At 39.1% G+C, this 122,950-nt stretch overlaps 4 long non-coding RNA genes across 6 annotated transcripts; 2 read left to right on the plus strand and 2 right to left on the minus strand.

Annotated features, from left to right (window-relative positions):
- The first annotated feature begins 7,998 nt into the window (after nt 1-7,998).
- Nucleotides 7,999-25,827, plus strand: LOC134484695 (uncharacterized). Its single transcript, XR_010062353.1, has 3 exons — nt 7,999-8,816; nt 9,535-9,731; nt 25,543-25,827. It is a non-coding gene; the product is annotated as an uncharacterized LOC134484695 (long non-coding RNA).
- Nucleotides 25,828-29,154: 3,327 nt separating this feature from the next.
- LOC134484696 (uncharacterized) lies at nt 29,155-53,720 on the plus strand. 2 transcript variants are annotated; one of them, XR_010062355.1, is made up of 4 exons: nt 29,155-41,413; nt 46,053-46,402; nt 52,823-52,876; nt 53,405-53,720. It is a non-coding gene; the product is annotated as an uncharacterized LOC134484696 (long non-coding RNA). The 2 variants fall into 2 exon arrangements; XR_010062354.1 differs by having other exon boundaries at nt 29,155-35,219; nt 35,553-46,402; nt 53,405-53,719.
- A 14,838-nt stretch (nt 53,721-68,558) lies between these two features.
- On the minus strand, nt 68,559-105,195 carry LOC134484697 (uncharacterized). 2 transcript variants are annotated; one of them, XR_010062368.1, is made up of 3 exons: nt 103,744-105,195; nt 79,066-81,443; nt 68,559-78,605 (listed from the first exon to the last, which is right to left on the minus strand). It is a non-coding gene; the product is annotated as an uncharacterized LOC134484697 (long non-coding RNA). The 2 variants fall into 2 exon arrangements; XR_010062367.1 differs by having other exon boundaries at nt 68,564-81,443; nt 103,744-104,349; nt 104,942-105,176.
- On the minus strand, nt 85,356-103,245 carry LOC134484699 (uncharacterized). The gene is made up of 2 exons (XR_010062369.1): nt 92,151-103,245; nt 85,356-90,257 (listed from the first exon to the last, which is right to left on the minus strand). It is a non-coding gene; the product is annotated as an uncharacterized LOC134484699 (long non-coding RNA).
- Nucleotides 105,196-122,950: the final 17,755 nt, after the last annotated feature.

Here is a 122,950-nt window from a genome sequence, read left to right on the forward strand (position 1 = left end):
AACTTCACATTAGTCAAAAATAATAAAAAATACTCCTGTGCCACTCAAACCAAGCAAGTAAAAGGTCTGTATGACAAGAAATTCAAGTCTGTGAAGAAAAAAAAATTGAAGAAAATCTCCGATGGAAAGATTTGACATGCTCAAGGGTTGGTAGCGTTAATATTGCAAAAATGGCCAACTTGCCAAAAGCAATCAACATATTCAAGGCAATCGCCATTAAAATTCCAACTCAATTCTTCATAGAGGTAGAAAGAGAAATTTGAAAACTCATTTGGAAAAACAAAAACCCCATGATAGGGAAAACTATCCTCAACAATAAAAGAACGCTTTGGGAATCACTATCCCTTACTTCAAAATGTATGACAGAAATATAGTGGGGTCGGGGATTTAGCTCAGTGTTAGAGCGCTTGCCTTGCAATTGCAAGGACTTGGGTTCGGTCCCCAGCTCCAAAAAAAAAAAAAAAAAAAAGAAAAAGAAAAAGAAAAAAGAAAAATAATGATAACAATTTAATGGTTATGGTACAGAGGCAGATACCCAGATCAATGGAATAGATTTGAAGACCCAGAAATGAAGGCACACAGCAGGTACTTGATATTTGACAAAGGAGCCAAAACCATCCAATGGAAAAAAGATAGCATTTTAAACAAACAGTGCTGTTTAGACTGGAGATTAGCATGTAGAAGAAGGGAAATCAATCCACACTTTTCACCCTGTAAAAAGCTCAAGTCAAAGTGTATCAAGGATCTCCACATAAAACCAAATAACCTAACACTAATAAAAGAAAAATGCGAAAGAGTATCGAACACTTGGGCACTGGGGAAATTTCCTGAACACAAAACCAATGGCTTATGCTCTAAGATCAAGATTTGACAAATGGAATTTCATAAAATTGAAAAGATTTTGTAAGGCAAAGGGCACTGTCATTAGGAAAAAGGAGCAACGAACACAATAAGAAAAGATCTTTAACAATCCTACATATGATACAGCGCTAAATTCAATATATAAAAAGACTCAAAGAATTATGTTAGAGGAAATCAAATAGTCCTTTCAAAATGGTGTATAGAGCTAAACAATGAATTCTTAACTGAGTAATATCAACATCCCTAGCCATCACGTAAATGGAAATCAAGAAAAGTCCTGAGATTCCACAGCATAAAAATCAGAATGGCTAAGATAAAAAATAGAAAATTCAGTTGACAAAACGATGTCTAAAACGATGTGGAGAAAGAGGAACATTCCTCCAATGATGGAGGGATTGCAGGCTGGTATAACCACTCTGGAAATCAGTCTGGAATTTTCTCACAAAATTAGGACTACATGGGGTTCCTGCAATACCACTTCTTGGGTATATACCCAAAAGATGCTCCAACATATAACAAGGACACATGATGCTATATGTTGATAACAACTATATATAAACACACACATATATATACATATAATATATACATATATATGAACACATATATACATATATATACATATATATACATATATATACATATAATATATACATATAATATATATACACATAATATATTCACACATATATATTTATATATATGTGTGAATATATATATATTTCAGAAGCTGAAAAGAACCCAGATGTCCCTCAACAGAATAATAGATAAAGGAAATGCGGTACATTTACACACCTGTACTTCTAAGCTATCAAAATCAATGTTTTCAGAAAATTCTTAAGATGGAACTTGAAATTATTATTTTGTGTGATGTAAAAACCCATATAGTATAAATTAATTGGAAGTGTGTATCAACCCAAAAGTGTGGAATGCATAAGAAAGAAGTCACAGGTCATATGAAGCCCAAGCAGAAAGAAGTCCAAAATGTGGATGCTACATTGTTTCTAAGAAGGGAGAACAAAATATTCATGGGAGGAAATACAATGATAAAGAGTTAAGCATGGATTGAAGAAAGGGTCAGCCAGAGACTGCCCCACGTGGGGATCCATCCAATATGCAGCCACCCAATCCAGACTTTATTGCTGATCCCCACAAACCCTTGCTGATAGAAGTCAGATGTGAATGTCTCCTGAGAGGCTCTGACAGATCCCTACTGATATAAAAGGGGATGGTTGCAGCTAAACATTGGATTAAACAAGGGGGTTTCAATGGAGGTTTTAGAGAATATACTTAATCAGCTGAAGGGATTTGCAAAACCCCAGGAAGAACAAAAATATCAACCAACAAGATCCCACCAGAAATTCGGGGGATTAAACAACCCACTAGTGAGTACAGATTGAGGAACCCATGATACCAGCCACATGTGTGAAATGCACTGTCCAGCATGATTGGAAGGAAAAGCCCTTAATCCTGTGAAGACTTGTTTCCCCAGTTTAGTTTAATGCTAGGGCAATGAGGTTGAAGTGGGTGGGTAGGAATGGGAACATCCTCAAAGAAACTGGAGGGGGATTTATGGGAGAGGGAGAAAAGGAGATAACATTTGAACTGAAAATACAAAAAATACTCACGAAAAATTATTAAATAAAAATGACATTTTGTCTCATTAAATTAATAGTAAAATATCATTTCCCATTTCTGATATTGGCACAAATATTAGAGTTTGGCATTAATTTCCTTTGGTCTCTTTTGCTGTCTAGGGCCAATATGTCCCTTTTTATTATGACCTATTTAAACAAAACTATATTTTACTATTTGAAGGAATATGAATTGAAAAAATACTGACTTCATTTTTGATTCAATTTTACTATATTTCCCTTTACTAAAATTAAAAAAACTCCTTGAAGAAACTGATGGATAATATCAAAATATGTTTATAGGAATGGTACATCAAATGATTTTTGTTAATCGTGTCAATCAGGAAATGGTTCTATTATTTATGCATTATGGTAGTTGTTTATGGAAGAAACTGAATGTTCTTAGATTTTGTAATAATGTATATAAATCATTAATTCTTAATGTTTGTTGACAGAAGTTATCAATGAATACATATATATATATATACATATATATTTATGCATATATATATATATATATAAAATGTGGCACACGTTTTTAATATAAATAGACCAAATTAAATATATAATTTATGAATTAAAGCTGAGCAAAAGAATGATATATCATTGAGTCTACCTACAGTTGGTGTTAAGATATGATTCATGCATCCATGAATTTCTTTCTAGACATCTAATGAGATAATATTAGTGTGGAAAAAGCTAAAACTGCAATTAGCAGGTTTGATCTAGTATACATATATAAAAATTGCTTTTAAAAAATACACAGAAAATATTTTCAAGGTTATTTATACAGCATATACAAAAATTCACTGCATCCATAAATTATCAATACCACTCAAGCATCTTTCTCTGGTCTTATTAGATTTGAATTATCAAATATACATATATATATATATATGTATGTATACACACACAGGCACACTCACACACACACACACACACACAAACAAACACACAATATTTCTAAAAATTTAATACAAATTAATAAATAATAGTCATTCAGAGAAAACTAATGAAAATGAATGACCTAATTTCAAGTATAATGTTCTCCCAAATGTATACTATCTAGCATATAAAACTTTGCCTTATAATTTTTACAACAATACATATGGGGTCAATATATATAATCAGATCCCATTTGGACTTATCACTCATAATTTAAGTAGAAAATAAAAAGGCATGGGAAAAATATTAAATAACAAGATTTAGCTATACTTTTTCAAGTATACAAAAAAAATCTGAGAAACAGTGAAATGACACAACATGTAAAATTGCTTTCCATTAAGCATTGATATCTAAGTTCAGTCTTCATAGTCTATATAATAGAGAGAATTAAATCTCACAAGTTGTTTCCTGGCTTAAATACAATTTTCTTGGCTTATGAATATACACAGAACCAATCAATAAAATGAAAATGGATAGATGTTGTGTTACAAAAAGTAAAAGACATTTTGTTTATTTATTTGGTATAAATTTATTTTTGTAGCATTTATTCCCATGTATCTTTTGGATATTTTATAAATCCTGACTTTGGTGTGGTTGTTGCTTAAATTTAACTGAACATGGCTGAATATGTCAATATAGTAGAAATGGATTCTTGGGGCAGAGAATACCTTTGTGTTAAACCTGGTTAAAATGAAATGGTGGTCACAGTGTGCACAAACAAATAGAAGGTAAGAAACTTTGGCTTCAGGTAGAGGAGTCATTATAAGATTTCACTTTGTAGTATTGGAAGAATTGTTCTGTGATATCATGAGATTGTGCAGTCAGAAGGCCTTTTCTTTATTCCTCTAATGAAAGCAAAATTTTGTTGTTTTCAGTTCCCTCAGAGAGCTTGCTAAGTGACTAGATCAATCAGGAACTCGGGAAGAGGGACTTATATTTGTAAAATACATTTTTGTTATTGGATTTCTTCTAGGTTCTTTAGGGAACTAACTTCATAAGATTTGGAATAAAATCAGACAAGAGCTTGTTAAAGATGTAGAAAAGCACGGGGTGTGGTGGCACAGGCCTTTAAACTTAGCACTGGAGAGCAGAAGCAGGCAGAACTCTAAGTTCGAGGCAAGCTTTGTCTACAGAGAGAGAGAGAGAGAGAGAGAGAGAGAGAGAGAGAGAGAGAGAGAGAGAGAGAGAGAGAGAGAGTTTCTGGTACTGCCAGGTATATAAAAGAAACACTGTCTCAAAAATGTTCAATGATACGTTCTGTACTATACAAAGAAAAAATTCTCATTTTAACTTAGTAAGATGTTAATAATTTGATCTTGATTCTATTGCAGTGTGTTAGCTATAAAATAATGTGAACGTACCGAAAATGTATGAAAAGATGTTTTCCATCACTATTCCCCTTAAACTATAAGCTGAATTTGTATTAAATAAACCTACGTAAATACACTTTGAAGGCTTTTCTGTGATTAGCTAGAGGGCTATTACATTGTGATTTAAAAATGGTGGATTTCAGGCCAATCTTGAATGGTCATCACTAAGGTGTAGAAGCATATTAAGCATACAAAATCAAATATAAATTTTGCACAATAAAGAACGAGAACCTTTAATTGTTTTTCTCTAATGTAAACAGCTTCTTTTTGTTGGAGTGAAGATCAGATGATTTGAACTAATTTTTTGAGAAATACCACTTGCTCTCAGAACATAAGAAACAGAGAAACATACGCAATAACATATGCTAAGGAATAAAGAACTGGGAGAGAGTATTCTATGCAATATATAGAACGATAAATTTGACCCGTCTGTTACTGGTTAGCTGGGGACTTCGTTACGCATATCTATGTACTTAAAAATGTCTTCTTTTCCTTCTTAAGTTTGTATGGTTGTTCTGAAAACCCTGGGTTTTGTGTTAAGATCTTTGCATATTTAATCATAGTTTTGAAATATTAGTGTTATATTCAAAAGCCGTGCTTTGTACATACTTTTTAAGCAACAAAATAGAGAAGTGTCTGCTTGGCTTTTATGAAGAAAGTTACTATGTTAAATATGAATTCATTTTTCAGACATATAACTTCTCTTCCTGTACCATGCTAGTTGATGAAACTTAGGACATAGGAATGCATAGTAATCATCTTAGTAGAGTTTCAGGATTTTATTGTATTTTGATTGACATGTGCATTTCTGTTAAAATTCTATCTCTTTTATAAGTCTCTTTATTTAACTGGAGATGTTTTCAATAACTCCTAGACTGTTGTTTATTCATATAACCAGTCATTGGTGTTGTTATTGAAATTTATGACAGTAACTTCTTAATGTTCTTTATTTTGAAGGTAAAAAATATATATATGTAACTAAAATATTTTATAAAAAGATTAAATTTTTAGTGGAAATATCACTTAGTGATGTCCAATTTTATAAGCATTCTCTAAAGTATTGAATATTCTACATTTTTAATTAGTATAAAAATAGTATGAATACCACATCCTTTTTAACTTTAACATACACTGCTCTAGTTCATAGAACCAAAAATATGTTAGTTATTTTTCTCTTTGAAAATTTGTCCGTAATTAATTTTGGCTTTTTTATCTGAGCTTTTTTTTTTTTTTTTTGAACTGGGGATAGAACCCAGGGCCTACTGCTGAGCTAAATCCCCAAGCCCTATCTGAGCTTTCACATCATTATTCACAAAGAAATCTATTGCTTTTTTATTGAGAAGAGTAAGGAATGTTTATTGATACGTAGATACATAAGAATGTGAAAATATACACAATGGTATTTCATTCAGCCCTAGGAAAACTAAACTATGATGATTTCAGGAAAATAGATGTAAATAGAAAATATACCGAGTAAGATAAGAAAGACTCAGAATGGCAAAATCATGTGTTCTTTCTCATATATATCAAAGAATCTCTTTTTAATATACTTGTATTTATGTGAAGCTGTGGGTGGATTGAGTTCATTTAACTGGTATAGGTTGCAGAGATTAGAAAGTAGGGTTTTAAACAGTATGGTATGGAAGATATTCAACATGTGGAATACGAGTGTAGAATCAAGAATAATGAAGAGAGACTAGTATAAGTGGTGAGGGACATAGGGCAGGCGGAAAAAAGAACTGAGGAAGCGAGGATGAGGTTGAATGTCTACAAACATAACATAAGGCATCCTATTACTTTATAGGTTAGGTTAAAATAAATATTAAAATTTAAAACTAATACCATTATGTTTAATGCTATATACATGATGTTTGAGGAAAAATGCCAGCAAGTGATATCAAAATGAAAACAATATATTTATCTTATTTGATCTTAGTCCTATTATCCATAATTATTTGGTAAAAACATCATTTGTCTGCCAAATTTATGGTATCACTTAAAAAATTGCCTGTGATATAATAATTCCTTACTATAGTAGAGAATTTTTATTATTAGATCAATTTTTATAATCTGTGATTTGATATATGTTTTAAGTTTCTTTTGACTTAAATTTGCTCCTCCTGACATTCACTCATAATAAATTATAATGTTCAATGTTAACATACTACTATAAAAATATGATTCAGCAGGGTTGTTGAAATTGATCAATTAAAAGTTCATATTATCCATAAACTACAGAACATCTTCCACAAAGGTCATAGATACAAAGATGATAAACAAGAAGAATGACCCAAGTGCATATGATTGACTCTCATTTAGAATGGGGAATAAAATAGTCTAGGAGGCAGATTGAGGGAAGGAACTAGATGGGAGATGGAAGGAAGAGGAGAATGGATGCTGTGTGGGAAGGGACAAAAGATATGACACGATAGTCATGAGAATGAAAGGAAATCTGGAACTTTTAGAGATGAGGAGGTAGGGGAAATCTCCAGGATGAGTAAGAGACCTGGGATAAGGGAGGTACCCACGAATCAATGGGGGTAACCTAAGCTTTGACTTACATTGGTGTTATGGAACATTAAGAGGCCAACTCCTGTAGCCCTGATGGAGCACCAGTGGAGGGATAAAGACACACATACACCCACAAAACTTTCTAGGCAAAATTTTTCAACCCTAAAGGAAATTCAGAACTGAATTTTCGGGTCCATGTTGCCCTTTGCTTTATTGATGGCTGGTAATTTTTTGTATAAAATAAGGTTTTGGGAGATTATAATTTGAAGTAGATATACAATATTTATATTGTTATATTAATGCTTTAGTTGGGGCCACTTTGTTCCCAATATCATTGCAAAAAATAAAATTGGAAAACAGAATTTTTGAGTACACATTCAGGAATATATATAAATTCCCCTTTCAAAAAATGTACGATAAGTAAATGTAATACAATATTCATTCAACTGAACGTCTGGGGGGAAAATATTGGACTTTGGGAAAGAGAGAATACCTAGGAACTTGAACTGTATGTCACAGGAATGGACCTGGGAATGGAATTATTATCCAGAAGATTCTCCTCCACCTAATGTTCCTAGATCTTTTTACCGATTCCAAGCCCCTGAACAACATTCTCTATTCCGAACATGTAAGTACTAATGAAGCAAAGAGAAGTCTCTAGCTTTAGAGATATATAGTAAGTAAAGGTTTCCAGTATGTCACAGGAGACACTCTTGGAAAGGGCACCCTCAAATCTGTTCATTGTAAGGAAAGCTGTTCAACAGTTAGACGATGGCAATTCTCAGTGAAATCTTCATTAGGCCCTCCCTGAAAATTCTCTTGTATCCTGGAGAGCCCTACCTTTTCTGTGATGTCACAAGTGTCATGGTGACAGCAACTGCCTCTTGGATATTCTTTGAGGACCTCTAGGTTTAACTCATTGACCCCTTATTCTGGCTAAACAGTCATTTGGGAGGGAGATAAAAGAGAAGGAAGCTGGCCTTCTGCCTTTGTATAAAAAAAAGGAAGAAATAAATGGTCCATGGGAAAGTTCAGTGAGACTTGGGTAGGGTTTGAGTTGGATTGCTGAAGAGATAGCCTTGATCTGAGCCTTCCACACATGGGAATCAGGAGTAGAAATCGTCTCAGAATCATCTGGACTTCACTGCTTGCTGTGGTTCCTGGAAGTCACAGAGTTTATATAATCAATTTCTTCATTCCAAAAGCCAGTTGTTGGGAAAGTTGTTCTACTGAGAGCTCATGGCTTTTACTCTTTTTGTCCTGAAGAAAATGGTCTGAAGAAACAAAGGAAAGACAAGTACTGTCTCTTCAGCTAAGTGTAAACGCCTCCATGCTTTGGATACCTGTAATGGAGTTTGTGTCTGACATTGATAATTGGGAAAGAAGAGCTTCTAGTTGAGACTTCATCATCTCAGACTTTCCACTAGTATTACTCTGAATACCATTCCCTGAGAGTGACTCTTCAGATTTCTCTGTCAATGGGTTTGATTAGCTGGTAGGTTTCTTTTCTTTCTTTCATTTTTTTTAATTTTTTATAAAAATTTATTGCTTTTTTAATTGGATATTTCTACATTTCCATTTCAAATATTAATTCCTTTCCCAGTTTCTTTTTCATAATTCTCCTATTCGATTTCGCTTTCCGTCTTCTATAACCCACCTTACTGCCCCCTGACATTGCCTTGAACCTGGAGTCAAACCCAGGGAGTACCAAGGACTTCTCCTTCCATTGGTGACCAACAAGGCCGTCCTTTGCCACATATGCAGTTGGAGCCATAGTTCTGTCCATGTACAGTCTTTGAATATTAGTTTAGTACCAGAAATCTCTGGTTCATTTGCATTGTTGTTCCTACGTGGTTCAAAGCACCTTCAGCTCTTCTAATCCTTTCTCAAAAATCTACCAAAAAGATGTCCGTTTTCAGTTCACTGGCAGCATAGACTCCTTAGCTTCATCACTCTTATCTACATTTGGTTGCTGAGTGTGTGTGTGTGTGTGTGTGTGTGTGAGTGTGTGTGTGTGTGTGTGTGTGTTTGTAGAGCTAAACAATAAATTCTCAACTGAGGAATATCAACATCCTTAGCCATCAGGTAAATGGAAATAAAAAAAAAAAATCCTGAGATTCCACAGCACACCAATCAGAATGACTAAGATATATTTTGAGCCTCATTCAGTTATGGTGTTTGGTGAATTTTTAACATGGACTTTGTGCAACTAGGTCAAGAATTTAGAATCCACAAATGACGAAGCCAAATAAACTACATCCTATCCTTATGAACCTATTGAAGTGGAAGATTCACTGTACCGCAAGCCACTTTGCTCCCGTCCCATGTCATGAACCTTATGTTTGGACTGAAGAAAGAATCATGGTAAAACATCCAAAACCCTCAAGTCTGGCCCTGGAAACACAGGAAGGTAGATATTAGAGAACTGCTATCTAATGCAACTGCAGAAGTGCATTATATAGTCAATGTTGTTCTTTGCTTTCTTAATTTCTGGTAATTTTTGGATAAAATAAGGATTTGGGAGTTTATCATTTAAGTAAATACAAAATATTTACACTGTTCTATTCACATTAGAGCTGGGCCCCCTTTGTTTCAAAATCGTACCAAAAAAAAAAAAGTAATCGGATAATAGAACATTTGATTACACATTCAGCAATATATATATATATATATATATATATATATATATATATATATTCCACTATCAAGTAATGTACAATAAGAAAATGTAATAAAATATTCACTCAATTAAAGGTCTTTAGGGAAAATACTGGCCTGTAGAAAAGAGAGATATCTGAGGAAATTGAACTATAGGCCAGAGGAATGTAACTAGGAATAAAATTAGTATCCAGTAGAATCTCCTGCACTCCATATTCCTAGATCTTTTCCACCCATGCCAAGCCACTGACTAACTTTCTCCATTCAGAGCATGTAACCACTAGTGATGCAGAGAGAATTCTGTAGATTTAGAGAGATGGAGTACGTAATGGTATCCACTGTGTCACAGCAGATGGACCTGGAAAGGAACCCTCGAATCTGGTCATTGTAAGGAAAGCTGTTCAGCAGGTAGGCCATGGCAGTTCTCAGTGACATCATAAATAGGACCTCCATGAAAAAATCTGTTGTAACTTGGACAGCCCTACCTTCTTCTGTGATGTAACAAGTGTTGTCCTGACAGGAACTGCCTCTCAGATATTGCTTCAGTACCTCTCCCCTTTACTAATTGGCCACTAATTCAGAGTAAATAGCCATTTGGGAAAGAGAACAAACAAGATGAAGAGATCACAGGTGGGGAGAAGGAAGCTTGACTTTTGTCTTAGTATAAAAAAATGAAGAAATAAGTGGTACTGGGGAAAGCTCAGAGAGCCCTTGGTAGGGGGTGAATGGTATTGCTGAAGAGATAGACTTGATCTGAGCCTTGCACATATGGTAATCAAGAGTTGGAAGCTTCACAGAAGCATCTGGACTTCCCAGTTCTTATAGTTCTGAGATGTCAGAGGGTTTTTATCATTCATTTCTTTATTCCAAATCCAAGAGTTGGAGAGTGCACAGTTGTTTTACTGATAGCTATGGCCTTTATTCTATTTGTCCAAAGTAAAGGTCCTAAAGAAGAAGGGATGGTCAAGTATTGTGTCCTCAGCTCAGAGTAAACTCCTCCAAGCTTTGGGTACCTATAGTGCAGTTTGTGTCTGACACTGATATCTGGGAGAGAGAAGTGCTTCTAGTTGAGACTTCAACATCTTTGTCTTTCCACTAGTATTGCTCTGAATACCACTTTATATTTTCGAGTAAATAACTGTGATTAGTTGATAGTTTTCCTTAATTTTATATCTTTATTGTTTTATTTGTTTTATCAAATTTTAGTGTTTTTAAACTGGATGAGTCTATATTTACATTTAAAATATTATTTCCTTTCTCAGTTTCCTGCCCATAAGATCACTACCTGTTCATAATCCTTTCTTCTCTAACCATACTTCTGCCCCTTGACATTCCCTTGAGCTGGGAGACAAACCAAGGTAGGACCAAGGGCTTCTCCTTCCATTGGTGCCAACAAGGCCATCCTCTGCCACATATGCATTTGGAGCCATACATCTGTCGGTCCATGTCATTCTTTGAATATTGGTTTAGTACCAGAAAGCTCTGGTTCATTGACATTTGGTGTTAACAGCACCTTCAACTATTGTAATCCTTTCTCAAAATCTACCAACAAGATGTCCATTTTCAGTTCACTGGTTTGCCACTAACATTCACTTCTGCATTTGACATGCTCTAACTGTGTCTCTCAGGAAATATCTATATATCCAGTTCCTGGTAGAATTCACTTCTTAGCTTCATAAATCTTATCTAGTTTGGGTGGCTGATATATATATATATATATATATATATATATATATATATATATATATATATATACTTTTGGTGGCTCCAACAGTTATGAAGTTAGGGGGAATTTTAATATGGATTCAGTGCAACTAGGACAAGAATGTAGAATCCACAAATTACAATGGCAAATAGATTCCCTCCTGTTCTTATGAAACTATTGAAGTTTAGGTTTCCCTGGTCCTGAAGTCATTCTTATCACTTCCCATCCTTCTCTATCTAATATTTGGCCTCAGGTAAGAATCATGGTAAAACATCCAAAAACCTCAAATCTAACCCTGAGACAATGGAACAGAGGTATTGAAGAACCGAGATCAAAAGGGACCTGAGAACCAAATTCTATACTCTGTGTGGTCATATGCTTTACTGTTATCTGGGAATTTTTGGATGAAATAGGAATTTGGAGTTTACCATTTGAAGTAGGTACACCCTATTTACACTGTTATAATCACTCTAGAGCTGGGCACTTTTGTTGAGAAAATCATGGCAGAAAATAGTAGTGGAAGAGAGAATTTTTGAGTACACATTCAGGAATAAGTATAAAGTCACCTATCAAGAAATATACAATAAAAATTGAAATACACATGCATTCAATTAAAGGTCTGTAGGGAAAATACTGGCCTTTGGGAAACAGAGAAAACGAAGAAAATTGAACTGTGTTTCAAGGGAATGAACCTGAGAAAATATTATCTAGAAGAATCTTCTAAACTCCTGTTCCTAAATCTTAGACCATGACTAACTTTTCCATTCAGAGCATGTACTAATGAAGCAAAGATAAGTCACTAGCTTTAGAGAGATGGAGTACGTAAACATTTCCTGTCATGCACCCAACCTCTCGCCAGCAAGAACGACGCGCGGACACCAGTATCCTTCTGCAGCAAAGCATTTATTGCATCTTGAAGAGGAAGAGACGGAGCCACAATATGGTGCTGCTTATATACACCCTAATGTGGTGTGTCCACCCCTTATTGGTCGCTTACCCATGATCTCATTGGCACGCCCTGGGGTGGGCAAAGTCTTGGCGTGAACACACTCTTGCACATTCGCACACAGCTAGTTTCCTGAAAGGAAGTCTGGATGGCGCAGCGAAGCCAGCACCATCTTGTAATGGCGAATGCTTTTGCCGCTTTCCACGTGGGGCACAGCGGAAGCCAGAGCCATCTTGTGATGGCGAATGCTATCGAGGCTTTCCACATCTTCCACTTTTTGTTTTACTAGAACGAGGCTTGTCTAGGCCTCTGCAGTTACATTCATCTGTTGTGGCTCCTGTCTTAGGTCATTCCTCTAGTGTCACAGCCATATCCGTCGTAGGTTAACCCTTTGGCCACCGGGCTCCATGTCTTAGATTGGTCTGTGCATAAGGAAAGTTGCCTGTCTCTGGATACCGCAGTGCTGTGTGACAGTAACTGCTAAACGACCTAGGGCGAACTCTACTATAGAGGTCAGCCAGAAAATGAGTTATTGGGGAAATCATGATCACCTTATCGTGTGCAATGAGGAAACCTCAGCAATGTAGAAGGGCTGATTAAAGAATCATTGAATCTCTCTTATCCTAGTGCAATGGGTCCACAAATCCATGGATTGCAAGAGCAGAGAACTCAGACGCTGACTAATTCCTGAGCATAGATAACCAAATTCCAGTGGAGGCCCCTTGCTCAATGGCCACAAGTGCTTGAGTGACAATGACCTTGTCATGTTTCTGTTGAGATCTGAGTTTGTAAACCAAACATAGCATGAACACTAATCCACAGCATATGGCTGTACCAAACAGAGCAACCCCCACCCATTCTTTGAAGTACTAGGAACCCAAATCCAAAGAGGCAGTGTGAGGGCTAGAGGTAGTTTCCGAGGGATCCATCCGCGAGTCATTTCTAGGCGTCAGAATTATTTGTGTCAGTCGTTCCAGTATCCAGAATGGGTTGTCTTCTTCATGCGGGAAAACACAAACAGCTCCCCTGGATCTTATTAAAATAGGTTCTAGGCCTTTCCATAGACCAGTCAAAACATCTTTCCATTTTACCATCTCTTTTGGTCTATCAGGCTCTGAACAGTGATGTTCAGCCGCAGTATGGCCTTGGGCATCAGTATTTAAAAAATTAAGGGTGAAGAGTGCCATGGAAACTGTTACTCTTGGTACTGGGGGTAGAGCCTCCTTGACTCCCCCTTTTTGTTTAATTAAATAGGATTTGAGAGTGCGATCGGCACTTTCTACAATTCCCTGTCCTTGAGGATTATACGGGAAACCAGTCAGATGAGTCACATCCATCTGGTGGCAGAATTGTTGAAATTTTTGAGAAGTATAAGCTGGTCCATTGTCTGTCTTAAGGAGTTTGGGTTTACCCCAATCACTCCACGCCTCGAGGCAATGTTGAATTACATGCGAGGCCTTTTTCCCCTGTTAGAGGTGTAGCAAACATGATGCCAGAGCATGTATCAATAGAAACATGCAGATACTGAAGTCTTCCAAAAGAAGGGATATGAGTAACATCCATTTGCCAGACCTGTAGCAGTCGGATTCCTTGTGGATTAACTCCCACATGGGGTACAGGCAGGAATTGACAAAACTTTGACGTTGGGTAACTATCTCCCTAGCTTCTTTTCTAGTCAAAGCAAATCGGCAGCGTAAACTTTCAACTGTCACATGTAATTGTCTGTGAAATTCTCTTGCTACGTCTAACTGGGGGGACAAGGCTACTGCAATCACTATAGTAGCTTGGTCTTCTAGGTCATTTCTGCGGGACATTTGAAGAGGAAGGCCCGAGTGAGCTCTAATAGGTGTATATAAATACAGGGGATCTCCTGCCAAAAAGGGTAGATTGGATTTGTTGAAATATCTGAGCAAGTTTACTGGAAGGCCTGAGTAGTCCAGCCACCTCAAGAACCTTAACTGCATTAACCACATAGGAGGAATCTGAAACAATGTTAAGCGGGCCTGGGAAGGCTTCAAGGACCTCAGGCACCACTAAACATTCTACAACTTGGGGTGAGGTTTCATTATATTGCTTATATTCTACCTTATTATTGACCACATAAGCACCTACACCAGTTTTTGACCCATCTGTATACACTACAAGCCCATCAACAAGTGGTTCCTGAAACATTATGTGTGGGAACACAATGGCTTGGCTTAAGGCAAATTATAGGATCAGGTGTTTTGGATAATGATTATCAATATGTCCAGTAAAGGAAGTAACTAACACTGCCCAAGCATTTGAAGTAGAAGCTAATGTTTGAACCTAAATTGCTGTGTATGATATTATCAAAATTTTGGGTTCTTTCCCAAAATGTGTAACAGCTGGTTTCAACCCACGGAGTGCAAGCTGAGCAACCTGGATACCAGTCAATAATCTTAGCAGGAGATGCATTGAGATGGATCCACAATAAAGGCCCATTCTGCCACAAGACAGCAGTTGGTAATTGTATAGTTTTGAAAACACATAAATCAAAAGGCTTGGTTTCATCAATGCGCTGTAATTGAGCATCCTGTAAGCCACTTTCTACAACTTGTAAGGCCTGGTTTGCGACTGGCGTCAATGTTCTCGGAGAGGAGATGTCAGGATTCCCTTCCAATATATCAAATAAAGGTTTCAACTCATCAGAGGGAATCTTTAAAAATGGTCTCAGCCAATTTATATCTCCCAATATTTTTTGGAAATCATTTAAGGTATGTAAATGGTCTCTGCGAGTCTCTAATTTCTGAGGAACTATTTTTCAGGATAAATGACCGATCACAGAAATAAGCCAATTTCTGGAATTTGAACCTTTTCTGTAGCGACTTGTAGTCCCCATGAGCCAATGTTTTCATTAAGATGGGATATGAGGTCTGTAAGGCTGTTAAATCTCTATGGCACTTAAGAATATCATCCATGTAATGGATCAAAAGCAAAGATGGAAATTGCTTCCTTATAAGTTCAAGAGCTAGTTGCACATATAGTTGCACATAGCAGGGCTATTGGACATGCCTTGAGGCAGGACCTACCACTGAAATCTCTTATCAGGTTCAAGATGATTAACAGCTGGTATAGTAATTGCAAACCTCTGTCTGTTTTGTGGGCACAAGGGAATGGAAAAGAAACAGTCTTTAATATCTTTAAATATTATCTTCCATTGTTTAGGTAAGGCAGAGAGCAAGGGTAGGCCTCGTTGGATTGAGCCAAATAAACGCATCAGTGCATTAATAGCTCTCAAATCATGGAGAAGTCTCCACTTTTCTGATTTTTTTTCTTTATCACAAAAATAGGAATATTCCATGGTGAAATAGAGGGTTCTAAATGACCAAGCTGCAATTGTTCATTAACTAACTTAGTGGCAGCTTCCAATTTTTCAGAGGATAGAGGCCATTGAGGAATCCATGTGACTTCCTCTGTAAGCCAGGGTATGGGCATAGAACCCTTAATGGCCCCTAGGAAAAACCCAGGCCATGCCTTCCTACATTACCTTCTTGTGGGACTGGTTCTAATCTTCCTTGTTCTTTTTTTCCTAATCCCTTCCCTTCCTTGTAACCCATTCTCTTCATAATCTCAACAGCTTGTTGAGAATACTCATTGGTCAATGTCGGTCCTAGATCCTGTAAGATGTCCCTCCCCCACAGGTTAACAGGAAGAGGGAGGACGTAAGGTATTAACCTTCCTGATTGGCCTTCTGGAGCATGCCAGATCAAGGAACGTGAACAGATAGTGGGGCTGGCCTCATACCCTAATACTTGTAAGGAATAGGATGATTGAATGACAGGCCATGCCTTAGGCCACCAGCTGGAGGAGATAATACTCTTATCAGCCCCTGTATGTAGAATCCCCATAAAAGTTTCCCCTTCTATATTCAACTCTAAAGAGGGTCTGGAATTAAGGTCCATCATTAAATAAGCATAATCCGTCCCAGAAGAGCCAAACTTCGCGGTGTCTCTAGGGACGCCAGAAGAAGGAAAATGATCATGTAAACTTGAAAGGATAATCAATTGAGCAATCCTGTCACCTGAGGAGATGGAAAAAATGCCTTGAGGGCAAGAGCAGAGAACTTGAAGTTCGCCCGTTTAATTTTGATCTATTATTCCAGAGTGAACAATAAGTCCCTTTAAGGTTAAAGACGATCGACCCAAAATAAGGTCGACACTTCCCACGGATAAGGGGCCTTTGTAGTCAGTGGGGACACGTTGTACACCCATCTGTGGATTTAGCTTGAATTGGGTGGTGGAACGGAGGTCCTCTCCTGTTGAGCCTATTGTAGCTCTGTGGACCAAGGTGTCCACTTGCTGTGAGGTGGAATCCCATATGTTTTGGGGCCCTGAGATTTGGGGGCCAGATACTCGTTTTTTCACCCCATTCTGCCTGGGAAGGACCAGGCTGAATTAGCCTGCCTCTGATATCTTTAAGTGAGCAACACTCACTGGCCCAGTGATAGCCTTTCACACACTTAGTACACAGTCCTGGTGCTCTCCTCTTTGTGAGGGCCTGACACTCTTCTTTCAGATGTCCTGGTTTTCCACAGTTATAGCAGACCCTCCGATCACATGTATCTGAGCGCTTTTGGCCCTGTAGGATAGCAACCGCGAGGCCAGCATTAGTAAGCAGGCCTCCAAGTTCTTGGCAAACTCTCAGCCAGTCCTGTAACCCTTTGAAATTACTAGGTGTAATAGTTTCTCTGCATTCCTGTGTGGCTTGTTCATATACCAACTGCTCCACTAAAGGTTATTGCCTGTTCAGGGTCTCCAAAGATCCTGCCTGCTGCCTCTGTCATCCTAGCCACGAAGTCTGAGAATGGGCTCCTGGGGGCCTTGTATAACTTTGTTAAGTGTCCCCCAGACTCTCCCTTCCTGGAAAGTGCCTTCCATGCCTTAATGGCAGCAGCGAAGATTTGAGTGTATGCTCCCCAGTTATAATTTGATTATTGGCATACTGCCCTTGTCCTGTTAACAGGTCAAGTCTCCAATCTCTCTGATCGCCTTCAGCAATGGCATTGACTTTGGCCTGTCCCTGAGAGGCGTCATACCACAAGGCTTTCCATTCCATATATTGTCCCATATTAGGGAGCTCAGACTTCACTGTTGTCTGCCAGTCTCCTGGAGTCACGGCCAGAGTAGCAAGCCTCTCGACTTGAGAAATGGTGAAATAGGCACTAACTCCATTGTTATGGATCGACTTGGCAAGTTCCTTAGTTTGAATATATTCTACTGGTGCGTGAACACGGCCTCCATCAGCATCCTCAAACACCAGAAATGCCTGCTGTATCTTTTCTGTTCATCTTTAGTGAGAAAGGAATCTGAGTGAAATCTTTCCATATAAAGTGGAGGGGCGCTGGGGCTTATAGGCCAGAAAACTGTATGGTTTCCACCTCCCACTTTCTTCTGTCTTTTACCCAACCTGTTAGCTCATCGTTCATCTGGGTGGTATCTTTCTTCTTCATAGACATCTGGCTCATCTTCTAAATCCTCTTCCTCAGAGGGCCTAAGCTCGTCTGTTTCTGAACTATCAAGCCCCAAAGCCTCTAACTCCTTTACCAGATAAAGGCTTTTCTTTTTCGGGGCTTTCTCCTCCTTTCCATGTTTCTCTCCCGGGGCGTCCTTTCCCCTATTTCTCGATTCCTTGGATCTAACGTCCTAGAAAGGGCCTTTTTTCTTAGATGTACATTTTCTCTTTGAGCTCTTTAATCTTTCATTCCGCTCTATTTGTGACATGCTGTCCTGTAACCCCCCTAATGCCCCCTGTCCTGCTATTACTGTTGAGTGGCATTTCTCAATTTCTAGGTACGACTTCTGACTGTTCCTAGTGGCAGCCGCAAAATTGAAAACCAAAAGAGAAAGAATGAGCGCTGCCAAAACGATAACAAAAGCTTCCACCGCATCTTCTAATGGGGGAGACAGATGAGAGAGATGAAGACCAAACATGCCTCTCAGATCTTACCTTCTCATCCTGCAGTTCTGGACCCTCTCCGCAAACGGAGGGTCTCCTCGGCCCCGGCAATGGTGAGGCATTATTTCCGGGTTTCGGCACCAAATATCGTATGCCCAACATCTCGCCAGCAAGAACTACGCGCGGCCACCAGGATCCTTCTGCAGCAAAGTGTTTATTGCATCTTGAAGAGGAAGAGAACGAGACCCAGAATGGCACTGCTTATATACACCCTAATGTGGCGAGTACATGCCTGATTGGTCGCTTACACATGATCTCATTGGCATGCCCCGGGGTGGGCAAAGACTTGGAGTGAACACATTCTTGCACATGCGCACACAGCTAGTTTCCTGAAAGGAAGTCGGGATCACACAGCGGAAGCCAGCACCATCTTGTAATGGCGAACGCTATCGCGGCTTTCCACATGGAGCAAAGCAGAAGCCAACGCCATCTTGTGACGGCAAATGCTATTTTGGCTTTCCACAATTTCCGCTGTGTCACAGAAAACATACCTGGAAAGGGCACCCTCAATCTGGTCAATGTAAGGAAAGCTCTTTAACAGATAGGCCATGGCAGGTCTTAGAGACATCATCATTAGTTCATTCCTGAAAAATCTCTAGTTTCCTGGAGAGACAAAGCTTCTTCTGTGATGTCACAAATATTGCTGTGACTGCAACTGATATTTAGATGTTCCTTCATTACCTCTAGGGTTTACTAATTGGCCTCTAAGTCATTTGGGAGTGAGAAAAATGAAGATGAAGAGATATGAGAAGTTAATTAAGCTGGCTTTCTGTCTTTGTAAAAAAAAAAAAGACAGACATATGTGGTCCTCGGAAAGTTCAGTGAGGCCAAGATAGGAGTTGTGTGGTATCGCTAAAGAGATATCCTTGATCTGAAACTTCCACATATGGGAATCATGAGCTGCGAGCCTCTCAGAAGCATCTGGACTTTGCTGTTCTTATGGTTCCTAAAATTCAGAGAGTTTATACCATTCATTTCTTTATTACAAAAGCCAAGTATTTTCAAGAGCACAATTGTTATCCTCAGCTCATGACCTTTACTGTTTTTGTCAAGAAGAAAGGTACTAACGAAGAATGGAAGTACAAATATTGTGTTGCTAAACAACATGCTTTGGACACCTATAGTGAAGTTTTTGTCTGACACTAATATTACCGAGACAGAAGTGCTTCTAGTTGAGACTTCATCATCTCAGTCTTTCCACTAGTATTACTCTACCACTTCAGATTTCCGAGTCAATATATGTGATTACTTGGCAGCTTTTACTTTGATTTATATCTTTCTTTTTTTTATTTTTTAGCAAATTTTATTGCTTTTTTTAACTGGATGTTTCTATATTTAAATTTCACATATTTTCCTTTCCCAGTTTTCTGCCATAAGATCCCTACACATTCCCATTTACTTCTTCTCTAACCAGCCTTTCTCCTGAATGACATTACCTTGAACTGAAAGATGTACAAGGGATTAGAAGGGCTTCTCTTTCCAATGTTGCCCAAAAAGTCCATCCATTGGCACATATGCATTTGGAGACATACCTCAGTCCATGTACTTTTTTGTATATACGTATAGTACGAGAAAGCCCTGGTTCATTGGCATTGTTGCTCTTATGGGGTTGAAAGTACCTTCAGCTCTTCTAATCATTTTTCAAAATTTACCAATAACAGGTCCGTTTTCAGTTCACTGGTTTGCTACTAGCATTCACTTCTGTATTTGACATGCTGTATCTGTGTCTCTCAGGAAATAACTTTTTCCAGTTCATGGCCGAATGCACTCCTTACCTTCATCAATCTTATCTAGTTAGTTTGGCTGATGTATATACATGATTTTGGTGGCTCCTACACCTATGTAGTTAAGTTGAAAGTTAACATAGGTTCTGCAAAACTATGTCAAGAATGTAGAATTCACAAATGACAGTTTCATATAATTCTCTTTCTGTGAACCTATTGAAGTAGATGTTTGACTGCTCCTCAAGGCATGTTTCTCCCTGCACATCATCCAGTATCTTAGGATTGGCCTGAAGAAAGAATCATGTTGAAACATCCTAAACCCTCAAGTCTAGCCATTGAAAACTGGAAGCTACGTAGTGTAGTACTGTTATCAAATGGGACTAGAGAACCGAATTCAATAGTGCAAAATGTCCTTTGTTTTCCTGATGTCTGGAAATTTTTCGTAAAATAAGGATTTGGGAGTTTATCATTTGAAGTAGGTTCACAGTATTTACACTTTTATAATCACTGTATGGCTGGACTCACTCGTGACAAAAATCAAGAAAATGGAATTGGACAACAAAATTTTTGAGTACACATTGAGGAATATTTACAAAGTCCCTCATCAAGGAATGTACAATAAGAAATTGAAATACAATATTCATTCTATTCAAGGTCTGTAGGGAAAGTGTTAACCTTTGAGAAACGGAGAAACCCTAGAAAATTGAACTGTATGTCACAAGAATGAACCTGTTACACATAGATTAAAAATATTATCTAGAAGAATCTCCTACACTCCATGTTCCTAGATCTTTTCTACCCATACCAAGCCCCTGACTAACTTTCTCCATTCAGAGAATGTAACCACTAATGAAGCAAAGTGAAGTATCTACTTTAGAGAGATGGAGTACATAAAGGTTTCCTCTGTGTCAAAGGAGACACACCTGAAAAGGGCACCCTAAAATCTGGTTAATGTAAGGAAATCTGTTCAGCAGGTAGGCCATGGCAGTTCTCCCTGACATCATCATTAGGCCCTCCCTGAAAACTCTCTTGTAACCTGGAGAGCACTGGCTTCTTCTGTGATGTCACAACTGTTGTCATGACTGCAACTGTCTCTCAGATATCCTTCAGTACCTCTAGGGTTTACTAATTTACCTCTAATTCAGAGAAAATTAGAGAGTGATAACAAAGTGGATGATGAGATTGGAAATGAGGGGAAGGAAGCTGGCCTTCTGTCTTGGTATAAAAAACAAGGAAGAAATATGTGGTCCTTTGGAAAGCTCAGTGAGTCCTTGGTAGGGATTGAGAGGTATCTCTGAAGAGATAGTCTCGAAACAGGGAAACAGGAGTTGGGAGACTCTCAAAAGCTTCTGGACTTCCCTGTTCTTATGGTTCCTGTATGTCAGAGGGTTTATATCATTCATTTCTTTATTCGAAAACCAAGTGTTATGAAGGGCACAGTTGAATTCCTGAGAGCTCATGACTGTACTTTTTTTGTATGTTGGGCTAGTACGAGAAAGCTCTGGTTCATTGGCATTGTTTTTCGTATGGGTTTGAAAACACCCTCAGCTCCTCTATCCTTTTTCAACATTTACCAACAAGAGGTCTGTATTCAGTTCACTGGTTTACTACTAGCATTCAATTATGTATTTGACATGCTATATCTGTGTCTCTCAAGAAATATTAATATCTGGATCCTGGAAGAATGCACTTCTTACCTTTGTAAATCTTATCTAGTTTTTTTGACTGATGTGTACATATATACTTTTGATGGCTCCAACACCTAAGTGTTTAAGTGGAATGTTAAAATGGATTCTGCCCAACTATGTCAAGAACATAGAACTCACAAATGACCATTTCAAAAATACTCCTTCCTGTTTTTATAAACTTATTTAAGTAAATGTTTTACTGGTCCTCAAGCCATTCTTCTCCCTGCCCATCATCTGGTATCTTATGTTTGTCTTTAAGATAGAATCATGTTAAAACCTCCTAAAACCTCAAATCTGGCCATAGGAATTCTGGAAGCTAAATAGTGTAGAACTGATATCAAATTGGACAAGAAACCAAATCCAATTACATGTTGTCCTTTGCTTTACTGATGTCTGGTAATTTTTTGAAAAAATAAGGATTTGGGAGTTTACCATTTGAAGTAGGTACACCATATTTACAATGTTATACTCACTGTATACGTGGGCCCCCTTTGTGACCAAAATCATTGCAGAGAATGGAATTGGAAAACAAAGTTTTTGTGTACACATTGAGGAATATTTACAAAGTCCCTTGTCATGCCCAACCTCGACTAACAAGACATGACCAACGAAGATCTTCTTCAAGCAGTTTTACTCAGGACCCTTGATACAATCTTCAGATCCCAGGGAATCCCCGGAGCACACTTAAATAGCTAGTGCTGGCCAATCCTAGCAAGCAATGTGGGTCAATCAGATAGGCTGTCACTATGCAGAAGCTAGTAGGCCAGGCAGGCATAGACAAATAAGGACTTGCTTACTACAAGGATAGTGCACCATTGGGAGGGTGGAAGGCGGAAACCAGTGCCATCTTTGAGGTCCACCACGTCACAGTGGCCTAGAATTCCCCCTTTTTGTTTAATTAATGAAGCGGGCAAAGGCACCACTGATCGTGGTGACCCCCACCCATCCCCCTGTCTTAGGATCATCTGTTCATTAAACCAGTCTTAGTACACCTCATCTCCCACAAGTTTCCATGCCATAGATAGAAGGTAGGTTGCCCATCACTGGGCAGGGTCACTCACACATACTCAGGCATGAGGTACAACAAGGTCTTCTGAGTGACCATAAGAGAGGCTTGAGGGGACTGTCCTGCTTCAATGGCTGCAAATACCTGTACCACCATAACTGTGCCGCCTCTGAACAAACCTCATTCTACATAGACACCACTGGCACACTAGGGAGACTAGCAGCAAGAGTCCAGCTAGGGTTCCCATACCCACCCACTCCCTCAGATGATTCATAGCAGCAGCAGTCCAAGATGACAATCCTGCAGCCAGTCTAGCATCTGGACGTGTGGAGTTCATCTTCAGGATGGCTACATGTAGCTGATCCATTAAGGAATCAAATTCTCCTGGCCAATTGCCTAGAAGATAACTTGACAACTGTTTAACCAAATTAGAAGAGTGGGCTTAAAGTCATGACGTATTGTCATGAGTCTCGGGAACACCGATAGTATCCCCCACCGGGGCTCTGTTTGGACCAGCATTTGGGTCACACCGAGAAGTGTCAGCAACAGCAGGATCATCATTCTTGTAGCACCTCCTTGTCAATCTTTCAGGGACCCACAACGGATCTTGCCGATCCTGAGGAAACACACAAGCAGACACTCTTGCCCATGCCAACACGGGATCTGGTCCATGCTATAAGCCAATGATCACATCTTTCCATTTCACATAACTTTCAACGTGCCCGCCCGACACTGATGTCGGTCAGCGGCAGAAAGGCTGTCATCAACCAAAATTAAAAAAAAAAAAAAAATAAGAGTAAAAGTGTCTAAGGATATCTGTTCCTTGGGGATTCTACCATGGCCTAATCCCCCTTTTTGTTTAATTACGCATTCCTTCAAGGTACAATGTACTTGCTCAACACCACCTTGACGTTGGGGATTATAAGGCAGGTCATGGCACATCCATCCATTTATAAAAGAATTTGAAAGATTTGGCAGTTTATGCTGGGCCATTATCAGTTTTTAAATGTTGAGGCTTTCCCCAAGCAGCCCAGGATTATAGGCAGAGTCCAACATTTCGTGCATTTTCTCCACTCATAAGGGTAGCATGAATGACACCTCAACAAATATCCACAGAATCATGAATGTATTTTAGAGTCCCAAATCCAGATATGTGAGTTACATCCATTTGCCAAAACTTTAGGGGCAAGAGGCCTCTAGGATTAATCCCTACACTAGGGGGATGGTGAAAAGTGATACACTGTTGACATCCTAAAACTATCTGTACAGCATCTTCTCAGGACAGATGAAACTTCTGCTCTAAGGTCTTCGTAGGAACATTAAATTGTTTATGAAACTGTTGGGCTTGATCCAATGATGAGCTAAAGAATATGAACTCCATGAGGGTACATCTATCCACAAGATCATTTCACTAACTGAGAGGAATAGGCAAAGCTTTATGAGCTCTAATATTTTGGACAAAAAACTTGTGACCTCTTTCTCAGATCAATTCCTGAAGTTCCCACAGCAGCTGGCATACCGTGCTCCTAATTTTAATAGGGCCATCCACTTCTAATATTTTAACTGCATTATGAAGTATCATGAATCAGAGAGCAAATTAAAGGCAAAAGAACACTTTTTATACACTTCCTGCACAATCTTGAGTTCAATTATTTGTGGAGAGCTGGGTTGATATTGACACAAAATTGGCTCTTGATGGTTAATCACATAAGCTCCACAGCCATTTTTGGATCCATCTGTAAAAATGTTTGGCGCCACCTGTATAGGAACACTGAAAGATCACGGGATGTTCTATAAGAAGGATAGCCAAGAGTGTTATGGATAATGATTATCTATCACTCTATGGAATCCACAGCATAGTATAGCCCAATCATCCACAGTACCACACAAGATCTTCATCTGCTGACCTCTATAGGGCACAATGATTGAGGTTGGCAAAAACCAAATTATTGTATGCACTGTAGGATCCATTCACGGTTAATCATGCAACTGCTGTAGGATAATATTCTACTGTTCTAGCTGGAGAAGCATTGGGATAAACCCAAAGCAGAGGGCCATCTTGCCACAACAATCCTATGGGCTGCATGTAGGTGGCTAGAATTCATAGGACAATGTCTGCCCCCTCCTTCCATCGATGTTAAATTGTGCCTTGTAATCCTTTTTCAACCTTCTTTAAAGCTTCCCTTGCTTCATTAGTCAATTGTCTAGGAAAATCCAAGGCTGAATCCCCAATTAAAGTATTATAGAATGGTTTTAATTCATAATTTGGTAATTTTAAATGACATCTGACCCAATTAATATCTCCTAGTAATTTTGCAAATTCATTAAGAGTCTTAAGATTTTCTTTCCTCAATTCAACCTTTTAAGGGATAATGGTATAAGGACATAGTTTTAATCTTAATTAATTTACAAAATTGCCCTTTTGTATCTTTTCTGTGGCAATAATCAAATCCCCTACCTTCTAGCAATTTAACTAAATTTCCATATACTAAATCTAAAATCTCTTCATTCTTTTCAGTTAAAAGGATATCATCTGTAAAATGGAGCGCAGGAAACATCTGTCTTATTGGGACAATGGCATTAACCACAAAAACGTGACACATAGAAGGACTATTGGCCATACCCTGTGGTAAAACTACCCATTCTAGTCGTTGATCAGGTTCTTCATGATTGCATGATGGAACAGTAAAAGCAAATCTTTCACTATCCCTTGGACAAAGCGGTATAGAGAAAAAGCAATCTTTTTTTTTTTTTTTTTAAGATGCAGAAAGGAAATTCCTCATTTTTTCTTTACTCATTAAAACTGGAGCTGAATATGTAGATTGTATATAATTATGTTTTTTTATTAACTTGAGTATTTCTTATATACATTTCGAGTGTTATTCCCTTTCCCGGTTTCCGGGCAAACATCACCCTCCCCCCTCTCCTTCCTTATGGGTGCCCCCCTCCCAACCCTCCCCCCATTGCCGCCCTCCCCCCATAGACTAGTTCACTGGGGGTTCAGTCTTAGCAGGACCCAGGGCTTCCCCTTCCACTGGTGCTCTTACTAGGATATTCATCGCTACCTATGGGGTCAGAGTCCAGGGTCAGTCCATGTATAGTCTTTAGGTAGTGGCTTAGTCCCTGGAAGCTCTGGTTGCTTGACATTGTTGTACATATGGGGTCTCGAGCCCCTTCAAGCTCTTCCAGTTCTTTCTCTGATTCCTTCAATAGGGGACCTATTCTCAGTTCAGTGGTTTGCTGCTGGCATTCGCCTCTGTATTTGCTGTATTCTGGCTGTGTCTCTCAGGAGCGATCTACATCCGGCTTCTGTCGGTCTGCACTTCTTTGCTTCGTCCATCTGGTCTAATTGGGTGGCTGTATATGTATGGGCCACATGTGGGGCAGGCTCTGAATGGGTGTTCCTTCAGTCTCTGTTTTAATGAGAAAAAGCAATCTTTTATATCAATCACTACAGCAGACCAACAGTCTGGCAGAGAGGATAAAAGAGGAAGCCCGAGTTGCACTGGGCCCATGATTTGCATCTGTTGATTAATAACTCGTAAATCATGCAACAGTCTCCATTTCCCTGACTTCTTTTTAATCACATATATTGGGATGGTTTTATATGCTTGGTAGACAGCTTTAGCTGTGGCAAGCTTCTCAGAAAAAGCAACCACTGAGGAACCCACACAGGCTGCTCTGTTTTCCAGGTAATGGGAACGCTTCCTCAGCGGCCCCATGGAAAAACCCCGTTCCTGATACTTTTCTCTCTGTTGGGCAGTTATAGGGCTAGTCCTACCCTGCATTTGTTTCCCTATTCCTTTACCGAGAAAGTAGCCCATATGTTTCATAATCTTTAGTGAAGTTTCAGAATGCTCAGTGGTCAATTTGAAACCCATATCTTTCAGCAAATCTCTCCCCAAAAGGGATATGGGTGAATCCAACACATAGGGTTGCATAACTCCTGAATGCCCTTCCTGATCTCTCCAACTCACTTGTCTTGCACTTATATCAGCAGCTCTTGCATAATCGAGACCTTGTAATGTTTGAGATGAGGCCTGTATTGGTTATCCAGAGATCCAATCTTTCTTAGCTATTATACTTCTATCAGCCCCTTTGTCCAACTGCACTAAGATCCTTTTACCATCTACCCTTAGCTCCATTACTGGGCATTGGTTTAAACCCAAGGCTAAAAATGTAATGTTGGAGACTGTGGAAATGAAACCATTCTCTCCTCTCCCAGTAGAGTGGTCTACAAATCTTTCATAAAGCTAGGTAAAAGTAATATTTGGGCTATTCTCTCCCCAGGGGAAATGGCAGTAATCCCTTTCAGGGATTCCACCATGATCTTGACTATCCCGGTATAATCTGGGTCAGTAACTCTTGGATGGACATGTAGTCCATTTAAATCTGTAGATGATCTCCCTATAAGTAACCCTACTGGCCCAGGTTCAAGGGGTCCTTTAAAATCAGTTTCTGTCAACTAGACCCCCATTCTAGGAGTTAGCACGAGTCTGTTGGTGCAGCAGAGGACCAGTCCTGTGGAGCACTAAGTGGCTCACCTTGTCCTCTCGGATGGCGAAAGGAAGGTCATATCTCGTGACTCTGTTCTTCATCCTGATTCTCGACTGGCCCATATATTTGTAGGTCCTGGTGTCTTAGACCCGGCTGTCCATTTTTTGGACCTGCTACACCAAAACCCGAGCTAAGAGGCTTCCCATTGATGTCTTTTACTGAGTGGCACTCATGAGTCCAATGGTTCCCTTTTTTGGAGTTGGGGCACAAACCTTGTTGCCTTGGGCGTTGGCCAATTCCTATACTGAATAGACTTCTCCTTTCTCATATTGCCTTTTTAGGTGCCCCTGTTGATCACACTTAACACACACTCCTGAACTTCCTCCTTTTCTCTGCGTCATCTGCATAACAGCATCCACAAGTCCAGTATTATACAAAGGTCCCCCTATTTCTCTACAGACCTTCATCCAAGCTTCAAGTCCCTTATACTTGTACGGAATGATAGCTGCTCGATATTCCTTTGTGAACTGTTCATATACCAACTGTTTAATCAAGGGCATAGCCGTATCGGGGTCACCAAAGACTCTCCCTGCTGCTTCCACTAATCGGGCTACAAAGTCAGAGAATGGCTCCATAGGTCCTTGAAGGATCTTGATGAGGTTTCCACTCACTTCTCCCTTATTAGGTAAGGATTTCCATGCCTTGGTTGCAACTTCATTAATCTGCTGGTAAACCTGTCCTGGATACCCTGTCTGAGCATTGGCAAAGCGTCTCTGACCCAGCAGCATATCTCCATCCCAGGCAGTCTGGCTGCCCCCCACCCCGCTGCCAAATTAGAGGCAGCTTGTTCATTGGGAAACTCAATAAGAAAAGCTCTCCAGTCCAAATACTGTCCCAGTCTGAGACAGGCCTGAGCAAGTTTAATCCAATCACTAGGAGTCATGCAAAATCTGTGTCAGACCTCAGTCTGAGGTATGGTAAATGAGGCCATAATGCCATATGTCCTACTGATTTTATCAAGAACTTGATCACCTTAAAGTCTAAAGGCTCATGATACCTTTGTTGATTAGCATCCACATAAACAGGATAGGCCAGATGCAGTTCTGTGCTGACTGGGTCCCACACTTCTGGGCAGAATGTACTTCCCATTTGTTGCACGCCCAATATCTCCCCAGCAGGAAGGACGTGCGGCAACAGGATTCTTCTGCGAACAAGCCATTACTGTACAGGTCTCTTTAACAGGGACAGTGGGACCTCAAGCAGCAAGAGTTCTCACCTCATATATACAGCAGCTGAGGCTATGCTAACTGTCCTTCAGGGATTGGTGGAGCATGAATGACCTCATTAGCATGGTGCTGCTCCCTCATTAGCATATTACCAACCAGCTGATGCCAGTTGCAAACCCTGCACATGCACAGTGCTGTTATTCACCACAGGAGGGCGCCCTGTACCCGCAACTCCATTTCCTCCCTCTACAACATTGCAGGGAGGAGGAGCTGAGGGGAACCTCCCAGGAAGTTCCTCCACCATTTTAGGCATTTTCCTTTTCTTCTTCTTAATCTGTTTCGTCTGTTTCTTCCACTGTATCTGTCTTTTCTGAGTCTTTTTTTTTTTTTTTTTTATTTCCCTGGTTTTCTGAACCTTCCTCTTGAAGCATTTCGTGGGCAGCTTGCCCCTTCTCTATATTTTCCTGACAACATTTTTGATCCTCAACACAACTATGGACTAAGCGCCACACTGGATGGACCTCAGGTCTTAGAGACACCTGTTCCCATGCAAAATCAAGGTCTTTCCCTAATTTTTCCCAACTTGCCACAGTAAGATTAGCAGAGACTGGGAACCAGGGGGCAATGACATCGCATTCACACAAAAATCTCTCTATGGTGCTCCTTTTTATTTTTAGTTTCTTATGTTCAAACAGCTCTTGAAGAGCCAGAAAAATTGGATGAGACTGTGAGGTCCCCATGACCAAAATGTTCTAGGCTGCTGTGGCTAAATTCACCAAGCGTCTTCATAATTTCAGTTTGTTTCTATGGAGAACTTTCTTGTTAAATACCCTGAGAATTTATAACGACTTATTTCCTGCGGCCCTTATGGTCCCACCTTACCTTGGGAACTTTCCAGTGATACCCAGACTGCAAGAAGTTCTGATATCAGGAGGTCCCTGTACGGGCCACCACTTGCTTCGTCCAACCTCAACCAGCAAGGAAGACACAAATAGTGAAGATCTTCTTCGAGCAGTTTTATTCAGGAACTTTGGTACAATCTTCTGACCCCAGGGAACCCCCGCACCACACTTAAATAGCTAGCGCTGGCCAATCCTAGCAAGCAAGTGGGTCATACAGATAGGCTGTCAAAATGCAGAATCTAGCAGGCCACCCAGGCATAGACAAATAAGGAATAGTTTTCTAAAAAGAGAGCTCACCACTGGGAGGGTGGAAGGCAGAAATCAGCACCAACTTTGTGGCCTGGCATGTTGCAGCTGCCTTCAGTTGCTTTTCAAGGAATTTACAATAAGAAATGGAAATACAATATTCATTCAATTAAAGGTCTGTAGGGAAAATACTAGACTTTGGGAAACAGAGAAAACCTAGAAAATTGAATTGTATGTCAGAGGGAAAAACGTGTCACATACAGAATAATAATATTCTCTAGAAGAATCTCCTACACTCCATGTTCCTACATCTTTACTACCCATGCCAATCCCCTGAACAGCTTTCTCCATTCAGAGCATGAAACCACTAGTGAAGCAGAGAGAAGTCTATAGATTTAGAGAGGTGGAGTACATAAAGGTTTCCACTGTGTCACAGGAGACATACCTGGAAAGTGTTTACTATTTGGCATCTAATTCAGAGAAATTGGGGAGCGATAATAAAGAGGATGAAGAGATTCGAAATGGGTAGAAGGATCCTGGGCCTCTATCTTGGTATAAAAAACAAGGAAGAAATATGTGGTCCTTTGGAAAGCTCAGAGAACCCTTGGTAGGGGTTGAGTGGGATCGCTGAAGAGAAATCCTTGATCTGAGCCTTCTATAAGGGAATAAGGAACTGTGAGGCTCTTAGAAGCATCTGGACTTCCCTGTTCTTATGGTTCCTGGAAGTAAAAGGGTTTATATCATTTATTTCTTTATTCCAAAAGCCAAGTGTTGTGAAGGGCACAGTTGTTTTCCTGAGAACTCATGACCTTTTCTCTTTTTCTCAAGAAGAAAAGGTCCTAACGAAGAAGGGAAAAACAAGTATTGTGTCACTAACTAAGGTAAACACGTACATGCTTGGACACCTATAATGCACTTTGTGTCTGACACTGATATTTGGGAGATAAAAGTGCTTCTATTTGGGACTTCAATAACTCAGTCGTTCCACTAGTATTACTCTACAACTTCTGATTTCTAATTCAATATTTGTGATGACTTTGCTGCTTTCTTTTCTTTATATCATTCATTTTTTTATATTTAAACAAAATTTATTGCTTTTCAAATAGATGTTTCTATATATACATTTAAAATATTATTTCCTTTCCCAGTTTCCTGCACATAAGATCCCTGCCTGTTCCATTTCCTTCTTCTCTAACCAAACTTTCTGCCGCATGACATTGCCTTGAACTGGGAGACAAACTAGGGAGGACAAGAGCTTCTCTTTCCAATGTTGCCCAAAAAGGCCATTTTCTGCAACATATGCATTTGCAGCCATAGGCCAGTCAATATACTTTCTCTGTATATTGGTCTAGTTATAAAAAGCTCTGGTTCATTGGTATCGTTGTTCTTATGGGGTTTAAAGAACCTTCAGCTCTTCTAATCCTTTTTCAAAATTTAACCATATGTCTGTTTTCAGTATACTGGTTTGCTACTAGCATTGACACACTGTATCTATGTCTCTCAGTAAATAACTATATCAAGTTTCTTGCAGAATGCACTTCTTACCTTCATCAATCTTATCTAGTTTTTTTTTTTGTCTGATGTATACATATATAATTTATTGGCTCTTACACCTATGAAGTTAATTGGAAAGTTAACATGGATTTTGACCAACTACGCCAAGAATATAGAATTCAATAATGACAATTTCACAGACTCCCCCTGTTTTTATGAACCTATTGAAGTAGACTTTATTTTTTCTCTTTTATTCAGAGCGGCGGACCGAACCCAGGGCCTTGTGCTTGCTAGGCAAGCTCTCTCCATTGAGGTAAATCCCCAAACCCGAAGTAGACGTTTAACTGGTCCTCAGGTCATTCTTTTCGCTGCACATCATCCAGTATCTTACGTTTGGCCTGAAGAAAGTATCATGGTAAATCATACTAAACCCTCAATTCTGGCCATGGGAACACTGGAAGCTAGAGAGTATAGTACTGATATCAAATGGGACAAGAAACAGAATTCAAAAGTCCATGTTGTCCTTTGCTGTCCTGATGTCTGGTAATTTTTTGATAAATAAGAATTTGGGAGATTACCATTTGAAGTAGGTACACAGAATTTACACTATTATACTTACTGTATATCTGGGCCCCATTTGTGACAATATCATTGCAGAAAATGGTATTTGAAAATAGAATTTTTGACTACATTGAGAAATATTTACCAAGTTTCCTAACAAGGAATTTACAATAAGAAATTGAAATACAATATCCATTCAATTATATGTGTATAGGAAAAATACTGGTTATTGGGAAACAGAGAAAACCTAGAAAATTGAACTGTGTGTCATAGGAATGAACCTGGGAATAAAAATATAACCTAGGAGAATCTCCTACTCTCCATGTTGCTAAATCGTTTTCACCCATGCCAAGCCCCACAGCATGTAACCACTAGTGAAGCACAGAGAAGTCTCTAGCTTTAGAGAGGAGTATATAAAGGTTTCCACTGTGTCACAGGAGACATAGCTTTAAAGTGCAAACTTGAATCTGGTCAATGTAAGGAAAGGTATTCATCAGGTAGGAGATGACAGTTTTCAGTGACATCATTATTAGGCATTCCCTGAAAACTCTCTTGTAACATGCAGAGCACTAGATTCTTCTGTGATGTCACAAGTGTTGTTGTGACTGCAACTACCTCTGAGATATTCTTTCAGTACCTCTAGGGTTTACAAATAGGCCTCTACTTCAAAGAAAATTTGGGAGTGATAACAAAGAGGCTGAAGAGAACAGAAATAGGGAGAATTAAGCTGATCTTCATTCTTGGTATAAAAAACAAAGAAGAAATATGTGGTCCTTTGGAAAGCTCAGTGAGTCCTTTGTAGGGGTTGAGTGGTATCACTGAAGGGATAGCATTGATCTGAGTCTTCCACATAAGGGAATCAGGAACTGGGAGACCCTCAGAAGCATCTGCACGTCTCTTTTCTTATCTGGACTTCTCTGTTCTGATGGTTCCTTGAAATAAGAGAGTTTATATCATTAATTTCTTTATACCATAAGCCAAGCGTTGTGAAGGGCACAGTTGTTTTCCTGAGAACTCATGACGTTTAGTCTTTTTGTCAAGAAGAAAAGGTCCTAAGGAAGAAGGGAAAAACAAGTATTGTATCCCTAGCTCTGAGTAAACTCCTCCATGCTTTGGATACCTATAGTGCAGTTTGTGTCTGACACTGATATCTGGGATAGAGAAGTACTTGTTGTTGAGACTTCATCATCTCAGTCTTTCCACTAGTATTACTCTGAACAACACTTCAGATTTCTGCATCAATATGTCTTTTTACTTGGCAGCTTTCTTTCTTTCATATCATTCTTTTTTCATTTTTTACCAAAATTTATTGATTTTATAAATGGATGTTTCTATATTTACTTTTAAAATATTATTTCCTTTCCCAGTTTCCTGCCAATAAGGTTCCTACCCGTTCCATTTCCTTCTTTTCAAACCAGCCTTTCTGCCGCAATGCATTCCCTTGAACTGGGAGACAAAGTAAGGAATACAAGGGCTTCCCTTTCCAATGTTGTCCAAAAAGGCCATTTTCTGCCACATATGCATTTGGAGCCATAGGTTAGTCGATGTATTTTCTTTGTAAATCTATTATGAGAGAGCGCTGGTCACTGGCATTGTTGTTCTTCTTGGGTTGAAAGCACCTTCAGCTCTTCGAATCCTTTTTCAAAATTTACCAACAAGAGGTCCGTTTTCAGTTCACTGGTTTGGTCCCAGCATTCACTTCTGTATTTGACATGCTGTATCTGTGTCTCTCAGTAAATATTTATATCTGTTTCCGGGCAGAATGCACTTCTTACCTTCATCTATCTTATTTAGTTTGGTTGGCTGATGAGTACAAATATACTTTTGGTGGCTCTTAAACATATTTCGTCAAGTGGAATGTTTACATGGATTTTACCCAACTAAAAGAATGTATAATTAAGAAATGACAATGCAAATAGACTCCGTCCTGTTTTTATGAACCTATTGAAGTAGACGTATAACTGGTCCTCAAGCCATTCTTCTTAATGCCCATTATCTGGTATCTTACTTTTGGTTTTAAGAAAGAATCATGGTAAAACATCCTAAACCCTCAGGTCTGGCCATGGGAACACTGGAAGCTAGATAGTGTAGTACTGATATCAAATGGGACTAGATAACCGAATTCAATAGTCCATGTTGTCCTTTGCTTTCCTGATATCTGGTAATGTTTTGTTAAAATAAGGATTTGTGAGTGTATCATTTGAAGTAGGTATACAGTATTTACGCTGTTATACTCACTCTATTGCTGGGCCCCCTTTGTGAACAAAATCATTGCAGAAAATGGAATTGGAAACAGAATTATTGAGTACACATTGAGGATTATTTACAAAATCCCCTATCAAGAAATTAACCATAAGGAATTGAAATACAATATTCATTCAATTAAAGGTCTGTAGGGAAAATACTGGCCTTTGTCAAACAGAGAAAACACAGAAAATTGAACTGTATATGAATGGAATGAAACTGGGAATAAAAATATTATCTAGAATTATCTCCTACATTCCATGTTCCTAAATCTTTTCTACCCATGCCAAGTCCCTGTCTAATTTTCCCCATTCAGAGCATGTAACCACTAGTGAAGCAGAGAGAAGTCTCTAGCTTTAGAGAGATGGGTTATGTATAGTTTTCTACTGTGTAACAGGAGACATACCTGGAAAGTCCAAATTCGAATCTGGTCAATGTAAGGAAAGGTGTTCAGCAGGTAGTCCACAGGAGTTCTCAGTGCCATCATCATTAGGCCCTCCCTGAAAACTCTCTTGTAACTTGGAGAGTTCTAGCTTCTTCTGTGATGTCATAACTATTGTCATGACTGCAACTGCCTCTCAGATATTCCTTCAGTACCAATAGGTTTTACTAAGATCCTCTAATTCAGAGCAAATTGGGGTGTGATAACAAAGAGGATGAAGAGATTGGAAATGGAAAGAAGGAATCTGGCCTTCTGTCTTGGTATAAAAAATAAGGAAGAGATATGTGGTCCTTTGGAAAGTTCAATGAGTCCTTTGTAGGGCTTGAGTGATATCGCTGAAGAGATAGCCTTAATCTGAGCCTTATACATAAGGGAATCATAAGCTTGGAGACTCTCAGAAGCAAAAGGACTTCCCTGTTCTTATGGTTCCTGAGGGATTATATCGTTCATTTCTTTATTACAAAAACCAAGTGTTGTGAAAGGCAGAGTTGTTTCCTGAGAGCTCATGACTTTTACTCTTTTTGTCAAGAAGAAAAGATCCTAAGGAAGAAGGGAAAAGCAAGTATTCTGTCCCTAACTCAAGGTAATCTCCTCTGTCCTTTGGACACCTATAGTCCAGTTTGTGTCTGACACTGATATTTGGGAGAGTATGTTCTTCTAGTTGAGACTTCATCATCTCAGTCTTTCCACTAGTATTACTATGACTACGACTTTAAATTTCCGAGTCAATAATTGTGATGACTTTGCACATTTATTTTCTTTTATATCATTCCTTTTTTTATATTTTAGCAAAATTAATTACTTTTAACTCTATATATATGTATGTATGTATGTATATATACATTTAAAATACTCTTTCCTTTTCCAGTTTCCTGACCATAAGTTCCCTACCCATTCCATTTCCTTCTTTAACCAGCCTTTCTGCCTCATGACATTACCGTGAACTGGAAGACAAACTAGGGAGGACAAGTGCCTCTCTTTCCAATGTTGCCCAAGAAGGCCATCCTCAGCCACTTATGCATTTGGACCCATAGGTCAGTCCATGTATTTTCTTTTTATATTGGTCTAGTACAAAAAAGCTCTGGTTCAATGGCATAGTTGTTCTTATGGTGTTGAAAGCAACCTCAGCTCTTCTAATTCTTTTTCAAAATTTACCAACAAGAGGTCCGTTTTCAGTGAACTGGTTTGCTACCAGCATTCACTTCTGTATTTGACATGCTGTCTCTCTCAGTAAATATCTATATCTCGTACCTGGCAGAAAGCACTTCTTACCATCATCAATCTTATCTAGTTTTGTTGGTTGATGTATACATATATAATTTTGGTGGCTCCTACACCTAAGTGTTTAAGTGGAAAGTTATCACGGATTCTGGCCAAATATGTCAATAGTGTAGAATTCACCAATGACAATTTCAAATAGACTCTCTCCTGTTTTTATGAACCTATTGAAGTAGATGTATAAATGGTCCTCAAGACATTTTTCTCCCTGCCCATCATTGGGTATTTTATGTTTGGCCTTAAGAAGAATCAAGGTAAATCATCCTATGCTAAAGTCTGGGCATGCAAACACTGGAAGGTGCTCAGAGTGTATTGATATCAAAAGAGACTAGAGAACCAAATTCCATAGTTCATGTTTTCCTTTGCTTTCCTGATGTCTGGTAATTTTTTGTTAAAATAAGGATTTGGGAGTTTATCATTTGAAGTAGGTATACAGTATTTACAGTGTTATACTCACTCTATATCTGGGCCTCCTTTGTGACCAAAATCATGGCAGAAAATGGAATTGGAAAACAGAATTATTGAATACACATTGAGCAATATTTACACACCCCTTAACAAGGAATTTACAATAAGAAATTGAAATACAATATTCATTCAGTTATAGGTCTGTTGGGAAAATACTCATTTTTGGGAAACATAGAAAACAAATAAAATTGAACTGTATGTCACAGGAATGACCTGTCAATAAAAATATTATCTAGAAGTATCCACTACACTCCATGCTCATAAATATTTTCCACCCATGCCAATACCCTGACTAACTTTCTCCATTCAGAGCATGTAACCAATAGTCAAGCTGAGAGAAGTCTCGAGCTTCAGGGAGATGGAGTACCTAAAGGTTCCCACTGTGTTACAGGAGATGGACCTGGAAAGGGCACCCTCGAATCTGGTCAGTGTAAGGAAAATTGTTTAGCAGGTAGGCCATGGCATTTCTCACTAACATCACCATTAGGCCTTCCCTGAAAACTCTCTTGTAACCTGGAGAGCCATAACTTCTTCTGTGATGTCACAACTGTTGTCCTGACTGCAACTGCCTCTCAGAAATACTTCAGTATTTCTAGTGTTTACTAATTGGCCTCTAATTTAGAGCAAATAGGGGAGTGAAAACAAAGAGGATGAAGAGATTGGAAATGGAGAGAAGGAAGCTGGTCTTCTGTCTTGGTATAAAAAACAAGGAAGAAATATGTGGTTTTTAGGAAAGCTCAGTGAGTCTTTGGTAGGTGTTGAGTGATATCACTGAAGAGATAGCCTTATCTGAGCCTTTCAGATATGGGAATCAGAAGCTGGGAGCCTGTCAGATACATCTGTGCTTCCCTGTTCTTATGGTTTCTGGAAATCAGTAGGATTATATCATTCATTTCTCTATTCCAAAAGGCAAGTGTTGTGAAGGGCATATTTGTTTTCCTGAGAGGTTATGACCTTTACTCTTTTTGTCAGAAGAAAAGGTCCTAAGGAAGTAGTGAAAAACAAGTATTGAGTACTGAGCTCCGAGTAAACTCCTCCATGTTTTGCATATCTATACTGCAGTTTGTGTCTGACACTGATATCTCGGAGAGAGAAGTACTTGTAGTTGAGACTTCATCATCTCAGTCTCTCCAATAATATTACTCTGAATACCACTTCAGATTTCTGAGTCAATATGTGCGATTACTTGGCAACTTTCTTCTCTTTTATATGTTTCTCATTTTAGCAAATTTTATTCCTTTTAATAACTGGATGTTTCTATATTTACATTTAAAATATAATTTTCTTTCCAAGTTTCTTGCCCTTCAGATCCCACTTGTTCTCTTTTCCTACTTCTCTAACCAGTCTTTCTGTTTGTTGACATTCCTTTGAACTGGGAGACAAACTAGGGAGGACCAAGGGCTTCATGTCCATTGTTGCCCAAAAAGGCCGTCCTCAGCAACGTATGCATTTGGAACCATAGGTCAGTCCATGTACTTTCTTTGTATATTGGTCTTGTAAGCAAAAGCTCTGGTTCACTGGCTTAGTTGTTCTTATGGGGTTGAAAGCACCCTCAGATCTTCTAATCCTTTTTCTAAATTTACCAAAAAGAGGTACGTTTTCAGTTCAATGGTTTGCTACCAGCATTCACTTCTGTATTCGACATGCTGTATCTGTGTCTCTCACTAAATATCTATATCCAATTACTGGCAGGATGTATTTCTTACCTTCATCAATTTTATCGAGTTTTGTTGGCTGATGTATACATATATACATTTGGTGGCTCCTACACCTAAATGGTTCAATGGAAAGTTAACATGGATTCTGCCCAACTGTGTCAAGAATGTAGGATTCACAAATGACAATGCAAATAGACTCCTTCCTGTTTTTATGAACCTATTGAAGAAGATGTTTCATTGGTCCTCAAGACATTCTTCTCCCCGCCCATCATCTGGTAGATTACATTTGTCCTTAAGAAAGAATTATGGTAAAAAGTCCTGAACAATCAAGTCTGGCCATGGGAACACTGGAAGGTACAAAGGGTTGTACTGATATCAAATGGGACTAGAGGACTGAATTCAAACTCCATATTGTCCTTTGCTTTCCTGATGACTGGTAATTTTTCGATAAAATAAGGATTTGGGAATTCATCATTTGAGGTAGGTACATAGTATTCACATTCTTATACTCACTCTATAGCTGGGCCCCCTCTCTGACCAAAATCATTTCAGAAAATGTAATTGGCAAATGGAATTTTTGATTCCACATTGAGGAACATTTACAAAATCCCCTATCAAGGAATTACAGTAAGAAATTGAAATACAATATTCATTCAATTAAAGGTTTTAGAGAAAGTATGGACTTTGGGAAAGAGAAATAACCCAGAAAATTGAACTGTATGTCACAGGAATTACCTGTCAATAAAACTATTATCTGCAAGAATCTCCTACACTCCATGTTCCTAAACCGTTTTTACCCATGCTATGCCCCTTAATAACTTTCTGCATTATGAGCATGTAACCACTGGTGAAGCATAGAGAAGTCTCTATTTTAGAGTGATGTAGTACATACAGGTGTCCTGTGCCACATGAGACATACCTGGTAAGGGCACTCTCGAATCTGGTCAATGTAAGGAAAAGTGTTCAGCAAGTAGACCAAGGTAGTTCTCAGTGACAGCATCATTAGGACCTCCATGAAAACTCTCTTATAACCTGGTGAGCCCTACCTCCTTCTGTTGTCATGACTGCAACTGCCTCTCAGATTTTCCTTCAATAACTCTAGGGTTTACTAATTGGCCTCTAATTCAGAGACAATTTGGGAGTTAGAACAAAGAGGATGAAGAGATATGATATGGGGAGAAGGAAGCTGGACTTATGTCTTGGTATAAAAAACAAGGAAGAAATATGAGGTGCTTGGGAAAGCTTAGTGTGTCCTTGTTAGGGGTTGAGTGGGATCACTGAAGAGATAGCATTTTTCTGTGCCTTCCACATAAGGGAAACAGGAACTGGGAGACTCTCAGATGCATCTGCACTTCCCTGATCTTTTGCTTCCTGGTAGTCAGAGACTTTATATCATTCATTTCTATATTCCAAAAGTAATGTGTTGTAAAGGACACAGTTGTATTCCTGACAGATCATGGACTTTATACATTTTGTCAAAAAGAGAAAGTTACTAAGGAAGATGGGATGGACAAGTATTGTGTCCTCAGCTCAGAGTAAACTCTACAGTGTTTTGGATACCTATTGTCCAGTTTCTCTCTGTCTGAGACTTCTATCTTGGAGAGAGAAGTGCTCTATTTCAGACTTCATCATCTTAGTCTTTCCACTAGTATTACTCTCTCTATCATTTTAGATTTCCAAGTCAATAGTTATGATTAGTTGGCAGGTTTTTTTTTCTTTTATATCTCTCATTTTTTAGCAAATTTTATTGTTTTTTTTAACTGGATGTTCCTTTATTTACATTTAAATTGTTATGTCCTTTCCCATTTTCTGGCCCATAACATCCCTATCTGGTCCCCCTGCCCGTATTCTATAAACCTTCTTACTACCCCTTAACATTCCCTGGAACTTGGAGTTAAACCTAGGGAGGACCAAGGACTTCTCCTTCCATTAGTACTCACCAAGTCCATCCTCTTCCACATATTCAGTTGGAGCCATAACTCTGTCCATGTACATTCTTGAACATAGGTCTAGTATCAGAAAGCTCTGGTTCATTAGCATTGTCGTTCTTATGGTGTTAAAGCCCCTTCAGCTCTTGTAATCTTTCCTGAAAATCTACAAACAAGAAGTCCATTTTCAGTTCACTGGTTTGCCACTAGCATTCACTTCTGTATTTGGCATAATCTTGTTGTGTCTCTCAGGAAATATCTATATCTGATTCCTGGAAGAATGCACTTACCTTCATCAATCTTGTCTAGTTTTGGTGGCTGATGTATATGTATGTACTTTTGGTGGCTCCTACAGCTCTGAGTTTAGCTGGAATTTTGACATGGGTTCTGCATATCTAGGTCAAGACTGTAGAATCCACAAATGGCAACACCAAATAGACTCCATCCTGTTTTTTGAAACTTCTGAAATTGAGGCGTCACTGGTCCTCAAGTCATTCCTCTAGATGCCCAGCCTCCTATATCTTATGTTTGGCCTTAATAACTAATCATGGTAAAATACTCAAAAGCCTCAAGTATGGGAATGAAACTCAGGAAGGTAGATATTGCAGAACTGATATCAAATGTGACTAGAGAACCAAATTCAATAGTCCATGTTGTGCTTTGCTTTTCTGATATCTGGTAATTTTTTGTTAAAATAAGGATTTGGGAATTTATAATTTGAATTAGGTATACAGTATTTACAGTGTTATGCTTACTCTATAGTTGGGCCTCCTTTGTTGCCAAAACCTTTGCAGAAAATGGAATTGGAAAACAGAATTTTTGAATACACATTGACAAATATTTTCAAAGTCCCCTATCAACGAATTTTCAATAAGAAATTGAAATACAATATTAATTCAATTAAACGTCTGTAGGGAAAATACTGGCCTTTGGGAAACAGAATACTTAGAATGTTGAACTGAGTCACAGGTATGAACCTGGGGATATAAGTATTATCTAGAAGATCTCCTATATTCCATGTTCCTAAATGTTTTCTACCCATGCCAAGACCCTGACTAACTTTCTCCATTCAGAGCTTTTAACTACTAGTGAAGCAGAGAGAAGTCTCTAGGTTTAGAGAGATGGAGTATGTAAAGGTTTCAACTGTGCAATAGGAGACTCTCCTGGAAAGGACACCCTCGAATCTGGTCAATGAAAGGAACGCTGCTCAGCAGCTAAGGACATGGCAGTTCTCAGTGACATCATCATTAGGCCTCCCTGAAAAATCTTTTGTATCCTGGAGATCCCTAGCTTCTTCTGTGATGTAACAAGTATTGTCCTGACAGGAACTGCCTCTCCGATATTTCTTCAGTACCTCTCTGGTTTACTAATTGGCCACTAATTCAGAGTAAACAGCCATGTGGGAGTGAGAACAAACAGGATGAAGAGATCAGAAATGGGCAGAAGTAAGCTGGCCTTCTGTCTTAGTATTAAAAAAAAGAAAAAAATAAGTGGTATTTGGAAAAGCTCAGAGAGCCCTTGGTAGGGGTTGAGTGGTATTGATGAAGAAATAGACTTGATCTGAGCCTTCCACATATGGGAATCAAGAGCTGGAGCATCTGGACTTCCCTGTTCTTCTGGTTCCTGGATGTCAGAGGGTTTATATCATTTATTTCTTTATTCCAATACCAAGTGTTATGAACGGCACAGTTGATTTCCTGAGAGCTCATGACCTTTACTCTTTTTGTCAAGAAGAAAAGGTCCTAAGGAAGAAGGGAAAAACAAGTATTGTGTCCCTAACTCATGTTAAACTCCTCAAGGCTTTGAATCCCTATAGTGCAGTTTGTGTCTGACACTGATATCTAGGAGAGAGAAGTGCTTCTAGTTGAGACTTCATCATCTCAGTCTTTATACTAATATTAACCTGACTACCACTTCAGATTTCTGAGTCAATATGTTAGATTACTTGGCAGCTTTCTTCTCTTTTATATCATATTTTTTTTTTATTTTTTAGCAATTTGTTTTCTTTTCAAACTACATGTTTCTATATATACATTGAAAATATGATTTCCTTTCCCAGTTTCCTGCCCATAAGATCCCTACCAGTTTCATTTCCTTCTTCTCTAACCAGCCTTTCTGCTGCATGACATTCCCTTGAACTGAGAGACAAACTGTGGAGGACAAGGCCTCTCTTTCCAATGTTGCCTAAAAAAGGCCATCCTCTGCCACATATGCATTTGGAGCCATAGGTCTGTCCATGTACTATTTTGTATGTTGGTATAGTATGAGAAAGTTCTGGTTCATTGGCATTGTTGTTTGTATGGGTTTGAAAACACCCTCAGCTCCTCTATCCTTTTTCAAAATTTACGAACAATAGGTCCGTTTTCAGTTCAATGGTTTACTACTAGCATTCACTTCTGTATTTGACATGCTGTATCTGAGTATCTCAGGTAATATTGATATCCGGTTCCTGGCAAAATGCATTTCTTACCTTCATCAATCTTATATAGTTTTGTTGGCTGATGTATACATATATACTTTTGGTGGCTCCTACACTTATGTGGTGAAGTGGAATGATAACATGGATTTTACCCAACTATGTCAAGAATGTAGAACTCACAAATGACCATTTCAAAAATACTCCTTCCTATTTTTATAAACCTAATGAAGTAGATGTTTAACTGGTCCTCAAGCCATTCTTCTCCTTTCCCATCATCCAGTATCTTATGTTTGGCCTTAAGATAGAATCACGTTAAAACATCCTAAAACCTCAAGTCTGGCCATTGGAATACTGGAAGCTCAATAGTGTAGTTCTGATATCAAATTGTACAAGAAACCGAAATCAATAGTCCATGTTGTCCTTTGCTTTCCTGATGTCTGGTAATTTTTCAATAAAATAAGAATTTGGGAATTTATCACTTGAAGTAGGTACACAGTTTTAAACTTTTTATACTCACTCTATACCTGGGCCCACTTTGTGACCAAAATCATTGCAGAGAATGGAATTGGAAAAAAAAATTTTTGAGTACACATTGAGGAATATTTACCAAGTCCCTTGTCATGCCCAACCTCGACCAGCAAAAAAGATATGACCAATGAAGATCTTCTTCAAGCAGTTTTACTCAGGAACCTTGAAACAATCTTCTGACCCCGGGGAACCCCCGGAGAACACTTAAATAGCTAGTGCTGGCTAATCCCAGCAAGCTATCTGGGTCATGCAGACAGGCTATCACTATGCGGAAGCTAGCAAGCCAGGCAGGTATAGCCAAATAAGGAGTCCTTACTACAAGGAGCGCACACTGTTCGGAGGGTGGAAAGTGGAACCAGCTCGATCTTTGACGCGCGTCACGTCACAGCCGCGTATAGTTCCACCTTTTTGTTTAATTAACCAAGCAGGCAAAGGCACCACTGAGTGTGGTGACCCCCACTGTCTTAGGATCATCCCTTCATTAAACCAGTCTTATGACACCTCTTTGCCCACCAAGTTCCTTAGCTAGAAGAGAGGTTGCCCATAACTGGGGAGGGTCACTCACACATACTCATGCCTGAGGTACAACAAGGTCTTCTGAATAACCTTAAGCCAGGCTTGAGGGGACTGTCCTGCTTCAATTGCTGCAAATACCTGTACCACCATAACAGCGTTCCGCCTCTGAACAAACCTCATTCTACAGAGACAACACAGACACACTAGGCAGACCAGCAGCAAGAATCCAACTAGGGTTCCCATACCCTCCCACTCCCTCAGATGATTCATAGCAGCCTCAATCCAAAATGACAATCCCGTAGCCAGTCTAGCATATGCACGTGTGGAGTTCACCGTCACGATGGCTGCACATAGCTGAACCATTAAGAAATCGAATTCTCCTGTCCAATTTCCTAGAAGATAACTTGACAACTTTTTAGAAAAATTAGATGAGTGGATTTAAAAGTCATGACGTATCGGCATGAGTCTCCGGAACACCAATAGTATCCCCCACAGGGGTTCCATTTGGACCACCATTTGGGTCACACCAAGAAGTGTCAGCAGCAGCAGGATCTTCATTCTTGTTGTACCTCCTGGTCAATCTTTCAGCGACCCACAACGGATCTTGCCGGTCCTGAGGAAACACACAAAGAGACCCTCTTGCCAAGACAACACGGGATCTGGCCAATGTCATAAGCCAGTGATCACGTCTTTCCATTTCACGTAACCTTTCAACATGCCCACCCGACACTGATGTCTGTCAGTGGCAGATAGGCCATCATAATCCAATATTAAAAAATTAAGAGTAAAAGGGGCTAAGGATATCTGTTCCCTGGTGGTTCTACCATGGCCTATTCCCCCTATTTGTTTAATCACGCATTCCTTCAAGGTACGATATGCTTGCTCAACAATACCTTGACATTGGAGATTATAAGGCAGGCCATGGGTCAACTGCATATCCATATGTTTACAAAAGGATTTGAAAGATATAGCAGTTTAAGCTGGGTCATTATCAGTTTTTAAGTGTTAAGGCTTTTTCCAAACAGCCCAGGCTTATAGGAAGTGTCCAATAACATTGCGTGGCTTTTCTCTACTCATAGGGGTAGCATGAATGACACCTGAACAAGTATCCACAGAAACATGAATGCATTTTAGAGTCCCAAATCCAGATATGTGAGTTACATCCATTTGCCAAATCTTTAGGGGCAAAAGGCCTCTAGGATTAACCCCTACACCTGGGGAATCGTGAAAAGTGATACACTGTTGACATCCTAAAACTATCTGTCGAGCATCTGCTCAAGACAGATGAAACTTCTGTTCTAAGGTCTTAGTAGGCACATGAAATTGTTGATGAAACTGTCCAGCTTGATCCAATGATGAGCTTAAGATGAACTCCATTTGGGTCCATCTATCCACAAGATCATTTCATTGTTAGACAAAAATCTTGACCTCTTTTCAGATCAATTCCTGAAGTTCCCTCAGCAGCTGGCATACCGTGCTGCTAATTTTAATAGGGCTAACCACTTCTAAAATCTTAACTGCATTAACAAATATGATGAATCAGAGAGCAAATTAAAGGCAAAGGGACAATTTTTATACACTTCCTGCACAATCTTGAGTTCAATTATTTGTGGAGAGCTGGGATGATATTGACACAAAATTGGCTCTTGATGGTTAATCACATAAGCTCCACAGCCATTTTTGGATCCATCTGTAAAAATGTTTGGCGCCCCCTGTATAGAAGTACTGGAAGTAACCTTAGAAAGAATATGGGATGTTCTTTAAAGAAGGATAGCAAAGAATGTTTTGGATAATGATTATCTATCTCTCCATGGAATCCACAGCATAATATAGCCCAATCACCCACAGTGCCACACAAGATCTTCATCTGCTGACCTGTATAGGGCACTATGATCAAGATTGGGGAAACACCAAAAAATTGTATGCACATTTGGATCCCATACAGGCCTAATTCTGTAACTGCTGTAGGATAATAATCTACTGATCTAGCTGGAGAAGCCTTGGGATAAAAACAAAGCAGAGGGCCATCTTCGCACAACAATTCTGTGGGCTGCATGTAGGTGGCTAGAATTCATAGCACAATGTCTGCACCCTCCTTCCATCGATGTAAAATTGCGCCTTGTAATCCTTTTTCAACCTTCTTTAAAGCTCTCCTTGCTTCATTTGTCAATTGTCTATGAGAATCCAAGGCCGAATCCCAAACTAAAGTATTATAAAATGGTTTTAATTCATAATTTGGTAAATTTAAATAACATCTGACCCAATTAATATCTCCTAATAATTTTTTAAAATCATTAAGTCTTAAGATTATCTTTCCTCCATTCATCCTCCTGGGGAATAATGATAAATGACTTAATTTTGCTCTTAAATAATTTACAAGATTGCCCTTTTGTACCTTTTCTGGGGCAATAATCCCCTACCTTCTAGCAATTTAACTAAATTTCCACATGATAAATCTAAAATCTCTTCATTCTTTGCAGTTAAAAGGATATCATCCATAATATGAGGTGCATGAAACTTTTGTCTTATTGGGGTGATGGTGTTGCCAACAAAAAGTTGACATATAGAAGGGCTATTTGGCATACCCTGTAGAATAACTACCCACTCATATTTTTGATCAGGTACTTCATGTTTGCATGATGGAACAGTAAAAGCAAATCTTTCACTATCCCTTGGACAAAGAGGTATGAAGAAAAAGCAATCTTTTATATCAATCAGTACAGCAGGTCAACAGGCTGGCAGAGAGGATAAAAGAGGAAGCCCACGTTGCACTGGGCTCATGATTTGCAACTGTTGATTATTAAATTGTAAATTATGCATCATCATTCCCTGACTTCTTATATCACATATATTGGGGTATTCCAATATGATACTGATGGTTTTATATGCTTCATAGTCAGCTTTAGCTGTGGCAAGCTTCTCAGAAGAAAGCAGTCACTGAAGAACCCTCAATGGCTCCTCTGTTTTCCAGGTAATGGGAACCCTTACTCAGCAGCCCCAAGGAAAAACCCAAGTCCTGATCCTTTTCTCTGTTTTGGGCAGTTATAGGGTTAGTCCCACCCTGCAGGTATTTCCCTATTCCCTTACTGGGAATATAACCCATATGTTTCATAATTTTTTGTGAAGTTTCAGAATACTCAGTGTTCAATTTGAAACCCATATATTTCAGCAAATCTCTCCCTCAAAGGGAAATGGGCAAATCAAACACATAGGGTTGCATAACTCCCGAATGCCCTTCCTGATCTCTCCAACTCAATTGTCTGGCGCTCATATCAGGAGCTCATGCTTAATGGAGACCTTGTAATGTTTGATATGAGGCCTGTACTGGACATCCAGAGGGCCAATCTTTTTTGCTATTATACTTTCATTGGGCACTGTATCCAACAGTCCTAGGATCCTTTTTCCTTCTACCCTTAGCTCCATTACTGGGTGTTGGTTTAAACCCAAGGCTAGAAATGTAAGGTTGGAGCTGAAACCATTCTCTCCTCTCCCTCTAGACTGGGCTGCAAATCTTCCATGAAGCCTAGGCAAAGTAATAGTTGGGCTATTCTGTCCCCAAGGGAAATGGCAGTAATCCCTTTCAGTGATTCTACCATGTTCTTGACTACCCCAGTATAATCTGGGTCAATAACTCCTGGATGGACATGTAGTCCTCTTAAAGCTGTAGATGATTTTCCTATAAGTAACCGTACTGTGCCAAGTTCAAGGGGACGTTTAAATCAGTTTCTATCAACTGTACACCCATCCAAGGAGTTAGTACGAGTCTGGCAGTGGACCAGATGTCTAGTCCTGCAGAGCCTTTAGTGGCTCTCCTTGGCCCCTCAGATGGCGAAGGGATGGCCATCTCTCGTGACTCTGTTCTACATCCTAATTCTCGACTGGCACATATATTTGTGGGCCTTAGGGTCGTGGACGTGGCTGTCCATTTTTTGGACCTGCTCCACCAAAACCAGAGCTAAGAGGCTGCCCATTGATGTCTTTTACCGAGTGGCACTCATGAGTGCAATGGTTCCCCTTTTTGCACTTGGGGCACAACCTTTTTGCCTTGGTCATTGGCCACTTCTTGTACTGAAAAGACTTCTCCTTTCTGGACATTGCCTTTTGAGGTGCCCCTGTTGATCACACTTAACACACATTCCTGAGCTTCCTCCTTTTCTCTGCATCATCTGCATAACAGCAGCTCCAAGTCCAGCATTAGTCAAAGATCCCCCTATATCTCTACAGACCTTGATCCAAGCTTCAAGTCCCTTATTCTTGTAAGGATTGATAGTGGCTCGACATTCCTTTGTGCAAAGCTCATAGGCCAAGTGTTTAATTAAGGGCATAATCATAATGGGGTTGCCAAAGTCTCTGCCTGCTGCTACCACTAATTGGGCTACAAAGTCAGAGAATGGCTCCATAGGTCCTTGAAGGATCTTGATGAGGTTTCTACTCACTTCTCCCTTTCTAGGTAAGGATTTCCATGCATTTGTTGAAACCTCATTAATCTGCTGGTAAACATGTCCTGGATAACCTGTCTGAGCATTGGCAGAGTGTCCCTGACCTAGCAGCATATCTCTATCCCAGGCAGCCCCCCCCCCTCGATACCAAGTTAGCGGCAGCCTGTTCATTGGCAAACTCAATAAGAAAAGCTCTCCAGTCCAAATACTGTACAAGACTAAGACAGGCCTGAGGAAGTTTACTCCAATCACTAGGAGTCATGCAAAATCTTTGTAAGGCCTCAACCTGAGTTATGGTAAATGAGGCCATAATGCGATATGTCCTGACTGATTTTACAGGGACTTGATCACCTTAAAGTCTAAAGGCTCATGATACCTTTGTTGATTATCATCCACATAAACAGGATAGACCAGATGCAGTTCTGTGTGGATTGGCTTCCACTCTTCTGGGCAGAATTTACTACCCATTTGTCACGCGCCCAATTTCTCACCAGCAAGAACGACGTGTGGCAACAGGATTCTTCTGCGAACAAGCCTTTACTGTACAGCTCCCTTGAACAGGGACAGGGAGACCTCAAGCAGCAAGAGGGCTCGCCTTATATAGACAGCAGCTGAGGCTATGCTAAGTGTCCTTCAGGGATTGGTGGAGCATGAATTACCTCATTAGCATGTTGCTGCTCCCTCATTAGCATATTATCAGCCAACTGATGCCAGGTGCAAAGCCTGCGCATGCTCAGTACCGTTGTTCACCACAGGAGGGTGCCCTGCACCCGAAACTCTACTCCCTTCCTCTACAACATTGCAGGGAGGAGGAGCTGAGAGGAACCGCCCAGGAAGTTCCTCCACCATTTTAGGCTTTTTCCTTTTCTTCTTCTGTCTATTCCTTAGAGACGGTTTCCTCATTTGATCTATCAACACTTGTAGCTCTTCTTCTGACTCTGTTTAGTCTGTTTCTTCCTCTGCATCTGTCTTTTCTGAGTCTGTCTCCTTTGTGCTTCCCTGCTTTTCTGACCTCTCCTCTTGAAGCATTTCTAGGGCAGCTTGCCCCTTCTCTATATTTGCCTGAAAACATTTTTGATCCTCAAGGTAACTACGCACTAAGCACCACACTGGATGGACCCCGGGTCTTAGAGTCCCCTGTTCCCAGGCAAAATCAAGGTCTTTCCCTAGTTTTTCCCAACTTGCCACAGTAAGATTATCCGAGACTGCGAACCAGGGGGCAATGACTTTGCATTCGTTCAATAAACTCTCTAAGGTGCTCCTTTTTATTTTTAGTTACTTATGCTCAAACAGCTCTTGAAGAGCCAGGAAAATTGGATGAGATTGTGAGGTCCCCATGACAAAACCTTTCTACGCTTTTACGGCTAAATTCACCAGGCCTCTTCCTAATTTCGGTTCGCTGCTACTGAGAACTTTCTTGTTAACTACCCTGAGAATTTATAGCCACTTATTTCCCACGGTCCTTATGGTCCTATATTACCTTGGGAATGTTCTAGAGATGCCCTGACTGCAAGAAGTTCTGATTTCAGGAGGTCCCTATATGGGCCATCACTTGCCAAGCCCAACCACGACCAGCAAGGAAGCCACAAATAGTGAAGATCTTCTTCAAGCAGTTTTTTTTTTTTTTTGGTTCTTTTTTTCGGAGCTGGGGACTGAACCCAGGGCCTTGCGCTTCCTAGGTAAGCGCTCTACCACTGAGCTGAATCCCCAGCCCCTTCTTCAAGCAGTTTTACTCAAGAACCTTGATACAATCTTCTGACCCCAGGGAACCCTCGCACCACACTTAAAAAGCTAGTGCTGGCCAATTCTATCAAGCCAGGTGGGTCATGCAGATACGATGTCACTATGTGGAAGCCAGCAGACCAGGCAGGCATAGCCAAATAAGGACTAGTTTACTACAAGGAGAGCTCACCGTTGGGAGGGTGGAAGGCAGAAACCAGCACCAACTTTGAGGCCTTGCACGTCGCAGCTTCCTAAAGTCACTTTTCAAGGAATTTACAATAAAAAATGGAAATACAATATTCATTAAATTAAAGGTCTGTAGGGAAAATACTAGACTTTGGGAAACAGAGAAAACCTAGAAAATTGAACTGTATGTCAGCAGAAAAAAACCTGTGACATACAGAATAAAAACATTCTCTAGAAGAATCTCCTAAACTCCATGTTCCTAAACCTTTTCTACCCATGCCAAGCCCCTGAATAACTTTCTCCACTCAGAACATGTAACCACTAGTGAAGCAGAGAGAAGTCTCCAGCTTTAGAGAGATGGAGTACATAAAGGTTTCCACTGTGTGACCGGAGACAAACCTGGAAAAGGCACTCTCGAATCTGGTCAATGTAAGGAAAGCTGTTCAGCAGGTAGGCCATGGCGGTTCTCAGTGACATCATCATTAGGCCCTCCATGAGAAATCTCTTGTAACCTGGAGAGCCCTAGCCTCATCTGTGAAGTCACAAGTGTTGTCGTGACTGGAACTGCCTCTCAGATATTCCTTCAGTACCTCTAGTGTTTACTAATTGGCCTCTAATTCAGAGTAAACAGCCATTTGGAAGTGAGAAGAAAGAGGGTAAAGAGTACAGTGATGGGGAGAAGGAAGCTGGCCTTCTGTCTTTGTATAAAAAAGGAAGAAATGCTTGGTCCATTGGAAAGCTCAGTGAGCCCTGTTTAGGGGTTGAGTGGGTTTGCTGAACAGACAACCTTTATCTGAGCCTTCAACATATGGGAATCAGGAAATGAGAGCCTCCCAGAAGCATCTGAACATCCCTGCTTGTTATGGTTCCTTGAAGTCGGAGAGTTTATATCATTAATTTCTTTATTCCAAAAGCCAGGTGTTGGAAAGGGCCCAGTTGATTCCTGAGAGTTCATGGCTTTGATAATTTTTCCCAAAAAGAAAGGTGCTAAGGAAGAAGGAAAAGACAAGTATTGTGTCCTCAGCTCAGTGTAAACTTCTCCTTGCTTTGGATTCCTATATTGCAGTTTGGGTCTGACACTGATATCTGGGAGAGAGAAGTGCTTCTAGTTGAGACTTCATCATCTCAGTCTTTCCACTAGTATTACTCTGACTACCATTCCCTGACAGTGAGCCTTTAGATTTCTGAGTCAATAGGTGTGATTAGCTGGCAGTTAACTTTTCTTTTTTTCTCTCATTTTTTTTTATTTTTTAGCAATTTTTATTGCTTTTTCTAATTGGATATTTTTATAGTTACATTTCAAATGTTATTTCCTTTCCCAGTTTCCTGTCCCTGAGATCCTTAAACAGTCCCACTAACCTTCTTCTATAGCCCCTGTTACTGCACCTTTACATTCCCTTGAACTGGGAGGCAAACCTAGGGAGGAGCAAGGGCTTCTCCTTCCATTGGGGCCCAACAAGGCCATCCTCTTCTACCTATGGAGTTGGAGCCATAGGCCTGTCCATACACAGTCTTTGAATATTGGTTTAGTACCAGAAAGCTCTGCTTAGATGAATTGCTGTTCTTATGGGGTTGAAAGTCCATTCAGCTCTTGTAATCTTTTCTAAACATCTACAAACATGAGGTCCATTTTCAGTTCCCTGGTTTGCCACTAGCATTCACTTCTGTATTTGACATGCTCTAGCTGTGTCTCTCAGGAAAGATCTATGTCCAGTTCCTGGCAGCATGCTCTTCTTAGCTTCAACAATCCTATCTAGTTTTGGTGACATATATATATATATATATATATATATATATATATATATATATATATATATATATATATATGCTTTTGTTGGCTCCTTCTACTAAGAACTTTGATGGAATATTTACTTGGATTCTGTGTAACTGGGTCAAGAATATAGGATCCACAAATGACAATGCCAAATAGACTCCCTCCTTTTCTTATAACCTATGGAAGTTGAGGTTTCACTGGACCTCAAGCCACTCTTCTTGCTGACCATCACCCAGAAACTTATGTTTGTCCTGAAGAAAGAATCATGGTAAAACATCCAAAAACCTCAAGTCTTTCCCTGGGATCACAGGAAGGTCGATATTAGAGAACTGATATCTAATAGAACTACAGAAACACATTCTATACTCCATGTTGTCCTTTGCTTAACTGATATCTGCTACTTTATGGATAAAATGATGATTTGGGAGGTTATCATTTGAAGGAGTTACACAATATTTACACTGTTATATTCACTCTATATCTGGGCCCCGTTTGTAGCCATATTCATTGCAAAAAATGGAATTGGAAAAATGAAATTTTTTAGTACGCATGCAGGAACATATAAAATGTCCCCTGTGAATGAATGTACAATCAGAAAATGTAGCACAATATTCACTCCATTAAAGGTCTGTAGAGAAAATACTGGCACCTGGGAAAATGAGAACACTAGGCAATTGAACTTTATGTCATAGGATTGGACCTGGGAATAACATAACATGAATCTTCAGAAGAATCTCCTTCTCTCCATGTTCCTAAATCTTTTCTACCCATGCCAAGCCCCTGACTAACTTTCTCCATTCAGAGCATGTGACCACTAATGAAGCAGAGAGAAGTCTCTAGCTTTAGAGAGATGTAGTACGTAAAGGTTTCCACTGTGTGACAGGAGACACTCCTGGAAAGGGAACCCTTGAATCTGGTCAATGTAAGGAAATCTGTTCAGCAGGTAGGACATGGCAGTTCTCAGTGACATCATCATTAGGCCCTCCATGAAAAATCTGTGTATCCTGGAGAGCCCGAGCTTTTTCTGTGATGTCACAAGTGTTGTTGTGACTGCATCTGCCTCTCAGATATTCCTTCCGTATAACTATGGTTTACTAATTGGCCATAATTCAGAGTAAAGAGACATTTGGGAGGGAGAACAAATAGGACGAAGAGGTCAGAGATGGGAAGAAGAAGCTGGACATCTGTCTTGGCATAAAAGAAAAGAAGAAATAATGTGGTTCTTGGGAAAACACCCTGGGCAGATGGCTTTAGTTCTTTTGTTCTCTAGGTTCACCGAGCTCTTGGAGAAGTAGCTGAACATCCTAAAGACTTTGGGCAAACGGTAAAGTTTCTAGATACCCCTTTTTAGATTTCGATTGTCCTGTGGATTGTATGGCTGATGGTAAATGTTTCCCAGGAAGAGTGCTAGAGCCAGATTGATTTGTAGATGCTTTAGAAGACATGGAATTTTTCTGATATACTTTGGCTAATGTCACAAGGTCTAAATGATAATTTCTATGTGGACTTTCCCTCAGACCTTTGGGAATATAAAAATAGGTTTTGTATTTTTGAAGTCTAATTTGCACAGTGACAAATCACTTTGAGCATGGAGAACTCTTTCCAGAGCCCTAGAGAGGGGTGAAGAAATTCCCTGAAACTCTGGGCAGACAGTATACATGCCTTTTTGGTAGAAGGAGGAGTTACTTGAGCATCTTGGGACAATATGGAATGTCCAGCATGCCCTTGTAAAGATTGGCAACTTTCCACAATTCCATCATCATTTTTGGAAAATTCTGTGGTCATTTGGACAGATGGAGAAGGTGTGGGACTCACCTGAGAGTAATTGTAACTTTTGGTGTCTCTTTTGCAGAAGAATATGGCACAAGATCCCTTTGGGCAGAAGGTGGAAGGTTGAAACTGTCCTCCTTAGAGGAGAAACTTCTCAAGACACCATCAGAAGGATCAAATCTTAACCCTGTGTTTCTAGAAACTGGATGCCTGTGGTCCACTTTGGTAGAGAGAGAATGTCGACTATTTCTCCCCAGAGTGGACATGTGAAATAAATCTACTTGGGTAGATGGGGATAGTTGTAAAGCATGCTGTTCAGATGTAGTAGATCCTAAGACATCCTTCTCAGATGAGGAAGGTCTTAATGTACCGTGTATATGTGTAGAAATCCTGACTGTGATGTCAGAAACGGGAGTAGGTATTAGAGCTACCTCTGAAGATGTGACCTCTCCTAGAGCATCATGGACTTATGTGAAAGGTCTGGGAGCCTCATGAGCAGATAAGGATGTTTCTAGACATCGTTGTGTAATTGTGGAAGTTCCAAGAAAAATTTCTTCTGCTGGAGAAATTGAAACAGACTTTCATATAGAAGTGTCAGGTTCCCTAGCCTGCTTGATAGGCAAAACGGCTTCCAAGGCCCCTTCAGGAGATAAGGTAAAATCCAGAGACTTTGAGGTATTTGGTAGATGTTCTGGGTCTGCTTGTTGGTATAAAGAAGGACTGGAAACCCTTTGTGCATATTTTGAAGGGTGTGTAGCATCTTCTGTATTTGGGGAAAATGGCTGATCTTGAGGAGATAAGGAAGTTCCTATACTCTCCTGTGAAGTTTGAGGAGGTTGTATGCTTTCTTTTGCACAAATGGAATCCATGGAATCCCTTTCCTCAGATGTTGAGGATGCTACAGACACTGGTGTTTGCATATCATGTTCCCCTACTCCACGTTCACATATGGTTGGATCCATAACTTTCTCTATAGATGGAATATGTCCTAGAACATCTTTTGTACACGTGTCACATACACAAGTCATTTCTAAAGATGTGGCTGTGGGTAGAACTTTTTTTGTAGATGTTTCTCATCCAACAGTCTCTTTATGAGATAGAGAACTACTCAGAAAAACCTGCTCATTTGTGGGAATTTCTAGCATCTCTGATGTATATGTGGAAAATTTTGGAGCCTCTCCTTACAGGACAGAATGACCTAGAGTCCCCTGAGGAGGTAGGGGATGTTGTATCTTCTCTGCACATTGTATAAATATGGAATCTGCATGGCTCATTGACTGTGTGTTGTGATAAACTTGGCTCTTTTGGGCCTGGTGACAAGTCAGGAGGGTCCTTTTTGGTGGTAGAGGATATTTGAATAATTCTCTGTTGTATAGGGACATTGGAAGTACTGGGGGAGATGGTGAGGGTGCTAAATCATATTTTTTTATATGCAGAAGGCACAAGAGTCCCTTGGGAAGACTCAGAATTTTTTTAACACATCTTGTGTGGGTGGGGAACTCTCAAGAGGCCCTTCTGAAACTTTCAATAGTCCTTGATCTAATGGTATACATGAAGAAAGGTTTGTCTCTGCTTGGGCTGGTATGTGTATTATGAGGTTCGCCTGGGGATTTGCGACTCTATTTTGTCCCTCTTGGACCATAAGTGATGATTTAAGCACAGATTTAATCGTGGAGGACGTTGAAGGTCCTCTTGGTTTAAAGGGAAGTTCTGAAATCCCCTTCGTCAGCAGAATCAGGTTTCAAACTCATTTTACATGAAGCAGATTGCATAAGGCACTTTGGTGGAGATGGAGGACATCTTTGCCTGTATTTGTGAATGGACATAGCTCTCTGTCCTGCTTTGGCAGCTGGCTTAGGTATTAAAGTCTCGTGTGGAGAGGGGGCAGGATTCAATCCATTTGTGGAACATGAGAAATGACTGACATTACCTTTAAGAGAAGAAGTTTTGCAGCCCTCTTTGTCTGATGGGGCCTGTTGTACCTCCCCTTGACCAGAGGGGTCTTGTCCAACACACTATGGAGGAGAATTGGAAAGACTGGATACCTGTAGGATAAGGAATGAACATTTGAAACTCCTTTGGAAACACTGTGGGACAGAGAGCTGATCACCCAGAAGAGTGGGTAATACTGAGACCTCAGGGAAGGAGAGACTGCCACTTCTACCCACCTGTGCCCACATCCCTAGCCCAAGAGGAAACTGCATAGTGCCTCTGGACACATGGATATAGGAGCACTCAAGCTTCAGGTGCCCTGCAGTCCAAACTGCACCTGCATCTGAACTGGTCCAAACAGTATTCTACACCCAAATCTCGTGTGGGGTGGTTAAGTCTTAGACCATCAGAGGGTCAGAATCCCCTGAAAACTCTGCTCACATTCCTGACTCTAGAAAACACACGTAGCTCCATCTGGGCCTCCTGTGCATAGGGACCTAGGAGCAGTAGGGGCAGGACATTTCTGGTTGCAGCCCTCATGGAAAGCTGAAAGTCTGCCCAACGAGCAAGTTCAGGCCTGAGACGAGAGGTGAATCCAACTTTTCTGCTCGAAGTGAGCTGACTGGTGGACTCAGGACACACAAAGGCAGAACTCCTCTGGGACCAGGCCCTTCCATTTTCTAGCTGACTCCTGAACCTCCCTGATCCCGGCCCAGAGCTCCCTGATCCTAGACGCTGTGGGAGAGAGAGCTGATCACCCAGGAGTGTGGGCAATACAGAGTGTACAAGGCACAGAGACTGACACTGCTGCCCAGCATTGCCAACATCTCTGGCCCAAGACAAAACTGCATAGTGCCACTGGACACAGGAATATAGGAGGAGTAAAGCTGCCAGACCACCATGTTCCAGACTTTGCCTGGATCTGAACTGAACTGGTCAAACAGCTCCGTGTACCCATATCCTGAGAGGTGGGGAAATAGACCTTCAGAGAAGCAGACACTCCTGGGAAACCAGAGGAGACTACTCTCTGCCCAGATTCCTGACACAAGAGGAAAACATTTTGTGCCATCTGTGCCCCCTCCCCCCCCAACAGAGAGACCTTGGAGAGGTATGGGAATTTCCTTCTGGTTCCTGCCCACAGGGACAGCTGAAAGCCCATGAACAGGATAAACTACATGCATGAAATTCTCTGTTCCCATAACTGGGTAAAAGAAAACAGGAAAACAGGTCTACAGTGGTCCTGACACACAGGCCTACAGGACAGTCAAGCCACTGTCAGAAAGAGCAAGACAAGCTAACTCCAGAGACAACCTGATGGCTGGAGGCAAGCACAGGAACACAAGCAACAAAAATCAAGACTACTTGGGCTAATCAGAACCCAATTCTCCCATCACAACAAACATTGGATATCTAAACAAATCAGAAAAGCGAGCTCTAGATTTAAATTCACATTTCATCATGACGATGGAGGATGTTAAGAAGGTCATAAATGACTTCCTTATGAAAATACAGGACAACAGAAAATACAGAAGTAAACAAGTAGAATCCCATAAAGAGGGAACAAAAAGGTAGCTTAAAGAACTACTGAAAAAACAACAAAACAGGAAAAGGAAATGAACAAAACCATCCAGGAGTTAAAAATGGAAATAGAAACAATAAAGAAAGAACAAAGGAAGACAACCCTGGAGATGGAAAACCTAGGAAACAGACCAGGAGTCATAGATGTGAGCGTCACCAACAGGGTAAAAGAGATAGAAGATATAACCTAAGGAGCAGAAGATTCCATAGAAAATATTGACACAACTGTGAAAGATAATGGAAAACAGAAGAAGCTCCTAGCCCAAAACAGGAAATCAAGGATACAATAAGAAGATCAAACCAAGGATAACAGATATAGAAGAGAGTGAAGACTGCCAACATCAAGGGACAGTAATATCTTCAACAAAATTAAGGAAGAAAACTTTCCTAATCTGAAGAAAGAGATGCCCACAAACATACACAAAGCCTACAGAACTCCAAATAGATTGGATCAGAAAAGAAAATCCTCCCATCACATAATAGTCAAAACACAAAATGCACAAAACAAATAAAAATATTAACAACAGTAAGGGAAAAGGTTAAATAACATATAATGGCAAACTAATCAGAATTACACCAGAATTCTCACCAGAGACTATAAAAGCCAGAAGATCCTGGACAGATGTCATACAGACACTAAGAGAACACAAATGCCAGCCCCAGCTACTGTATCCAGCAAAACTCTCAATTAACACAGATAGAGAAACTAAGATATTCCATGACAAAAGAAAATTTACACAATATCTTTCTACATATCCAGTAATACAAAGGACCTTGAAGATAAACACACAGCTAGTGTTTCGCAAATTAAATTGCTATTACTTGTCGAATAACCTTAGTTTTAAGTGGTTATACATGGTAGAACGCATACTTTTCTATATAGACAAAACATATTTTTAGCAGACTGAATCTCACATTCTTTGGCGAATTCTGTTCGTTCCAAGCAGGAAAAGCTTGTAGTAAGTTGACTTTGAAGATAAACACACAGCTAGTGTTTTGCAAAGTGAATTGCTGTTCCTTGGCCAATAGCTTGATTTTAAGTGGTTCTAGAGGGTAAAAAGCAGACTTTTCATTATAGACAAAACATGGTTTTCCCAGTCTGAATCTCTCATTCTTTGGCGAATTCTGCTCATCCAAGCAGGAAAAGCTTGTAGGAAGTTGACTTTGAAGATAAACACACAGCTAGTGTTTTGTAAAGTGAATTGCTGTTACTTGGCCAATGTGCGTAGTTTTAAGTGGTTCCAGATGGTAAAAATCATACTTTTCTATATGGACAAAAAATGGGTTTCCGTTCCCAGTCTGAATCGAACATTATTTGACAAATTCGGTTCGTTCCAAGCGGGAAAGGCTTGTAGGAAGTTGACTTTGAAGATAAACACACAGTTAGTGTTTTGCAAAGTGAATTGCTGTTACTAGGTGAATAAGCTTAGTTTTAAGTGGTCGAGAGAGTAAAAAGAAGAATTTCAATATAGTCAAAACATGGGTTTCCCAGTCTGAATCTCTAATTCTTTGGCGAATTCTGTTCTCTCCAAGTGGGAAAAGCCTGTAGGAAGTTGACTTTCAAGGTAAACACACAGCTAGTGTTTTGCAAAGTGAAGTGCTGTTACTTGGCCAATAAGCTTAATTTTAAGTGGTTCTAGACAGATAAAGCATATTTTTGTATATAGGCAAAACTTGCATTTCCCATTCTGAATCAGACATTCTAAGGTGAATTCTGTTCTTTCCAAGCGGGAAAAGCTTATAGGAAGTTATTTCCAAGGGGGTAAAGCCTGTAGGAAGTTGACTTTGAAGATAAACACAGAGCTAATGAACTGCAAAATGAATTGCTCTTACTTGGCCAATAAGCTTAGTTTTAAGTGGTCCTAGAAAGTAAAAAGCAGACTTTTCTATGTAGACAAAACTTGCATATCCCAGTCTGAATCAGACATTCTTAGGTGAATTCTGTTCTTTCCAAGCGGGAAAAGCTTATAGGAAGTTGACTTTGAAGATAAACACACAGCTAGTGTTTTGCAAAGTGAATGGCTGATACATGGCCAATAAGCTTAGTTTTACGTGGTTCTAGACAGTAAAAAGCCTACTTTTTTTTATGGACAAAACATGGGTTTCCTTTCCCAGTCTGAATTGATCATTATTTTGCGAATCGTGTACGTTCCAAGTGGGAAAGGCTTGTAGGAAGTTGACTTTGAAGATAAACACACAGCTAGTGTTTTGCAAAGTGAATTGCTGTTACTTGGCCAATAAGCTTAGTTTACGTGGTTCTAGATGGTAAAAAGCAGACTTTTCTATATGGACAAAACATGCGTTTAACAGTCTGAATCTCTCATTCTTTGGTGAATTCTGTTCGTTCCAAGGGGGAAAGCTTGTAGGAACTTGACTTTGAAGATAAACACACAGCTAGTGATTTGCAATGTGAATTGCTGTTAATTGGCGAATAAGCTTAGTTTTAAGTGGTTCTAGAAGGTATAAAGCAGACTTTTCTGTATGGACAAAACATGCATTTTCCATTCTGAATGGAACATTCTTGGCGAATTCTGTTCGTTCCAAGCCGGAAAAGTTTGTAGGAAGTTGACTTTGAAGATAAACACACAGCTAATGATTTGCACAGTGAATTGTTTTTACTTGGCCAATAAGCTTAGTTTTAATTGGTTGTAGAGTCTAAAAAGCTTACTTTTCTGTTGTGGTTTGCCTTGGATTTCTCTCTGAATTTGTAAAATAAAGGCAAGAGCTCGAGATTTGGGCAGATGGAGGAGTCGGGAGCGAGAGGGGAAGAGGTTCAGAGAATAGGGTGAGAGACGACAGTTGGTGACAGTTGAGCCAGTAGAACCTGAGGAGGAGGGAGAGGATTGGACAGTTGAGAGTGTTGGGAGAGGAGGAATGAGGATAGGTGGGAGAGTGAGAGTTTAGCGACATGATGGGGAACTGAGAAAAAGTTAGAGGAGTCAGGGGAGGAAAAGGAAAGGAGCGAGGAGAGGGTCGTCATGGGAGAAGGAAAAGCTGGAGACCTGCAAATAAAAGGTGCAAGGGATGAGGGATTTGGGAGCTAGGAATAGGACAGTGTAGGGTGGATCTGCCCAATCTAGATGCTGGATTGAGTTGTGTTTTCTTTGTAGGGGCCGATTCGTGTTGGAGAGGAAACTGCAACAACTGGCGCCCAACGTATCCATTAGAACTCAACTAACCTGAGATACAAGTTTACTTCCCTCTCACCCCCAGAATAGGGCTCTGATAGAGATCTAGGCAGGAGTGCTGGTGGATTAGTAGTTGAAGTCTGGGTCTGAGGGGTCTAGGAAGAATCGAGAGGACTGCACGTGTTCTGAAGCGGAGGGAGAAAAAGGTACAAACGGCTTCAGATCAGATACTACTTTGATGTAAGAGAGATATATAACTTTTTGATACTTAAAGATGAGAAACACAATGAATATCTTTTGAGCCTTATGAAATGATATTTTGAATGGTCTGACGGTTGTGAATTTTGAGGAAAAAGACACTTTATCACTGACCGGTATTGCAATATTCATTCTTCTGATTTACTATATCTTCTCAAAAGACAGGGCACTAAATAGCAAATTTCTAGCATTAGGAAAGAAATTACAAGTAATGTAGAACAGAAATTTCTTAGATATATAGATGACTCTGAACAACAGAGAGATAAGCTTAAGTTTTGGCAACAGGAGCTAGAAGAGACACTAGAAAAAAGAATTCGACAACTCAAAGATCAAATTGAACAGCAGGAAAATAGAGATAGAATCTGGAAACAAAGTCTAGAGGATAACTTACTAAAACTAGCAAATCAAAATAAGGCAGAGGCTGCAATATCAGAATTACAACATAAAGAGAAGCTAAAATTATGGAAGCAGGGCTTAGAAGAGAAGATACAGGTAATTATGGAACGACATGAAAAACAGAAAGAGAAAATTAAATCTTGGCAAAGTAGCCTAGAAGGAACACTAGAATTGAAGACACAGGAAATTATAGATCAGAATAAGAGACAGAAAGATGAAAATATGGGCTGGAGAGATGGCTCAGCGGTTAAGAGCACCCGACTGCTCTTCCAGAGGTCATGAGTTCAATTCCCAGCAACCACACGGTGGCTCACAACCATCTGTAAAGAGATCCGATGCCCTCTTCTGGTGTATCTGAAGACAGCTACAGTGTACTCATATATAATAAATAATAAATAAAAAAAAAGAAAGATGAAAATAAAAGTGGTAGACAGGAACTAGAAAGGATGTTAGAACAGAACATACAACAGCTCACAAGTCATACTGAACAGCAGAGAGAAAGCAATGAGGTTTGGAAGCAAGACTTGGAGAATAACTTTTTAAAATTAATCAATCAAAAGATAATGGATAACAAATTATGAGAAGTACAATATAAAGAAAAATTCAAAGTGTGGAAGCAAAGCCTTGAACAGAGAATTCAGGAACTCAAGGAATAGGGGGGAAGACAGAAGGAGAAACGTGAAGCATGGGTACAGACTTTAAGAGAGGAATTTAAAATTACAACTAAAGAAAAAACCAAGGTAGAGACAGAAGATAAAATTAGGGAAAATCAACCTAATGTTATTAGGAAACAAACTTTAGTCTATCCAGTTAGTGTACAACAAAAGCCTCCAAACGATGATCATCCACAGGGTTATGGAGAATTTGAATGGCAACCCATGGATGTGTTAGAATTAAGGAAATTTAAGGAAAGCGTAACTAATTTTGGAATGCATTCATCATTTTTAAAACAAATCTTGATTTCTTGGGCTATTAAAAATAGAGTAATCCCCCAAGACTGGCAAGATATGGTAAGAGCAATTCTAGAGCCTGCTGAAAATATACAATGGATTTCGTGGTGGAGAGAAGAAGTGAGGGAGATAGCACGACAAAATAGAGCTAGGGGCAGAGAGATTTCCACAGACCAACTGCTTGGTGAAGGCCGCTTTGCTGAAGTAGAGGTGCAGGCTGTATATGATGAAGAAACTCTGGAATGGTGTCGATTGGCAGCCTTAAAGGCCAGGGACAAAGTCGCAGATCAGGGAAAAGCCTTGAAACATTCACTCAAGTCATACAAGGTCCTAAAGAAACCTTCCCTGACTTTTTACAAAGTCTTACCTCAGCTGTGGAAAGGAGTGTATCAGATTCAGCAGCAAGAAAGGCGATAATTGAGTCTATAGCCTTTGAAAATGCAAATACCGAATGCAGGGAAGTAATCAGACCACTGAAGGCGAGGTCAGCACCAATAGATGAGTGGATTAGATATACAGCTATTGTTGGATCTTGTTCTCCTGATACGACTGTGATAGGAGAAGCTGCCACTGGGCAGCTAGAGATGACCCAAGATTTCAAATGTTTTAATTGTGGTGAGCAGGGTCATCTCTGATATTACTGCAAGAAAAACCAAAATAATACCAAAAGGGGGACTATGCCTCCTGGAATGTGTCAAAAATGTGGCAGAGGTGAACATTCGACTCAGGAATGTAGAGCAATAACAGACAGATGGGGCCGCATCCTGCCATAAAACTCCCAGGGGGGCCTCTTGCAGGCCCCAATGCCAGGCAGGAAGAGTTCTCTTCCTCAGAACAATTAAATGGCATGACTTCAAAAATAGATGTTCTGGGACCAGAGGAGGCTGAGGGAAGTCCTATGGACAATCCCAAAAGCCTCAAAGGGAGCGAAAAACGAATATTTTGGCAAACATCTATAGAGGACCAAAGGTCAAAATGAACAATACTGGGAAACAATATTGAAATTGAAGGAATGGTTGACACTGGAGCAGATGTTACCATCATCTCTCCAAAATCTTGGCCCACTAGTTGGCCACTTCAAGGAGTGGATATGCAGCTTCAAGGTGTTGGCACTTTATCCCAAATAAAACAAAGCACCAGGTGGCTTAAATGTATAGGACCAGAAGGTCAGGTAGGAAAATTAAGGCCATACGTGGCTGATATAGCCTTTAAATTATGGGGAAGAGACCTACTACAGCAGTGGAAAACTCAAATTAATATCCCCTCAGTTTCAGGGTCTGGCCCTGAAATTCATCAGGCTCCTAATAAAAACTTTGTATCAGTCAGGGAATGTTATCAAGGATAGTTAGAGACGGTCCAAGCTGTCCATAAGCAAGATACAGCAGAGGCTGACAATTTAGTGCTCCCACAAGGAGCCACTGCTGTTAGGACAACAACAGCCTTGCCACTAAGGTGGCTGACTGACCAACCCATCTGGATTGATCAATGGTCTATGAGAAAAGAAAAACTACAGGCATTAGAACAGCTAGTCCAGGAGCAGATGGAGGCTCAGCATATAGAGGAGTCCACCAGCCCTTGGAATTCTCCACTATTTGTCATTAAAAAAAGGTCTGGCAAATGGAGGGTGTTGACAGATCTCAGAGCAATTAATAAGATTATTCAGCTGATGGGTTCCCTGCAGCCTGGGATCCCGCTGCCTTCTTTGTTGCCTAAGGAGTGGCCTATTATAGTGATTGACTTAAAATATTGTTTTTTCACTATTCCTCTACATGAAGGCGATAAGGAAAGGTTTGCCTTTTCAGTGCCTTCCCTCAATAGAGGTCGGCCCATAAAAAGATATCAATGGAAAGTCCTGCCACAGGGAATGTTGAATAGCCCTACCTTGTGTCAATATTTTGTACAGCAGTCATTGGAGATGATTCGCAAACAATTTCCCCAATCTATTATTTATCATTACATGGATGACATTTTATTGTCTGATTCAGATATAAATATCCTGGAAAGAATGTGTGATGAAGTGAAAAAAACCTTACCTTGCCGGGGATTACGAATCGCCCCTGAGAAAATACAAAGAGGGGATTCTATTAATTATCTAGGGTATAAAATAAGTCTACAAAGAATTAGGCCACAAAAGGTACAAATCAAAATATATCAATTAAGGACACTTAATGTTTTTCAGAAACTACTGGGAGATATTAACTGGTTGAGGCCTGTGATTGGCTTGACCACTCAAGAGTTAAGCAATTTATTTCAAACGTTACAAGGTGATAAAGATTTAAATAGCCCAAGGAAACTATCAGCTGAGGCTGAGAAAGAGGTAGCTTTGGTAGAAAGGAAATTGCAGGACACACATCTAGATCGTAATGATCCAAAGATGGCCTGCATCTTAGTCATCTTACATTCAACTCATTCTCCTACAGGAATTCTCATGCAGAGGGAAGATTATATCTTAGAATGGATATTTTTAGCACATAAACAGAGAAAGAAACTGACAACCTACATTGAGAATGTCTCTGAATTGATACTTAAAGGAAAATTGAGACTTCGACAATTAGTTGGAATCGATCGGGCTGAAATTGTGGTACCTTTTACTAATGCAGAAATTGCCTCTTTGTGGGTACAAAATGAACGTTGGCAAAGAGCATGCATTAACTTCTTGGGAGAGATTAACCACAGATACCCTAAAAGCAAGCGACTTCAGTTCATAAAAGGAACTAACTGGATCCTCCCTCGTATAATAAAGGCAATTCCAATATCTGGAGCCCCTACATTTTACACTGATGCCAGTAAGTCAGGAAAGGCAGGATATAAATCAGAAAATGCAAGCAAGATGACTGAGAGTCCCTATAAGTCAGTTCAACATTCTGAATTGTATACAATACTCATGGTGTTGTTAGATATTCAAGAGCCTCTTAATATAGTAACTGACTCTCAATATACAGACAAGGTTGTTTTACACAGGCTGAAATTATTCAGGATTATTCTGAATTGACATCACTATTTATTCAGCTACAACAAAAGATCAGAAATAGGAGTTACCCACTATATATAACACACATAAGATCCCATACAGATCTGCCCGGCCCTCTGGCGCAAGGTAATAAGGAAATAGACCAGCTACTGATAGGAAGTGTACTAGAGGCTTCAGAATTCCATAAAAACCACCACGTTAACAGCAAAGGCTTTAAGAAAGAATTCTCTATCATTTGGCAACAAGCCAAGGAAATTGTGAGGCAATGACCTACTTGCTTGTTATATAATCAAACTCCATAGCCTACAGGAACTAAGCCTAAGGGCTTAATGAAATTTGGCAAATGGATGTTCTCCATTTTACAGAGTTTGGTAAGTTGAAATACATACACCATACTAAAGATACATATTCAGGATTTCAATGGGCAACTGCCTTAGCGTCAGAAGAGACCGATTCTGTAATTATACATTTGTTAGAAATTATGGCTACAATGGAAATACCCATACAAATTAAAATGGACAATGTTCCAGCATATATCTCTAACAGGATTAAGTGCTTCTTTGAATATTATAATACAAAACATGTTACAGGTATACCACACAATCCTACAGGAAAAGCGATTGTGGAGATATCTAATGGAAGTCTAAAGGAGATCCTTAAAAGGCAAAAAAAGGGGCAACAAAAACTCCCAGAGATAGGCGACATAGTGCTTTATTAATATTAAATTTTTTAAATGCTGATGAAGAAAACAACACAGCTGCTGAAAGACATTGGATTGTGGAAAAGACTACTGAACTAAACCAGCCCGCTTATATTAAGGATATTCTGACATCAGAATGGAAAATGGGAAATGTGTTATGCTGGGGAAGGGTTTATGCCTATGTTTCTACAGGAGAAGAAAAGCTGTGGGTTACTTCCAAGGTGATAAAGATAATACATGACAAGGGGAGACCTCCTGAAGTCCTTGGAAACACAGAAGAAAAGGGAGACTAAGACAATCAACAAATAGGTGATATATATATATATATATATATATATATATATATATATATGTTCTCCGTTTATGAACTGGCTGAGACTAAAATATCTATAAACAACCAGTAACATTTTGAGTACGAATTTCTCATAACTTGTTATTACATGCATCCTGTAAAATGGCATGTATTACAAAATTATGTTATGGATTGATTATATGATCCAACTAACCTGAAGAAAGGCAGTCACCTTTCTTTGTTGATCTTTATTAACTAAGATGTGCACCCTGCTTACTCCATGTGAATACACTTACAGAACTATATGATGCTTGTAAAGTTTTGTGTGCTGCAGGATGAAAGAAGAGAAAGACAGCCCTGAAATGATCCACACTCTGGGATGCTGAGATTCCGGGACCTTCCAGTCCAACTTTGTGTTTGATTCTCCCTCAATTACACTGAAGCAGCTTCATTTAAAGGCTTGCTTTCAGAACTTTTCCAGAATGGCCAGCTTACTTATCCAGCCTTTCAGACTGTCATAAGCAAGATGTCAGCTAAGCGTTGAACTTTCTCAGCACAGAATGACTGGCAGGGAAATCCCAGCTAGATCTACTTCGATAAAGCCAACTATTCCTAATTCCCCTTGGGCCCCAGAAGGGAATTCTTTACCCCAATTCAGCTGGAAGCAGACGAGGAAGATCATAATCCCAGTTCCTTATGTTGGGGTGGATGGTTCTGGTTATTCTAAGAACAGTGGATATGTTTTCTTTTAAGGGATACTATACAAATGTAGCTTTGGGCAGGGGGAATTAGAGAATTTAAACTCAGGGATTGCTACCTTTCCTTTCCTCTTTTCTATCCTTCTTAGATTAAAAAAAAGGGGGGGGTGATATAGTAACACATAGAAGCTAGAGAAATTGACAAACAGGGATATATTAGCAAACTTACTCTTAAACAACATTTTACAGCTATATTTTACATTGATATAAATGTTTGTAATTGATACAAAGTTGAAGCTACAATCTTTTCATTGGTATAGAATCCATTTTACCCAAATGCGAGGCTTTCATTGGTATATTTTCTTATTGATTTATAATTGAGATTAATATTGCTACTTTAACATAAGCATTGTGCCTCCACTATGCATCTAAGAATACAAGTCTTAGACCCAGTCCTATAACTGCTATTATACATTATTTTTAGTTGATTAACCAGTACCAGCTAAAGACCAGATTGCAAAGTCATGGTTCTGAGTCAGTTTAGATGGGTTTTGGAAATACTTCGATTTGAGAGGGAAAACGGTAGTCTATGCTTAACAGTTCAGAAACGCCTATGTAGATAGGAACTATTCAAGGGTGTCAGAAGTCCACAGAATAACCTGTTTATGGACATTTCTTCATCTAGATCATTTGATTAGAGACCTGTCTGCCCCTGACAGGACCCCTTAGACTCGAAGAAGAAATAGAACGTCAATTGAGTTGCTCAAATCGTGGTGATACAGCCACTGAGCAAATTGCTTCAATTCATCTACAGACAAAACACCGTCCAGAAAAGGACAAATTATGCAGAATAGTCGACTGATAATCTCTGCCGAGGCAGAGTGATCAGCCCTTCAATATCTGCATTACAAAGGTCTGTCTGATAATCCTGTGCCAGAAGGCAGAAGACTGGTGCTCCAACATATTAAGGAATAGGGGGACTTTCCAGGTGATCAGCAGTCTCTATAAATTGTCTAAGCTTGGAAGCCATGTTTTGTGCTTCCCATATTTTCAGGTAATATTAATCATTTTGGATTTCTGATGTAGTTGGAGACTGGATGTCTCATAGACAACCCAAGCGATTTAGTATTGAGAAAGATGATAAATCTGTTAGGGTGTTTTTCAGGTGGCATAGGATCTAGAACCAGGATATAGTCAGGTATAGTTTTTAGTATAGATTACATGGTTAATGAACAAAATTGATGGACTGGGTAATGAGTGTATTGTTGGTTTTATAAATTGCATAATGGTAATAATACTTAGTTCACATATGTATAGAGAGAAGGTTTTTTAACTGGACAAAAAGGGGGAAATGTTGTGGTTTGCCTTGGAGTTCTCTCTGAATTTGTAAAATAAAGGCAAGAGCTCGAGATTTGGGCAGAGGGAGGAGTCGGGAGCAAGAGGGGAGGAGTCAGGAGAGGGGAATGATACAGGAGGGGGAGGAGTCAGGAGGGAGTGGAGTCAGGGGAGGAGAAAGGAAAGAATCGAGTAGAGAGTTGTCATGGGAGATGGAGAAGCTGGAGACCTGGCAAGTAAAAGTTGCAAGGGATGAGGGATTTGGGAGCTAGGAATAGGACAGTGAAGGGTGGATCTGCGCAATCTAGACGCTAGATTGTTTTCATATTAATTGAGTTGCGTTTTCTTTGTACTGGCTAATTCGGGATGGAGAGGAAACTGTAATAAACTGCAACAATTAAGTACACTGCTGTTACAGTTTTTGCTTTTGTCTCTTTTATCATTTTCTGGGGACAATGATTTACAGTAGATGATCTTGTATTCTTTCCACTGCCTCCTCAATTAGATTCTGTGAGTAAAGATGTAGTAGCTGCAGTGCAGTTGTATTTGGATGTTGGTAGCTATAACTATCTGAGGTTAAATAAAAGGAGTGATTCTCAATCATCCTAATGCTGCAACCCTTGCACCATCCTTGACTGGACTATGTTATTTATACTCAGTGGGAGAGGAAGTGGCTAGCACTTCAGACGTTTGATGTATCAAGGTGATTGTATGTCCGTAGGGCATTCTACCCTTTCGCAAGATGGTGGAGAAAATGTAGAAAGCAGAAAATGCTCCTAACACTCAAGACACTGGAAACTCCAAGAAGTTTAGAGGTCTGGTGGGGTGGGTAGGGTTTATTCACTTTGGGATGTTGAACTGTCCAAGGAATAGAACAGAAGGGGAATAAAATCTGGAGTGTAAAAATAAATAAATAAGTAAGTAAATAAATAAATAAATAAATAAATAAATAAATAAGTATTTTTAAAAAAGAATATATGAAAGGAGAACTCCAAGAGGGGGAAGCAACTCTGATGTAAAGTGAATAAATCAATACATACATGCATACATACATACATACATACATACATACATACATGCATCTATTACTTATTTAGCTAGTTCGTTAAAAAATGAATGAAAAAAGAAAAACATCATCACGCTGGAAGGGAGTGGGATTCCCAGAGTGCAAACTATCCTGAGACCACAATGGAGACCACCATTCTGCTCACATTCCTAGCCCAAGAATTACCTTCCTGGAGCCCACTGGACAAAGGAACCTATGAGCAGTCCAGGACAGGATCTGTCTAGTTTCTGCCTGTGCCAATAGCTGACACTCTGACACAGGTCTCTATCACACACATATCCCACTGGGGGAAAAAAAAAAAACAGTCTCCCGAGTGCCCACAGGCAGACTTCAGGAGTCTCAAGCCACTGTCATAGACAGCAAGACAAGCTAACACCACAGATAAAACGATGGCGAGAGGCAAGGTTAAGAAAGTAACAAGCAGAATCCCAGGACACTTGATATAATCAGAACCAAGTTCCCTCACCAGAGCAAGTCCTGGATGGGGGTCAGCAAACTTTGAAAGCAAGACTTTTATTTAAAATCACAGTTCATGGTGATATTAGAGGACTTTAAGGACCGTAAAGAAATACAGACAACACAGGAAAACAAGTAGAAGCCCATTAAAAGGAAACACAATAATTCCTTAAAGAATTACAGGAAAACACAATGAAACAGGTGAAGGAAATGGACAAAATAATCCAGGCCCTAAAAATGGAAATAGAAACAATAAAAAGGAACAAAGGGAGACAACCCTAGAGATTGAAAACCTAGGGAAGAGATGAAGAGTCAGAAACACAAGCAATACCAAAGAATACTAAGGATTGAAGAGTAAATGTCAGGGTCAGAAGACACCGTAGAAAACATTGAAACAACCATCAAAGATAATGTGAAACACAAACGGCTCCTAACCCCAAACTTCCAGTCAATCTGAGGTAAAACGACAGGATCAAACCTAAGGATAGTAAGTATAGAAGAGACGGAAGATTATCACGTTAAAGGGCCAAAAAATATATTCAGCAAAATTATGGAAGAAAACTTCCAGAACCTAAAGTAAGAAATGGCCCGTAAATACTAAAAAAATATACAGAACTCCAAATAGATTGGAGAAGAAAAGAAAGTCCTCCTCTCACATAATAGTCAAAACACCAAATACAGAAAGCAAAGAACAAATATTAAAAGCAGTAAGAGAAAGGTTAAAGGACAATATAAAGGCAGAACTATCAGAATGGCACCGGACTTCGTGCCAGAGAAAATGAAAGCCAAAATCCTGTACATATGTGAAAAAAAAAACACTGAGAGAAAGCAAATGCCAAATCAATCTACTGTATTCAGCAAAACTCTCAAAAAGAATAGATGGAAAAACAAAGACATTGCATGAAGAAACAAAATTTACACAATACAGTACTACAATGGACAGTAGATGGAAAACTCGAAGACAAGGTGAGAAAATAAACCCAAAACCTCAGGAAAGTAATTTCGACTAACCCAAAAGAAGATTGCCACACAAACATAACTCCAGCTCTAACAACAAAAATAATGGGAAACAACAATCATTGCTCCCTAATATCTCTCAACCTTAATGGACTCAATTCCCCCAAAGAAAAGACATAGTCTAACAGCAGAAACGATATGTAAAGAGGACCCAACAATTTGCTGAATACAGGAAATATTTCTCAGTGGGAAAGACAGACACTACTTCAGAGTGAATGGATTGAAAACAACTTTCCAATGAAATGGTTCAAAGATAGAAGTTGCAGTAGTCATTCTAAGATCAAATAATATTAACTATCAACTAAAAGATATCAGTAAAAATTAGGAAGGACATTTCATATTCATCAAAGGAAAAATCCACCACTATGAATTCTCAGTCCCCCATACCTATGCTCCAAATGCAAGGCATCCTATATTCATAAAAGATACCTTACTAAAAATGAAAGAACACATTGCATCTCTCACGATAATAGTAAGAGATTTCCACCACACACTCTCATCAATGGACAAATCACGGAAACAGAAACAAAGACATATAGAGAAACTAACAAAAGTCTTGCACCAGGGGTTGTGGATTTAGCTCAGTGGTAGAGCGCTTGCCTAGCATGCGCCAGGCTCTGGGTTTGGTTCCCAGCTCCGAAAAAAAGAAAGTCATGAACCAAATGGATTTAACAAATATTTATAGAACATTTAATCCTAAAACAAACATACACACACACACACACACACACACACAAACACACACACACACACACACACACACACACACACACACACACATTCTTCTTAAGACCTCATGGTAGCTTCTCCAAATTTCACCCTATATTCAGTCACAAAAGAGGCCTCAACAGATACAAGAAGATTAAAAAATCCCATGCATCTTATCAGATCACCACAGACTAAGGTTGGTCTTAAATAAGAAAAATAATTACAGAAAGCCCACACATATATGGAAGTTGAACAAAATTTTGCTCAATGACAATTTGGTCACGGAAGAAATAATGAAATAAATTAAAGTTTTTTTAGCATTTAATAAAAATGAAGGCACAAAATTATGGTACACAATCAAAGCAGTGCTCAGATGAAATCTAAAAGCTCTGACTGGCTCCAAAAAAAAAATCTGGAGAGAGCATATATTAGCAATTGGACAGCACACCTAAAATCTCTAGAACAGAACAAAAGCAAATACAATATAAGGCAGGAAATAATCAAACTCAGGGCTGAAATCAAACAATTAGAAACAAAAAGGACCATACAAAGAATCATCAAAAGCAAGAACTGATTTCTTTCTCTGAAAAATTCAACAAGATAGATAAACCCTTGGCCAGACTCAGCAGAGGGCACTGAGTAACAAAATCCAAAGTAACAAAATCAGAAACAAAGAGGAGACATAACCACTGATAATGAGGAAATTCAAAAAATCATCAGATCCTACTTCAAAATCCTATATTCAACAAAACTGGAAAATCTGGAGGAAATGGACAACTTTCTACACAAATACAAGTTACCAAAGTTAAATCAGGATAATTTAACCTGTGAACAATCCCATAACTCCTAAAGAAATAGAAGCAGTTACTAAACGTCTTCCAATTAAAAAAATGCCCAGGACCAGATGGGTTTAGTGCAGAATAGAAAAAGACTTTCATAGAACCCTAACAGCAATACTGTCTAAACTATTCCACAAAACAGACACAGAAACAGAAAGGAACACTTCCCAAATCCTTCTATATAGCCACAATTATGACTATAAATAAACCATATAAAAATTGCAACAAAGAAAGACAGCTTCTGAAAAAAGATCCCTTATGAATATTGAGGAGAAAATATTCTACAAAGTTCTCACAAACTGAATCCAAGAACACATCAAAACAACCCTTATGACATGATCCAGTATCTTCATCTCAAGAGTGCAAGGATGGCTAAATACATGGAAACCTAACAAAGAAATCCATTATATGAAAAAAAAAAACCTCAAAGAATAAAACCCCATGATCATCTCATCAAATGCTGAGAGCATTTGACAATATTCTTCACGACATCATGTCAAAAGTCTAGGAAAGAACTGCAATTCAAGTTCTATAGCTAAACATAGTAAAAGCAATATACAGCAAACATGTAGCCAACATTAAACAAAATGGAAAGTGACTTGAAGCAATCCCACTAAAATCAAGTAATAGGCAAGGCTATACAGTCTCTCCATACTAATTCAATACACTCCTTGAAGTCCTAGCCAGAACAATCAGACCAAAAAAGGAGGTCAGAGGGATAGAAATTGGAAATGAAGAAGTGAAAATATCACTATTTTCAGATCACATGATAGCATAACTAAATGACTTGAAAAGTTCAACCAGACAACTACTAAGCCTGATCAACAAATTCAGCAAAATGATTTGAAATAAAATTAACTCAAACAAATCAGTAGCCTTCCTCTATTAAAGGATAAAGAGTCTGAGAAATAAGTTAGAAAAATGCCACCCTTCACAGTAGCCACAAATAATGTAAAAACCACAGTGTGACTCTGAACAAGCAAACAAAGAATCTGTGTTACAAGAATTTCAAATGTCTGAAAGAAGGAAATTTAAGAAGGTCTCAAAAAATGGAAAGATCTCCCATGCAAATGGACTTGGAGGATTAATATTGAAAAGTGGCTACTTGCCAAAAGCAATCTCCAGATTCAATGAAATCCACATCAAAATTTGACCTCAGCTCTTAATAGAGTCAGAAAGAGCAATTTGCAAATTCATTTGAAAAAACAAATGAGGAGAGCAAAAATTATCCACAACAATAAAAGAACTCCTGGGGGAATAGCCATTTCTGACCTCAAGTCGTAGTTCAGAGCAATGGTGATAAAAATTGTCCGATATCAGTACAAGGACAGGCAGTACGATCAATTGAAAAGTATTGAGAAACAGAAATAAACCCACACACCTATACTCACTTGGGCTTTAACAAAGAAGTTAAATCCATCCAATGACCAAAAAAAAAAATAGCATTTTCAAGAAATGGTTCAACTGGAAGTCAAGAATGCAAATTGAGCCATTCTTATCCCCCTGTACATAGCTCAGATTGAAGTGGATCAAGAAACTGTATTTAAAATCTTGATATACTTGAATTAATAGAAGAGAATATGGGGAAGAGGTTTGAACACGTGGGCACTGGAGAAATTTTTCTGAACAAAACTCCAATGGCTTATGCTTTATGATCAAGAATCGACAAATGGGATCTTATAAAACTGCAAATCTTCTGTAAGGCAAAGGACACTATTGTTTGGACAAAACAACAACCAAGAGATTTGGAAAAGATCTTTACCTATTCTACAACATATAGAGTGCTTATATCCAAAATATACAAGGAACTCAAGAAGTTAGACCACAGGGAGACAAATAACCATATTAAAAATAGGTTTCAGTGCTAAACAAAGAATTCATAGCTGAGGAATGCCTTATGGCTGAGAAAAACCTAAAGAAATGTTCAACATCTTTAGTCATGAGGGAAATGCAAATCAATACAACCCTTAGATTTCACCTCACACCAGTAAGAATGGCTAAGATCAAAACTCAGGTGACAGCAGATGCTGGAGAGGATGTGGAGAAAGAGGAAACCTCCTCCATTGTTGGTGGGATTGCAGACTGGTACAACCATTCTGGAAATCAGTCTTGAGGTTCCTCAGAAAGTTGGACATTATACTACTTGAGGACCAAGCTATACCTCTCTTGGGCATGTAACCAAAAGATGCCCCAACATATAACAAAGAAACATGCTCCGCTATGTTCATAGCAGCATTATTTATAATAGTCAAGATGTGGAAAGAACCCAGATGACCTTCAACAGAACCATGCATACAGAAAATGTGGTACATCTGCACAATGGAATATTATTCAGCTATCAAAAACAAGAACTTTATGACATCCATAGGCAAATGGATGGAACTCAAAAATATCCTGAGTGAGGTAACCCAATCACAGAAAAACACACATGGTATGCACTCATTGATAAGTGGATATTAGCCCAAATGCCTGAATTGGCCTAGACGCACAGAAGACATGAAACTCAATAAGGATGATCAAAATGTGAATACTTCACTCCTTCTTTAAAAGGGGAACAAGAATACCCTTGGCAGGGAATAGGGAGGCAAAATTTAGAACAAATGTAGAAGGAACGTATATTCGGAGCCTGTCCCACATGTGTCCCAAAGATACACAGCCACCCAATTAGACAAGATGGATGAAGCAAAGAAGTGCAGGCTGACAGGAACTGGATGTTGAGCTCTCCTGAGAGACACACCAAGAGTACAGCAAATACATAGGCGAATGCCAGCAGCAAACAACTGAACTGAGAACAGGAACGTTTAAGGAATCGGAGGAAGATCTGGAAGAGATTGAAGGAACTGGAGACCCCATATGAACAACAATGCCAACCAAGCAGAGCTTCCAGGGACTAAGCCACTTCCCAAAGACTATACATGATTGACCCTGGACTCTGACCTCATAGGTATCAATGAATAGTCTAGTAAGATCACCAGTGGAATGGGAAGCCCTTGGTCCTGCTAAGACTGAACCCCCAGTATACGTGATAGTTGGGGGGAGTGTGGAAATGTGGGAGGATGTGGAAGGGAACACCCATATAGAAGGGGAGGGTGAGGCGTTAGGGGGATGTTGGCTCAGAAACTGGGAAGGGGAATAATAATCGAAATGTAAATAAGAAAATATTCATGTTAATAAAGATTAAAAAAAAGATTTAATGCCAGTAATGAAATAGACTTGCTAGCAAGACACAGTAAGCAGGATAAGAGCAAAAACGTATTTCTTCGATGTCATTATATAGGCTTCCAATAGGAAGAATTGCCCACATTGTAGCTGGAATAAATACCTGGATTCAGGGAGTGTTTTTATATTTAAAAAATTCTTACTAGAACTAGATCTTCTCACTTTGAATGAAAGTGGAAGTCCCTCAAAGGTATGCCCATTATTTTGTGGTTTTAGATAATTCCAGTTGTAGTCAAGTACGCAACAAAAAAATAGCCATCACGACTCTACTTCTTGTCAACCTGAAGCAACATCATATTTCCTTATGCTGTGAATAATTTATACATGAAAATAATATCCAGATGATAATGGTGGTTTGATAAAATAGAATGATCCTACATACAAATGGAAATGCAATATACATTTAACCAAATCATAGATATACTGATGTGATATAATCATCAATTCTACAATCTCAAACACGTTACATATTTAGAATCATTGGAAATGTATTCTACGGCACATTTATTTAGTACCTCAAATTTGAAACGAATATGTAAACCATTCATATTGTCTTAATTGGTATTATATTGCATGATAAAGAAATTGATGAAAGAAAACAAAAAAAATCTACTGAAAAACTTTGTTAACAAAATACAAAAAATTAACAAAAATTGAAATTATTGATTTCAATTATTAATCATTTTTCTACAACTTGTTATTGTTATAAAGACAACCATGTGTAAATACCTTCTTCACTACCCTGTCTTATTTCTTCACCCATAAGAAGCACCTCATTAGATAACAATCTAAATTCCTGATGGATTTGCACCCTTTGTCATTCCGCATGGGTTTAGCTATTTTCTTTTTACATTGATTATGTGGGTAAAGATTTCTCCATCTTTTCCCACATGCATCTGTCTCCGGTTTCTACCTCTTGTCCTGAAAAGTTTTATGGGAGAGCACACAACACTTTTCTAGAAAATGAGAGTCAAAATGACCTAGCTGACTGCATGTTCTATACTCTTGTTAAACTGCGTTCTTGTTTCCCCCTGCATCAGTCAAACCAGGATGTTTTTTTTTTTTTTGTATGCTTTGTATTTAAAATGAAATCTGGTGATTTGCATTTAGAGTTAGTCTATTGAAAATGTTTCCCTCCAAGTCTTGGTCATATTGAATGGTCTTTCAATTTTTACCCTACAATATTATGAAGACACAGCATCATCTATTTGAAATCCTAACCAGTTTGAGCACCTTATACATTTCATCATGGACTTTGACCCTGATTTGTGGAGATTTCTTCCAAGAGTGCAACCTGAGGCATTCAACCGGGAACCAAGCAAAGATCTCAACTCAGCAGTTGAGGCCCCTGTGATACCCTGGTCTAAATTTCCTATAGAAATTGCCAACTATTTAGTCACTTCCAGAAGCAATACTGGGTATGGCACCTTCTGTTTGAACTCATAGTGAAGGTAAATTTTTGCTGCTGGTAAAATACATTAAAGTTTTAGTGAGATGTCACCAAATGGCCCTTTACCCAAGTGTATGAGTGTGTTGTAGCCACCATTAATTTGTCTCTTATATTCATTTATTTGTTCTAGTGTTGTCTATCTCTGTCCTCCTGATGATTCTGTTATTTGTCATTGTGAATTGAGAATTATGGATTAAATATAATAAGCAGCTCACTCCTTTGCCATATTATCTTTACTATTTCCTGAAGACCTATAAAGACAAGGAATTGTGTTTAGATTCTATATGTTAGAATGTTTTGTTTTGTTTCGTTTTGTTTTTGACGTCGAATGGTTGAGTGCAGGGACATAAAACCACTGGAAAAGAGGAGAAGTATTGCTGGGTGTCATAAGCACTCCTGGACATTCTCATTAGTTTCCTTACATAGATGTGTCCTTAGGTGGATAATGACAGGTTCCTCTCTGGCTTGCACCTGTTTCCTTAAAATTATATCTGTGATAACTTTATAAATAATCTTCACCCAGGATATAACAGGGACCAAACAACTATCCCAAGGTTACACAGAGATTGACCTATGATTCTTGCCATCTATGTAGAAGAGGATGTACTTGTCAGGCATCATTGGGAGGAGAGGTCCTTTGTCCTGTCAAGACTCAATATCTCAGAGTAGGGGTATGTCAGGGAATGGAGGTGGGAAGGAGTGGGTGGATAGGTGTATAAGGAGCACCCTCATAGAAACAGGGGAAGAGGGATACGATAGTTGGTTCCAGAAGGTGAAATGGGGAAAGGGAAGAACAATTAAAATTTAAATAAAGATACATAAATTATATCAGTTTTGCAGTAATCAAGCCTCAAGTGAAAAAACATTAAAAATTCTACACATCTATTAAGATGAGGAAGAACTAACCTATCCTCCTTCTCTTTAGGATTGGTGCCTTCATGCTGTGCCTCAGCCATGCCCAAGTACCCTTTCCTCTTCTTCTCCTGAAGTGTCTCTTGCATACCTACAGTTGATCCAACTATGCTCTTTGTGGCCTGAACACACGAATATGGCTTAAATCTGTGCAGTTCCTGCAATTATTTCCTCCAGTTTGCCTCTGATCTTTTTCACTTAGGAACAAAAGATCTGAGTAAGGAGGCCCTATCCTGAGTTATCATATGTATTTCCTTCAGGACAAGTGACCAATACTACTAGAGAAAACAGAAACGTTCTTTCTCTGAGAAAACTCAGACACTCATCTCTATCTTAGAAAATGTTTTTTATGTTCATCAGCACAATGACAATGATTGCCAACAATTACTGGCCGCCCTGTTCATATCAGAAGAGAGGGAGTGAAAATTGTTGGAAAATAAAAATGTGGTACTGCATCCATATATGGATCTCTGACTGATTACAAGAATTGTATTGAGAGTCATTTTCCATTCCTCACACCTCCCTTAGGATTCTGACCTTGACCAAGGTACTGTGGTGCTGGTCATCTATTTCCAGACTTTCTGGCTGGGCTCGATGCAGCAGCTCAGAAGACAGAAAACCTTTAAAAAATAAGTGAGTTCACACATGGTACATCAGAAAAACATTCTTTTCTAGTATACTTTTATGGATTTATCATTTAGCTACACCAATAGTTCCAGCGGCCCTGGGCATAGGCAGATGTTCAAAAGTGCTTTTGTCACTCAGTTGGCACCAGATATTTGATGTAAAAACATTAGAGAGATGTGCAGGTATTGGTGAGTCTCAGTGTTTAGTGGTAGCTTAAAATGAGTGGGAAAATAGAGATTTGACTGAGAGCCAGAGGACAAGAGACTTACCAAGGCCAATAGTGGCAATCCTAACAGTAAATCTGGAAGAAAAACATGTTTTATGAAACAAACAAGAAAAGGGCCAGAAGACTACCAAACAACCATTGGAGAAAGACAATCATGCCTCATGCAAATAAGGTGTACATTGAAAAAATATGTCCTGTAACTTGAAGTAAAAGGAAAATTGAGTACAACAGTTAGAAGAGTAATGGGGCCCAGGCTACTACACTCCAGGAGTCTGCAGTAAAACTTAAAATTGTGGAAAAACAATTGAGTTCTTACAGGTCACTGGATTGATATTCAGTCCTCAATAATCTCCTAAGACAATTACCTGATCAGAAGATAACATTCAAAGTAGCAAAAGGAAAACTCCCTATTGTCTCTGAAGCAGCAAACATTCCATTAACGTTTGCAAGGGGATAATAACTCACCTGTTATTGATCATGTCAGATTGTCTCCACTTCTTCCTGTTCCCTTCTGGCATGAGATCTCTTGCATAAAATGAAAGCAACCATCATCTTTTCTAACAATGAGACACAGTTAGACTTCCAGACACTAACAAAGAAAACATTGTTTCTGTTTACCCAAAGAATATCACCTTTGTGAAAGTCCTGTTCCTTATACAAAAGACAGTTGGACTATCTTTCAGATTTGTAGTAAGAATCCTAGGTGTATTGACAGAAACTATCCTCCCAGGCCTGGTCCTAAAACAAAATCCCATAATTGTTCAACAAACCCATTCATTTGTGCTTATGCAGATTAAATAATCCACAGTCCAGATGCAAAGGGAGAGTTACAGACTGTAATCCCCAGCTGACAAATGTGGGCATCCTAATATCCTTCCAGTCTCACTGAAGGATGTTGTCATTTCCTGAGAAGAAACTGGGAACATTAATTATATAAACAATCCGAGATCTGAGGTACTTGTGTTAGAGTGTAGAGGCTACTTACCCTATAGTTCCTATCTCATATACACTCAGAAATCTTAATCCTCCAGGGAAAATATGTAGACAGACTGTCTTGTACTTGAAAGATGTATTCTTCAGGTTCCATTTGGCAGAGGAGGTAAAATTCAATTCTGAATGACAGTTACAGAGGGATGTAAAAATGGGCAAATAATTTAGACCCTATTCAGCCAAGGACTTCAAATTTCTCCAGTCGGGATAGTGGCTGGCCTCAGAAGTTTCCCAAGTTGACACTCTTACAAGATATAGATAATGTTCTCCTCTCTCATGTAACTCAAAATAATTGAAAAAGGGAAACTGAGACACTGGTCCAAGAGTTATAATCACTGAGCTAGGGTGAGCTGGAAAGTTCACCTTTTTATATGAAGAGGACACCAAGCTTGGCAAAAATCTGGGGGAGGCAAAAGAAACCTGTATCAGAGAATGGTTGCTGTTATCCCACTGGTCCCATCTCCAAAGATTACGAGACAGGTTTGAGATATTCTTGGTGTGGGTGGGGATTGCTCTGCTTGAATACCAGGGTTTTGGAGAAATAGCAAAGCCCCAATAGCCCATAACACATGAGGGTACTAGGACGAATCTGCGTGGAGACAGAAGGTATGGAGTTTGAAACTTGATAGTTTGTTTTGGTTACACCCCAACATTGCAAGGTTCCTCAGAATGTTTTTATCTGTTTTTCCATGAAACAGATGAAAAGGCACTGTTTGAAGGATTTAAAAAACACTTTATGGCTGTGAAAACACCTTGTAGTGCACCTGTCCATACAACTGGATCCTGTAGCCTCAGAATGGATCACTTGTCTAAAGGCTATGTTAGCTGCACCTATTCTTTGAAAGAAGCAGAGAAGCTAAATCTGGGTCAGCATTTTATGCTCCTATCATCCCAGAGAGTTGAAGCCTTTATACAAGGAACACCACAACCTGGCTTCTATTTTTTTTTCATCTTTATTAACTTGAGTATTTCTTATTGACATTTCAATTGTTATTCCTATTCCCGGTTTCTGGGCTAACATCCTCCTAACCCTTCCCCCTCTCTTTCGATATTTGTTTTCCCCTCCCCATCCTACCCCCATTACCAACCTCCCCGCAACAATCCTGTACACTGGGGGTTCAGTCTTGGCAGGACCAAGGGCTTCTTCCCCTTCAACTGGTGCCCTTACTAGGCTATTCATTGCTACCTATGAGGTTGGAGCCCAGGGTCAGTCCATGCATAGTCTTTGGGTAGTGGCTTAGTCCCTGTAAGCACTGGTTGCTTGGCATTGTTGTTCATTTGGGGTCTCATGCCCCTTCAAGCTCTTCCAGTTCTTTCTCTGATTCCTTCAATGGGGGTCCTCTTCTCAGGGCAGTGGTTTGCTGCTGGCATTTGCCTATGTATTTGCTGTATTCTGGCTGTGTCTCTCAGGAGAGATCTACATCCAGTTACGGTCGGCCTGCACTTCTTTGCTGCTTCATTCATCTTATCTAGTTTGGTGGCTGTTTGAGTATGGGCTACATGTGGGGCATGCTCTGAATGGGTGCTCCTTCTGCCCCTGTTCTAAGCTTTGCCTCTCTATTCCCTTCCAAGTGTATTCTTGTGAAGCTGGCTTCTATATGTCCCTTTTGCACACTAACAGATACTATTACTGTACCATCCTAGAGTGTAGTTGGAAAAACACTCTTGACATAAATCCTGTTACCCTGCTGTGTGCTGTAGACCCTCAGATGATCTTCCCTGACTGTCGTGAGGTAACAACAATGGTCCATTTTACGTGGAAAGACCTAATGAACTACTGCCAAACACCGTCCCATGAAAGACACTAATGCAATAATCAACACAGTTGGCAGTATTTTCATTAAACAAGGAGTGAGATACCAAGGAGCTTCAACAGTTACTGTAATTGAAATTATTTTCACTCAAGACTTAGAGCCAAGTACGTAGGCCCAGAGAACACGACTGATTCATCAGACTGACTCAGGAGGTCAAATGTGGAAAAGGGAAGCCTGTCATTTTGTACATGGACAGACGTTATGCTTTGGATACTAAAAATGTCTATGGTATAATATGGATACAAAAATTGTCCTCGTTGCTGAGGAAAGGACATTTAGACCATAGAGAAAGTCATGGCTCTCCAAGAGGATATTTGGATTCCCCTATGATTTGCTAGGTTTCACTGCTATGGATATCAAAGAGATGTCTGCCTTGAGACTAAAGGTAACAAGATCACTAACCTAGATGCCAAACAAGTGTCCTTAAGTCCTTAAGTCCAGTGATCCTACTGAACTTCTGGTGGCATAACTAACACACCGCTACCTGAGACTTCACAGTATAAAAATGATGTGAGTATGCAAAAGCATTAGCTGGATACCTTGAAGCCACAGGTTGATACTGAAAAACAGAAGGAAAGATCATTCTTTCAGAAACAATTTGCAGTTTTCTGGTAACTCAGCTTTACCAGACTACTTGACTTGGTTCTACATAACTCTATGAATTGCCAGCACCAATATATGTTATACCTACCTACATTGGACAGCATGGCAGGATATGTTTAAGCCAGATGTCAGGTTTATACTTATATAAATAACAAGACAGAGTTCATTAGAAAGAAGAATCTCATATGACTGGCCAGCACTATGATGAATTATGGGAACCTGACTTTACTGACATATAGACTGCTAGGATAAGAAAAAAGTATGTGATTTTTTTATTGATACTTTTTCTGGGTGAGTAGAAGCTTCTCCAAAAGACAGAAACTGGTGAAAGATAAACTAAAAAGTTCTGCTAGGAACTTTTCCCCTAATTTTCCCTCTCACTAGGAATGCTATCATGGAATTGCCCAGCTTTTATAGCTTTTATAGCCAAAACCTCTGAATTAATAGTCAAAGTTTTATAAATAGTGTGCAATCTTTATGGAGCATATATAACTCAGAATTCCTGGCAGGTGGACACAATGAAAAAGACATTAAGAAAAAAATCCTATGGAAACTCCCAGTACATTCCAGGGAAGTATCGCAAGACTGTTATTTTTTTATTGGGCCTGCTGCATTCCTTAAAGGAGGGATTCATCCATATAATATTATGTTTAGAATACACCCCACATTGCGTTCAATGTGCAGAGATTAGCAGTTGGAAGAACTGTTCAACCATTTCATTCTTCAAATCTTACTCCTCCAGTTTTCCATAAAATCTATTCTTTGTCCTATCAGAGAATGGCACTGAACCTCTAAATCCACTAACAATATCCCATTGTTCCGGCCAAGTGGTAGTGATGCTGCATGTGTCAGGAAATATGTGAAATATGTGGTCCTGTGTACACAGGAAGGCAAATATTAGAGAACTGATATCTAATAGAACTACAGGACCGCATTCTATAATTCATGTTGTCCTTTGCTTTACTGATGTCTATTTATCATTTAAAGTAGGCAGAAATTATTCTTACTGTTGCATTAGCTCTATTCCTGGGCCCCTTTGTTGCCACAATCATTGCAAAAAGTGGAATTGGAAATCAGAACTTTTGAGTACACATACAGCAATATATATAAAGTCTACTATCAAGAAATGTAAAATAGGAAAATTAAATACAATATTGATTCAATTAAAGGTTGTTTGACATATAATGGCCTTAGGGAGACAGAGAAAACGTACCACATTAACTGTATATCACACTGGAGAATAGAATTATTCTCCAGAAGAATTTTCTCCACTACACACTCCTAGATCTTTTCTACACATGCCAAGACCCTGACTAACTTTCTCCATTCAGAGCATGTAACCACTAATGAAGCAAAGAGAAGTCTCTAGCTTTAGAGAGATGTAGTACATAAAGGTTTCCACTGTGTCACAGGAGACACTCCTGGAAAGGGCACCCTTGAATCTGGTCAAAGTAAGGAAAGCTGTTTATCAGGTAGGCCATGACAGTTCTCAGTGACATTAGGTACTCCCTGAAAAATCTATTGTAACCTGGAGAGCCCAAGCTTCTGTGAAGTCACAAGTGTTGTCGTGACAGCAACTATCTCTTAGATATTCCTTCAGTAACTCTAGGGTTTATGAACTGTCCCCTAGTTCAGAGTAAACTGTCATTTGGGAGTGATAACAAGAGGATAAAGACATCACAGATGGGGAGAAGGAAGCTGGACTTCTGTCTTGGTATAAAAAAAGGAGGAAATATATCATCCATGGGAAAGCTCAGTGAGTCCTGGATAGGAGTTGAGGGGGTTTGCTGACGAGATAGCCTTGAACTGAGCCTTCCACATATGGGAATCAGGAGCTGCGAGCCTCCCAGCAGCATCTGGACGTTCCTGCTTGTTATGGTTCCTGGAAGTCAGAGATTTTATATCATTAATATATTCATTCCAAAAACCAGGTGTTGGGGAGGGCAAAGTTGCTTTCCTGAGAGGTCATGGATTTTACTCTTTTTGCCCAGAAGAAAACGGTCCTAAGGAAAAGGAAAAGACCAATATTGTGTCCTCAGCTCAGAGTAAACTCCATGCATTGGATTCCTATGGTGCAGTTTGTGTCTGACACTGGTATCTGCGAGAGAGAAGTGCTACCAAGTTGAGACTTCATCATCACAGTCTTTTCACTAGTATTACTCTGAGTACCATTCCCTGACAGTTACCCTTTATATGTCTGAGTCAATAGGTGAGATTAGCTGACAGTTTTCTTTTCTTTAATTTCTTTCTTTTTTTTATTTTTTAGCAATTTTTATTTCTTTTACAAACGGATATTTCTATATTTACATTTCAAATGTTATTTCCTTTCCCAGTTTTCTGTCCATAAGAGGCCTAACTGATACCCTTACCCTTCTTCTATATCCCCTCTTACTGCACATTCATACTCCCTTCAACTGGGAGTCAAACCTACTTTGGACCCGGAACTTCTCCTTCCATTAATGCCCATCGAGGCCATCCTCTGCTACATATGCAGTTGGAGCCATAGGTCTATCCATGTACCGTCCTTGAATACTGCCTTAGTAACAGAAAGCTCTGGTTCATTCCCATTGCTATTCTTATGGGGATTAAAGCCCCTTCAGATCTTGCAATCTTTTCTCAAAATCTAACAACAAGAGATGCATTTTCAGTTCAGATTGCCACTAGCAGTCACTTCTGTATTTGACATGCTCTAGCTGTGTGTCTCAGGATGTATTTGTATCCGGATATTGGCAGCCTGCCCTTCTTAGCTTCAGCAATCTTATCTAGTATTGCTGACTGATTATATATATATGGAATGCTCTTAATGGGATTCCTTCAGTTTCTACTCTAAATTCATAGATATTTTTGTTCCCCCTTTTAAAAAGTAGCAAAGCATGAACATCTTGGGTGTCCTTCTTAGCCTTCCAGTTGTCTGTGGTCTGCATCTTGGGTAATTTGATCTTTTGTGCCAATATCCACTTTTGGTGATTTCATACCATGTATGTTTTTCTGTAACTGGGTTACCTCAGTCAGTATTATATTTTCTAGTTCAATCCATTTGTCTATGAATTTCTTGAAATCATTGGTTTTGGTAACTGAATAGTACAAAATTGGGCAGATGTACCACATTCTCTGTATCAATTCCACCGATGAATGCCATTAGGTTTCCTACAAGCTCCTGCTATCATTAATAAGTCTGCTATTGAAGGAGTTAAAATAAAAACCTCATAAAAACTACAGAAGAACAGCACATAAGGGGAAAAGACAGAACGGGCCTGAGAAATGCCCGGCCAAGCCTAAAAACAAGGTCAAGAGATTGTTCCAGGCACTAGCAGCCACCATCTCCGCTGAGTCATGGGTCATCCGAATGGGCAAACTGGCTGTTCCTCTATAGTTAATAGTTACCAAACTCCCTGTTCTTCAAATAAAGATAAGACGCTCTCCTACATCGTGAACACTCCAGCCCACACGTACTGCATGCTGATGAGACATTGTACCCATTTCCCTTGCTGATATATAAATCAACCAATCAAGTATAACCACGCTGAATCCCATTGCCTTCCCCTATAAAAAGCCTTAAATTGGGGCTGGGGATTTAGCTCAGTGGTAGAGCGCTTACCTAGGAAGCGCAAGGCCCTGGGTTCAGTCCCCAGCTCCGAAAAAAAAGAACCAAAAAAAAAAAGCCTTAAATTTTGAGTCTTGGGGTCGACTCCCATGTCTCCTGTGTGAGATACGAGCTATCCCAGAGCTCTGATAATAAATGGACTCATGTGCTTTATATCAAGAGCCGATCTCGATCTCTCACGTTTCTTGGGGAGTACGATCTTGCAATTGGAGTGGGGTCTCCCATAAGGGTGTCCTACACTATGAACATAGTTGACCATGTGTCTTTTTTTTAAAGATTTATTAATTTATTATGTATAAGTACACTGTAGCTATGTTCAGAAGAGGGCATCGGGTCTCTTTACAGATGGTTGTGAGCCACCATATGGTTGCTGGGAATTGAACTCAGGACCTCTGGAAGAGTAGTCGGGTGCTCTTAACCACTGAGCCATCTCTCCAGCCCGACCATGTGTCTTTATTGCATGTTGGAGCATGTTTTGGGTATATACCCTGGCTAGGTAAATCTTGGTCCTCAGGTAGTGCAATTTACAACTTTCTGAGGAATCTCCAGAATGATTTTCAGAGTGGATTGTACAAGTTTGTAATTCCACCAAGAAAGAAGAAGCTTTCCTCTTTCTTGACATCTTAATCAACATCTGCTGTCTCCTGAGTTTTTTATTCCAGCTATTCTTACATGTGTGAGGTGGAATCTTAGGGTTGTTTTCATTTACATTTCCTTGATGACATACTTAGTCACCATACTTAGATGAACATTTCTTTAAAAGCTTCTCAGATATTTGATTTTCCTCAATTGAGAATTCTTTCATCATTTCTGGAACCCAATTGGAATAGGGTTATTTGTCTCTCTGAAGTTTAATTTCTTTAGTACTTTGTATCTATTGGATTATAGCCCTCTATCAGGTGGAGTATTGGTATAGATCTTTTTTTCTAATCTGTTGGTTGCTGTTTTGTCCTAATGACAGTGTCCTTTGGCAGGCAGATTTCTATGACATTGAAGAAATGTCAGTTAGTGAAATAGAACAGGGACTGGCTCCTTCCTGACTTCCCTACATGTCCTATACAGTAATCGGGGGAACTAAACAACCATGTACTATCCCTGCAAGGCATGTCTATCTACAGTCATGGTTCTATAGAGACCTATCAGTGATTCTGGTGATCTTCCCAGCAACTGTATGCTGATGGAATTTGCAGTTTTCATCCTGGTTTCTGTAACTACAGCCTAAGGTGTTTTGAAGCCAAAATACACCATGTGCAGCTGTGAATAGGCCTTAGGAGATTGCCTCCTTGGATTTCTGAGGCATTGCTAAGTTAATGAGAGGAAAACAACACCCTCTGCTCATCAGAGCTCTGGGAATTCTGACACTGTTGCTTTATCTCTATATGAAGCTAGGTCAAAAGGTCACCTTTCAGATATGTTCTTGAATATCCTTCAGTGTGCTAGCATTGGACTGCAATGAAATATTATGCAGGAGAGGTGTGGAAACATCTTAACTCTTCCATTAGAGATCAGAGAGATGAGCTATTCACAATCAATTGACTGTGTATGTTTCTGTACTTTGGCTTTGACCATGCAGATCTACTGTCTCATACTTCATGGTTCATATGTCCAAATGGGGGGAAAGCACCACTCACAATTGTTCCCCATCCTTCATCCTATGGGCTTAGATTTTAGTGCAACCCTCCATATCTTATATGCTAAATCGACTGTCCTAAATTTCTTCAACATGCACATCACTATTATCCCTACACTCCTTGTGTTTGTGTGTATGTGTGTGTGTGTATGTGTGTATGTGTGTGTGTGTGTGTGTGTGTGTGTGTGTGTGTGTTTCTGTGCTTAAATGGTTAATTTGATACAAGTTTACAGAAACCTTGTCACTGAAAAAAGTCTATGTAAGAAAACTATAATCTGTGGATGGGGCAGAAACCAAATGCTCTCCCACAACATGACCTTCTTTAAAGAGTAGTATAATCAGAAATAAGAGATTAAATTTGAAAGTAAATTTTGGAGGTAATACCGTGGCATGTCTGCATTATCATTGTGAACTGTGAGATTATTCTCTTTGTTCTGTGGGCAGACATGAGGGCTCTGAGGCCAAGTTGCATCCTGTGGATCTGAGAATAAACTGAAGGTGACTGTCAACTTGGTCACATGAAGAAAGTGATAGGAGTTAGAAGACAGTATCAGGCCATTGTGACACTGCCGTCCCAATGGAAACATGGAAATGTTGACAATCACAGAGTGGGAGTCTCATGTCTGAACTTTGACACACAGCTAGGCAAAGTGTAACCTGTCAGTTAGCTTCCTGAGTACCATCTACAATGAAGGGTAGGCTCAGATGAAGTACTGTTTAAGGTAGGTGCTGTTCCTTGTGAGCTGCATCTCAGGGTAAGTGGATGACCATTCAGCCTCTTGTGACATGGCAGATCAGAGTACTGAGAGACAGAGGGGCCAAATCAGTGTTTGTTTTTCTAGACCAACATAACTGCATTATCCAGGCTAAGGATTTGCTCATGGAAGTCTAGTGTTTCACATTGGTATAGGCCAATCTGTGTGAAGTCTCAATAGCACAACTGGCTCCAGGCTTCTTTCTTAGTCAATGGGATTTACAGGCAGTCATTTATACCTTTCTTCTAGATTCACAAATTATTTTCTGGCTTCATATACACAAGGCATAGTATTCTTTCACTCTCTCTCTCTCTGTGTATGTGTCTTTCTCCGTCTCCCTGTCTCATCTCTCTTTGTCTTTCTGCCTCTCTGTCCTATTTTTCAGCTTTCCTACAAAGGTCTTTACTAATGATAACATATTTCATGGCAGTTTATGCACTCGATTATCTCATAAAAACCAGTGTGATCTGAACTTGCTGTCTACTGGAGAACAACAATTAAAAATAGAATTGATGTCCAAATCTACTAGATAAGAATTTAACAACTGAGAAGATGTAGAATATTCAACAACTCCCAACAAGCCTAGGGGCCAAGGATCATGTATGGAAGGAAAATTTTCAGAAATCCAAGAAATGCATGCCAGGCTGACCATAGACTGTCTTCTCTTTACAGGGACTTACAGCCTCAGGAGAAAGATAACATGGGACTTTAATAAACATGCATCGTGTAGTAATACCTAGTCTCTTCCCTTACTTTACCTTCCCTGTCTGTATTTTCCTAATGGATGTTGTACATAAATGTAGTAGTGACTGCCTTTCAGGAGTATAGAAGTTGTCATATGTGGCACCCAAATGAAGAATTTGACTTTTCCTCCCTGGCTGGCGCTCCTTACCAATGATCTACTACATCGTTTTCCTATGACTGCTCCTTTGATTTCTGTGTGTGTGAGTGAGTTGTGTTTGTGTGTGTGTGTATCTGTCTCTCTGTCTGTCTGTCTTTCTGTCTTTGTCTCTGTCCATCTGTTTCTTCCACATGATACCTATATATACTTCAGTTTGACTTCTCATTGCTCATTCCAAGATTGACCCATCATGCTTTCCCTGAGTGTTTGCTATTGATGACTCAAATTACACCTGCGTTAATCAATGCACCTGTATCCAGAACTGTGTGCCACTGATCACATCACAATCAGTCTCATGGCTAAAATAAATAATTTTTGAGGCTCTGAGGGAATTTTTTATCAGAATTTAAATGTTTTCTGTATTTTTTACTCCCCTATCCATACTGTTGTAGTCTGTGGATATTCCCCAAGTCTTTGCTCACTAGTACTTATCTATGTACCTGGCCTACTGGGAAGACATCATCCCAACCCTCCAATATTACTTAGCAGGGGGAATAGATGAAGAATTTGGAAAAATTGGTCATTTAGCTACAGAAGATGTCCCCAGAGATGGATTAACTGTGTCAAATCAACACATCACTGACAAGAATTCTGAACTATGTTCTCAGTTTATTTTCTTCTTTGTCATTTTGAGTGTGCTACCAAAGGAGTGGGGGACCATTTGTGGGCTGTGGTTGAGAACTGAGTCTTCACTATTCATGCATGAAGGTGGTAAAAAATTCAATAGATCAGTGATATATCTGGGTTAGAAGGGATATTGATAGAAAGTCTTCCTTTGTGTCTCAGGCAAAGATCCTTGAAAGGGCAACTTGGTTTGTTTATTTGGAGAAGATCTTGTTAAAGGGAAGTTATGTGCTGTTGAACTGGACTATCTTCCAGATACTCTAATGTATGCTGGAATTTCCATTGTATTCTCTGTGATGTCACTAGTGTTATGGAAACAGAAACTGCCCTCGTGGCAATTAGTTAATACATATTTGTTTACCTACTCAAATGTTTTTCAGGATGATCAAGCTATTTACAGAGAAAACAGAGAGCATGGAGAGACAAAAGAGAGAGGAGGAAGAAATTAAGATACTTTCTTGTTAAAGAAGTGAAAACATAAATTATCTTGTGCAAAAAGGCGAGTGAGAGCAGTGGGCTGGTTCTGAGGAACTTCCTAGAGGAGGTAGTCTTGGCTCAGGCCTTCTAGGAGTAGGACTTATGACCTGAAGGCTCTGGATCCCTAAAGAAGAGACCCAGTTTCAGGAATATCTGATAAATTTATTGGCAGAGAGTCAGGAATTGTCAAGCATGCATCTTGTCTACTATGCATTCCTTAGTTTCATTCTGAATGAGGAAGAATGCCAAGAAGAGGCACAGCGATAAAAGCTTTGACTCTCAGGGTAGAGTATTGAATTTTATCTTCACAGGATTCCTGGACATGCCATAGGAATTTATGACAAGGGCTACTCCGCTCACATGCATCAAGGTCTCTTACTCTTTGTCTTGAACATACATGATTAAGGCTTGGTGGTCCTTAACACTATGGACTCCAGGACTTACATGCATCCCATCAGATACGAACTGAAAATATCTTCCATTTATTCATGTCTTGACCAGATTTTGTTGTTAAGGGCCAGGGCGACTGCAGAAGGCAGTGAGACACATGTTTAGGGATCACGGTTGCGAGAAAGAAAATAGCTAATAAGTCCAGCTTGAAGAGAGCTTTCCTCATCTTTCAGTGCTTCCAAGTATCTGTAGATTTCCCATTTCATCATGGTTCATTAGGGACTCAGCATTTTCTCTCCTGTGACTGGGCCATTACTATGCATGTTCCCTTGTGTTTCTCTTCAGGGTCTGCTGGGAAGTCGTCATCCCAACCTTCCACCATCAGTGAGCTAGTAAATCAGATTAAGAATTTGGAGAAATTGATTAATTAGCTCCAGAAGATGACCTGTGAGTTTGGTAAACTCCCAGGAAAGCTGACCCATTGAACCAACAGCATTTGGACAAAAGATAGCCATTATGCCCACTTCTTTGTTGACAGTCCTGACCCCTCTGTGTTAACCTCAGTTTTCTCACACCACAGGAAAATGCAACTGTAATGTCCTCATGTATGAACTAATTTTCTTGTGTGCCATGCAGAGGCAGGACATGAAGAAAGGATAGGAGTTTAATAAGAAACTACATAATTCTCAGAAAAGCAGAAGCTTTGTTTTGAATAAAAGCCTTGGGATTGGGCAGGTAATGTGTGAGCTCTCATCATGGATTTTAATAGACAGAGATTGCATTTGCTGTCCTCAGAGGAATACAAAAAGCTGATCAGCTACAGAAGCACAGTAACTTAAACTTTGATAAATAAACATTTATTTATTTATTTTAAAGATTTATTTCATTTGATTTGTATGAGTATTCTGTAACTGTCAGACACGACAGAAATGGGAGTCAAATGCCATTATGCATGTTTGTATTCCACGATGTTTTTGCTGGGAACTAAACTCATGACCTATGGAATAGCAGTCAGTTCTCTTAAATGCTGAATCATCTTACCAGCCTAAAATACTTTTGATGGTGATGTTGATTGTATTGATGATGATGATGATGGTGATGATGATGATTGTTGTTATTATTATTATTATTATTATTATTATTATTATTATTATACTGAAACTCTAAATGGATCAAGATTTACCCTCCTCCCATGCTCTTCCCCCTCTCCTGTCTCAGGAAGAACCTACAATAAGAAAGACACCATCAGAGCTGCCCATCCTCCCCAGCACTAAATAAAGACAAGATTTACTTTGTCTGGGTTATGGAGATTTTCTTGTAGACTGGGCTCATAGCTTCAGACCTGAAGAGAGGTAGACTATGGAAATGGGAGCTCCTTTTGGAGGATTCTGCTTATCTTGGAGTAATTGGGAAATACTGAGGAAGCCTAAAATGTTGGTCCACCACCTTATCCCTTGCTGAGAATATAGTCTCCTGGGAACTGGGTAAGCAGGGTAAGCAGGCATGGCTAACAAGACAATCCAGGTGGGTAAACATTTGTCCATTAGGTATACAGGGGGAGCATTTCATTGACTAAGCTGAATGTATCTGCTCTCCACTATGTTCTAATTCCATGTAAGGAAAGTTTTGTTGATTTTGTCTATCCTGTGACCCAGCAAGTGTTTTTCACATTCTTTATGTTGTTTCTTCACTGATATGAACCATGTGAGAATGGAGGGAGCAAAGGAAAGCCACAGACAACAATATTCTACATTCTAGAAGATCAAGGCCTTCTCATAAAAAGAAAACATCTTTGTATCTATGAATTGAGCAATGAGTTAAATTGCTACCAACCTCTGGTCATGCAGCTGATATCTGGTACACTGGTCTATTGACTAAGTATTCCATGAGGGAAAGAAAGCATCAAAAATTAGCATGAGATAAAAAAAGAACTTAAAATGAGTCAGAACTCTGATACCTAGCAGTAATTGGTCCCGATGAGGATCAAAAATTATATGAAGGTTATTATCTTGAGCAAGATTTACTCTGCTGGAATTCTCAGATGTTCATATGTGCTTGAAAATCTGTCACATAAGACTGTATTGACATCATACTCTAGTCCAGAAAGACCATACACCAAAGTATACTATTCTTTCTGCAGTACAGTGTTGCAACTACTTCACATTACACATTTGTATGTGAGGCTGAAATTAATGTTCTACATAGATGAAAGCATTCCCTCAATCCTTGTCTTAGTAATTTTTTTAATATAGAAAATGTCTGATAATTCATCAGTTCCACACCTGAACTGAAGTAACTGTTCTTCTGACTGTATTCATAGAGGACATCTGAGTAGTAGTAGACATTTCTAGTCAATGGCGTCTCCCCATGAATCTGTTTGAGCCTGAATAAGAATGCATAGTCATATTTTAGCTAAGGGAATCATGTAGTATCCAAAACATTACAGGATCAGTCTGCTGTAAATATTTTTCTTTCACACAGGTGAAGGAAGGTGCATAAAAGTCCGTATGTCAAAGTTTGTAGATATTACACCATCCAGAGATGAAAATATTTTCATTTACACAGGTGAAGGAAGGTGTATCAAAGGCAGTATATCAAAGGTTGTAGATATTACACCATCCATAGATGAAAGTATATCAAGAAGAATTGCGTAGGGCTACACAGATTGATCTAAGTATCCCCACACAATTCTAAGCCAGGAGGGACAAGAAATCACTTTACATAGAAATTTAAAATAATCTGATACTATGGTATGTAGACTGTTAATAGATAATGATAAACCACCTAAAAAGCACATGCATTTATACAATATGCTATCCAAAATATATCCAGAGGCAGTTTGCAACCTATGTTTAGCACAAAGAGATTGATTCCCCACTTTGCAGATTCTGATCAGAACCACTAAGTATTAAGAATACTATATTAGAACTCACTTGCATATCATAAGACTGTATAACTAGGTAGTCACAGCAAACATGACATTCGGGAAGCATAGCATGAACTTGCCAAGAATGGAGGGAATGCGTTTAGCTGATGATTTCTGGCCATGAAACTCAAATGTCCAAAATACCAGCTGGATTTTCATTTACAGAACAATAAATACTTAATGAGTTTTAGGACAAATTTTGAATCTAAAGTCTCGAAAAATTATTTATTATTGAGCTCTGATTCCCTGTGGAGATTGGAGGATATTATGAGTTTAATCTGTGACCGAGAGGTATAAGTAAATGGTGCATTTTGAAGTGATTAGATATGTTAAAGAGGCATGGAAAACAAAGGAGGCCATGGTATCTTTGAAAAAGTGTGTTTCTCCAACATGTAGAAGGAGTTCTCGTGGACTGACCTAGACACACACACACACACACACACACACACACACACACACACACACCCTACAAATAAGTGACTTGCTCTGTGCTGTTGGGGCATGCTGGATTGATCCAAGGAATGAGGTGTACATCCACAAGTAAGTCAACCCAATGTCAATGAAAGAATTCAGAAATCCTCCTCCTTTCTTGAGAAAGAATTCTGTACATGAGCAATGCTTACATTTTAAAGTTTAAGAGGAATGATTTGAAAACAGTAACAACTGAATCCCACTATGAAAACAACATTTCAGAGATATCTAGAGACACCATTTGGATTTTATGGAACTTGAGATGCTCAGTTCTCAGGATTGTAGGATTGAACCAGGTCATTACTAGTCATAACTCTGTAGGGACAGTAAGAATTTTGACAATTCTTCAATTTGAAAAACCTAAGGAACAGTACTGGCAACAGCTGAATTCAAAAGGGAGAAACTTGTGCTTAGGTAAATCCAGTACCTAAGACTGAGCAGCTGGTTAAAAGCCAAGGAGAAACATTGTATCTAAATAAGGACTTCCTGATGCAGAACTGGTTACTAAAATACATAAAGCTAAGGGTTCAGGAAATATGCATTAGGAAGACTTTGAATGGTAGAAAATTCATGCTATTAATTTAGTGGTACACTTTGAGAGGATGAATTTTTAAAATCTTGATCTCCTTGGGAGTGAAAATATTTGAGCTGAATAAATGTTGTAACCCAGGTAGGAAGGGGAAGTGAGTTTCCATTCAGACATTGGAATTCCCTTCACACTGAACATGAACATGAGAGGGTTTCAAAGAAGTGTTGAAGCACATCAAAAATGGCTGGGCATTCAGGAGTTGTCTCAGAGGGTTAGTTCATTCTTGTTCTGAGGGATTTTCAAGTTTATTATTGGAAATCAGTCAAGAGAAATTCAAAACCTAGAAACCAAATTCTGTACATGTCTCATATTAGCCTTGGAAGTCCTTGACCTGTAAAGGCCCCAAAGAGGCATAGCTAGATTCATCTTTAAAACTCTATTACAATTGGTGACTGACTGCCTTCCCACTATGTTCCAAGGGCAGCCACAGGGAACGCCTGTGGTGATAAACCTTGAACAAGAGAATGCTGATTATCTTAATTACTCTGTTTTTTTTTTTTTTTTTTTGGTTTGAGTTTTGTTTTCATCAGGTATTAGCATTGTTTGGTTTGGTTGGAAGTTTTGTCACTCATTCTTTTTTTTTTTTTTTAATTTTTGTTCTTGTGAATTTTCAGTTCGGTTAAGATCATGCAATTTATATTATGATTGTATCATTTTAGCACTTTTTGAAAAAAGCTAATATATATTTTTCAGAATAAATTGTGTTTTTCAACTCTTAAGAAAGAGCACCAGTGGAAGGGGAAGCCCTGGGTCCTGCTAAGACTGAACCCCCAGTGAACTAGTCTATGGGGGGAGGGCGGCAATGGGGGGAGGGTTACGAGGGGAACACCCATAAGGAAGGGGAGGGGGGAGGGGGATATTTGCCCGGAAACCGGGAAAGGGAATAACCCTCGAAATGTATGTAAGAAATACTCAAGTTAATAAAAAAAAAAGAAATTTAGAAACTTGTTTTTTTATTTGTGGTGTAGCCATCTTGTAACCTGATAAACCATATGTGGAGATAGGTCACTGAAACATTCAGGGTCCTTGGGATTGATAATTTGTTCACAACAAGCCAGAGGTAAACATGTTGATTGGACTTTCGATGTAGCTACTATGACCCACAGTGGATACCAATTTCATGATGGAAAAGATATCCATGATGCATTCTTGCAGTCAAATATTTAGGTTCTCCAAAAATATCATACTCTAGGGGTGATCGTATAGAAAAAACTAGTGAGAAACTCAATAGTTTTTCTCTAATGATTCTCAGGAAATGAAAACCTTCACCAATGGAGTAATAATAGAAATCAGGAAAAACAGAACTGTCTGTCTCTGGTTTCATGAAATATAGTCACAGTGGGAACCACTTGGGAGAGATAATGAATTCCTTGTTTCTAAAAACATTTTTTTATACTTAGTTTTTATGTTTTTCCTTGAAAATATATTTGGTGCCTATTTTGAATAGTTGTTTGGGTCACTTTATTATCACTAACATTATTATTGCTATTATTTCTTTTGTTTTTTATTTTATTTTATTTTTTTTTTATCTTTACTAACGAATATTTCTTATTTACCTTCCCGATTGTTATTCCCCTTCCAGTTTTCTGGGCCAACATCACCCTAACACCTTCACCTCCCCCTCAATATGGGCTTTCCCTCCCCATCACCCCCCCATTAAAACCCTCACTCCAACAAACATGTTCACTGGGGGTTCAGTCTTGGCAGGACCAAGGGCTTCCCCTTCCACTGGTGCTTTTACTACCTATTCATTTCTACCTATGAGGATGGAGCCCAGGGTCAGTCAATGTATCGTCTTTGGGTAGTGGTTTCGTCCCTAGAAGCTCTGGCTGCTTGGCATTGTTGTTCATATGGGATCTCGAGCCCCTTCAAGCTCTTCCAGTTCTTTCTCTGATTCCTTCAATGGGGGTCCCATTCTCAGTTCAGTGGTTTGCTGCTGGCATTCGCCTCTGTATTTGTTGTATTCTGGCTGTGTCTCTCAGGAGAGATCTACTTCCAGTTCCTGTTGGCCTGCACTTCTTTGCTTCATCTATCTTGTCTAATTGGGTGTCTGTATATGTATGGGCGACATGTGGGGCAGGCTCTGAATGAGTGATATTTCTGCCTCTGTTCTAAATTATGCCTCCCTATTCCTTGCCAAGGGTATTCTTGTTCCCCTATTAAAGAAGGAGAGAAAAATTTGCGTTTAAGATCTGTAAGAACTTCAAGCCTCTGAACAAAGAAATTTAAGAAGACCTCAGAAGGTCGAAAGATCTCCCATGCTCATGGATTGGCAAGATAAATATGGTAAAAATGGCCATTTTACCAAAAGCGTTCTGCAGATTCAATGCAATCCCCATCAAAACACGAATCCAATTCTTCAGAGAGTTTAACAGGACAATTTCCAAATTCATCTGGAATAACGAAAAACCCAAGATAACAAAAACCTCAACAATATAATGACTTCTTGGGGAATCACTATCCCTGAACTCAAGTAGTATTAGAGAACAATAGTGATAAAACTGCATGGTATTGTTACAGAGACAGAGAGACAGACCAGTTGAATAGAATTGAAGACCCAGATATGAAACCACAAACCTATGGTCACGTGATTTTTGACAAAGTAGCCAAAACCATCTAATGGAAGATAGCATTTTCATCAAATGGTGCTGGTTCAATGTGAGGTCTGCATGTAGAAGAGTGCAGATCAATCCATGCTTATCACCCTATACAAAGCTTAAGTCCAAGGGGATTAAGGACCTCCACATCAAACCAAATGCACTCAAACTAATAGAAAAGAAAGTGGGAAGAATGTCAAACACATGGGCACTGGAGAAAATTTCCTGAAAAAAAACAACAATGTCTTATGCTCTAAGATAAAGAATTGGCAAAGGGTATCTCATAAAACTGCAAAGCTTATGTAAGGCAAAGGATACTGTTATTGTTTCTTTTTTACACAAGTGTTTTGCCTGCTTTATGTGCTATGCACCATATACATGCAATTCCCACTGAAGCCAGTTGGGTGAGAGATTTTCACATAGAATTGGGTTACCCTTTTGGTTCTTTGCTTAGCAAATTCTCAAAACGCATGAGCTATGTTTCCAGGACATGTGCATGACTTTTATCCTTTCTTTTGTACTGTATTAGTTGAACTGGATCAAATTCAACCAAAGAGAGAAGTTTTGTGAAACCTACAGGAATACATATATGGTATAGACATGGTCATTCTCTAATCTGCCAGTAATCCATGTAGGTTATTCGTGGATACAACATTATACCTAAGGATCCCTAAACTCTCAAGTGTCATCCTTGGTGACAATGTAGATTAGACCCATCAGATGAATTGAAGATTTGAAAAATTCTACTAGTGGTGAATGTGGAAAGGAAATCACATTGATGTATCATAAATGCAGTGCTAAAAGCAAGATTCAGACTAGTCTGTGGGAATAAAGACTGCAGCTGAGACAACAGACATTTTGTGGAAAATAATTCAGTTCAAAAATGGGAAGGGAGAAAGGTAGTTGATAATGTTGTAATAGATTTCACAACATTTAAAATGTGTTTCTTCCAGATCAGAGAATGACTGTTGTAAAGCAACTCCTGCAATGAACTTTTGAGACCAAACATCAACCTGAGAATTAATGTGTAAAAGAATTAATTCTGTGTCTCCCCAGACTTTTGCTTTGAAACTAAGAGTCAAAAGTATCCATTCTATGAACGATATATAGATATATACACATTATTGCAGGATGGATACAGAGTTTCTTCATTTCTGAGAATGAGTTATTCAGCAGGTGAGTTGGGTCAGAAATAAAGGTAATTATTTCTGACTCTTGATACCTGAAATCCTTCCCTAGGAGCCCATGATTGAAAGAAAGAACAAACTTCAGACAACTTGTCTCAGATTTTTATATTGTCCAGTTTATCAATCTTGGTCCACAAAAGGAAAGACATCTGGTTTTCCAATTCTTTATCCTGTAATTCTTCTACATGATGGATTCATGCAAATATATTACTGTACATTGACAGATTACTGTTTCTATTTTTATTCTTTTGCCAAGAACTATAGAAAATAATAAGCACTGTATCAAAGCATCATATGAAAATCATGCTAAGGGAATGTGGCCGTTGGAAATTTGTAATTGAGATGAACCTCTTACAACACACAAACTGCACTAAAAGGTCTTCTCTAGATTCCTGGTGCAGATATCTATATCAGCCAACAAAACTAGATAAGATTGATGAAGCTAAGAAGTCCCTGATTCCACGAACTGGATATAGTTCTTTCCTGAGAGACACAGCTAGAGCATATCAAATACAGAAATGAAAGCTATTGGCAAACCAGTAAACTTGGAAAGGGTCTCTTGTTGGTAGATTTTGAGATAGGATTACAAGTACTGGAGGGACATTCAATCCCATAAAACAAAACAAAAAAAAAAACAAAAACAAAAAAAAAAAACAAATCCAATGAACCAGAGCTTTCTGGTACTAAAATCATATTCAAAGAATGTACGAGGAGAGAACTATGGTTCAAACTGGATATGTAGCAGAGGATGGCTTTGATGGGCACGAATGGAAAAAGAATTCCTTGGGTTTCCCTTGGTTTGGCACCCTGTTCAAGGGAATGTCAAAGGGATGCAAGGGGGTTTATAGAAGAAGAGGAGGTGGACCGGTTAGGGAACTTTTGTACAGGATATTGAGAAAGGAAAAATATTCGAAATGTTATTATAGAAATAACAATCACAAAAAATATATTTGGTAAAAAGTAAACAAAAAATGAAAAAAAGAAACTGTCAGCTAATCACTCCTATTGACTCTGAAATCTAGAGAGTCACTGTCAGGGAATGGTAGTCAGAGTAATACTAGTTAAAGACTGAGATGATGAAGACTCAACTAGAAGCACTTCTCTCTCCCAGATATCAGTGTCAGACACAAACTGCGCTACAGGGATAATAATCCTGGAGAAGTTTACTCTGAGCTAAGGACAAAATACTTGTCCATCCCTTCTTCCTTAGGATGTTTTTCATCTTGGCAAAAAGAATAAAGGCCATGGGCTCTCAGGAAACAACTGTGCCCTTCCCAACACATGGGTTTTGGAATAAAGAATGAATGATATATAACTCTGTGACTTTCAGGAACCATAAGATCAGGGAAGTCCAGATGCTTCTAAGATGCTTCCATCTCCGGATTCCCATATGTGGAAGGCTCAGATCAAGGCTGTCTCTTCAGGGAACCCACTAAACCCCTACCCATGACTAACTGAGCTCTGCAATGGACCACATATTTCTTCCTTTTTTATACCAATACAGAGGGGCAGCTTCTTTCTCCCCATCTCTGATCTCCTCATCCTCTTTGTTCTCCCTCCCAAATGGCTGTTTACTCTGAATTAAAGGCCAATTAGCAAGCCCTAGAGGTACTGAAGGAATATCTGAGAGGCAGTTGCTGTCACAGCAACACTTGTGACATTACAGAAGGATCTAGTGCTCTCCAGGATACAAGAGATTTTTCAGGGAGGGCCTAATGATGATGTCACTGAGAACTGCCAAGGCCTACCTGCTGAACAGCTTTCCTTACATTACCAGTTTTGAGAGTGCCTTTTCCAGGAGACTCTCTTGTGACACAGGGTAAACCTTTATGTACTCCATCTCTCTAAGCCTTGAGACTTCTCTTGTCCTCATTAGTGGTAACATGCTCTGAATGGAGAATGTTAGTCTGGGGCTTGGCATGGGTAGAAATGATTTAGGAAAATAAAGTATAGGATATTCTTCTAGATAATATTTTTAGTCCCAGGTTCATTCGTGTGACTTACACTTCAATATTCTATGATTTCTCTTTTTCCCAACTGGCAGTATTTTCCCTATAGACGACTAATTTATTGAATATTGTATTACACAATTGTGATCATGTTCTAGTGTGCTTCTCTTGCTTAGTGCTGAAAAAAGTGATACCCAATACTGTATTAGAAGAAATATTACATAGTACACCTAAAGAAAACAAATTACTCCCAAGGCCAACATAACTTCATAAGTGAGCAATTTGAATTTACAGAGAAATGTATTATTGTAAATTGTATTATTTATCTTTAAAAGTACCCTTATAAGAATCTTTAAAACAACAGAAATCTAGACATCTGTATAAAAATTTCATACCTGCTTTAAAAAAATCAGAATGCACATCTGTGATATTGGGTTGTAAAGTGCATAATTAAATAAATGAATTTTAAAGACACAGATGTCCCATCTATGGTCAACATGTTTTGGGAAAGCCCAATTCTAGTTGTTCGGTACCCACATGAAGACTCTGGAGTGCCTATGTCCTTAGATGCCGTAATCCTTTTCATTCTATTCTTCCATCAGAGTCCCAAGCTCTACCCATTGTTTGGCTAGTTGATGTCTGTTTCTGTCTGAGTCAGCAGCTTAGTGGAGTCTCTCAGAGGGAAGACATCTAAGATTCCTTTCTCCAAGCATATCAGAGTTTCATTAATAATGTCAGGGATCAGTGCTCATCAATGGGGTGGGTCTTAATCTGCACTAACCATTGGTCAATCATTCCACACTCACTGCTCTATGCACGGACCTTTCATTTCTTGTGGTCAGAATAAATTTTGGGTCAAAAGTTGGTGTCTCTCTCACTCCATTTGGTTTGCTCTCTGGCTACAGGAGATGGCTTCTTCAGGTCCATATCAGTGAGGCTGTGAGTCTCAGCTAAGGAAACACTCATTGATTCATGGGCATCTCTTACCCCAGGTCTCTGCCACTTTCTGGATATGACTTCTACCTCCACACCCCTATCCATCTAGGCTGCTGTATCTGGCCTATGTAGCAGAGGATGTGATAACAGAGACTAGATATCCAAGGTGAGGAGATACTCATGGGGTCCACTCCTGATCAGAGGAGAAAGGGCTAGGAGAAAGATTGTGAGAAGGTGAACCTGAGGGGGGCAGTGTGCAGTAGGTACAGTGAATATATAAACAAATAACTATGAAAATAACTAAGTCTAGTTGAAGGTAAGAAGCAGATATATGTGTGTGTGTGTGTGTGTGTGTGTGTGTGTGTGTAACTAAGTAAACTTGAATGTAAGAAGCAGGTGTTTGTGTGTTTGTGTGTGTGTGTAAGTAATTAAGTAAACTTGAAGTAAGGAGCAATTTTGCATGTTTCTGTGTGTGTTAGTGTGTGTGTATCTGTGTGTTTATGTGTGTGTGTATCTGTGTGTTTGTACGTGTGTGTTTGTTCATCTGTGTGTGTGTGTGTGTGTTTGTGTGTGTTTATCTGAAACTATGATATTGATGTTGAGAATCACCTGGTTGAAATTCTTTTACACCGCCCTATTAGAAATCAAAAAGGGGAGGAAAGACTACTCATGTTCCAAAATCATAGGCCCTGGGTGCCCAGAACTGAAGTATGGACTGACCAAATGGTACACAAAGCAGAGGCTATCAATTCACTCTCCTGAGAACTACTTAGCAGTTCCAGTCCAATGCAATGAATTTACATGTACTGAGGAATATGGAATTGTAGCATAATGAGCTGAGATCATTTACAAACAATTTCTGGAAGATTTCCAAAGAGCTAAGAATGGATATAGGGAATTTTCAAGGCCCATGAGATATTAGTTTGTGGTTTAAACTCTGCCCAGATGATAATGTTTAAATACTGGACTAATCTACTAAAGTAATTTAGTAGCAAGCATGCTTTACAATTGTTTGCAATTAAGCATGGTGGTGAATAAAGAGAACACTGTAAAACAAAGTTACGTTTCTTAAACTTTGTTTGAAGACAGCAAGAAAGAGCATAGTGGTTTTGTTTTCTTTCTTTCACAGACTTTTCACCTTTTTGAAAGAGCACTTTGGGATCCTTAATTACCTATTTATTATCAGATCTTCCTTCCAACCCAGAGTTCTTCTCAGTTCTGCCTTGACTTCTTGGTTCATTACCTATAGACAATGGGGTTCAGCATGGATATCACTGTGGTATGGAAGATGACCAAGAATTTATCACCTACTTGTAGGTGGTTACATGTGGGTCTCAAGTAGTTTTGTCCCAACCCTACAAGGCAACCTATTCCCGATGAAAAAATGCCAAATGGGCATATACCTCTCGACTCATTTGTGTTGAATAGTTAATTAGGGCCATACAGTGGTCAAAGGCCATGGCTGCCAAGGCAGCACTCAGTTATACCTGAAAGTGTGAAGAAAAAGTGTGGCACATCCCTCCTGAGTGACTCCTCAGATCTCACTTACAAGGCTCTCCATATTTTCGGTATGACAGAACCAGTGTAACCAACTTCCAGGATACATAAGTTCGCCAGAAAGAAGTGGATGGGGGTGTGTACAGATGGATTTGTGTAGATAGCAAATGCTATGAGAGCAGAATGAAGGTTAACAGGAGGAAGCATTCTCCAGAAACCTCAAAGTTCTTGGTAATTGCAAAGCATTTTTAAAACAAGCCCTTTTCCTGCCACAAGGAGCAACTGACACAATTGACACTCATCTCCTGGAAGACAGAGCAGTAAGCCATTAGAAGGATTCTTGCAGATGAGAGATAATGGTTTTTTTTAACAGTTTTAGACACTCACTTACATCGGAGTAAAAGTCTTTCTCTGTAGCCACAAAAATCAAACTTAGAAATGATTTATTCTCACAGATTTTCATATCTAATACTTTCTTTCTTAACACCAGGGGATTTTCCAAAATGTGCTAAGCATTGAGCAAAGTGTCCAAATATTTACAAAGATGGTGCAAACTTGTATTCTTGGCACTAATGAAGCTCAGTCAGAAGGTTTACCATGGGTCTGAGTTCAGATTCACATGCTGTATAAGCAATCATTCAAATTAAGGAAAGAAAACCTTGACTGTATCTCAAGTTTTGAATGTATATTTTATTTCACTTTCGTATTGTACATTCCTCGATATGGGACTTTATAAATATTGCTGACTGTGTACTCAAAACTTTTTTTTTCCAATTCCATTTTCTGGAATGATTTTGGCAACAAATGTGGCCTAGCTATTGAATGAGTATAAGAGTGTAAATATTGTGTACCTACTTGAAATGATAAACTCCCAAATCCTTAATTTATCCCAAAATTATCAGGGATCAGTCAAGCAAAGGACAACACGGACTATAGAATTCGATTCTCTAGTCCAATTTGATATCAGTTCTGCATTATCTACCTTACTGTGTTCCCGTGGCCAGACTTGAGGTTTGCGGTTGTTCTACAATTATTCATTCTTCTGGAATAATAAGATACAAGAAGAAGGACAGGGAGAGGAATGGCTTGAGGTCCAGGGAAACCTCAACTTCAATATGTTAATAAGAAAAGGAGGGAGTCTATTTGACATTGTCCTTTGTGGATTCTACATTCTTGACTTAGTTAAGCAGAATCCATGTGAAAATTCTACTTATCCACGTAGCGGCAGGAGCCACGCAAAGGATATATATATATATATATATATATATATATATATATATATATATATATATATATATGATAAGATTAGATAAGATTGATGAGGCTAAGAAGTGCATTCTGCCAGGCAACAGATATAGATATTTCTTGAGAGACACAGCTAGAGCATATTATATACAGAAAAGAATGTGTTTTGTAAAAATATGAAAATAAAAAAGTAAAATTTCCTGTTACCCTGCTAACTCTGGCACCAATATGTCTGAAATTCTCTGCTAGATATCTTGGAGGAAACACATTCCCACTCCTCGGCTGCACAGTGTTTTTTGCCACCACACACTTTCCCATACTCAAACCCTCACATAAAAAACACACAACACAATAATCTTTGATCTAGTAGAATAGATATAATTGCCCACTTAAACATACAAATCTGGGTACCATCCATCCCTTAGGAACATTAATAATAACATGTAAATACACAGAGCAAAATCTCAAATTCACTTACCATGGCTTCTCACTCTGTCATCTTCCTTTCTCTCTTTTTTCCTCTAGTCTTCTCCTCTTCTTTCAAACTTCTCTCCCGCCCATTCTTCCTTCTCCTCCCATGACAACCCTCCTTCTATCCTGTTCCTGCCACTCACATATACTTCACAAATTCAATAGGCAGGTGGTTCTGGTGAAGTAACCTGAGTCCTGAGTACAGGACTATGCAGCTGACCTTGGGGCATTGGAATTAGTACCAAACACAGATAACTACAGGGCAAACCCCAACATGAACCCTAGTGGACAATGAGTGAACTGAAAATGGACTTCTTGTTGGTAGATTTTGAGAAAGGTTAGAAGAGGTGAAGGTGCTTTCAAACCCATAAGAACAACCATGCCAATGAAGCAGAGCTTTCTGGTAGTAGACCAATGTTCAAAAAATGTACATGAACATACCTATGTCTCCAACTGCATATGTTGTAGAGGATGGCCTTGTTGGACAACAATGGAAGGAGAACCCTTGGTCCTGCCTAGGTTTGGCTCCCAATTAAAGTGAATGTCCAGGGGCAGTAAGGGTGGTTGTAGGAGAAGGGTAAGGGGACCGGTAAGGAATCATATAGTCTGAAAACTGGGAAAAGAAATAATATTTTAAATGTAAATTTAGAAATATCCAATTAAAAAAGCAATAAAATTTGTTTAAAAACTAAAAAAAAAATGATAGAAATAAAAGAAAATAAATCTGCCAGCTAATCTCACCAATTGACTCAGTATTTTAAGGGGTCACTGTCAGGGAATGGTATTCAGAGTAATACAAGTGGAAAGACTGATATGATGAAGTTTCATCTAAAAGCACTTCTCCTTCCCACATCTCCGTGTCAGACACGAACTGCATTATTAGAATCCAATGCATGCAGGAGTTTACTCTGTGCTGAGGACACAATACTTGCCTTACCTTTCTTCTTTAGGACCTTTTCCTTCTTAGCAAAAGGATAAAAGCTATGAGCTCCTTGGAAAAACTAGAGTGCCCTACCAAAACCTGACATTTGGTATAAAGAAATGAAATACATAAACTGTCTGACTCCCAAGAAAAATAAGAAGCAGGAAAGTCCAGATGCTTCTGAGAGGCTCCCAGCTCCTGATTCCCATAAGTGGAAAGCTCAGATAAAGGTGATCTCTTCAGTGAACCTAGTCAAGCCCTACACAATATTTAAAGAGCTTACCCATTGACCATGTATTCCTTCCTTTTTTTATACCAAGACAGAAGGCCAGCTTCCTACTCCCCATGTCTGGTCACTTCATCCTTTGTGTTCTCCCTCCCAAATGGCTGTTTACCCCGCATTAGTCGCCAATTTCTAAACCCTAGAGGTACTGAAGGAATATCTGAGAGGCAGTTGCAGTCATGACAACACTTGTGACATCACAGAAGAAGCTTGGGCTCTCCAGGATACAAGAGATTTTTCAGGGAGGACTAATGATGATGTCACTGAGAATTGCCATAGCCTACCTGCTAAACAGCTTCCCTTGCATTGACCATATTTGAGGGTGCCATTTCCAGAAGTATCTCCTGTGACACAGTGGAAACATTTACATACTAATTCTCTCTAAAGGTAGAGACTTCCCTTTGCTTCATTAGTGGGTACATGCTCTGAACAAAGTTAGTCAGGTGCTTCGCATGGCAAGAAAAGATTTAGGAACATAGAGTGGAGGAGACTCTTCCAGATAATATTTTATTCCCAGGTACATTCCTGCGACTTACAGTTCAGTATCCCAGGTTTTCTATATTTCCCAAAGTCCAGTATTTTGCCTACAGACCTTAATTGAATGAATATTGTATTTCACTTTCTCATTGTACTTTCCTTGAAAAGAGACTTTAATATTCCTGTATGTGTACTCAAAAATTGTTTCTAATTCCATTTTCATCAAAGCAAAGGACAAAATGACTATAGAAATCACTTTTTTAGCACTTTTTGGAATCAGTACTACACTATCTATCTTCCTGTGTCCCCATTGCTAGACTGGAGGGCCGGATGTTTTACCATGATTGTCTCTGAAGGCCAAACATAAGATAAGAGAACATGGGTAGAAATAAGGATGGCTTGAGGACCAGTATAACCTCAATTTCAGTAGAAACATAAGACAAGAGGGATTCTATTTGCGTCATTTCTCAACTCTACATTCTTGAACTAGTTGCGCAGAATCCATGTTACAATTCCATCTAACCACATAGCTGTAGGAGCCATCAAAAGTATATATATACCTCTGCCACCAAAACTAGATAAGATTGATGTATCTAAAAAGTAAATTCTGCAAGCAACCAGATATAGATATTTCCTGAGAGACACAGGTAGATCATGTTAACTGCCTAAACCACACAAAGATCCAACAAAGAAAGAGAACTTCAGACCAATTTCCTTTATGAATATTGACGCAAATATACTCAATATAATTCTTGTGAACTGAATCTAAAAAACAATCATCCATCATGATCACGGATGCAGAGATATTTTCATATACAGAAAACCGTCAATGTTATCTAACATATAAACAAACACAAATATAAGGACACATGGTCATTTCATTAGATGCTGAGAAAGCATTTGACAAAATTCAACAACACTTCAGTGTAGGGAGCGTTGACGTAAAGCATAAATGGGGCCGACATCCAGTCCTGTCTGGTAGTAAACGATTTATTGGACATGCACACGCTTGTCCCCTTGCCAGGGTGGCTGTAGTGTAATTAGGTGATCCGGCGCCCTCCTGTTGTGACCAAAGATACTGCACATGTGCGGGTTTTGCCCCTGGCATCAATTTGATGGGATGGTAATAAGCTAATGAGGAATTCATGCGCCGCCAATCCCTGAAGGAAAAGTAGCAGGGGTGATAGTGGGGTGATTCATTCTCCGCCAATCCCTGAAGGACAATTAGCATAGCCACAGCCTGTTGGGTATAGAAGGCAAGTGCTTTTGGCGCTAGAGGTCCCTGTATCACCAAAGAGGTGGCATTGCCATAAAGGCTGTAGAGAAGAATCTGACCATGTTGTGTCTTCCTTGCCAAATGAGGTGTATACACTTATTGACCCCAAAAGTTTAACCAGAGAACTTCTTAACCTGATAAACAACTTCAATAATGTGTCAGGGTATAAAATTAACTCGAACATACCAGGACCCTTCCTCTCTGCAATGGATAAACAGGCTAAGAAAGAAAATAATGAAACCACACACTTCACAATAGTCCCAAATAATGTAAAATATCTTGGTGTGAGATTAACCAAGCAGGTGAATTATCTGTATGACAAGAAGTTCAAGTATCTGAAGAAAGAAATTGAGAAAGATCTCAGAAGATAGAAAGAGCTTCCTTGCTCATGGATTGACACGATTAATATAGGAAAGATGACTATTTTCCCAATAGCAATGTACACATTCAATGCAATGCAATATCCATCAAAAATCCAATTGAATTCTTTAATAGAGATAGAAAGAGCAATTTGCAAGCTCATTTGGAATAAGAAAACACCAGGACAGCTATAACTATCCTCAACAATAAAAGAACTTCTGGGGGAATCATTACTCCTTAACTCAAGCAGTATTACAGAGCAATAGTGATAAAAACTGCTTGGTATTTGTAAAGAGACTTATGGATGGACTAGTGGAATAGAAATGAAGACCCAGAAATGAACCCACACACCTATCATTTGATATTTGGCAAAGGAGATAAAACCATCCAAAGGAAGATACATAGCATTTTCCAATTAGTGCTGGTTCAACTGGAAGTCAGCTTGTACAAGAATGCAAATTATCCCATTTTTATGACCATGTACAAAGCTTCAGTACAAGTGAATCAAGGACCTACACATCAAACCAGAATCACTCAAACTAATCGAAGAAAAGTTTGGGATGAGTCTTGAACACATGGGCACAGGAGAACGTTTCCTGAACAAAACACTAATGATGTAGGCTCTAAGATCACAAATTGACAAATAGGACCTAATAAAACACGAAAGCTTCTGTAAGGTAAAAGACACCATCATTTGGGCAAAGCTGTAACCAACAGATTGGGAAAATATTTTTAACAATCCTTTATCTGATAGTGGGTAATATTCAAAATGTACAAACAACTTAAGAAGTTAGACTCTAGAAAGCAAAAAAAAAAAAAAATTAAATACATACGTTCTAGGGCCTCTCTGCCCCCTTTTCTCAAAGTCCTAACTAATTTCATATCAAAAGTTAATGAAAATATTTTAAACCCTTTCCAAGGCACAGAAAATTATTTGCTTACAGCCAATCTGAATCAATCAGGCTGACTTTCAGTTCTTTATGAGAGGCACGAAGAAACGTCCAGCCCCTACTGCTCCTATGTCCCTATGCACAGGAGGCCCAGACGGAGCTAGGTGTTTTTTTTTTTTAAGTCAGGAATGTGAGCAGAATTCTCAGGGGTTTCTGTCCCTCTGATGGTCTCAGTCTGACCACACCACACGAGATTTGGGAGTAGGATGCTGTTAGGACCAGTTCAGATCCAGTTGCAGTTTGGACTGCAGGGCTCCTGCAGCTTGACTGCTCCTATATACATGTGTCCAGATGCACTATGCACTTTCCTCTTGGGCTAGGCCTGTGAGAACAGGTGGGCGGAGGTGGCAGTCTCTCCTTCCCTGAGGTCTCAGTAATGTCCACTCTTCTGTCTCACACAGTTTCCAAAGGAGTTTCAAATGTTCATTCCCTATTCTGCAGGTCTCCAGTCTTTCCAATTCTCCTCCAAATGTGTTGGAGAAGACCCCTCTGGTCGAGGGGAGGTACAACAAGCCCCATCAAACAAAATGGTCTGCACATCTTCTTCTCTTAAAGGTAATCTCAATGATTTCCATATTACACAAAAGGATTAAGTCCTGCCCACTCTCTGCATGAGACTTTAATAACTTCCCCAACTGCCAAAGCTTGGCAGAGAGCTATGTCCACTCACAGAGACACTCAAAGATGTCCCCCATCTCCACCAAAGTGCCTTATGCAATCTGCTTCGGGTAAAATGAGTTGAAAACTGATTTTGCTGACAACGGGGATTTCTGAAATCCCTATTAATCCAAGAGGAACTTCAAAGTCCTCTACTATTAAAAAAGGACTTAAATCATCACTTATGATCCAAGGGGGGCAAAATACAGTCACAAATCCTCAAGTCAACCTCATAACACACATAACAGAAGAGGAGTGACAAAACTTTCTGCATGTACACCATTAGATCAAGAATGACTGCCAGTTTTTGAAGGGGCTCTTGAGAGTTCCACACCCACACAAGATATGTTAGAAAATTGTGAGTCCACCTAAGGAACTCTTGTGCCTTCTTCACATAAAAAATATGATCTAGCACCCTCACCATCTCCCCCAGTACTTCCAATGTCCCTATAAAACAGAGAAATATTTAAATATCCTCTACCACCAAAAAGGACCCTCCTGACTTGTCATCAAGCACAAAAGAGACAATTTTATCATAACACACTGTCAAGGAGTCATGCAGACTCCATATTGATACAATGTACAGAGAAGATAAAACATACCCTTCCTCCTCAGGGGACTCTATGTCATTCTGTCCTGAAAAGAGGGGCTCCAAAATTTTCCACATGTACATCAGAGATGCTAGAATTTCCCAAAACTGAGCATGATTCTCTGAGTAGTACTCTATCTCAAAAAGAGTCTGCAGGACAAGAAACATCTACAAAAGGAGTTCTACCCACAGCCACATATTTAGAAATGGCTTGTGGACGCAACACATGTACAAAATATGTTCTAGGACATATTGCATATGTAGAGAAGGTCATGGATCCAACCATATATGAACAAGGAGTAGGGGAACATGATATGCAAACACCAGTGTCTGTAGCATCCTCGACATCTGAGGAAAGGGATTCCTTGGATTCCATTTGTGCAAAGAATGGATATGACCTCCGCAAACTTCACAGATGACTATAGGAACTTCTTAATCTCCTCAAGATCAGCCATCATCCCCAACTATAGAAGATGCTACACACTCTTCCAAATATGCACAAAGGGTTTCCAGTCCTTCTTTATACCCACAAACTGACCCAGACACTTGCCAAATACCTAAAAGCCTTTCAATTTTACCTTATCTCCTGAAGGGGCCTTGGAACCTGTTTTGCCTATCAAGCAGGGTAGGGAACCTGACACTTCAATACTTCAATATGAAAGTCTCTTTCCATTTTTCCTGCAGAGGAAATTTTTCTTGGAACTTACACAGTTACACAACGATGTCTAGAACCTCCTTATCTGCACATGAGTGTCTCAGACCTCTCACATATGCCCCTGTTTCTCTAGGAGAGGTCACATCTCAGAGGTAGCTCTAATACATTCCCCCCATTCTGACATCACAGTCAGTATTTCCACATATATACACGATACATTAAGACCTTCCTCATGTGAGAAGGATGTCGTAGGATATACTGCATCTGAAAAGCATGCTTTACAACTATCCCCATCTACCCCATTAGATTTATTTCACATGTCCACTCTGTGGAGAAATACTTGACATTCTCCGTATACCAAATTGGACCACAGGCATCGAGTTTCTAGAAACAAAGGGTTAAGATTTTATCCTTTTGATGGAGTCTTTAGGAATTTCTCCTCTAAGGGAGACTGTTTCAACCTTACCCCTTCTGCCTAAAGGGATCTTGTGCCATCTTTTGCTGCCAAAGAGACACCTAGAGCTACAACTACTCCTCAGGTGAGTCTCACACCTTCTCCATCTGCCTAAAGGGACGTGGAATTTTCAAAAAATACTAAGGAATTGTGGAAGGTTGCCAATCCTTACAAGGGCATGCCAGACATTCCTTATTGTCCCAAGATGCTCAAGTAACTCCTCCTTCAACTGAAAAGGCATGTTCACCATCTGCCCTAGGTTTCACGGAATTTCTTCACCCCTCGCTAGTGCTCCAGAAAGTGTTCTCCATGCTCAAAGTGATTTGTCACTGTGCAAATTAGACTTCAAAGATACAAAACCATTTTTTTATATTTACAAAGGTCTGAAGGACAGTCCACATCGAAAAAAAAATCATGTAGACCTTGTGCCATTAGCCCAAGAATATAAAAAAATTTTCCATGTCTTCTAAAGCATCTAAACATCAACCTGGCTCTAGCACTCATTCTGGGAAACATTTACCATCAGTCATACAATCCCCAGGACCATCAAAATCAAATAAGGGGTATCTAGAAACTTTACCATCTGGCAAAAGGTTCAGCAACTTCTTCATGAGCTTGGTGAACCCATAGAACAAAATAATTAAAGCCATCTTCCCAGGGTGTTTTCCCAAGATCCACATATTTCTTCTTTAATTTTATGCCAAGACAGAAGGCCAGCTTCCTTCTCCCCATTTCTATATCTTCATCCTCTTTGTTCTCCCTCCCAAATGGCTGTTTACTCTGAACAGAAGGCTAATTGGTAAATCCTATAGGTACTGAAGGAATATCCGAGGTGCAGTTGAAGACACAACAATACTTGTGACATCACAGAAGAAGCTAGGGCTCTCCAGAATATAAGAGATTTTTCAGGGAGGGACTAATGTTGATATCACTGAGAATTGCCATGGACTACCCTCTTAACTGCTTTACTACCATTGAGTAGATACAAGGGTGCACTTTACAGGAGTGTCTCCTGTGACACAGTGGAAAACTTTACCTACTGTATCTCTAAAGCTAGAGAATTCTCTTGGCTTCATTAATGATTACATGCTCTGAATGGTGAAAGATAGCTAGGGACTTGGCATGGGTAGAAAAGATTTAGGAACCTAGAGTGGAGGAGATTAATGTGGATAATAATTTTATTCCCAGGTCCATTCCTATAGCCTATAGTTCAATTTTCTCAGATTTATCTGTTTTCAAAACACTAGGATTTTCCCTATAGTCCTGTAATAGAATGACTATTATATTATATTTTCTTATTGTACATTCCATGATAGGGGACTTTATAATATTCCTGAATGTGTAGTCAAAAATTCTTTTTTCCAATTCCATTTCTGCAATGATTTTTGGCAACAGAGGTGGCCCAATTATAGAATGAGCATAACAGTGTAAATACTGTATACATACTTTAATGACACACTCCCAAATCCTTATTTTATCCAAAAATTACCAGACATTAATAAAGGAAAGTACCACATGGACTATTTAATTCGTTTCTCTAGTCCCACTTGATATCAGTTCCACAATATCTACCTTCCTGTGTTTCATTGCCATACTTGAGGGTTTTGGATATTTTACCATGATTCATTATTAAAGTCAAACATAAGATATAGGAGGATGGAAAGTGAGAGGAATGACTTGAGGACCAGTGAAGCCTCAATATAAGTAGTTTCAAAAGAACAGGATGGAGTCTAATTTGTCTAATTGGTGTTGCCATTTGTGGATTCTACAGTCTTGACCTAGATGCGCAGAATTCATGTTAAAATTCCAGCTAAAATTATAGCTGTAGGAGCCAACAAAAGTACATATATATACATCAGCCACCGAAACTATACAAGATTGATGGAGGTAAGAAATGCATTCAAGTTAATAAAAAAAAAAAGATAAATGCCTGTCGATTTTAAATTTATACAAAGATAAAGGGGAATATAGGTATAATTATTCACATAAGGCATGTTTATAATTTCAATTTGAAAGATAATGCTTTTTCTGTTGCCACAAAGCATTTTGCTGTAGAAAAGATATATTCTGCTAGTCAGTGTAAGGACCCAACGTAAAGGTTTCAGTAGGGCTGTTTGCTCGTATCTTTCCAAAAGGAAAGCACCCAACTAAGGAATCCAGAGACCACTGGACAAAAGAATAAAAATAATACTGTTAGGATTATTAACTGTGTTGCATATTAATCATCAGCTTGACAATAGAGAATATGAATGCCTTTTGTCAGAAGGGATGAATAAATCAAATAAATACACATGAAAAAAAAAAGAAATGCATTCTGTCAGATATAGATATTTCCTGAGAGACACAGCTAGATTATCCAGATACAGAAGTGAATGCTAGTGGCATACCAGTAAACTGGAAATGGACTTCTTGTTTTTAGATTTAAAAAAAAAGATTACAAGAGCTGAAGGGCTTTAACACTACAAGAACAACAATGCCAATGAACCAGAGCTTTCTGATACTAGAACAATATTCAAAGAATGTACATGGACAGAGCTATGGCTCCAACTGCATATGTGGAAGAGGATGGACTTGGTGGGCACCAATGGAAGAAGAAGTCCTTGGTCCTCCCTAGCTTTGACTCCAAGTTCAAGGTAATGTCAAGGGGTAATAAGGAGGGTTATAGTAGAAGGGCAGTGTAACCAGTAAAGGATTTTTTAGGCAGGAAACTGGGAAAGGAAATAACATTTTAAATGAAAATATAGAAACATCCAGTTAAAAAAAGCAATAAAATTTGCTAAAAAATGAAAGATATAAAATAAAAGTAAACTGCCAACTAATTATACCTATTCACTTGGAAATCTACAATGATAGTCAGAGTAATACAAGTGGTAAGACTAAGATGATGATATCTGAACTGGAGCACTTCTCTCTCCCAGATAGAAGTATCAGACAGAAACTGCACTATAGGTATCAAAAACATTGAAGAGTTTACTCTGAGCTGAGGACATAATGCTTGTCCATCCCATCTTCCTTAGTAACTTTCTCTTTTTGACAAAAAGTATAAAGTCCATAACCTGTCAGGGATACAACTGTGCCATTCACAACACTTGACTTTGGAATAAAGAAATGAATGATATAAACTCTCTGACTTCCAGAAAGCAAAAGAACAGGGAAGTCCAGATGCTTCTGAGAGGCTCCCGGCTCCTGATTCTCTTATGTGGAAGACGAAGATAAAGGCTATCTCTTCAGAGATACCCCTCAACACCTAACAAGGACATACTAAGCTTTCCCAAGCACCACATATTTTTCCTCGTTTTTTTTTTTTTATACCAAGACAGAAGGCCAGCTTCCTTGTCTCCATTTCATATCCTTCATCCTCTTTTTACTCACTTCCAAATTGTCTCTGAATTAGGCCAAATAGTAAACCTTAGAGGTATTGAAGGAAAATATGAGAGGCAGTTGCAGTCATGACAACAGAAGGAGCTAGGGGTCACCAGATTATAAGAGAGTTTTCAGGGAGGTTCTAATGATAATGTCACTGAGCACTACCGTGATCTACATGCTGAACACTTCCTTACATTGACCAGATTCAAGAGTGCCCTTACCAGGTATGTCTCAGGAAACACAGTGGAAACCTGTATGTACTACATCACTCTAAAGTAGAGACTTCTCTCTGCTTCTCTAGTCGTTACATGCTTTGAATGTAGAAAGTTAGGCAGGGGCTTAGCATGGGTAGAAACTATTTAGGAACATGGAGTGTAGGAAATAATTCTAGATAATATTTTTATTCCCAGGTTCATTCCTGTGACATAAAGTTCAATTTTCTGTGTTTTCTTTCTTTCCCAAATGCCAGTATTTTCTCTACAACCTTTAATTGAATGAATATTGTATTTCAATTTCTTACTGTAAATTCCTTGATAGGGGACTTTGTAAATGTTCCTCATTGTGTAATCAAAAATTCTGTTTTCCAATTAAATTTTCTGCAATGATTTTGGTCACAAAGGGGGCCCAGCTATAGAATGAGTACAACACTGTAACTACTGTGTACCTATTTCAAATGATGAATTCCCAAATCCTTTTTTTTTACCAAAAAAATTACCAGACATCAGGAAAGCAAAGTATAACATGGATTTTTTAATTCGGTTCTCTACTCCCATTTGATATCAGTACTACCCTATCTATCTTCTAGTGTTCCCATGGCCAGACTTGAGTGTTTAGGATGTTTTACCATGATTCTTTCTTAAGGCCAAATGTAATCTACCAGATGATGGGCAGGGGAGAAGAATGGCTTGAGGACCAGTTAAATGTCTACTTCAATAGGTTCATAAAAACAGGAGGGAGTCTATTTACATTGTCATCTGTGAATTCTACATTCTTGACATAGTTGGGGAGAATCCTTGTTAACATTCCGCCTAACAACGTAAGTGTAGAAGCCTCCAAAATTATTTATATACATCAGCCACCAAAACTAGATAAGATTGATAAAGCTAATAAGTGCATTCTTCCAGGAACTGGATAAAGATATTTACTGAGAGACACAGATACAGCATGTCAAATACAGAAGTGAATGCTAGTAGCAAACCAGTGAACTGAAAACAGACCTCTTGTAGGTAAATATTGAAAAAGGTTAGAAGAGCTGAAGGTGATTTCAACCCCATAAGAACAACAATGCCAATAAACCAGAGCCTTCGGATACCAGACCAATAAACAAAGAACGTACATGGACTGATCTATGGCTCCAAATTCATATGTGGCAGAGGATGGCCTTTTTGGGCAAAAATGGTGATGATGCCCTTGGTCCTCCCTAATTTGTCTCCCAGTTCAAGGGAGTGTCAATGGACAGAAAGTCTGGTTATAGAAGTAAGAAAAGGGAACATGTAGGGATCTTAAGGGAATAAACTGGGAAAGGAATTAATATTTTAAATGTAAATATAGAAAACAACCAGTTTAAAAAAAGCAATAAAATTCTTTAAAAAATATGAATGACATAAAAGAAAAGAAATATGCCAAGTAATCACATGTATTTCCTAGGAAATTGAAGTGGTAGTCTGAGTAATACTAGTGGACAGACTGAGATGATCAAGTCTAAACTAGAAGCACTTCTCTCTCCCAAATATCAGTGTCAGACACAAAGTGCTCTATAAATATCCAAAGCATGAGTTTACTTGGAGCTAAGCATACAATACTTGTTTTTCCCTTCTTCCTTAGGACCTTTTCTTCTTGACAAAGTATAAAGGTCATGACTTATCAGGAAAACAAATATGCCCTTCAAACACTTGGCTTTTGGAATAAAGAAATGAATGATATAAACCCACTGTCTTCCAGGAACCATAAGAACAGAAAAGTCCAGAGTGTAGGAAGTTCTTATAGACAATATTTTTATTCACAGGTCATTCCTGTATACTCTATCTAGTTTCCAGTGTTTGCATGCCCAGACATAAGGGTAGGATGATTTATCATCATTCTTTCTTAAGGCCAAAAATAAGATACTGGACTAAGGACAGGGAGAAAAATGTCTTGAGGACCAGTTAAACATATTCTTCAATAGGTTAATAAAAACAGGAGAGAGTCTATTTGAAATTGTCATTTGTTAATTTTACACTATTGACATATTTGGCCAGAATCCATGATAATTTTCCACTTAAACATTTAGGTGTAGGAGCCACCAAAAGTATATATGTATACATCAGCCAACAAAACTATGTAAGATTGATGAAGGTAAGAAGTGCTTTCTGCCAGGCACCAGATATAGATATTTACTGAGAGGCACAGATACAGCATGTCAAATACAGAAGTGAATTGTGGTAGTAAACCAGTGCACTGAAAACGGACATATTGTTGCTAAATCTTAAAAAAGGATTAGAAGAGTTGAGGGTGCTTTCAACACCATAAGAACAACTATGCCAATGATACAGAGCTTTATTGTACTAGACAAATATAAAAAGAAAGTACATGTACTGACCTATGGCTCCACATGAATAAGTGGCTGAGGATGTCATTTTTGGGCAACATTGAAAAGAGAGGCACTTGTCCTTCCTAGTTTTTCTTCCAATTCAAGGGAATGTCACGAGCCAGAAAGGCTGTTTAGAGAAGAAGGAAGGGGTTGGGGATTTAGCTCAATGGTAGAGCGCTTGCCTAGGAAGCGCAAGGCCCTGGGTTCGGTCCCCAGCTCAGAAAAAAAGAACAAAAAAAAAAAAAAAAGAAGAAGGAAATGGAATGCGTAGGGAACATATGATCAGGAAACTGGAAATTGAAATAGTATTTTAAATGTTTATATCTACTTAAAAATCTAGTTAAAAGGAATTAATTTTGCTAAAATATAAAAAAAATGAATGATATAAAAGAAAATAAATGTGCAAAGTCATAACAATTATTGGCTCAGAAATTTAAAGTCATAGTCATTGTAATACTAGTGGAAAGACTGAGATGATGAAGTCTCAACTAGAAGAATATTCTCTCCCAATAATCAGTGTCAGACACAAACTGCACTATAGGTGTCCAAAGCACAGAGGAGATGATTAACTTGAGTTAGGGACAGAATATTTGTTTTTCCCTTCTCCTTAGTACCTTTTCTTCTTGACAAAAAGAGTAAAGGTCCTTAGCTCTCATTAAAACAACTGTGCCTTTCACAACACTTGGTTTTTGGAATAAAGAAATGAACGATATAATCCCTCAGGAACCATAAGAACAGGAAAGTCCTGTTGTTTCTGAGAGTCTCCAAGCTCATGATTCCCTTATTTATAAGGCTCAGATTAAGGCTATCTTTTCAGCGATATCACTCAAGCCCTACAAAGGACTCACTGAACTTTCCAAAGGACCACATTTTTCTTCCTTATTTTTTATACCAAGACAGAAGGCCCGCTTCCTTCTCCCCATTTCCAAACACTTCTTCCTCTTTGTTACCACACCACAATTTGCTCTGAATTAGAGAATATTAGTAAAACCTATTGGTGAAGGAATAACTGAGAGGCAGTTGCAGTCACGACAATAGTTGTGACATCACAGAAGCTAGGACGCTCAAGGTTACAAGAGAGTTTTCAGGGAGGTCCTAATGATTATGGCACTGAGAACTGCTGTGGACTACCTGCTGAACACATTTCCTTACATTGACCAGATTCGAATTTTCACTTTCCAAGTATGTCTCCCGTTACACAGTTGAAACCTATACATAACACATCTCTCTAAAGCTAGAGACTTCTCTCTGCTTCACAAGTGGTTACATGCTCTGAATGGAGAAAATTAGAGAGGGTAGAAAAGATTTAGGAACATGGAGTGTAGGAGATAATTCTAGATAATATTTTTTTTGGTTCTTTTTTTTGGAGCTGGGGATCGAACCCAGGGCCTTGCGCTTCCTAGGTAAGCGCTCTACCACTGAGCTAAATCCCCAGCCCCTCTAGATAATATTTTTATTCCCAGTTTCATTCCGTTGATATAAAGTTCAATTTTCTGTGTTTTCTCTGTTTCCCAAAGGCCAGTATTTTCCCTACAGACCTTTAATTGAATGAATATTGTATTTCAATTCCTTATGTTTAATTCCTTGATAGGGGGTTTTGTAAATATTCCTCAATGTGTACTCAATAATTCTGTTTTCTAATTTCATTTTCTGCAATGATTTTTGTCACAAAGTGGGCCCAGCTATATAGTGAGTATAACAGCATAAATACTGTAAAACTACTTCAAATGATAAACTCACAAATATTTATTTTAATAAAAAAATTACCAGACATCAGGAAATCAAAAACAACATGGACTATTGTATTTGGTTATCTAATCCCATTTGATATCAGTACTACACTATCTAGCTTCCAGTTTTCCCATAGCCAGAACTGAGGGTTTAGGATGTTTTACCAAGATTCTTTCTTAAAACCAAATGTAAGATACCAGATGATGGGCAGGAAGAAGAATGGCTTGAGGACCAGTTATACGTCTACTTCAATAGGTTCATAAAAACAGGACGGAATCTATTTGCATTGTCATTTCTTAATTCTACATTCTTCACATAGTTCAGCAAAATCCATGTAAACATTCCACTTGACAAAATAGGTGTAAGAGCCACCAAAATTATATTTGTACTCATCAGCCAAACAAACTAGATAAGATTGATGAAGGTAAGAAGTTCATTCTGCAAGGAACCAGGTATAAATATTTACTGAGAGATACAGATACAGCCTGTCAAATACAAAAGTGAATGCTGGGACATACCAGTTAACTGAAAACAGACCTCTTGTTGGTAAATTTTGAAAAAGGATTCAAAGAGCTGAAGGTGCTTTCAACCCGAGAAGAATAACAATGCCAGTGACCAGCGCTTTCTTATAATAGACAGATTTACAAAGAAAGTACATGGACTAACCTATGGCTCCAAATGCATATGTGGCAGAAAATGGCCTTTTTGGGCAACATTGGAAAGAGAAGCTCTTGTATTCCCTACTTTGTCTCCCAGTTCAAGGGAATGCATTGCGGCAGAAAGGCTGGTTTGAAAAGAAGGAAATGGAACGGGTAGGAACCTTATGGGCAGGAAACTGGGAAAGGAAATAATATTTTAAAAGTAAATATAGAAACATCCAGTTATAAAACAATAAATTTTGGTAAAAAATAAAAAAAAGAATGATATGAAAGAAAGAAAGCTGCCAAGTAAAAAGACATCTTGACACAGAAATCTGAAGTGTTATTCAGAGTAATACTAGTGGAAAGACTGAGATGATGAAGTCTCAACTACAAATACTTCTCTACCCCAGATATCAGTGTGAGAGACAAACTGTACTATAGGTATCCAAAGCGTGGAGGAGTTTATTCAGAACTAGGGATACAATACTTGTTTTTCCCTTCTTCCTTAGGACCTTTTCTTCTTGAAAAAAAGAGTAAGGGTCATGAGTTCTCAGGAAAACAACTGTGCCCTTCACAACACTTGGCTTTTGGTATAAAGAAATTAATGATATAAACTTCTTATTTCAAGGAACCATAAGAACAGAGAAGTCCAGATAAGAACAGAGACGTGCAAATGCTTCTGAGAGTCTCCCAGCTCCTGATTCCCTTATGTGGAAGACTCAGATCAATGCTATCTCTTAAGCGATATCACTCAAACCCTACAAAGGACTCACTGAACTTTCCAAAGGACCACATATTTCTTCCTTGTTTTTTATACCAGGAAAGAAGATCAGCTTTTTTCTCCCTATTTCTATTCTCTTCATCGTCTTTGTTATCACTCCCAAATGTGCTCTGAAGTAGAGGCCTATTAGTAAACCCTAGAAGTACTGAAAGAATATCTCAGAGGAAGTTGCAGTCACAACAACACTTGTGACATCACAGAAGAATCTAGTGCTCTCCAGGTTAGAAGAGAGTTTTCAGGGAATGCCTAACAATGATGTCACTGAAAACTGTCTTGGCCTACCTGATGAACACCTTTCCTTACATTGACCAGATTCAAGTTTGCACTTTATAGGTATGTCTCCTATGACACAGTGGAAACCTTTATATACACCTTCTCTCTAAAGCTAGAGAATTCTCTGTGCTTGACTAGTGGTTACATGCTGTGGGGCGTGGCATGGGTGAAAACGATTTAGGAACATGGAGTGTAGGAGATGTTCCTAGATAATATTTTTAATCCCCGGTTCATTCCTGTGACACACAGTTAAATTTTCTAGGTTTTCTCTGTATCACAATGACCAGTATTTTCCCTACAGATGTATAATTGAACGAATATTGTATTTCAATTTCTTATTGTAAATTCCTTGTTAGGTGACTTTGTAAATTTTTCTCAGAAATTGATCTCAAAAATTCTGTTTTCAAATACCATTTTCTGCAATGATATTGTCACATATGGGGCCCTGATATAGAGTAAGTATAATAGTGTAAATTCTGTGTACCTACTTCAAATGTAATCTCCCAAATTCTTATTTTATCAAAAAATTACCAGACATCAGGAGAACAAAGAAAACATTGACTATTGAATTCTGTTTCTTGTCCCATTTGATATCAGTACTACACTCTCTAGCGTCCAGTGTTCCCATGGCCAGAATTGAGGGTTTAGGATGATTTACCATGATTCTTTCTTCAGGCCAAACATAAGATACTGGATGATGTGCAGGGAAAAGAATGACCTGAGGACCAGTTAAACGTCTACTTCAGGTTTGGGATTTACCTCAATGGAGAGCGCTTGCCTAGCAAGCGCAAGACCCTCGGTTCCTTCCCCAGCTCTGAATAAAAGAGAAAAAATAAAGTCTACTTCAATAGGTTCATAAAAACAGGGGGAGTCTCTTTGAAATTGTCATTTTTGAATTCTATATTCTTGACCTCGTTGGTCAGAATCCATGTTAACTTTCCAATTAACTTCATAGGTGTAAGAGCCACCAAAAGTATATATGTATACATCAGACCAAAAAAAAAAAAAACTAGATAAGATTGATGAAGGTAGGAAGTGCATTCTGCAAGGAACTGGATATAGATATTTACTGGAGACACAGATACAGCATGTCAAATACAGAAGTGAATGCTAGTAGCAAACCAGTGAACTGAAAACAGACATGTGGTTAAATTTAAAAAAAAAAAAGGATTAGAAGAACTGAACGTGCTTTAAACCACATAAGAACAATGATGCCAATGAACCAGAGATTTTTATAACTAGACCAATAATCAGAGAAAGTACATGGAGTAGTCTATGGCTACAAATGCATATGCTGCAGAGGATGGCCTTTTTGGGCAACATTGAAAAGAGAAGCCCTTGTCCCCTCTAATTTGTCTCCCTGTTCAAGGCAATGTCATGCGGCAGAAAGTTTGGTTAGAGAAGAAGGATATGGAACAGGTAGGGATCTTATGCACAGGAAACTGGGAAAGGAAATAATATTTTAAATGTATATATAGAAACATCTAATTAAAAAGCAATAAATTTTGTTTAAATATAAAAAAATGAATGATATAAAAGAAAGCTGCAAAGCCATCACAAATATTGACTCAGATATCTGAAGTGGTAGAGTAATACTAGTGGAATGACTGAGTTATTGAAGTCCCAACTAGAAGCACTTCTCTCTCCCAAATATCAGTGTCAGACACAAAGTGCATGATAGGTATACAAAGCATGTATGTGTTTACCTTTAGTTAGTGACACAATACTTGTTTTTCCCTTCTTCCTTAGGACCTTTTCTTCTTGCGAAAAAGTGTAAAGGTCATGAGTTCTCAGGAAAACAACTGTGCCCTTCACAACACTTGGCTTTTGGAATAAAGAAATAAATGATATAAACCCTTTGACTTCCAGGAACCATAAGAACAGGGAAGTCTACAAGCTTCTAAGAGCCTCACAGTTCCTTATTCCCTTATATAGAAGCTCAGATCAAGGCTATCTCTTCAGCCATCCCACTCAACCCCTACCAAGGGCTCTCTGAGTTTTCCAAAGGACCACATATTTCTTCCTTGTTTTTTTATACCAAGATAGAAGGCCAGCATCCTTCTACCCATTTCCAATCTCTTCATCCTCTTTATTATCACTCCCCAATTTCTCTGAATTACATGTCAAACAGTAACCACTTTCAAAGTATGTCTCCTGTGACACAGTGGAAAACTTTATGTACTCCATCTGTCTAATTCTAGAGATTTCTCTCTGCTTCACTAGTGGTTTCATGTTCTGAATGGAGAAACTTGTTCAGGGGCTTGGCATGGGTAATAAAGATGTAGGAACATGGAGTGTTGGAGATTCTTCTAGAGAATATTATTATTCTGTATGTCACAGATTTTTTCCTGTGAGATACAGTTCAATTTTCTAGGTTTTCTCTGTTTCCCAAAGTCTAGTATTTTCCCTACAGACCTTTTATTGAATGAATATTGTATTTGAATTTCTTATTGTAAATTCCTTGAAAAGCAACTGTAGGCAGCTGCGACGTGCCAGGACTCTAAGTTGGTGCTAGTTTCTGCCTTCCACCCTCCCAATGGTGAGCTCTCCTTTTAGTAAACTATTCCTTATTTGGCTATGCCACCTGGCCTGCCAGATTCTGCATTTTGAAAGCCTATCTGCATGACCCATTTGGCTTGCTAGGATTGGCCAGCACTATCTATTTAAGTTTGGTATGGGGGTTCCCTGTGGTCAGAAAATTGTATCAACGTTCCTGAGTAAAACTCGTCGAAGAAGATCTTCACTATTCGTGTCTTCCATGCTGGTCGAGGGTGGACACGGCAAGTGGTGACCCGTAAAGGGACCTCCTGATATCAGAACTTCTTGCAGTCGGGGCATCGCTGGAAATTTCCCAAGGTAAGGTGGGACCATAAGGACCGTGGGAAATAAGTGGTTATAAATTCTCAGGGTAGTTAAAAAGTAAGTTCTCGGTAGAAACAAACTGAAATTAGGAAGACGCTTGGTAAATTTAGTCACAGCAGCCTAGAAAGTTTTGATCCTGAGGACCTCACAGTCTCATCCAATTTTTCTGGCCCTTCAAGAGCTGTTTGAGCATAAGAAACTAAAAATAAAAAGGAGCACCATAGAGAGATTTTTGTGTGAATGCCATGTCTTTGCTCCCTGGTTCTCAGACTCTGGTAACCTTACTGTGGCAAGTTGGGAAAAAATAGGGAAAGACCTTGATTTTGCATTGGAACAGGGGACTCTAAGACCTGGGGTCCATCCAGTGT

This window comes from Rattus norvegicus (genome assembly GCF_036323735.1).
Source record: "Rattus norvegicus strain BN/NHsdMcwi chromosome Y unlocalized genomic scaffold, GRCr8 chrY_unlocalized_30, whole genome shotgun sequence".
Taxonomy (NCBI): Eukaryota; Metazoa; Chordata; class Mammalia; order Rodentia; family Muridae; genus Rattus; species Rattus norvegicus.